This window comes from Micromys minutus, assembly GCF_963924665.1.
Source record: "Micromys minutus genome assembly, chromosome: 1".
Taxonomy (NCBI): domain Eukaryota; kingdom Metazoa; phylum Chordata; class Mammalia; order Rodentia; family Muridae; genus Micromys; species Micromys minutus.
This window is the reverse complement of record NC_137969.1, coordinates 89,370,989-89,515,167: the sequence shown is the minus strand read 5'-3', so window position 1 is coordinate 89,515,167 and position 144,179 is coordinate 89,370,989. Positions and strand designations below refer to the sequence as shown.

The window sequence follows — 144,179 nt, the reverse complement described above, 5'->3', positions numbered from 1 at the left end:
CTGGAAGACTGGCCTTTCATAATAAAGTTAAACATGTACTTAGCATATGACCCAATGATTATACTCCTAGATACTTTCTAAGAGACATGAAAACTTACATCCCCTTGGAACCGTAGGCGATTTCTTATTGACATTTTACCTATGACTCCATCAAGCATATGGTCCACCAAATGCTGAGTGGGTTACACAACCTGGTACACCTGTGCTGTGATTACCACTCAGCAACGAAAAGAAACAAGTCTTTGTGTACAACCTGGATATATCTCAAATGTACAATGTGAAGAAAAGGAAACCAGACTTGGGAGGTCACAGGTTGTTTAATTCCATTTATATGACATTCTCCAAAAAGGAAATCAGAGGGAAAAGTCTAGTGGTAGGCTAGGGAGCTAGACCATGCAAACATAAGGATTTGGATTGGCAAGGTTGATAGACAGACTCCACCCATGTAAAGGAGCTGAGTGTACTGGGGTGCTTGCAATGCCAGTGCAGGAGAGGCAGAGCAACTGCAGACATGACGTGTGTTAAAGCAGCAGCTTGTTCTGGAGAGGCTGGGGTCCTTGGGACAGACTCATTTATGCCAACCTCAGATTTCAGCACCAGATATATGAAAATAGAAAAGGAAGACCATGAGTGCTCCTAGATGGGGGTGGGGTGGGAAAAGTTTATTGTAGATAAAAGGGAGGAGAGCATAGACAGAGGCAGGGACATCTGGGAGAGTCCAGAGTGAACATGACCCTGGGCTGGGTCAATTGAGGAGAGGATAGAGGGGAAAAGGAAGAGGGGAGAGGGAAGAGGAGCCTCCAACCAAGAGACTGATACAGCCAAAAATGGCGGGATTATATAGGGGCCAGAGGAGTTAGGATGGGAAGCCCAGCCCAATACCTGGGGCGGAGAGTTCAGAGTAGGGGCAGGGTTTGCCGGCTAGGAAGGCCCCTAACTGGGAGAGACTGAGGGTTGCTGGAAGAACCTGGCAGCCAGCATCTGCTTTGACATGATAATGGACACCTCATTTACTAGCCATTTGTCCTGCTTCTGAGACCATATACCCAGAAGCTTGTAGCCCAGTCAGACTACTTGGAGGGTTCCAGGTCTGTAAGAGATCCTGTCTCAAAATACAAGCCGGACAGTGCCTAGAGGATGACACCTGAGGTTAACCTCTGGTTTCCATGTCTATGTATATACATGCATAGGCACCTTCACACAAATGTGTGTACACACACATACAAGACTGCAGGTTACTGGGGGTTAGCATTGGGGGTGGGGAAGGGATGTTGAAAAAGACACATAGAACCAAGAGAAGCTGTCCTGTATCTTGATTGCAGAGGGCAATGACGAGTGGGGGCATCTGCTTACTCCAAGAGACTGGACACTGCCTTTAAGGCATCATGTGATAAGCCTGAAAAGATAACCCTCGGGGCTTTGCTTAACAGGAGCACTTACCAGTTAGCGAACCCAGATTCCGGTAACCTTGACATATGGGGAAAGTATCTTTCTTTAGCTAATTATTAAGTATTCAATATAAGAAAAGGCAGCTTACCAAATTTAGCTTGCTTAGAAGACACATACAATTGTATTCCTCTAGCACAAATCTAAATACAGCTTTTCTGGCCATGTTTCTAGGCATGATCACATTTTCCCTCCTCCAATACAGCTGCTAAGCCTGGGAGGTCCTCAGTTTCTGCTCCGGCTCTGATCCCCTTTCAGTCAAGCTTTCTGGTGTGCATAAGGTACAATTCAGCTCCCTCGATTTACAGCCTTTGTTGTGCCTGAGTGCAGCGATTTTGCAAATCACGTTAAATTTTGTTTGCCCAGAATAACAATAGGATGCAGAATAGACGCGTCTGTTCTACTCTTGCATTCCCCCAACTCTTAGAGCAGCACAAGAGTCTAATGCACTCTGTCCTCCAAGGAAGCTTCTGGTAAAACAGGAGAAGCATTATGAATAATTAAAAATGTGATATTTACTCCAGGAGAAAGATAAATCTTTGAAAAGTCTCTGCCAGCAGAGAGCTTCACAGTCAGATATCATAACCTTCCAAATACATCCTCAGTCTTCTCCGTGTCAAGGGATTTCAGTCAACTGTTAATGAGATAAAGATGCTCAACCTGATCATTAGAGTGAGAAGGGGCTGAAAACTTCCTGTTGTATCTCATCATTCTCCATTGTGAATAGCTAGGTACCAGATGCCTAGTGTAGTGCCAAAACCAGAGCTATAAAAACACAGAAGCAAACCAAACCAAACAAGCAGATTCAGACCGAGGAATGTATTATGGGGTTACATTTTTAAAAGGTCCAGACTGTAGGCAGTTAACTTATTTGTTAGAGGCAGATTTTCTTTTGATGTGATTGGTCATCTCGCCTATCATGAGTGAGTTTACGACTGTGTGCTTGTGCGGGCAGGTATACACACGTGTGGGTGGAGGCCAGAGGCTGATGCTGAATAGTTTCTCTCAATTGTTTTCCACCTTTTGTTGGCTTATTTGTTTTTTAACCCAGCTTTGTTTTGTGAGACAGGATTCCTTAGTAAGTGTGATGGCTCATCACTTTGGCTAGGCTGGTCCACCAATGAGCTGATTGGCTTCCCTGACCCCCTCCCCCAACTCTGTGTTTTCAGATGTAAGGCTCATACTGTGTACTGGAACGGTGGTGAGGCAGGGTTTACCAGAAAGTTTAAAACACATGCACTGGTACTGTGAGTGCCTAACATGGTGAAGCCCTGGGCTCCAGCATGGTAAGGAAGCAAACAAAAACCAAACAATGGCACAGACTTGGATCTAGCAAACTCATCCTGATAAACATCTTGAGTGTGAGGCAAAGACTCCGGTCTCAGTGCACACGCTTTTGGTTGCCACACTTGCTGTGGCTTTCTGGTTTGGTGAGATGACCTTTTGTCTTTATGCAAAGTCCTGCTTTCTTGTTAACCCTAAGGGTGAACTGACACCTGACAGCTGGTTATGGGAGCTACAAATACATAAAGCACCTGCTCAAAGAGGTGGCAAGCGGGAAAACCCTTTCTTCATACACTCTTGAAAAGTTGTTTGGATTCTGTATGAGGCTGAGCAGGTACACGAGAGTGATTAGACATGTAGCTGAAAAAAAAAAAAAAGAGCTTTCTATTATTAATAGTCTGAGATGCATGACTTCCAATTAGGCCTGAAGCAAACACACAAATCTTACCCATTATTCATAATCGCATTAGTGGTTTATTGCCATATAAATAGTTTGTGTAAACTCTCTCTGATTTGCTATGATCCCACTGGACAGATTTAATAGCTTTCCTATGGTTTTGCACTTTGTCTTAATATCATTTTCGAGTACCCCTTTGAGTTTCTATTTCAGCATTTAAAAACCTGCAGCACTTTTGAGCAGGAGGAACGCCTAACACACAGGGACCTGCTGTTAGCCGTGCTGCCGTCTTTCGCCTGCTTCTCCTCATTGGTTTTGCTGGAAGGTTAATTAAGCTAAAAGCTGTGCTGACACCTCACATCTAAGTATGTGAAGAGAATTTACCATGTCAAGAGAATTTGGATCACATAGATTACCATATACCTCTATCAGCATCACCGGAGTCTACATCTCTCTCCAATATGTGTCTTTACCACTTGAGCATACCATGTATCTGAATCGACTTCACCATGTTTAGGGGTGGAGTTTTTTCCTAGTTGTCTTCAGTTTCCCAGTTCATTGTTTAGTGGCTCTTATCCCATGCTACGTGGGAAAATGTTCCTGTTTCAAGTCCTGTGATCAAACTGCAATAGGTCTTTCTAGGATAAAAGAACAGTTTAAAACACTTCACTTCTTTCTCTTTAATTCATCATTTAGAAGCTGAGTAGGAACTACACCTTTTACTGGAATTACGTGTCAAAACTAGCAATTGGAAGGTAGTTTTGTGTGTGTGAGTGGGCTGTAGGTGTGTATATGCATACGTTTGAGGGAGGATACTGTGTCCCATGCTTTCACCCTCCACATTATTCCGAGACAGGTGTCTCACTGAACTTGAAGCTAAACTGGCAGCCAGCAGTTCCCAGCAGTCCCCGGCAGTCAGTCTCTAGCCTCTCCTCACCTCGCCCCTAGCCAGTTATAGCTTATGCTTAACCAAAAAAAAAATTGTTATGAGCTCTCAAGATTTATATACAAGTTCTCATGATCAAAAACTATCTACCAAAGGCAAGTACAATGTATTTTAAACTTTATCACCTAATAAATAAGGTTCATAACACATAGACATGCAGCTAGAGAGGCCACCAACACTCCTCTATTAGGTACCAGAACCTGTATATACATGTATATATATATATATGCATGTAGCCTTGGCTGTCCTGAAACTCACTCTGTAGACCAGGTTGGCCCTAAACTCATATAGATCTGCCTGCCTCTGCCTCCCAAGTGTTGAGATTAAAGACACCATCTCATAAATAACCCAAGGGGGCCTTCAACTCATCTTCCTGCATCAGCCTCTGGAGTGCTAGGATTAGAGGTGCACAGCACACACTAAGCTGTCTGGTTGTTATACTGTTATTTTTTTGTCATACTGTTATCAGCTAACCTAGAGATGGGAAACACTCCTGACTAATCTCTGAGGTTTTTGATACTACCCAGTCTTTGACAAGGGTTCCTGTGATAAAATAATGGAGGTGAGTTTCCTTGAAGAAGACAGGTTAATTTAGCTCAGAGTTCTGGAGGTTCAAGGACACCATTAGCTGTGATTTAGTAAAGGCCTTAAGAAGGAGAAAACATTCCCATGGCAAAAGCATGTGCAGGAGGGCGAGGCCACAGTAAAACTGTGCTTCCCAACCCCTCCCAAGACCATGTTGATTTAAAGGCTGCCATCTTTTCAGTGTGTGTGTATGTGTGTGTGTGTGATATCACATGCCACAACAGAAGTAAGAGGACAACTTAAAGAGTTAATTATTTCTTCTTGATATGGATTCTCCAACTCTAAAAGGTCCCATCCACATTTCCACATTACCTCACTAAGAACCAGGTATCCAGTAAATGAACTTTTGGGGGAAACATTTGCATTTTATCTGAACAGAGGAATTCTGTTCTCTAGGTATTCTTGAGAACTCTTAAGACTATACATTGTTGGGCACTGGTGACAAAGACCTTTTATCATAGCACTCAGGAGGCAGAGAAAGGCAAGTCTCCGTGAGTTTGAGGCCAGCCTGCTATAGGACAGCAAAGGCTACACGAAGAGACTCTGCCTCAAACAAACAAACAAAAGAATACACAAATATAGACACCTGCACACATACATACATATACATACACACAAAACACATATGCACACATACACATGTATACATACATGCACACACCTAAACACATACATTTACATACATATATACATATACATGAACACATACATACCTACATTCACATGTACAGACACATTCATATGCATACACATTTGTACACATGCATACATACACATACATATGCATACATACATACATATATGTGGACAAACATGAATACATACACATGCACACAGACACATACATGGACATATACACATGCACCCACACATATGCACTCTTCTACTTACTCTTGGGCTTCACTGATCTGTGTTCAGAGGGAGAGTGTCTTTCTCTGGACCTGTATGGATCTGTAGCCAGTTCACAGAAAGGACAGTTAACCACTGTTGTGAGGATGATATGGGGAGGAGAACGAGCCCTTGATTCTGTTCTCCAGCTCTGGAAGATCAGTGCAGTAACTGTCCTGTCCTTGTGCCACCATGGATGCTGGCAGCTATTTTCACAGCAGTCTACAGATGAATTGTCTGCAGTGAACTGCATCAAGGAGACTCCGAATCCTACATGATCAGATACCGCTAGGGAAGCTCAAGCTATCCGTGAGAGCTGGGCGGAGAAAGGGGTGGGGAATCTGAGGAGCTGTGATGGCCATAGAAGTGGAATGATTTCAACAAAGAGCACAGGTAACTATTCTTTTCCCATCCTGCCCTAACTTCCGACTCACACATACACAAGTGAAACAAATGGTTGCTTTTGTTTTAAGACAATATGCCTCGGGGTTCATTTATCAATAGATTATTAAGAGGCAGCTCTCTTTCCTGGTGTGCTCTTAGTGTTGATCTGTGAGCTCAAGGCAAGTTCATCAGAAACTCGACTTCCTTCTTAGGCCTCACTGAATCATAGAGCTGTATTCTCTCTTCTTCCCCGCTCAGTGGGGCTCCTCTGCCCACTAGTGAAGCTGCTAGTGCGAAGTAAGACAACAGAACTTCCGCTGCTCCTCCATACTTCTACACCTGAACTCCAAGTCAGTCCACAGTAACAGTAGTAAAGAGAAGCTGCTACACAAGCAAAACATTCCATTAGGAACAGTTATGTTCAGTGAACACATAACAATATTGAATTTAGGGGGTTGGACAGATGGCTCAGTGGTTAAGAGCACTGACAGCTCTTCCAGAGGTTCTGAGTTCAAATCCCAGCAACCACATGGTGGTTCACAACCATCTGTAGTGAGATCTGATGCCCTCAACTGGTGTGTCTGAAGACAGGGACAGTGTACTCACATAAAAATAAATAAATAAATAAATAAATAAATAAATAAATAAATAAATAAATAAATAAAAACAATGCTGAGTTTAAAAATCTGTGTTTATGTGTACACATTCTAGAGGGTGTGCAATCATGTTCAACTGTGTAGTGGCCAGAGGCCAATGTTGGGTGTCTTTTTTGATTGCTGTCAATCTTAGTTTTTTGAGAGTCTCTCACTGAACCTGGATCCCACTAGTTTAGCTAGTCTGGCTGGTCAGCAACTGTTTCTGCCTCCACAATGCTGAGATTTCAGGCCCGTGTCAGTATTTGGCTTCTGAGTGCCAGGGATCTAACACAGGCCACTATGATTATATAGCAATCATTTACTGACTAAGCCATCTCTACAACCTTTCACCGAGGTAATTTTTTAGAGAACTCCTAATGTATTAACAAACACTTCAATTTTTAGTAAATATCAAAGCCAGGTAACAATTTTAGGCCTGTGGAGGTCACATAGTGCTTCAGTGATGGACTATGAGTGTCTCAGTGATATCAGTGTTTGGCCTTCAGTTCATGGTACTTCAGCAGGAGCCCAGAATTGTCAGAGGAAGAGACCAGGACGAAATGTGTTCTGCTTATATCACTGTGACAACCACCTGGGAAGACCTGCTTTAAAAAAATTTTTGGTTCACAGCCTCGGAGGTTTCAGTTATGACAGCTGGAGACATTACTTTGAGTGCACTGAAGCAGAACATCATGGTGGCTGCCAGGCAGTGAGGACAGAGGGAGGAGCTCAGGGTCCCAGTGTCCCTACCAAACTCATGCCTCTAAAGACCTTCAACTTCAATAGTTCTCAGCAGCCCTAGCAACCAAGCTTCTGGTGAGCCTTTAGGGGATCCAGTGTGGTGGAGGATTAGGACTGCATAGACCCAGAGGGAGCTCCTCAGAGGGGCCAAGAGTCAAACAGAACTGTGATTGGGGATGCTGTGGGATGCACCTGTGAAGCTGAGGTCTGGAAAGTCTGTGTACATAAATTCTGAAGTGATTTTTGAGGAAAAACATTTAAGACAACTTCTCTGTATAATCTTACGTAGCCCATACACTGACACTCAGCTTGGAAGGGCATGGTTCCTTTATGCACAGAATACTTTTGCTGTTCTTTCTATGTGTAGAGGGTGTGTATTTTTTTAAAAAAGGTTTCTTTATTTTATGTATATGAGTTCACTGTAGCTGTTTTCAGACACACCAGAAGAGGGCATCAAATCTCATTACAGATGCTTGTGATCCTCCATGTGGTTGCTTGGATTTGAACTCACAACCTCTGGAAACTCAGTGCTCTTAACAGCTGAACCATCTCTCCATGCCAGTGGGGTGTGTATTTTCAATGTGCCCCTTCCTAAGTAGTTGCTGGCACATGAAGTCTAAGATCTGCCAACAGAAGAGCCAGGAAGCTACCGCCTTTTCTTCAGCTCCTTAGCACCTGCCACCAGGAGCTACAAATAAATCAAGAAGAGATCAGAAACACTGCACTGGGAGCAGAGAGTGCCTGAAATGACAATAAGATGGCCATGGCACCAACAGGCTTTAAGAAACGAAGACTGGGAACTAACAGCTTGTCCAAGAGATTTCTCTTCTGAGTCTAGGCTTAGCTCCGCCTTTTAGGATGCTTGCACATTATTTATTTTCTTGAGGTGGGGTCTTGTGTACCCCGGATGGGCCTTTAATGCACATGTAGCAGAGCTCTTGATGTTCCTGCTTCCATTTCCCGAGTGCTGCGATTATGAGTGTGTACCACCTCCTGGGTTACTCTCTTTTTTTGGTAAGCATTTCATTTCCCAATCATGATCCTTCACCTGACATCCTGAAATACAGACTGTGAGTCGTGTATGATTTCAGAGGTTTTTCAAATATAATCCTTTACTTAATATCAACACTGCTGCATTCAGAGCTCCAATCAATCCAGTCTGGCAGGCATTGTATCTCAAAACTATCACACAAAGAAATTTCCCTTTCAAGACATTGCTGTCAAAGAGAAGCCCATTTAGAGCAAAATCAAAATCAAGGGAGCAGAAATAAGTCTGCTGGAAAGAAAATGAGTGTTTGCAGGGGAGAAGGAGAAGACAATGAAAGCATCCACTCGGAGTCAAGTGAAGACCAGAACTCTCTGAACAATTGCATAACCAAGTGCACTTTGACCTCTGAGGCTTCCTGCAGACGACTGACAACATGGACAGTGTCCAAAGATTCTCGTCTTGCCAATGTTCTCAGTAACAGAGCAGCCAATTAAAGATTCACACAGTCTCATAAGAATTTGTAAAATGGTTTCGTGCCTAAAGCAAGGAGAGGAGGCTCAGGAGCTGCTGAGGATGCCTGCAGAAGGTCCACACATAGCACAAAGAGGGGATGCTTGCCTGCTCTCTAAAAGCATGAACCTTTCTTGTGCTTCTGCCTCCAAGTTGAACAAATTGTTCTTTCTTCTCCCATTAGGGGAGAAAATACTTGGTGGTGGGAAGAACAGAAGGCCTGGCCATATAGCCCATGGTCCTATCCTGAGGCAGTTCTTCCAGGCATTATCTGTCATACAAGTTTGTTTTTATATGTTTTAAAAGTTAATCCTGTGTGAATGGCAAATAGCCTACATGGTAACTATGTGAAGAGAAACATTCTAGCAAAACATGCTGGTATTTCAGTGATGCGTGGGCAGTTGCTTGTGAATCATTCTTCCTTTGCCTCGCAGACAAGTGCCCTATTAGTGCGCCAGGTCGGCTGAAGCTGCCTGACCACTTACCTCCTGGTGCTCAGGTGGCTTTCACTCCCTTAGCAAGTGAGAATGCTCTTCTGTGTGCTTTCAGCCAGTAACACTGATTATAATTGACAGCTCTATCTAGTTTTTCTTGTCCTTCCTGCTGCGAGAGGTAGGGGGCTGACAAGAGGGGACAATCTCAGTAAGTAGAGATAAAGATGAGAACAGTATCAACAGCAACAAAGGTAATAAATATAATTGTGTATTAAGTACCTCTCAGTTTCTTAAAAGTCTATACCCGAAGGTGGGCATGGCGGTACATACCTGTAATTCCAGTTCCCAGGGGATGAGGCTGAAAGATGGCAAGTTCCAGGCCAATCTGGGCTACACGGACAAATGCTGTTAAAAAAGGACGGTGGGCACAGCTTGGGTGGTAAGAGCGCCGCCGCATGCTCCTGCAGAGGACCTGGGGTCAGTTTCCAGCAGCTCACGCCTGTCTGTAACTCCAGACCCAGAGGATCTGACTCCCTCCTCTGGTCTCTGTGGATACCTGCACACACCCAGTTCACAAGCAGACAAGCAGGCATAGGTGTGTGTGAATGTGCATGGGTAAATGTATGCACAAATATAAATACAATTAAGTAAAATTAGAAAGGCTATCTTTAAAAACATCAAGTCCGTACCCTTTTGGATGCAGCGTTTGGCGAAAGGGATCTTACTAGAGGGCCTCTGGGAAGTGTTATGAGTGTAATTAATGTTATACTCTGGTTGATTCATAAGAAGTGTATGAGTTGATTTTTTTCACAGTGATGTTCAATCAAGCATGCTAGCATTAATAATTAACAGCACCAAGGTCTCATAAGATTGCTGGCAGGTGCGAGGGCACTGGAGAAACACTAATTTCTACCCCTTGCTAGCAGATTTTAATCTTCTTCTTGATTGTGGTAATCTAAGCATTGTAACTGATAGTTAAAGTAGACAATGCATTCAATTACATATATGATAATGTTTAAGGGGCTGGAGAGTAAAATTACATATCGATTCAAACAATATTTCAAGAGATGATTTGTTCAAAATAATGTTAAAGAACTCTTTAGGGGGCTGCAGAGATGGCTCAGCAGTTATGAGCACCCACTTGCAGAGGACCTGGGTTTAGTTCCCAGCATCCACATTGGGTGGCTTAGAACTGCATGTAATACCAGTTCCCCCGAGGGAACCAACGCCCCCTTATGGCCACTGTGCGCATACACATATACACATAAATTTAAAAAAATATTCAAGAACTCTTGAGAAATTTGCAAGTTTCTACAGATTCTTTCTCAATATCTTCGTCACAATCACTGGAAACAGGTTAGCCAGTGATTCTCAACCTTCTTAATGCTGTGACCGTTTAAGACAGTTCCTCATGTTGTGGTGACCCCCAACCATAAAATCATTCCCATTGTTTCTTCATGACTGTGATTTTGCTATTGTTATGAATCATGACGCAAACATTTGTGTTTTCAGGTTGTCTCAGGCAACTCTGTGAACAGATCATTTAACCCTCAAAGGGGTTGTGACTCACAGGGTGAGAAACCACTCTAATGGTTAACTCATCAGCAATATGAAAAATCTAGGCTTGAGAACAAAACACACATTAAAACTATTGGTTAGCTTGGAACAGTGGCACACGCCTTTGATCCCAGCACTTAGGAGGCAGAGGGAGATGGATCTCTGTGAGTTCAGCCTCCTCTACAAAGAGAGTCCAGGATAGCCAGGGCTGTTACATAGAGAAACTCTGTCTTGAAAAACTAAAAACAAAACAAAAGAAAAAAATTACCCAACCCCAAACCAAACAACAATTCCCACCCCCAAAAATTCAAACACCAAACGAATAGGTTACAACTAAATTTATAACCCTCAACGTCAATACCTGAGACTTCACTTCCCCACAACGGCTTTGAATGCCTACATTTCTGGGGGAGAACTCTGTAACTATGCCAATGAACAGAGAATGGGAAAGAAGCTCAGACTTATGATGCTGGGATGAGGAATGTCTCACACTTCTTTGATACTTCTCTTAGAATGCAGGCACAAAAGAGAGCTTACACACAGGAGTACTACGGTTGACTATCTCCAGAACACCAGCCGTGACTTCCAAGGTAAGGCAACCTGCCGCACTGCAGCCTCAGAACATGTCTGGCCACGCCATGTCTAAGGAGCAACTGCTGGTTTTCTAGCCCTCGGCACTGTGGAGTATGGACTCAGCAGTATGGAGCTGCAACAGTTTGACGTAAAGAGATAGGGTGATGTTTAAACTAACCCTAAACCCCATAGCTCTTGACTAGCATGGGAAAAGTTGGAAGGGCCCTGAGCAGGCAATGGCTTAGTGGGACCCCAAGGACATTTTAGAGTCTAGGAGTGAGAATCGGGATGAAAGGAAGGGACAGGTTACCGGAGAATGGGGGCAAATCTTCATGGTGTGGTGGTGTGGTGTTGTCCCTAAAGTCAATGTTACATTGTTCAAAGTAGTCAGAGACCTGGGCCAGGAGATTTTTCAGGCAGAATGCTAACTGGCTATGTATAAGGGAGAGAATGGCTGGATACAAATATACTTCTTTTAATCCATAATCTGTCCAGACGGTCAAGAAGTTGAAAGGAAGCCGTGGTGCTGTAGAAGCAGCAGAAACCATGGGTGTGACTGTAGATCTGTAAGGACCTCAGAGTCTTACCATGGTACACTGGAGCCCTTTTGGACATGACAGATGCACCAAAGCTCTTAAGGAAGACTTTCTGTCAAATAACAGGGGGCCTGGACCTTTGGATGCTCGAGTCTCACAGGTGTCATGAGAGCCCCAGGCAGAAAGCCATGAAATGTGTTCTTTGTCTAATAAAGATGAAAATAGAAAAATACCTCAAAAAAACCAAAAAAACCTCCCAATGGTTTTAAGCAATTTGTAGCTTTGAGTGAGAGGCACAAAAAATAATGGGGAGACCATCACCTGCCTTACCCCACAACCTGAGCAATCAGGAAGTTGTCTTGATGTGGCTCTGCCACTACAAAGGTGTATGGTGCTATGGAGGAAGCACAGATTTCCTGGGTGGTTGTCTTTTTGAGGAGGGTCCACCCAGGTCACCCTCTACTTACTCCATTCTTGCATATGAGCTACAGGCCAGAAAGCATGCGATTTGTCTCTGGATTACAGCTCCTCAGAACACTTCTCATGGGGTTTTCTCCATACTTGGCTCTGACAGGAAATGCCACTATGGTCAGAGACCAGCATTTCTGAAAAGGGGGTTAGGTATCCCACTTTGTGTGTGTGTGTGTGTGTGTGTGTGTGTACTATTGTGGCCAGGAGGGAGACTGGCAGGCAGTGTCAGTCAAACGAGGCTGCATGTTCTTATGCTGTGATTCGATTCTCCTGTCATGGAGACCTATGTAGGGCCCTGAATGTCAGGGCCAGCTTGGTGTTTTGACTCTTCTTTCTCCTTCCTCCTGTTCTAGTTCTCAACAGTCTGCATGCTGTGACTCACAGGTCTGGTTTCCAGTGTCTCTCTAATGCCTCTTCCAAAGTAAAAGGGTGTGTGTGGGGGGACTAACAAAAAAGGAAGTTGCATCATGCTTCTATCTTGTTTAAAGCTCCTGAGTTTTCCTTTTTGCCCACTGCTCACGTGAAGCACAAGGCCCTGTACACACTGTTCCTGGCTATCCCCCACGGCACAATCTCTTATCCTTCCATTTTCAGTTGTTGATAAATGACTTCTGATAACCCAAGTCAGTCTGCCTCACATTTTCATGCCCGTACTCAAATAATAATGTCTCATTTAAACTCCCTAGAAACGATACAGCTCCTTCAGGCAGCACTCCTGCCACAGACCCCTGCCTGGCAGTTTCTGTGTGCTTCTCCTAAAGAGAAGCCCCACACATCTGTAAGGAAGAAGTGCCACCAAATCCTAGCATAAAACTGTTGACATTTTTCTTTGTTTGGTTTTCAAAGACAATGAGACCACACATTTCATTTGGAAAAAATGTATCTCATTTTGTTTAAATACCAAAGCTCTATAGTTCCTAACACACAGAATATGCTTAATAGTTATTTGTAATACAGATGCTCAAGCCAAAAAAAAAAAGGTTTTAAACAATAACATTTCATTAAAAAGGCAAGTGATTAAAACAAAATAAACAAATAAACAAAAAAACTAAAACAAAACCTAGGGCTAGGGACTTGGGGAGATAGCTCAGAGGTAGAGTATTTGTCTAGTACATGTAAGGTCCTGGGCTGGATCCCAGAACCATAGAAATAAATGAAACACAAACACAACCCAACCAAACAAAATACGGGTGTCATTAAATTGACAGCATAGATTGACATTTTAAATAAAGTCTTCAAAGGGTTAGAACTTGTTAGTTCTATCCAGTCAGTCAAAAACCAAAAGGGAAAATATTTATAGTGTGGGAAGGCAAAGGTGCCAACCCCCGACACTGAGGGCACCAGACTTCTCTGGAGACCTGGAGGATGTGTAAGGCACCAGTATCACACAGCACAGATGTACACTGAAGATGAGTGTCCTTTCACCATACACAGAAAGATGGAACTAAAATCACACAGACACACACTAGGGGAGTGGCAGGCAGCGTGTCCAGCCCAGTTATACTTTCATGTGAGAACAGGGCTCAGAGGTTAATGCCCTCCTGAGCAACCTGGCTCTGTTTTACATGGCCAGAACTCAGATGTTCTTACTTGTACTTAGAAGAACAACAAACCAGGTATGGAGGCTCAGGTGGAGACTGGTAGGTCCTTGGGGCCTACTGGTAAGCTGCCTGGCCTGCTCGGTTAGCTCTAGCTATGGGACCACCTCAAAAAGCATGAAAGAGTAGACAGAGTCAGAGGACACACACACACACACACACACACCCGTGCATGTGCATGCATACCTATATGTACATGAATGCACACAGATACACATAAAAGAACAACAACAAAAGCTGAACAGAAGTGGAAATAAACTATTGTTTGATTTGGAAGTTAAATAATACATTTATAAATAATACATGTGTCACACAAGCCACAGGAAAATATCTGAACTAAATGAAAACTAAAGCAGACATCAACATCAGAAGGGCTGTGGGATGTGGTGGAAACAGTGCTTGCAGGGAGAGTTACAGCTGCACTCTCATCAGGAGAGAGGGGAGCACCAACGTCAGTCACAAACTCCCATCTTAGGGAGGGGGTGAAGAACAATTTAAGCCTAAAGCAAACCAAAGAACGAAAAAAAAAAAGCTAAAATCAATATCACTAAAATAAAGATATCAATAGTAATATCAACAAAATGGAAAAAAATGTATGAAAAATACATAGCTAGGCTAGGGAGGAGGAAGATGAGGGGGGATGGGAGAGAGGCAGCAGGCACTGGTATTAAAGGAACAGTGATAGCAACAGCTACAGTTTCAGAGGAATTGGGTCAATTCCTTTCACACACACATGACTAAAACTGGCACTAAGAAGTGGGTAATGGGAGCAAGCCTGATAGAGCAACACTGAGTGACAGTCTCAAGAACAAAAGGCATCAGGTATCAAGGGTTTCACTGAAAAATTTTACCAAACATTTAAAAACACAAGTCACCAACATGCCAGCATCCTCTCCACACATTCTTCCAGATGCAGAAGTGGAGGAGGCTATCTCCACCCAGTCTCTGAGGACCAGCACTGAAGCCACATAGACGCCACAGAGCAATAGGGAGAAGCCCCTCAGCAACGTTAGCAGATTGACTCAGTAATGTATAACAAGAACAGGTGACCAGAACCAAGTGGGGTTTACTCTAGGCCTGCAAGGCCACATCAACACAGAACCCAGCACTTCTGTGGCCTAAAGAAGAAAACCCCACAAGACTGGCTGTCAGCATCAGAGGTAGAAACAGCCTTTTCTGAAACCCAATAGCCATTTGTAATAAAAACTCCTCAGCAAGCTAGGGCCCACATATGTATAACTGTGCAGGTAGAGAATTCTGCAAACATCAGATGGATGGGAAGACACTGATGTTCCTGATTGTGAGACCATGCAACTAATGATACAAATCTTGTAAATAGAGAAGTGGAAGATAATTTATGTTCCTGATATGTGCTAGCTAACAACTAATGAGAGAAAAGAAAACCTCTAATATTTAAATAAACATTCCACATATGTATAGCTATGCAACTAATGAAATCCAGTTAATAAATAAATGAGAAAATACTTTGTTTCTTCTTTAAAAATTTTGATATTAGAAATTGCCAGCTCTTTGACAAATCCCAATGGAAACTGTGGGAAGCTACTTCATAGAGGTAAGCAGACTGGATCTAAATTTTATACAGAAACAGCAAACCCCACCAATAACAGATGACAATACGGAAGAACAAAGAATTCTGATAAGAGAGAGCAGCAAGCTTTATCAAGAGCCTGCTTGTGAGGACAGCATGGTCAGGGAGGACAGGTAGCCAAATCCAGAACCAGCAGAGGGCACAGAAAGACACACAAATGAAAGCAGCTATTTGGAGGAGAAATGCTTTCCCCAACAGATGGCACCAGAAAAAAACAAAACAAAACTGTACACCTACCTTAAAAAAAGCAAAAACCAGGCAGTCAAGCCTTGTATTTCCCAAGACTTTTACTCCAAATGGATGACAGACAAGACAGTGGAAGCAAAAGATGATGAAGAAGAAACAGGAGACAATTTCTCTGACTGTGGTTTGGTTATAAATTTTAAGATACAGCATCAACACTGCAACTCATGAAAGAACAAGAAGGATACAGTGAACTTCATTAAAGTCACTGTTTCTGCTCAGTGAAAGGCACTGCTCAGAACATCAGCTACCACCACCCAAGAGAAAAGTCTTTTCACAACACGGTGCTTGCTAAAGGACCCGACAAAGTACACAGAAAACTGCATCACAGTACCACTGACACACACATAGACACAGATAGACACACACACACACACACACACATACACAGAGACACACATATACAGACACACACACATACACAGACATACAGATACAGACACACAGACACACAGACACACACACACATACACTCCTCTGTGCATCACAAGCAGGGAACTGCAGATTATTAGAGATCTACCACTCACCTATTGCAATGGCTAATGTCGAAAAGAGTGACAAAATTCAATGGCTTGCAGAAGTGCAGAGCACCAAGAACTTTATGTATTTACCATAAAATGGCTACAGACACATGGGACTTCAGAGATTTCTCCATTCCATGATAAAATCTCTCACCTGTCTTTCTCAGACACTCAGCCTACTGAACTGATTCATGACTGTTATCTGTCCCCCTTTTTTTCTGGCATTTAAGGACTCCGAATTTAGTGATCTGTTCTTTTATAATTCATTATCATGCAAAAGCCAAACAAATATTTCACATTTTTACTAAGGTCTTAAAAATTTAAATTGGCGATGCTTTTATTTTCAAATAAGAAACATTATAGAATATTCAGGTAATTTTGGGAATGAAGAGTTGACTTAAATATTGTTTGGCATGCTGAAGATCAAAGGAGTTATTAGAAACTTGCAACTAAAATGTAACCCTCAGAATGACATACTATGATGATAAATGCATCTTTTAATAGTAAGAAATGATAACTTACCAAAGATCTAGCCAGACTCCAGAAGGGCAGATTTCCTGCTGGGATTTCACCTTTTATCTATTGTAATTCTCTGAAAATAGGAAGTCATGACTCATATGCAAATTATTACCAAGTACCAAATAAATAACAAATCTTCCCTAATTGAGCATTGCTTAGCATTCAGAAACTTAAAAAAAGAAAAAAAAAAAACAATAAATAAGCAAATCCCTGGGGTGGGAGAATTAACCAGTGGATATTAAGGAAAGTTACAAATTACTTTTCTGTGGCTGGAAATCACATTATGGATACATTTATTTTTGAGCAAAAATGTATTTTTATTGTGTTTGGTAGCAACAACTCCTTATTAAAAAAAAAAAAAACCTAAAACAAATAAACAAAAAAACCAAAAGAAAGAAACACCAGAAACTAGACCAAGTAGGTGCTGGAGCTCCACTGTATATCAAAAACCAAAGAAAAAAGCAAAGAGAAAACAAAGGCTAGTCCATTAGTGGAACTCAAGGTTCAAAGTTCAGATAAAAGGTGAAGCAGCTTGTAGAACTTCTGTCAGACTAAAGCACCTAATGCTTATGTATTTGTTAAACTGTTATCCTGCTGGAAACAGTCAGGAAAGAACCTAAATTCAAGATCTTTGGTAGACAATGGACTTTATACAATTGTCTCTAGAAAAAGTCTTTATGCTATTGTCTTGTTAAACTGGGATCCAAGGGGAATAAGGACAAGCTTACAGCCAAGAGCAGAGAAAGTTAGGTAATGGGATCCACCCACATTCCTGCTAAGGGCTCAGCAATTTATTCCATCCTTGATTTATATGGACTTTTCAAGGAGTCATTAAACAATGTTTGCCTGGAGTCTTTTATTTTTTCTTTTCTTTCTTTTTTTTTTTCTTTGAGGTCAGATCTGACTCGTGATGAAGAAAACATGATCCACATATTTTGACAGCACATGTGACTCTTTTCAGGCCTGATCCTGGGAACAAACAGACCCACATAATTATTTCTGTATGTCAGTGTATAACAGTCATGGTAACACTTTTTTGGCAGTGAGAATTAGGGATGAGTTTTATGAATCATCTTCAAACATACTGGATGTTTATCCACTCCACACGAGTGCTAAAATGCAAACACTTTTTTTTACATAAATGTGAAGAAACGTAACCTTTAATGCACACAAAAATTTATTCTCTGGAAAATTGGACTGCCATTAAAATCTCCTTGGACTGGTGTAGTTTTAACATTTTTACACACAGGTCAGCATTTTTTTTCATGTAATACAATTATACAAAAGGAAAAAGGCACCGCGATCGTCGGTGTAGAGTACAAAAGAAGGTATGAGAGTTTAAAGGCAACGGACGCGCAGCGTGACTCCAACGACACAAAGGGGGTTCAGCCATTCACTCTACAAAATGATGGCCCACACACTCGTCAGCGTCTGTTTTGACCAAGTGCATATAAACATGTGATAACAATACAGCACTGCTGATGACCACATGGACATACTATGTACATGGACATACTATGCACACGAGCAAAGTCCACTCATGGGTGAGAGTCAGTAGCAAACAGGTCAGACACAGTTGAGACCAAAGGAAACACCAGTAGGCAGCACGTTTCTTCAGGTTGAGACAACTCTGCTCACAGAGCAGTTAAATGTCATCATCCAGCTACACCTATTATTAGAAAAATAAGTAAGAAAGCTCCGTAGAAACTAGACTATTAAGGAAGCGTCTTGCCTCAAAAACTCAAAGAAAGGAAGAGAGGAGGGGGAGGGGAGGGAGAGAAGGGACACTGAATAAAAAGACCTACTGAATGAGGTTTTCTATAAAAAGTACATTATTTTTGAGAAGCAATGCCCCAGTGTAGTGATGAACCTCTTGGGTTTTAGAAAAAGACTAGGTCACAACACTTACCAGACTCTAACAGTCCACAGCTCCAGCACTGAGAAGCAGTACCCATACACTTGCTTATTTGGGAATTCAGGTACAAGTGTAGCCCAGCTGCTGGGACACGGCTGTCACTGCCTGCTCGGGCGAGGCTGTGCCCTTCCTATCAGCTCTAAAGTTCCCCAGAATTGCTATACTGTTTTCGCCAAAAAAAGTTTTCGTAGTAAAACTATGTATAAACACAATAAATTAATTTTTAAAATACATTACTACTATCGTTTCTCTCTCGGTAAGCTCAAATTATTTGGAAGTATCACCATACATCTCTAGCTGTGCTTGAAATAATTGCTCAGCACGAGTACAGTGTCAGTACACTTGTCAAAGTTGTCCTCGTTCTTCCCCGGCAAACAAATGTTGGTGCATTACAGGACATATTAATATCCTCAGTATTTATCCAACAAAGCTGCCAAAATGTCATTCTCACCTTTAAAGAAGCCTTCCTCTAACTTTATGATGTTAATTTCAGTTTTATAGTTTTGGAAGTTGTTTGCATAAAGCAATGTGAGGGAGATCAGAAGGAGAGAATGTGGTCTTTCTTTCGCAAGAAGCTTGCTCCCTCAGTTACTGATCCTACAAACCTTACCACCACCACATCAGGACTTAATAATCTATGGGCACGGAAACTGCTGCCAACAACCGCAGATAAGAAACAAAGGCATTATGTTCCAGGACTGCCCAGCTAGGATTTCCTGGGGAACTCATTCAGATCTAGACTCTCAGGCTTTCCTCCACACCAAATGAAACCGAATCTTTGGCTAGAACCTGAAGAGAATTCTTGGGTACATTACAACTTTGGGAGCCACTGTCTGTTTAATAAGGGGGGTGGGTGTTGGTGGGAGTCAAACCAGTATTTTTTCTCTTCTAATAGAACTTTCCTGCTCAACCCCAGTGCCCTGCTCATGCCTCTCTCTACACCTCATATCTTACAGTAAAAGACACCACCTGATGCTCTCAATACATTAAAACAGGAGATGAGGGAAGACTGTCCATCCGATCAGTAGACTCTGCAACAGCACACTGCTGGAGTCCTCAGATACATACATGTATATATATGGAGAAAAGGAAACTCACTCAGCAGCATTCGCTGCGTGCCTCCTATTAGCCAAAGGGCTCATAAAGACTCTAGGGCGTAGCCATCGCTAACAATAAAGGGGAAGACAGTAGGTGGGAATCTTGTCTGATGTTAACATACTTTAACAAAAGAAATATAAACAAACTTGGATAAGTGTGCACGGAAGGCAACCGTTTCTCCTCTGACCCCTGACATCTGACCCCTGATGCAAGTCCGGGTTAGCAGATGTTCCCTCATTCCACAGCGTAGAAAGGTGTGCACAGGCAATGGAAATAACTTGATAAAGAATAAATGAATGAATATATCTTCAGAATGTAAGTACAACAAACAAATCCCAAGTCCTTAAGTTAAAACCACTCACAAATCATGATGGCCAAGAATAGTTTGCAACCCAAAAAGGCAAGCCCCCGGCACTGTCTTCTCTCTTTCCCACCTCTGTTCTCTTGGGCCTCTCTCTGCGGTTCAGTTAAGCCGGGCAGGACTTGCCGGGTGTGATACCGCTCCTTTCACCCATAACAAATCGGGTTAGGACACAATGCACATGAACGGGTTTGGAGCAATCCAAGTTCTACTGGGTTTACTTAAAGGAGGGGCAGCCTTAGGGGGTCAGTTCAGCTTCTCCGTGCAGCGACTTCTTTACGAATACAGCACTGATGATGTCACCCGCCTCTTAATATTTTGTGAGTCAAAAAACAATACATCATTGTGCCGTTCTTTACTGAGTTACAGCTGTTACCATCATCAGCGCTGTCACTGGGGAGGGCACAGGCGTGGTTTTAAGGTGCTTTTACTGCACGCCTCATCTCCTTTCAGTATCACTGGCTGGCAACAATGATGAGGATGGCTGCGTTCGTTCGACAGATGAAGAGGAAGAACCTTGGATTAGATCAAGAAAGTAAGAAAAAGAAACCCGTGAAGAACAGCTACCAATGCAGAATTTTCTATGAACTCTTCAGTCTATGGAGGTAAATGTAGCTTTATGTAAATGAACTTTGTGTTATTTCTCTTAACACCTGAACGAGGATTAAAAAAAAAAAAAAGTTGGTGCCCACTGGCCTTACACCACTTCAAACAGCTCACCTATTTCTTATTCCCTCGTAAAGCTGTGATTGCCTTTGTTTTCCTCACTGCCAAGAACAGCCTAGCCTGTTTCTGCTTCCCTGTCTCTGCGGTCACACTCCCGGGCACTGGCTGTGCTCCCAGTTTGTGGAAGCCTCGGTGATTTAGCAGACAGAGCTGGGTTTCCCACAGACCAGATCAGAATCCCTGCCAGGGCCCGACTTTACAACAACTGCATAGGCATCTGTGCAGCTTGAGTATTTTCTGTCTTTAACAACACGGCCTAATGAACTGCTTTTGTCAGTGAGCACAGCGGTGCTGAGAATTCACCACTGTGCAGTGAGAGAAAATGCAACTGCATTTCAAATGAGGGGTGGCGAGTGTTCAGGCCCCGAGAGTGCAGAAGCTTCTGAGAGTTGGGACAGTACTGCACTCTGGACAGTGATCAGCAGCCACAGCAGGGCTTTATTTGCAGCAGCATGGCAGCACACACTCACCTCTACACGTGCGCAGCACCACGTGTGTGGTTATGTGCACATGTCTAATTTATAATCACTGAGGACTTGGCAGGTGGGATGGAGGGTGGGCCGTTCCTAATGTTAAAGAAGACTGAAATCAATTTCCAGGCCATACATGAACTGATACTTACACCATGCCAGATACCCCTGAGGATCTTTGGGAGTACACAGTTCTGGGCTCAGTCTCCAGGAAGGAGGTTTAACAAATAACAGATTTTCCTCTCAACACAGTGAAAGCACCAGGCTGGTCTTATAATGTCCAATTGAGCTTTGTTACAAAAAAAGACCAGAGACTTTATTAGGAAGACAGCAGTTGTTAGCCATGCGGGCGGAGCGAAAGCTCACTGGAGCATCAAATGCCTGTGCCCAATTTTCAGTGTAACCTATATCCTGTTCACATTTTGCCTTGCTCTGTTCTTTAGTAACACTTAAAAAAAAACCCAACTATTTTGTTTCTTGTTCATGTTTTAATTTTTATCCCGACTCACTTTATAACAAAGCAATTCTGGGAAGTTCACTACTAATGGAAGGATAGAAGGATACTTTTTTAAAAAAATATAACTTTGTAACATAATGTTTTGGTGGTACAATTCTTACCCTGTAGCCCAGAAAGGCCTGGAACTATGTAGCCCAGGGTAGCCCCAGGCTCACAGCAATCCTCTTGCCTCAGCCTCCCAAATGCTAGGATTACAGGGATGAGCTCTGAAACTTCCATTTAAAAACCAACTATGTGCTTCTATTTGCATTTTCTTTCCCTTAAAATGCTGAGTGTGAGGGTATAAAGTTGCCACGTCTCAGTTGGTTAGTGCAAGACTCTGCTGGCATGGTGCTGATGAGTTCCAGTTCACAGTAACAGTCTAACATGCTCAGCTGGGACTGGAGCCGTGAGACAGCTTTTTACTAGCTGGTAAATAGTATGCTTTTGTCTAGTTTAACTAGAAATGAGAAAGAGCAAAAAGAAAAAAATTTCATGTATATAAAACAGTCTCTAATAAAGTAAATGTGTTAATTTTTGGTAAGAAGGAAAATTAAAAAGAAAATAGTTTACACTATTTCCAGTTGACCTGTAGCTTCTAAATCTGAAAACGAGACAGGAAATGCTAGCAGAATGGAGGCCAGCACAGTGCATGGCCTTACTTCCTGCAGAGTAGGGCAAGGCCATGGGACTGCCAAGGAGCTTCTCACCTATGAGTGCTGGAGGCCAAACTTGCAACTACGCTTCCCAGCTGTGTAAGCAGGTCAACTTGCATGAAAGGCACAGGGTGACATCATGCTGAAGACATCACAAAACACAGCACAAGTCACTAGAGCACGTGGGATCTCAGAATGACTTTAAATGGAGTAAAACTGAGAACCACAAAGACATGGGAGTGAGGAAGGACTCCAGGAGCTTCTGCTTTGAAGGCTACTGTCTTACTCCTGTTGGAGACTAGACACTCGGAACAGATGGTCACATGTCCCTTTGTTTTCCAATTTCAACAGCTATCTACCGTGTCTGCGCATCTGTAAAGACTGACCACCGAAAGCAATTCCAAATGACAGCTCTGCCCTATCATTTCCTACACTGGAACACACAGTACACAAGGGGCTTGAACATAAAGTTATGAAGTTCTGCAGTACCATCATAAAGGTTTGCAAGGGACCATAGGGGCATGGTCTCTTTGGATCAGGGAAAAAAAAAAGGTGGTAAAGAAATAAACTTCAAACAAACCAACTTAAACTATCCTTCAGGGAATTTTGCACTTGGGTTAGTGCTCTAGAGGAAGGGTGAGGCACAGAGAGAGAGAGAGCATATCTGAACTGAAACGATCATTAACGTGAGCAAACCTTCGCCTTGAGACTGCTCACTGAGATCCACCCAAGGCTGAGCGCCGGAACGCCTTATGGCGGGCAGCACGTGGTGATGACATATACTGCCACAATGGAAACTCTGGTTTTAAAGTCACAATCTCCTCGGGATTCCTAGTTCTTTCAACTAAGAAAATCAAGTTCAAATAAAAAGTATGCGATTCAGTTTCTGGAGGGCTGCTTAACATTAAGGACACAAGTTTCCTGGTTTCTCATGTGAGCTTGCTCTACAGAGACAAAACCTCCTTCCCCACAGCTCAGCACTGGACAGTCGCCCATTGATGGTTGGGTGTTGTGATTGGGTGCTGAAGAGGACTCTCGAGGGAACAGCTCCTCTGCAGGTGATCGGGATACCACGGCAGTGCTGGGCTGGCAGCCATCTTCTTCAGGACTCCAGCAGTGCGTGCCACCTGCACACTTGCTGTCCCGTGGACTCCTTCATTGCACTCCAGTGTCTGAGCTCCTCCTCCCCAGAGCTGTTCAGACCTAAGGAGACCCAGCCTATCATCTCCTTCCTTTTCATGCTGCCCTTGTTATACACGGACAGTATCAGAGTCACGTCAGAAAGCTGAAACAAGGCCACTTGAAAAACAAAGGTTTCCTTGTACACCGGGTTTGGCTGCCCTCTGCGGGTGGATGTCTTGCATTTGGACATCTCTTGGCCCATGGAATTCAGCAGTGTTAACTTAACATATGTATCTGAAGAAAGAAAAACCAACACACCACAAATATCATTTGAAACAAACTGACAGTTTTCTTGTGATAAATGCCAAGGTCAGGTAGTTACACTTTATAAGGATATGGTGTATACCATGTTGATGGAAACTCGACTAACTCAATTTTGATGTAAATGCTTACTAAATACATAGCAAGTACAGAGAATGCTAGGTAGGCTGAAGATACTTGTTTTTTTCTAGGAATGGAATTTAAAGGTATACCTCATAATCCTTCCTTCCCCTCCCACCCCTCACTGTCCTCCCACAACCTCCCCTGCCCATCAACACCCTATTCCCTCCACTAAGCGGGACACCATAGCATTAATAGACACTTAGCAAGCTCAATTAGCCACAACACTACAGCATTCCACTGTGTTCTTAGAGAGTAGGAATAAACAAACAAACAGAAATGAAGGCAGATGGCGAGGAGGAAAGGAGGGAGACAAGAATGCAAAGGTGACATTGAAACAGCTTAAGATGAAATGTCAGAAAAAATCTCTGCATGGATGTGGTTTTTACATATATATAGAAACATCTAAGGGTCCCAATGAAGCCAAATGCCTTAAGGGGTCAACATTTAGCAAACCAAGTAAAAGTTTCTTCTGGTTTCATGCAAGAGTACATTTAATGTGCTTTTGGGGAGGGTAAGTTAAATACTATTGGGTTTCTTTCAGGCATCATTTAATGTAAAATTTTAAGAATAATATTTAAATTATATATATTCATCAATTACAAAAGCCACTGATAGGATGTTAGAGTGGACGAAGTGAAATGTGAACACTTCAAGGCCTTTTATATGGGACATATATCCTCACTTCAATAGACTTCAAGTCTGTTAGACTCATGCAAATGATCTCAGCATGTTGATCCATCATGTGTACTTCATATCAAAATTTCAATTAATTTCAAAGACAATTGCAATGGTCTCATGAAACATGTATTTCTATGATAAATCAAAATACAAAGAAATAAAAAGTAACTTGTATTTTAAAAAGTTTTGCTTATTTGTTGATATTCTGAATACCATCATCCATAGTCAGAGATAAAGTCTAAGTTAGTTTTATTTAAAATGTCACAGATAAAAATGTGCATTGTTTTGGAAACCAACATGGTGGACAGTCTCACTGCTGGCAAGTTTTAGGGCATTTTGTTTTTGCATGAAAAGACAACATCCAATTAGCCTCTACAGGAACTCACCTCGGATTATATAAACCTGTCCACCTATCAAGTGTTTTAGACAACAGAACAGTCCATCTGACAACAGGGGGTGGAAAGCAGTAAAAGAAATAATGACCAGATGTCAATCGTTGGGTGAAAGAGGGTCAAAGGTCAGAATTAAAGAGGAAACACTGCACTTGAGTGGAAAAACATAAAACTTTAGCATTTTAATCCAGGCAGAGGGTTGTTTTGTAAATTTCATGGAATGAAAAATTTACCACTGTTGTGTAATCTTAAACAAAAATTACACCATTTTAAGAGGGGGATATATTTATAATGGTATCTTCTTCATCTAAAGCACATTGAAATATAGAATCATGCAAATTATCAGACTATATAAGATCAAATACAATCACTATAGGATCACTATTATTGTGCTACATTTTAATTTTACCCATGCAATATTTAGTATTTGAAATATTCTGATTAGTTCCAATATAATCAAGAATTCAGTTATGTAAAATAAAATACAACTATCAGAATACGTGCTTTTGAGTATTGCTCCTGATTTGTGGGGGGAACTTGTGGTTTACAACAGTTCATGGCTTAGACCCTAAGTATCAATGAAGGGCTGTAATTTTCAATTTAGGACATAATGGTACAATTGTCTTAAATTTTACTTTGCAGATATCTTACATATCATTTATAAATGCTTTACCTTCATATCATTATTTTAAAAGTTGGCTTTATTTATATATTAGTGAGTTCCCAGCTAACAACAGTAATCAAGCCGAGGTTGAAGATCTAATTCTAAACTAATGGCAACTACTGTCACCCTTTTCTCCGAAGGTCAGACTCCACGACATATGCATCCATCGGTCCTCACATGTTCACCATATGTAACCTTGCCCTCTGCTCGTTTTCATCCTGACTCCTTGTTCTCTCTTGTACATCACCGTATCATTTCACTCTGCTATGCTTTGATATGTGTCCAATTAAATATCTGTCAAAAATTATTGAGCTGCCAGCTAAAGTCAGCCAGTGCTGCCACTGTGACCCCAAGCTGTGCTCTGTCTTTAGCTGGTGCCGATTGTGACCCCAGGCTCTGTCTGTTCTGTCTCCTGCTGCAGTGTGACCCCAGGATCTGTCTGCTCTTCCTCCTGCTGCAGTGTGACCCCAGGATCTGTCTGCTCTTCCTCCTGCTGCAGTGTGACCCTAGGCACAGCTCTGCCTCCTGCTGCAGCGCCACACTGTCTTTATGTCTGTGACTTATGGCAAGACGTGAACACCTGTGGCTGTCATGGCCTCATGAGCTCATGTGTCTTCACTAGCAAATCTTGTTCAGGTTCTCTCTAGCCCTCCATGTAGAGATTCTCGTGTGTGTGGATGAAGAGAATCAAATGAGACTCTCCAGCCCGTTTACTCTCAGAATGTTCTTTTACACATTCAGTTTTCTATTTGAAATGAGAAACTGGATGGTACTAATTCCACTTTTATGTACCTTGTCAGGTCTGATTCTCACAATTATCCTGTAAGACCTTAACTCTACCTATTAAGAAACAGATTTGTGGGGTCAGGTCATTTATCTATGGGGATTTTCTTCTCTTTAGATTTTTCTTTTTAACAATCTCATTATTTTATGTGTATGGGTGTTTTGCCTACATGTAGTGTGTATTTGGTCTTGCAGAGGACATAAAATACATTGGATTCCCTGGAACTAGAGTTCTAGATGGTTGTGAGCTATTGTTTAGGATCCTGGGAATTGAACCTGAGTTCTCTGGAAGAATAGCTAGGGTTCTTTACTGCTGAGCTATCTCTGAGCCAGCTTTGCCTTTCAGACTTCTCAATTTAGGGATAGGTACATTCTACGATGTATAAAGCAAATTTCCCAAAATTTCTTGCTACAAACCTAGTATCTTTTTATGATGTTTCACCTGCATTGATAATGAATTTTATGGCATTCAAAAGCAAAGTTAACATAAAGGATAGAAAATGTTTCCCTCTGTGCGTGGCATTCTAAGTAAGAGTGTATTAAAGTCTTTGGAAAATATGTAAACAAATTTAGGCTATTTATTATTTACATTTTTTTTTCAAAGTTTAATTTACAGAAATACAGAGAAGTTGTTCTGTTCCCCATTTAGGTCTGGCTCACAACCATCAACAGTTCTGGAGTTGGGTAGGGACAATTTTTCAGCAACCCCCAAACTTGCTCTCATCCTCACTACACAGAAATGGTAGAGGAAAGGAGAGAGACAAATGGGCTTCACTTCCCTCTCACCTGTCACCAGTCATCTAGGGCAAAAGCTGTTCCGATTTTGTTTGTACTGGGAAGGGAGGGACAAGGCTAGCTAGCTCGTGGAATGATGTTTTTCATTTGCTTGTTTGTGTTTTTTGTGTAGGGTAGTAAGTTTTCCCTTTTTATGGTGCTGGTGATAAAACTCAGGGACTGTACACACTAAGTACGTGCTGTACCACTCAATTACATCTGTAGGCCCTATAATTTCAAAGGAGAACAAAATGTGAGGAAATACTTTCTTCGTGAGGTGTTAAGGATAAAAGAAGAGAAATACAGAAGTAGTTACATTAGTTCAGAGTGTTGCGCGCAGACAGAAAACAAAACATTAATCTTTAACTAACAAAAGCTCTATACTTTTCTGTTAACACTGTGAAGAGTAGTTACTTTTCTTCTGGCATTAAAAGATAATGGCTATGATAGGGATAATTTATTCTGCAGACACCATGAAAAATTAAAATTCCTGTCACCATACAATTAATATTTTGGGTTTCATATTTTCCTCTTCCCAAATGACTGGAAATAGAAAACATGAAACAGACTGGCTGATGATTCAGTGTTTCATTGTGGTTGGTTAAGACTAAAAATGATGCGAGTCCCCTAAGTGCAGAAAACATTAAGATAAAAATAACTCTTTTTCACTCACTGGGTGGTCTGTTTGCTGCCAGGTTTTTGAAGTGGCTGCCTTTGATCACTTCTGCTGATAGTCTTCCAGTGGTGGCGTTGTAAAGGAGCCCAATGAGGATTTCTGGAACAGGGCCGTGCTCCAAAGACTGACAGGAGGAGGCACTGTCACCACAGGATACCTCAGACAAGCTCACCTGAGAGTCACAGCCCTGTAGAGCAAATATGAAATTGCTATAGTATTTTAGAAAACACAGACTATAAAGTGTATTGCTGGCTGGGTGTGGTGGGGCACACCTTTATCACCAGCACTCGGGTAGCAGAGGCGGGTGGACCTCTCTGGTCTACACAAGAAGCTGCAGGCCAGACAGAACTATAGAAGCTCTGTCGAAAATATCATCACCTCCAACTACTACAGCAGACAAACAAACAAAAAGCAGAAAAATGGCAATGATGTGTATCTAAATTACGTCACGAGAAAGACAAAGGTGGAGGTACACAACACACTCCCAAACATTCAATTACAAATGGTTTGTAGACATTTCAGTCAAGTAATAGACAGAGAAATTTTCATATTCCTGCATATTTGAGGACAAATCAAAGATGCTTATTTTTAAAGTCTATTTATTCATATCTATCTATCTGTCTGTCTGTCTGTCTGTCTGTCTATCTATCTATCTATCTATCTATCGCATATTTGTGCATGTCACACACAATTCGGTGTAGTCAGTGTGTATGTGAAAGTTAAAGGACAGCCAGCAGGGCTGGTTTCTTCCTCCAGCATGTGGGTCCCAGGGATTGAACTTAAATCCTCAGCATTGGCAACAAGTGTCTTTACAACAGAACCATCCCAAGAGCTCAAGCAATTTCTTCCACTTACATGTGGTAATGAGGTATTTTCTAAGGCTAAAAGACCATTTTCTAAAGAGTTATCAATCTCAAAACAAGGATGTGAATTTATTTACATTAAGCATCTCAGTTATATTCTTAAAGACAAAGATTGGCACATGTAGATAAATTAAAAAAAAAAAAACCTATCTGCCATTTTATGGCAATATCTAAAACAGAGAGGCAGAAAAGCAAACAAATTGTAGACTTTTCTAGGTATACAATAACCAAAGGAAAACTGTTGTAGCTATGTGTCCGTTTCCTTGGAGACAGGAGGTGAAGAAGTGCACTCAACAGTGATGACGCATTCAGCTTCTAGGAAACTGAAAAGTCTCAAACTCATGTGCACCTTAGGGAGAAACAGATGCTCGCCAGGGGCATAGCAGCACATTTCCCTCAGGGACGGAGTGGGTGAGCAGGAGAGGATGTGGGAGACGTACACATCACAGGGCACAGCCAACGGCAGTGGGGCAGAGGCTTCCTTACAGTCATGAACAAGTAACAGAAAAGTTCAGATGAGGAAATTTCCATAGTGTGTGTTTTGATCAAATACAAACTAGAGAGGAATGACAGACCTATAATATATTTGAATACGTTCTAAGTGATTCTTGAGAAACTAAATAGTAATGAGGGTAAGATAATAAACTAAAATCAAAAAGACTAACAAAAAAAAAAAAAAGCCCAATAAGAGAGCAAGAGAGAACACACTGCATGTTCTACACATCATGAATACATAAGAGGGCAGCACAAACAACTCCCAACAAATCTGAAACTTGGATGAAATGGACATACTCAAAGAATGCCAGCTAACGGAAGAGACACTAGTAGAAACAGCATATCCCAACCATCTTACTTAAGACTCACCCTGCAATTTAAATAATAAAATAAAATAAAAACACAAAACAAGACATTTTTTAGCTGGGATAGCTTCCTTTGTGAATTTTAACTGGTGATAATCCTCTTCCCCAAACACTTTCAGACAGTCAAAAGGAAACAGTTTTAACCCCACCTGTGTTAGGACTCTAAAACACCCTTAGAATCAAAGCTAAGGAAAGACATAAAAAGGGCACAAATCACAGGAGTCATTCACTCATCCACCTAGATTTGTAGTTCCTAAAGAAACTGTCGTCAAACCAGTTCATCAACACACAACATAACTACACTTTACAAAAATATCTGCATGGGGTGAGGTGGGGAGCTGGGGGTGGGAAATGGAGCTAGAGCACACGCGAGGCACTAGGTTCAGTCTCCAGTACCACATAAACTAGGTGTGGTGGCACATACCTGTAATCTCAGCACTCAGGGGGTGGAGGCAGGAAGATGAGAAAAGGTCAAGACCACTCCTGTTTACACGGAGAGCTCCAGGCCATCCTGGCATACATGAGTCCTGATCTCAAAATATTTCATAATTTGTTTCCCCTTTGAAACTGTTAACCATTCCTAATTTCTGTCACTACTCAGTATGTTAGAAATCACAGGCAGTGAAGGTCCTAGCCTTAATAAATAGCAACAAAGTAGATTAAAGCCATCATAATTTAAGTGGAGTGAGTAAGCCTGTCCAGTATACAAATGTACAAATTCATCACAGAAGAACTGCAGTTGCACGGAAGGTGAAATTTGAAAAACTAAAAAACACTGCACATACATCAGCAACACACCTGAAAACAAAATTTATAAAAAAGGAGCGTTTATAGACATAGGCATGGTGGCTCATGCTTGCACCTCAGCACTGCAGAGAAGGTTGGAGGAGGGGTTCTTTCAAGTTTCAAACGCCCTTGGTTGGCAGAGTGAGTTCTGCACTAGCCAAGACTACACCTTGAGATCTTGTATCAAACAAAAGAAAACATGCAAAAGCATTAGCTACAGCCTAAAACATACCATATCCAGGATGAACATAATGAGCGGCATGCTAGCCTGCACCACATCGAAAGGAAACATGGGCACTGGCCAAGCAAATGAAAAGAGCTCTACGCTCACTGAGCATGTTAGAGGGCTGTCTGGCAGCATCCTCCCTGATATCTTTGCTTCTTCCTAACATCATTAGTTCAGACCCAGAGGTAACAGTAAACACACTGGCTAAAAGAATATCTAGTTTGGTGTGGACACAGAGAAGGGAAACCACTGTCTTCCTCTGGTGGGAGTATAAGCAGATACCACTTTTAAGAATGTCGGAGATGCATGCCCCATGGTTTTACAGCCCCACTCCTGCATACATACCCACTGAGATACAAGTTAGTGCCACCAAGAGGCAAGAAGGAATAATGCCAGGGAGGCACTCCTCACCCCAGACCACAATTGCAGTACAGACAGTGTGGGTTTTTGGTAAGCTCATACGGTGGTGTACGTCACAGCAGTAAAAATAATTATGACATTACAAGCATGACTCTGAAATATTGGCCCAGAAGGTCACTTGCTCACATAAACTGCACGTACAACAAGCCCAAAGCAAACAACTCGGAGGACATCCAGCTAACAGACTCATGCTTTGGAAGTATGGCGGGTGGTAATACAGTGAGGAGAAGCCAGTGATTCATATACATGTAAGGCATAATTAATCCCAGAGGGTATGATGGATGGTCCCAGGGCAATGGCTTTATTTTTATTTTACCTGTATATACTTGTGATAAATGGGTGGTATCATTTCTGCTTTTTACCCTTTTCAAAGTGTACTGGGTTTCCATATGAAAAAAAGCCCTAGGAAAGGATTACTTGGTGTAAGGAAAAAACAAATATACATACACAATGGCAGAATAAATATTCAGAATGTTATTTGAAGATTCCCAAAGGAATCTCCTGAGTTAGAGCAGGAATAGAAGAAGGAAAGAATGAATGACATGGTAAAAGAAGACAGGAAGGTGGGAAGTTGAAGAGGAAGGGGGGAGGGAAGAGGAAAAGAGAAAGGCTACTTCTTATAACTAACAACATAATTAAAGGATTTTTATTGCTAGAGATGGCTCAGCAGGTAGTGGCTTCTGGGTGGGAACTCTGTTACCTAAGTTTAATTCATGGATCCTAGGAGGTGTCAGGTGAGAATGAGGTATGACAGTTATCCACTGATCACCAGACACTCACTGTGGCATACCCACACACATCTGTACACACACACACACACACACACACACACACAGACATGCACTGTGGTATACACAAACACACAAACACACAGAGTTACATCTTTTAACTTTAGAATTTTTTAATGTTTTAGATAAATCTTCAAGTTTAAATCTACTCTTGGTTATGCAAGCAGTAAAGAAAAACAAGCACATAGCTCAACTAATTGATCTAGCCTTCAGGAGGATAAAATATTATTTTTCAAATAAACCTCTAAATCACAGAGTAGGAGCCAAAAAAACCCCACATCGCTTGGTATGTTTTCCTGACAGTTGGGAGAGAAAATACAATCTTAGTTTCAATCAGGCGCTATCATCACTTCTGAAAATGGTGTCAAAAACATGCTTGGACACCCTTGCTGAATCTGTTACACTAGGCTGCTGTACCAGAAGCATCTGTTAGAACAAAATGTGAACCTACAGCTGCCTGTCAGCCCAGCCACACTATCGCCAGGAATGCTCTTGAGGGGGACAGACAGGTCTCTGTGTGTTACTGCTGTAAGAACACCTATTGCCAAGCGACAGGAAGTGCTGAGATCCTCTATGATTACGTCCTATCCATTCAGCCATGGTGTAACACAGGACCTCTTAGGTCGTAGACAAGGCTGTCCTCTAAGGGCTCATTCTTCAGTCCACCTTGGAGAACGTACGGCCTCTGTGTAAGAGGGAGCAGCACAGAGAGTGGAAGGACAAGGGCAGACTGCACACTGCTGCTCCTTCTCTACTCCACCTTTGGCAATCTCTGCAGACCTTGTCGGGAATTCAGAACAGGGCTCGCCTAGGTGCCAGTAACTCAAGTGATTAGCCCAGAGCCAGATAAATCTGAACCTTAATTAAGCTGGTGTAATTGAGTGGTACCATAGTCAAACACCCCCCCATCTTGCATTACACTTTATTTCAACGTTTCCTCTTCTTCATGAAGTCTTTTTGCCAGAGGGTGAAGGATTATTATCAGTTCTGAGAAAAAAAAATCTCAAAATTTCAGACAGACTAGTGAACTCTATACAGCATTAATTTTATCCAGGATCAATGCCCATTAATGGTGCCTTAATTAATAGGTCTAAGTTAAGCAAACAGCTAGGACTACCATTTGATGAACAAGTTCCTACAGCATATCAGGCTTTCCATTGGTTCTAAGCAGATTCTAGCTTACTTGTAACCATATTCAAATTTCTAAACTTGAAGCTGAACTGTATAATAATTACTGTAAATCTGAATAATCTGTTGAATGTAGCCCCACTGTGGCTGGAAGACAGCATTCAGATTCTAATTTTACTTATATACAAAAAAAAAAAACAAAAAACAAAAAAAAAAAAACACTTTTCATTATACAGAAAAATGGGTGATGGGAGCACAGAGGGCACTGCCAAGTGAGACAAGGGTGTCGCTTGTGACAGCCAGAGGTGACTTCAGGAGCGACCAGGCTGAATCTGCTAAACACCCAAAAAAGCTACAGTGTAGTGAGGAGAGCAGCTGCAGAGTTTAAGCCTGAGCCGGGTTGGAAGCCAGTGTGCCTAAAACTGGGTGGTGGTGGTGCTGCTGGTGTAATTCAGGTTTCAAGTGACCAAACGCTCAGATTGAAGAAACTCAGCAGGGCAAGGGAACGAACTGGCTCGGGCAGGACAAGTGTGTACAGAGGAGCTTCAGGCAGTCTCTGGTCCAGGCTTTGGCCTGCATCACAGGACCCAGCTCCCTCCTTTCTTTCTCAGACTTGCCTCCTACACTTGGCTTCATTTTCAGGCTCTCCCTATTGGCCAGATGGTTTCTAGAAGTTCTGTGAGTTGTGAGAAAGCGAACAGCTTCCAGAGGGCTCCAGAACTGCACAACTAGTTAGGGCCAGGAAGAGATTGGAAGAAAGTCTGTGTTGAGGGTTGAAGATGGCCCGGGCTAAAAACTTATGCAGGAGTTTAAACTCCAGTGTTACAAATTAATGTATAACCTGACTGTCTTGTTTAGAGGTGGTTACAGACGGTCATCTGGTCAAACTCTCAAGACTGAATCCTAGTAGCTTTGTAAGGAGAGGAAAGACACCATCCACACCCCCCCCCAATACACAAACTTGTACTATGATTTACTGCAGCCAAAGGGGTAGGGAATCATAGAGCCTGACCCAGATGGGTTTTTACCCATCCAAGCAAGAAGAAAAGATGGAACAGAGCCTGGTGGCTCAGGACTGTCACCCCAGCTTCTCAAGAGGCCGAAGCAGAAGAATGGCAAGTTCAAGGTCTCTGAGCTACAGAGTGAGGCCAATCCTTGCCTGGGTAGCTTAGACTCAATCTTAAATGGTGGCACACACTGTAATCTCAGCACTCTACAAGTGTGGACCACACATTGGGCTTTTCTTTATATAAATAATTTAATAGCAAACATGGGTATAATATTGTTAGAAGCACACTGAACAAGATGAACAATGTTTTTGTTTTTTATTGTAAGTATTCTGAACTTCTGCTGTGCCTTATTCTCTGACTCAGGGTTAACTAAAAAATGCTTATCATTTGTGTGTCAAGAAACATAGATCTGGGTAGGAAGTGGCTGCTACCTCATCTCCTCTACTCTCCAATTGTATGTTAGCTTTATGATACAGTTCTCGGCACACACGATCCATGCCCAGGTGAACTGCTCCTACTATATGGGGTATTCCTCCCCAAGATATATATGGCAACTTCTCTGTCTACTCCAGGTCTTATCCTGACCTTCCACTTAAACAGAATCTTGTCCTACATGACTTTCCTGTAGATTCCTTCCCCTAGTACTTTCCAAATGCTTTCACACCACAACCAACTAAAATATTGTTCCAGGTCCTCTCCCTTCCCTACAGCTGCATCTCATGCAGAATAAAGTTCCTTTCTCATTAATGTGTACCAACAGCCTAGAACATCTGGCAAATATGCTGTGCACTTTAGAGGTATCTGCTGAACAATTTTCTGATTTTATTACAATATGGTCAAAGGATAAAGTTTTTATGATAGCAGTTTATGATATTTGTGGAGAATTCCCTTGTGGTATAGCATATGGCTGGCTTTTATGAATGTTCTGTGTGTATTTTAAAAAAGCACATATTTTAATATCATTGGACAGAGGTTGGACAAGTATACATTAAGTTGGATCTGTTCTGTTGCCGAAATCATCTGTGTCCTTCTTCATGCTTTACTGCTTAGCCTACCTCTGCTTCGATAGACTTTTCTATACATTTAACATATAGCATATGTCTTTTGACTCACCACTGCCTCTATTCCATATCTTCCTTTGAACTCAATATATTCCTTACAAATGCATGCTCTGGTCATTATTTGAGCCAAGGTCTATGAGTAGAGGGTCTCTTGGTTGCCTAGAAATATCTGGAGTTTCCACTCCATGTTGAATGATCATTCAGATGACATGAGGATGGAGGCTTCTAATCACTCTGTGCCTCTGCATAGCCTCTACCTTCCCTGGATCTGCTGAGAAGCCTGTGGGAGTAACTGCAGCTTCCTCATATATTCCCTGTGCTCAGTTGGTATTATTTCCCTTCTGTCTTTGGCGTTGTATTCTTTGACTGTAGTTTTCCTGGGTGTGTAACAATTTAAATATTCCCATGTGGGGCCATGTTTTGTTCACCTGATGGTCTGTCCATTTACATGTCTTATTTCTCATTCTGGAGTTCTACTTGGAAAATATGCTCAGCATTTTCAAATTCCTTTAGCCTTAAAATGTACTTTTCACTTTCTGTGTGTGTGTGTGTGTGTGTTTCCATACACAAAAACTGCAGTATTTACGTGGAGGTTATAATTCAACCCTGGCACCTATTCTGGTTGTTCACTTTAAGTCAGGGTATCTTCCCATGCTATAAAAGAGAGCCCATGCCTGATACTGCCTAGATGGCCAGGAACCAGAGTCTAGATAGCTCAGAGACCTAGGATAGAACCAAACAGAATAGAAAAAAAAAAGTCAAGGAAATTATTCCTAAAAACATTGTTTTATCACTTAGATTGGTTCCTAGTATAATTGTTATCAGAAGGGCTCCATCCAGCAATTGATGGGAGGCAGAGACCCACAGTCAAACAGGAGGCAAAGCTCAGGGAGTCCTGCTGAAAAGTGAGAGGAAGAATGTTAGGAACAAGGGTCAAGGACACCACAAGAAAACCCACAGAATAAGCTAAGCAGGGCTCAAAGGACTCAGAGACAATCAGGGAGCCTGCATGGGTCTGAATTCCTTCTTCTGTGTATATGTTATGGTTGTCTAGCTTAGTGTTTTTGTTGGACTCCTAACAGCTGGAGTGGGGGCTGCCTCTGACTCTTGGGCCAACTGTTGGGACCCTTGTCCTCCTATTGGCTTGCTTCATTCACCCAGCCTTAAGATGAGGGTGTTGATGTTGATATGCAGGTGAGGGCAGGCACAAGATAAGGCAAGGTCTGTGACTGGACAGTAAAAAAGGCAGAGACAGAGTTTTTGACAGGACAGAGAGATGGGAGATGGAAGAAGCAAGATAGAAGAAGCCAAGATGGAGGAGGAAGAATTTGCTCCATCTCTGTGTGGTTCTAAATAGCCACGGGTAGCTATGATTATCTTATAAGGGATGGATTATTATATGGCAATTTGTCTTATGTAGGTTGAGTAGATTATATCATATCAACTGGCTCTGAGTTTATTATGTGGACATAATGTGGAGTGAGAATTTACAGATATAAATCTGATTAAAGAATTACAAGCCTCTAGAGTTTCAATTTTGTCAGGCTACTGGGAATTGTAACCACAGGGGGCGGTTGGAGGGAATGTGAGCACAGTTTGCAGTAGAGAGTTGCAGGAGGGTGGCCACTGCTGGAGGCAGAGAGCCAGCCAGGAGAGGGCGGCCACTGCTGGGACCAGAGTAGCTGGCAACAGACTGCAATGGAAATTGGGAACTTAGCGAGTCGGATGGAGAAGTTTTGAGAGCTCTGGGCCAGAGTCTGCTAAGAGATGAAAATACCCTGCCATTGCCACATGTTCCTATGATGCCAGTGATAGCAAGGGTTGGCGTTTTTTTTTTTTTTTTTTTTTTTTTTTTTTTTATATTGTTTACCACTACATGAGGGGATGTGTCTAGTCTCATTGCAACTTGATATGCCATGTTTGGTTGATATCCCTGGGAGGCCTTCTCTTTTCTGAAGGGAAAGGAGTGAATCTAGGTAAGAGAGAAGATGGTAGGGAAGGACTGGGAGGAAAGGAAGGAAGGCAAACTCCAGTTAAAATAATATATGAGAGAAAAGTAGGTACAAAAGCAAAGAAGACTGGGTATGGTGGCACACACCTTTAATCCCAGCACTTGGGAGGAAGAGGCAGGTGGATGTCTTGAGTTTGAGACAAGCCTGGTCTACAAAGAGAGTCCAGGATAGCCAGAGCTCTTTTACACAGAGAAATTCTGTCTTGAAAAACCAATAGGAGGAAGAGGAGAAGGAGGAAGAGTAGGAAGAGGTCTCTTTTTCACTGCTGTGTACACTGGCTATCCACTATTTCTACTTCCCGTATCACTGTTGGAGCGCTAGGGATCTGGACTCAATCAAGTTCACATGCTTACAGAGCAGCACTTTTTCCATCTGACTGGGCTTCTGCTTGGTCACTGGTTGAGTCTTCTGGGAAGTGCTGAGTGCCAAAACATGGTCTTACTATAGGGTTAGGGTCCTGGACTTGACTTCCTGGTGCATCATATTCCTGAAAAATGAAAAGTTTCCTTTCTTAGACTTGCAACACTGGCTGAGCTGCTAGTTTTTACAGTTCTATCCTCCAGAAGAGACCTCTGGCCACAATGGAAGGTGAGCTTATTCAAACTGGTCATTGGGTCTTATATACTGGGGTACAACTGATTATTCCTATATAGGTCATTGTGTTCTTTTCAAAATAATTCTTAAAAGATTTATTTATAATTGTGTGTGTGTATCTGTCTGTCTGTATATATGAATGTAGGTACCTTAAACTGAAACTATGGGGGGGTTGTGAGCCACCTGATGTGGTTTCTGGAAGCTAAACTTGGGTTCCCTGTGAGAGCAGTGTGTACTGTTAACTGCTAAGTCAAATCTCTGGCCTCCAGGTTGGTATATTTTCAAGGCACAGAATGTTTCTATGAACAAGTGTTTCAAATGAAATTATTTGAATCTGTGTTTTAAGCACGCTTTTATTATTAGAAACATTATTTATGCTTTAGATGATGCTATTACCCATAACTGTACTCTCTGGACTCTACTGGGTTTTATTTTTAAAACATGACTTTAGCTATTTAAAATAGAAGACAAACACGATATGGGCCATGAGTGGATGAGAGGAGAGGCAGCATTGTGTCGGGAGTAAATGTGGAGTCAGGTTTCTCAGCCTGCCTGCTGCACACTGGGATGCTAGTGTGCAATTAGCATCTCCACGCTTCAGTTTACCCGAGAGGTGTGGAGCAGCTGCACCTACTACTGCCCTTTGCACGGCACCACTTGCCAACACATTACAAAGCAGCAAAACATTTGTTTGTATCATGGAGTCAGCATGCTATCCTCTCCTGACACTTACCTAATTAAAGAATTATTTGGAGACTGAGGAATAACAAACTGAAGTTATCAATTGCAACCCACCAGTGCAAACCAGGATTTCCTCTAAGGAAACCAAAGAAGTAGACAGAAGAGAATATCAGTGGCGCAGTGGCACTAAGGTGTCTACCCACAGGTGTGCAATGGCAGGCTCCCACGCATGGGGAGAGGGACTAAGGTTCAATTTCCTCATAGGTAAATGCAAGGCAGCCATCGTACTTCCTGAAAGAGTTTTCTTAATTTTTTTTGTTTGTTTAAAGCAAGCCCATTATTTCTGGCGTTTAATATACGTACTATAAATATTTCTTTTAGTAAATATCACTTTATCTGCTTAATATAGTTGTATTGTAAATCATATCTCATTTCACACAAAGGGGTTCTATGCTTCAAAATGCCCCTACCGCAGGACCTATAAACCTTTTTCTGAATGGTCAAATGACCAAAACTTAAATATCCTAAGATCGTGCTGCCCCCTGTTGATCTAGTCTCCTTAAAATACTTAAAAGCCTTCTGTGAAGGGAACATTTTTGTTTCTTAGTCTTATAGGTAAGTAATCATAGATGATCATAATAAAAAAATGTAGATGGTAAAATACTGAATGCAGCCCTAGACAGAATACAGTATATTCCAAGATAGTAAATGCAAACCCCAGGATGGTGAGAACAGAGGACTTAACCATCCTCTTCCACAGAAGCCTAAAGTTGCTATTTAAAGTAATGCTGACACCTGCTGGAAAGTTCACCCATCCTTAGGCCCAACTCTACACTGATCAGTTCTCAATTCTTCTACTGATTTGACAGTACCTAGATCTTGAGCTCCCCATATTAGAAGAACACTATTTTGGGTGTTTCAGAATGTTAAAACAGTATTTTCCATGCATTAGCTCTCTACCTTGGGCATCCTCTTTTAGTCTCACACAATTGACCAAACAGAGGTAGGGAAATTTTCCTCTAGGGATCATTTTTAAAAAACAAACACACTAGATGGTGGTGGTACACACCATTAATCCCAGCACTTGGGAGACAGAGGCAGGTTCTCTGAGTTGGAGGCCAGTCTGGTCTACAAAGCAAGTTCAAGGACAGGCAATGAATGCTGCACAGAGAAACCTATGTCAAAAAAAGAAGAAGAAGAAGAAGAAGAAGAAGAAGAAGAAGAAGAAGAAGAAGAAGAAGAAGAAGAAGAAGAAGAAGAAGAAGAAGAAGAGAAGGAAGGAAGGAAGGAAGCAAACAGGTTTATTTAACCTACTTTTCATTAGTTAAACCCACTGGAGTACAGCATCACACAAATTCTGTGTCCCCTGGCCTGTATAGAAACATTGCTTCAGAATTTGGTGTGAATTCTCACAAGACCCAGATCATTTCCCCAGATCACGTGGCTTGGCCTGCTTTCCCACCAATGGTCACTGTGCTGCTGTTTATATATATATATATATATATATATATATCAGTACATCTCTTTCCCATGTAGAACTGGCTTTCATCTCTAGCAGAAACCTTAAATTTTAAGAACAGCTGTGTGCTTTCTTTGGTTCCACTGCTGAGCACCACAGCCTTCCAGGCATGTACACCATTTAGAAGTCCTGTTCTTGGCATGCCTACACATGTCCAAGATGGTGGATAGGGTCTAGAAAATATCTTACAGCCAGGTGTGGTGACATAAACCTACAATTCTAGCATTTGGGAGACTGAGACAGAAGGATTGTGTGTTTGAGGCCTCAATGACAATATCCCAAAACGTGAACACAGGTATCACAAAAATCTTTAGCAGGTTTAACTTAGTGAGGAGAACTTAGGAGCAACTCCACCTAATATGGAGTCCTCCCACTGAGAGCATCTGCCTTCTGAGATTCTAGCTTCTTGCTATCATAAAGTGGAAATCGTTGCTACTCTCTTGCCCAGTTCTAATACTTGAGAGGCAACAGATGGGGTTGTCACTGTAACAGATTGGCATCATAGCACCATAGTTATCTTTGCCCCATTCTATGCTCCTTGCTTACCACACTACGCATCTTGCCATTGGTCCGTGTGGAGGAAGTCGGGTGTGGGGAGTTTAGAAAGCATCCGATCTTCTAGGATCTTCCCAAACAGGATGACTTCGGTTCACATCAGTATTGACCCCACTTACTAATCCCCATGCCAAAGTGAGGACACAGGGCTCCCACAACACTGGCCTTGATGGCGACACTGCTACACAAACACTTCTGCAGAACCGTAAGTAAGCACTTCTTCACGGACTGTGCTCCACACATGCATCTCGGACATCAGAACAAAGCTGTTGGAATAACCTTTTCAGCAATCAGAGACAGCCAAAAGCTAGCAGTCTGAGAAGTGTTTTCACAAGCAAAATAACTAATTACCATAAGAACAATAAGCTTCATAGAATTTAAACTTTAGTCCCCTAGTTCACCAGCTTCAAAATCGAAAGCCTCCCAAGCTGGGAGAACACTGACAGGGGAAACAGGCTGGAATGACCAAGCAGCTCTCAGCTCCCAGGAAGGTTCTACACTCAAGGCTTAGACTCCATCTTACTTGGCTTGAGGACTGAGCTGTGTGATCACAACAGGAAAAAGGCTGGTTATAATTCCTGGAACTATTAAACGCTGTAGCTACTGAGGGGGCAGTTCCAACTGAAGTTAACAGACGGCTCCAGAGAATAAGAGGAAAATCTGTGAAATGAGACAATTTAACAAGCCCTAAAAGCTTCAATGGCTTCTTAGGAATCCAGAGGCCGAGGCACACTGGCAAGGCTGTGCACATGACCAGAAAGGTATGTAGGAAGGTCCTCATCCTCAACTCCAGCTGACCCCGAGGCTCAGTGCATGCGGGAAGTGAAAGCAAAGGCAGTTATAAACTGGACGTAGGAAGGTATATCACAGCACAGGCAGCCCCATCAAATTCTGGGAGAACTAATGATTCAAGGCTTTTGAGGGAATAGCAGATGACTTATCAGTGTAACCAGAATCCAGCAACTGCACATGATAAATAATAGACTTTACAGAATTAATATATCTTCAAGCAAAAAGTGGCAATAATGAGGAAAAAACAATAAACTGGGAGATGAGGCTGATTCATAGATGTAGTCTTTAATAACACTTAAATTTCCACTTTAAAAAAACAAAAACTAAAAAAACAAACAAAAACAAACAAATAAAAAACAAGAAAAGGTTTATAAGACATAAAACCAAACCAAAACAGCCCAATTTTAGTGAAAACCATAAAAGCCCAGAAGTGGGCTTAGGAGGAAGACTGTCATCAGACACTCTATTTTTCTTTTGTAAGTTTTTTTTTTTTACAAAAATTATATGCATATATGTGAGTATACATGAGTACAGTAACCATGTAGACCAAAAGATTCTCTGGAGCTTTAGTAACAGGTGATTGTTAGCAATCTAGATGCTAGGAACCGAACTTGGATCCTCTACAAGCACAGCCCATACTTTTAATCTCTCTGAACCATCTCTCCAGGACCCTTTTTATTATGTTCAAATTATTAATAGAAAATATTGCTAAAGATGAGAAGTACACTTCAGCAAATAGAGAACATTCATAAAGAGATGTAAAAAAAAAGCCAAATGAAAACTCTGGATTTGAAAAGTATAATCAAGATGAGAAATTTAATAGAGAGATGAGCAGCATTGAATTTGATGGTTAAGAAAATTGAGAATTTCTAGCCTTAGAGTGAAGAAAATCAACCAGAAAGAGAAGAAAGCCTCAGAGGCCCATGAGAAACATCATCAAACATAACATGCCAGAATTCTGGGAGGAAGTAACAGAAGGTACAGAAGACAACTGCCTCATTGCCTCATCTATTTGAATACTTAGTTCCATTGGTGGAACTGTTTGGGAAGGATTAGGAGGTGTGGTGTTATGGGAGCTGTTACAAGGGTAGACCTGGAGGCTTCAAAAGCCCTCCGACATTCAGTGTCTCTCTTCTTGCCTCACGCTTGTGGATCAAGATGTAAGCTCTCAGCTCCAGCACCAATCTTCCTGCCTGCTGCCATGCTCTCTACCACAGTGGTCATGAACTCAAGCCCTCTGAAACTATAAACCTCTAGTAAACTCTTTGCCCTATTACTTTCTTTGGTCATAGTGACCAACAGCAATAGGGGGAAAAAGACATTAGTTAGTACTAGAAGTGAGGCCCAATCATGGTATTTGTTTTGTTTACTTTTTTTCTTTTTTGAGAAATATGGAAGACTTTGGGATTTTGGACTAGGAAAGTGATTGCTGTTAGCGTGGCTTAATGGGACATCCCAGTGGGAACATGGAGGAAATTAGTATTAAGTGAAATGTAGCGTATGAAAGCCCAACTCCAGAGGTTTCAGAGGAAATGATGAAAAAAAGCAGGCTAGAGACCATTATATTTTGGCAAAGAATGTAGCCACTTTTTTGCCCTTGTCATAAAATATGACAAGGCCTGAGGCTAAACTGAAGAGTTTTAAACTAATTTTGTTGGCAAAGGTGATTTCAAGACAGTCTAGTATTGACTTTGTTGCATGGCTATAAGAAATCACTTTTACATAGCTCTACAGGGAAAGGGGGCACCAGAAAATTTAATGTTGGGGCCAAGGCTTGTGTTGAGACATGAGAAGAGCAAAAAAAAGGCCTAGTATAAAGCAGAATAAAGGGAATGGTGCCCTCAGGGCAAGACCCCACTCAGCTAAGCTTCCAACTTGTAAAAAAGAAAAAGCCTGAGGAATTTTCTGCATCTAAGAAATACCATCGAAGTAAAGCCTATGTGATTGTGATTCAAAAAGGGGATCAGCCTCTATTCTAAGCAGTCAGCCAAAATTAGCCAGCATCGGTCATGTGGTTCTGGCTTTAGAGTCAAGGAGGATACAGGAAACAGGTTATGGTATCTTCCTCTGCAGTTAGAGAAAGCAGCTGAGGCTGGGCATGTGGCAGCAAAGCCTAGATTATGCTGAAGACTCCAAAATGTTAGAGGTCCAAAGCACTGAGATATCTGCCAAGGAGAGCTGCATACAGGGAGTAGAACACGCCCACAAGAGAGAAATACATTGTAGTCAGCAAAGCTTGAAGGGTGGAGTCATCTAAATCTTTAATATTGGACCCAGAATTATGAGACTTGGAGTTAGCCCTGGGTTTTGATCTTGCTTTGGTCCAGTATTTCATAACTATGCCTCCTTCCCTCCATTATGTACTGGTAATGTACACTCTGTGCCACTGTATTTTGGAAGTATGTAATTTACTTTTTTAGGGAGTTACAATTAAGAGACTGCCTTGAGTCTCAGAAGAGACTTTGGACTTTCAAATTGTATTGATACTTATGAAAAACTATGGGGACATTTGAAGTTGAACTAAATGCACTTTGTATTATCATATGCTGGGAGCTTCCTGAGAGCCAGGGAGTGAAATGTGACAAGGTTTAGCATGATTGACCCCACAGACTAATATATTTGAATAGTTGGCCCTCTGTTGATGGAACTGCTTGGGAAGGTTTAGGAGGTGCGGCCTTGTTGGAAGTTGCTGTGTCACAGGGACAGGCTTAAAGGCTTCAAAAGCCTTACAAGATGTTCATGATACCTTATCTGGAAAACCAACTTTGTAGATCTAATGAGAGACCTTTCAAAGGGAGAGTGCTCTTGACCATTAGAAATCAGTTTAGTACCTATATAAGTGGTACACCTCTTTTCTTCCCTCCCCTTTGTAAGAAGAAGAAGCCAGGAGAAGAGGCATTCAGCAGGGTGAGGCCAAAACTCTACTGTTGTTAGCTTAGAAGATGGGGAAAGGGAGCATGAGTCAAGAAACAGAGCAGAAGACAAAGAAGGAAACACAAAGCAAGATCCTTTCTTGTAATTCCCAGAAGAAATCTATTCCTGAGTCACACGTTTGGACTGATGTCATTTGAGCTTACAAAGTAAGAAATTTTGTTTTATATATTTGTTAAGGCAGGAATGTGAAACCAATATAGAAGTCTTTACTATCCCATTTAAAAGACATTGAACAAAGCAATAAATCTAAATATTTGTTAATAAACTTCTAATATATACAGATGTAATTTGTATGGTAATAACACCAAAAATGGAGAAGGAAAATTGATGAGGCACACACTAAGCAAATTTTACATACTACTGAAATTAGTTTGGTGCTCACTTGAATTAGATTATTTTAAATTAAGATGTTAATTATAATTCTCAGAAAACTTGCTAAGAAAATAACTTGAAAAACAGAGTAGTAGAAAGGTAAATAAAACAGCATATTAGAAAATACCTAACACAAAATAAAACTGTAATGGAGAGGCAGAGGAAAAGGAATAAAAAAATAAAATAAAGTAATATAAAAGGCAATACGGTATTTTGTCACCAGTAATCACATTAACTGTAGATGGACTAAACATCAAACAACATGTCACAATAATACCATAGCTACAAAAGTTCTCCAATGAGGTGATAATAAAAACTGATTGGAAAAAAAATGTATCATGCAAAATCAAACTAAAAGAGAGGTAGAGTGGCTAAGCCAGTATCAGCCCAAATATATTCTAAGAAAATTTAACATGAGACAAAGATTAACTTATAATGGTAAAAATGTCACCCAACAACGCAGCCCCAAAGTAAAAGCAACATCCGACAACATTGAGAAACCATAGAGCCAATTCTTCAACAATGCTTCCTTGTTGAACACACAGGAATAGCAGGAAGGCACGGGAGACTTGAACACTGTGTGCCACCTTGGTACCAGTTATCTGCAGAACACAGAAGCTTCCTTTCAAGGGCTTATGGGACATTTTCTGTGGGTAATGAGAACAGACAACCGGTTAGGCCAAAAAGTAAGTCTCAGTTAAATTTTCTAAAAACAGATCAAATTAGAAACCATTAACAGAAGAAAACTTGAGAAATTTGAGAGCATGTAAATTAAATTGTAAATAACTAATGGTTCAAAGATGAAATTAAAAATGAATTAGTATTTTGAGGCAAATGAAAGCTAAACATGCCATATGAGGTGCAGCAAAGACTAGTTTGGAGAAGTTTATAGCCATGTGTGCCTTTATTAAGAAAAAGTCACTTCTCGAATCATCAAAACCCTCTAACAACATAAAACAAAACTAGAAAACAAGCACAAAAGCAATAAAACAAGAATTTAAACAAAAGTGGGAGGGGAAAGACTTTCTAAGAACAACAGAGAAAAATCCAACAAAATAAAACCTGATTTTTTTTTTAGAAGACCAAGAAAAACTAAAAGCCATCTAACTGGAGGGACGAGGAAGTAAGAGACAATAGCCTAACTACTCAACTCTTTTTTTTCCTCATGAAAAAAGGAGCGTTATTATGACCTTGAGAAATAAAAAGTTAGAAAGGAACTATTACCTGAAATTTAATGAATCAGACAACTTACACAGATTGCAAAAATTCCTATAAATACATAAGCTCCAAGATGTCTTAAAAGAAAATAGAAAATCTGAATACACAAGAAAGAAACTGAATTACTAAGCCACACCAGAGGCAATCAAACTTCCCTCCCGATAAGACAACCCTGTTTCAGATGGGTTTCACACTAAGCTCTATCTATTGTAGAGTAAACGTGTTTTCTACAAAGAAATGTTCAAATTCTAACATCTGCTACATCTGGTGTGAACTTATCTGAAAATAAGGTCTTTGCAGGCTTGTGAAGAGGTGTTGCAAAAGGACGTCAACATTAGAGAAGTTAGGTCCCCGAAACAGTATGACTGCCACTCTTGTTGGAAGGAAAAACAGACACAGAGGTATATAAGAACAGTGCCATGTATACGATGCAGACGGGAGTGACACATCTACAGGCCAGCGTCACCACCTGTGTAGCCCCTGACATTTGACTTCTGACAGAACCACCACCTGTCAGCAATAATTTCAAACATCTAGAAAGAGAAAAGTTGCTGCTGTAAGCTGCCTGCTCTTTGGTCTTTCGTTACCAGCTGCGCTAACATATCAGCACATGCTGAAAAACTTTTAAAAAACAAAACGCAAGAGGAGAAAATATTTTCTAGTTTATTCCTTAAGAGTCAATTACCAGGGCATGGCAAAGACATCAGGACAAAAACACAATAAACACGTGTATTTTTTATGAGTACCACAAAAATACTTTTAAATCTATTAAGTCGTCATGACAAAATAGGATTTATTCAGGAATGTAAGGTGATGCTAACAAATGGAAAACAGCAACAGGCTGGGAGATGGCTTCGTTAGTAAGGCATATGCTTTGCAAATGTTGTGTTCTCACTTTGATCTCCACAACTCACATAAAAAGCCGGTCATGGTAATATGAGCCTATGATCCCAGTGACAGTAAGCTCAGAGGTGAAGACAGGCAACTTCCTGTTAGTTTGAGGTCGTCAGCTTGAGGTCCGGCTAGCTGGGCCTATACAGCAAACTTTCAAACACTGGGCAGCACTTGAGTACCAGCACCAATTGTGGACATGCTCAGCACACACACATGTGCCTGCACTCACGTATGTACTTCCTCACATAAACACTCAGCAATGTAATATACCACAATAATGAAACAAGGGATAAAAGCTATTACCTCTAGATACTGACAATGCTTATCACAGAATGCTACAACAGCAGCAAATCAGGAACCAAAGGGAACTTCCTCAACTAGCAATGGACGTGTATGAATACCTTATAGCTAAAACTTCTGACTTAGAAGAGTGAATGGTGACCTTCCAACAATGGGAACAGGAAAAGGGCATCTGCTCCTACTGCTTACATTCAACACTGTATTTGTGGACTCCTCAAGCAAGGCAACTGATATAGAAAAGTAGACGGTAGAAGGCGGAAGGAAAAATACAGTCTGGCAATTGTTAAGAGTATGGAAGGCATTATTTTATTAGTCAAGGCTATCTCAAAAGGGGAGTATAGTAAGCATTAGATTAATAAACTCACGTGCTGCCTAACCTTGTTGGATGTGGACTCTGGGAGTGAAGAGGCCTTCCCTTGTCTCCTTCCTAACAAGTCAGGAGGAGCAAGTCAATAAGCAGCATTCCTCCATAGCCTTCTCATCTTTTCCTGCCTCCAGGTTCTTGCCCTGAGCTCCGGCCCTGACTTCCCTTCATTATGGACTATTACATGGGAGTCTACGATAAACTCTTCCTTCCCCAAGTTGCTTTGGCCATGGTGTTCTATCACAGCAACAGAAACCCTAACCAAGACAGCCTCAAAACAGACTATTTGAAGATTAGTTCTGACTCAAATTTTGCATGTTATATAGAAGCTTCTAACAAACAAAATGGCAAAATATGATTGATATATTCATTTAAATATGAATATAGAAGGGTATTTCTGAGAAACTTAATGAAGAAGCTTCACAGGGAATCCTCCAGCTCCCTCAACTATTTCGTAAGATGTAGTTTTAAACATGTCTTCACAGAGCACTAAAAGAAGATGCAGGGAAGTGAAGAGCAGAGAGCTGCAGAACAACAGTGCTGTTTGTCTCACAAGGTGCTGTTCTCAACAAATCTGCTAATTCTATCTTCTCACTCCAGGTCACTCACAGTGCAAGCTCTGGGATAGCCAAACAGGGCTGTGCTGTAAACACATCCTTGAGCACAAGCCATAGGCCACTTGGTTTATTCCCCAAACACTGGTTAATTAAAGGACCAATGAAACTGAAGAAATTATTTGTCAGTTTCTGAAAACTTGTTTCTTGACCCTTTGGTGACACAATAGATTCTGTTTAAATAAAACCAAATCAAACAAAAACCCAATCTACTGACCACCAGTGAAAAAAAATTCTCCTTGCCGTCATGATACCAACTCCTCTTAAAATGTTATTTTTCTCTTTTCAAAATGTGCTCAGCTTCTAACCAAGGTCATAATTTTATTATTTAAAGTAAATCTAAAATGTTACAAGCCCACCAAATTAAAACAGGCAATTGCTAAAGGTAATGAAACAGTTGACATGTTTAAAAAGTACATATAATCACTTTCCATCCACACACATCCCAAATAGTTAAGAGCAAATTTCACTACAAGTATTTTAGGCAAATTTATTTTTAGTAAAGGTGATTTTTTAATGGTTTAATTGGCGGCAATTTGAGTAGGTAATTTTGGAAAGATACTTTACTTCATTAGTGAATCGTTGGAGTCTTTACAATGATGTCATTTGTTTCATGTAAAATATTATGATCAGACACAACCAACGTTATAGAACTTGGCAATGACACATTTGAGTTCTGGATACTCATGAAAAAACAGTGAAAAACAAAGACACAAGCATGAGAAAAGGCAGGTTCTGTGGAACATCAAACCACAACTACCTAGGCTTTAGACTTGTGGTTAAAAAAAAAAAAAAAAAAAAAAAAAAAAGACAGCCATTCAGGTCTCAACAAAACAGGAATGAGGCCTCGACTGTTTTCAATAGACTTAAATAAATATTACACCTTGCAGTAGCTGTGGATCCTGGGCTCCCAAGTGTTGGTCTATCTTAATTCACTTTTCCAATGCCCACCGAACATTAACTGGGAGGTGACTTCACCTCCACCCGGGTCTGAATTAATATCGTTGTCCCTGATCTATACAGGGCCTGAAGCCTTGTAAAACAGGAGTTTCAGGGCTGCAGGGGAGGAAGAGCAGCAGAAGGAGGAAGAAGTTCAGCGTGACATTATTTTAAATATTTCTGAAGAAAAGCCTGCTCTCTGGGTCTTCCCTTAAATTAGAGCATTCCTTGCTGAACTGGTATTTACTTGAAATTGTAAGACTTTGGACAGATGCAAAGAGCCATTCCACATAACCCCTGACCTTCATGAGTAATGCCAACTGTTGCCAAAGGATTTTCCTAAAAAGTGAGAGATACTGTCACATCTTTTCTATAGTTTTATTCAAGTGTTTATAAATTCTACTCACGATCTTGAATTCTAGGAAACATTTTTTTAACTACTGAAAACAAAGTAATTGAGAAAGAAGACGGGTTCATATACTTTAGTTGTTTCCAATAACATTCCTTGATAACCTAAAACCCCTTTGGGACACAGTTAATGGATATAATGACAGTGCACAAAGTGCTTTAGAAAGACTGTCAGGACAGGGACTACATGGGCCACTCTGGGTCCGCGGAGACCACAGCATCCATCTCAGAGGAAATAAGCAAATATGTACACACTTGAAATTGTATCCAGTATATGGAACACTGTTTGGGTTAAAGAAAACTAAAGGATTTGCCTCTCTCAATCTTTTCTTACTACTATAGTTTTCAGAAACATGTTTAAAAGAAAACCTACTACAAATCAAATCCCAGTTTTGACTGATAGGGTCTTAGTTCAGCATAAACTGCTCAAGGTGCCTCCACTCTGACCTGTGAAGCCATGTCAGAAAGGGTTTACTGATGGAAACAATTCATTTGGGTATTTTATAAAGAAATATTTAATGGAGGAACCAGGAGCTTCTAACACTGTTAGAAAAGTGGAAGGCCAATTCAAGATGGTTCCTGCAGGAATGGCTCCAGAACAAGGAGAAACAGCTACAGGGTGCTCTGCTTCCCAAGCAGGTGCTGCAAGGAGCTGGACGTAAAACATGTAAGAAGTGAATTTCCCTTCCAATTTTGAAGCCTTGGTTTTAGTATAGGAAGAAGTCTGACACCCTTCTGACCCTCATTTGTTTTGCTACCTAGGATCTTTTACATTTTTTTTCTTGTTGTTGTTGTTCTAAAGGAGCTCTGGCAAAGTTTTCTTAGGGGAAAACTTTCTTGTTTACTTCCCACTGGTCTGTTCTGGCTTCTAACAATATCAGAGTCACATGGGTCAGTGACAGCCAGCGTGCACACTCTGACAATATCAGAGTCACCAGGGTCAGGTTTCTGATGACCATAAAAGGATTTAGACCAGTAAGCTTTAGGTTATATTTTTCTCTGATGTTCTGATTCCACTAACAGGTAAGAACAGAAAAGACTTTGCATGTAGCTAGCCATGTCACTGAGCAAAGGTTATAACAGCTCGTATTTAAATGACATTAAAAAGAGAATGTCCCAAGAGAGTAAATTTTCATGTTATAAAAGCCTAAATCTACTTTAAAACTGATAAGCAAGTGACGCGGAACACTAGCCCACAGAAGAGACTGATTCCTTAGCGTGAAGTGAACAAAGGTCCAAACTATAGAAATGTAAAGATGCAGCTTTTCTAAACACATTAAATATTTGGTTATAAGATATCAGGTAATTCTGTAGTAGAAAAAATTCTGGGCCTAAGAAATAAGGAAAATACTAGATATAATAAATCTGCATTAAAAATGTTAGAACTATTAAAACGAAATAAGGATGCTGTTTAATCACAGGACAGCAACTCCTATTTACAGTCAATGTGAAGGTTCCATAGTCATTGTTTGTCACAATCAGCACCAACACAACCTGCAAAACAGCCAGAATGGGTGGTACTCCATCCTAACTGATAACAAGGAGACCCAACACCTCTAAAAGTACATTTTCCTTCAATAGATCCAAGGACGAAGTAAAGGCATGGGAGGACTTACAGGAACATACACATGTCTGATAACAGAAATTGAAATCTTCTTAAATCAAACAGGAAATGCAAAGACTAATTTGCTATTTACATTAGTTCTATGAATATAGTTATTCTTTTCCTGGAGTAGGATTAAATATTACTTTCAAACAGGCATTTCCCAGATTACTACTAGTCTCTATGGGGCCCATAGCATGAAGAAGACAGATCATAAATAGGCTTGCATTCAGATTGTCCTGGCTCATACTGTATTACAAAAACAAACATCAAATGTAAATCAAGAACTCAATGCTCTTCTCCAAACACAAATAACCTTGGGAAAGTGAGTATCAAGGAGTGTTGAAAGGAGGTAGATTCCCTCAGACTTTAGAAAGTTGAAAGGAATGGGAGGCTAGAGAACAGTCTAAGACCACTGCAAAAAGAAAAAAAGAAAAGAAAAGACAGTGCAAGCGATTGAGCTTCACTCTGTTTCTGGCTCACTTTCCACCACGGCTGACAACCTGAGTGTGATCCCCAGGACCTGCATGGTGGAAGGAGAGAATCAGGTCCTGAAACCATCCTCTGACCACCACACATCCACTGTGGCACACACATCCACCTTACCTACCCCCTCACATACACACAACTAAATACACAAATGTGATAGTTTATCCCTTTTCTGTTCTTACCTGTTAGTGGAATCAGAACATCAGAGAAAAATATAACCTAAAGGTTACTGGTCTAAATCCTTTTATGGTCATCAGAAACCTGACACTTAAAGTACCTTATAAATGTCCATAGCTGGTTGAGATGGAGCACATGCCTTTGAACTTCAGCACCTTTTCTATGTGCACTGCTGAATGAGACACACTCAAGCTACAGTCATGTTTCAATGCCATTTTAATTTTACCAGTAGCAAAAACCATCAGAGTCCTCAAAGAATCATTTTTGTGTGTCCTCACTCAGTAAGTTTCTGAAAAACTATCCATGAAACTAAATATTATATGTGAATTCTGTTATTATCTATGAAATGAACTGCGAATTTTAAACATATTTTAAAAGTAATTTGTAATTTTGGGTTTGGGATTAAAGCTTCCTTGATGAAAGGTTAATATCCTTGCAATAATAACAAAAGCAATCGCTAAGTAGCTCCCAGGATGTAATCTTTTTCCCATGAACGTACCTCATAAACATGTCTTACAGAATCAGAGAGAAGCTCTCTCAAGTAAACGATGAAAATAAGAATTCTCCATTCAGCTTGTATTAAAAGTTAAGCGAGGAGAACATTAGTACTACGGCACATACAAAGGATACATGAGTTCTACTGATGTTACACTTTTTCCATTCAGTATAACAGTATTATAAAGAAGCCTCAAAAGTGTAGTATGCCGGGTTCTAAGATTTTGAGAGAATGTGGAGGGCAAAGCAAGGCTAAAGAATAATAAGACGGCTACTAAATATGACAGGCACAGTGGTACCGAGGGGACAATTTCTAAGAGCAGAAGACAGACAGCTTCTGTAGATTTAAACAGCATGTTTTAGAAGCTACTCACCTGGCACTTTCTCTTCCTTGTAAGTAGCCCCTTGGCACTTACTGTACTGCCTGGCAAAAAAGTACTACAGAATCCATGACTACAGACTAACATATGCAATGTAGGAACCACTTAGTTTGACCAACAGATAGAACTAGAGTATTGTCTACGGCAGTGGGTCTCAACCTTCCTAATGCTGTGACCCTTCAATAGAGCTCCTCATGTCGTGGTGACCCTAACCGTAAAGTTATCTTGCTGCTTCTTTATAACTGGAATTTTGCTGGTACAAGGTGTAGCAAACATCTGATGCGCAGGACTCATGAGGGTCTGCGACCCACAGGTTGAGAACCGTGGCTCTCTGGCAAATACAACTGATATGGGACAGGGAACAGATGACGTCCTCAAAGCAATACAAAGCGTACTTTTGATGCCAGCCTTTCTCTTATAGTTTAACTCAGTTATTACTGTATAGGAATAACTGTTCTCCAACGATAACTACTACTCACCCAGAGAAGATAGTGAAAATAATTTAAAAACTGGGATAATAAGAGCAGAATATTTCATTTTATAAAAACATACTCCTTAAGATACTGAGTGTCCCTTCTCTTTTCCCCCTCTTCTAAGCACTCTCATTTAAAAAGGCATTTACCCAGTGGAGTACAACTCAACTGTAAAGAAAAACAAAATTATTAAATATGCAGATAAATGGACAGAACTGGGGGAAAAAAACAAAACTAAACGAGGTCACCCAAGCTGAGAAAGGCAAACACCGTGTGTTCTCCCTCAAATGTGGATTCAGCTCCACATCTTTTGTTTTGTGTGTTTAACTTAAGAGTGCAAGTGGAAGCAGGAAACTAGAAAGGAGCCTGTGAGGCGCTCTGAGAGAGGAGGAAAGTGACCAAAAGTAGACAGGCAGAATACTGTAGGTGGGAAGGTTCAAGCAGGGAGGAGTGTGGGATTATAGAGGAAACCAGGAGAGAGGGGATTGGCCACCAAATATATGCAAAACTACATGGAAACCTCCTATCTCACAATATAATAATAATAATAATAATAATAATAATAATAATAATAATAATAATAATAATAATAATAATAATAATGGAATCAATACATGTGAGATGTAAGGAGAAGGGGCACTGGGGCTAAAGGATTAAGTGGGGATAGTGCCAGGAGGAGGAAGAAGAGGAGGGAATAGTGTGTGGATTCAATGGTCTTGCCCAGCACTGGACCATATATGTTGCAATTTGGACATTGCAGGCAAGATATGCCCACGGATGCAATAGTGATGTGAAGGTGTGAATAAGGATTGAATAAGAATAACAAGTCAACACTTGTACAAGGTCAAGCCAGCCAAAATTCTGGCATAGATGGGGTAGGTAGATCATTGATCTCCAAGTCTCACCCCTTACTAAGGAGCTATTGGCTGCTGATGGTTTCTGGGAGAGAGGACGAATCATTCTGTACTTGAGGATGTGGTCAGTGGTAGAAGTACCATGCTCCGGTGGATAGCCACACATCCCTGCACATATGGGCAGTACTAACTGGACCTAGTGAGTTATTTTAAAAAAGAAGATGCAGTTGGGATAGAGATATGCTGAGGGAGACAAAGGAAGAATTTGGGGAAATATATTTTATATTTCCTCAGAAAATATTTTAAAAGGCATTTCCCCAAAATATCTTATTCTGAAAATTTTTAATTTGTTAATTCTCTCAATAAAACTGAACCACGAATGATATAGTACACCTACCGCTACCTTTTCCTTACAAAGATCCTGCAAGGACTTGCTTACAGTAGCCTGGCTACGCCAAGAATGGAAGCCTGCAGGCTTACACACTGCCTGGTTTGATGCAATGGGCTATGGCCCAGGCCTTAGGCTCACGGTCAGAGCTTAGAAATAACTGTGAAGTACCAGGCCTCTCACTTAAAATGTAAATGTATTCTGAAATCTGCATATTTACATTATAACATGTTTCTTATCCAATATGACACAGAAAGAAATATAAGTCATAATTTACACTTACCCAAGTCACAGATTTTCTCATACTGAAATAACTTTGTGACATAATGCATCTCCCTGGTTTAAATAAACAACACAGCCATTACTCTCCTGAAATCTGCAATGCCTCGTGGAAATTTTGTTAAAAACATAGAGATAATGTGTGATTATAATATGGAAAGAATTGAAAAGCTTGAGGTCATAATTTTTCACTAAGAAACACTTTAGTCTTTTCTCAAAAAGGATGTAAAATGTAACAAGGACTTTTCTATACTTTTAAAGTAATTTTGTGGCCATTTAAAAAAATTTTTGGGGGAGCGGCAGCAGTATACACTCTATAGAATTGGTTAGCAAGCTCATCCTGTGTCCTCTGGCTTAGCCTGTTAAGGAAAAGGGTAACTTCTGTAGTGAGTCTGGACAATGCGCAACCAACCATTTAATTTAATGCAGCCAATGGGAGAAAATGCACCAGACCTGCATGAGAGCTTAGAAGGAGAAAAGAAAACACAGACAGGAAACCGTGATCATCTCTAAGGGCAGCTTCCATGGAACAGAAGGGCTTAGGTAAATGTGTCTGGTTACTTCGCAGATGGTATGCTTTGGGAGCAGTGTGGCTGATTATAGGCTTCTCCTGTGGCGTGTGCCATGTGTTCAAGTCCCATGAACAGAAACCATATCCAGGTCAGATCACAAGATACTCACAGAAGGATTGTACGAAGGCTCCAGTATCACTGGTAATGACATTTTCCCTTGAAGATTCAACTTTGTTAAATAAAAAATCTTTTCCCCCACAATCTTTTCTTTCTTCATGCGATGGACGCCATATAGTCTAAACCTAACGGCGTAGTTTCCAATCATCTCGGATTCAACGTGGTTAAATTTAAATGTTTCTGTGAAGACAGGGCATGGTCCTCTCTGGATGCTGGTTTTGGCTCTCTGTTTTTTTATAGGTAGAAGAACAAGGTGTACCTGCCACGAGTTGCCACCTGTCCTGTTATATGTTGGAATGTCGGTGACAGCTGTCACCGTTACCAGAAGCTTCTGTCTTTCAGAGTCATAGTCGAAAGTCACATCCAGTGTGCCATATTTAGCTTCTGGCTCTGGATCAAAAGGTTTAGGAAGCTGTGAGGAGGATCCTTGAGCTGACATGTCCTAAGAAAAGCAAATATAAGTGTTTTTAGTTTTTAACCCTATTACTTTATCTAATATGTAAATAAATGTCAATTTCTTTTAGAGTATGACATAAAATAATTTTCATTTGCTATCATGAAGAAAGCATAAATATCAGTCAACTACAAGCAAAAGTTACCTTATAGGGCAGAGTACTTTAAGTAGTAAAATATTTCACAATGAAGACATCGTTCGAGTATAATATTCACTATCATGATTTGGAGAAAATTGGATGTATGTCTGTATAAATTAGAGTTTAATGTGCATATTAATGTCATAGTCTTTGCTCCTGAGAAAGGAGTCTGCAAAGAAGAGCAAAGTTCAGTGCTATAGAAAAATATGGTTCCATTTTTCAGAATGTCTAAGGTGCCTCCATCTAAAATAGAATATACACAGTAAGACTTAGTGGAAATGGGAAACCTAAATAGAAGTGCATAGGGCTCAAGACAGTGTGGATTCAAAGTTACCCTTCACATTAGAGACCATGTATGTCTCAGTTTTCAACTAGAATTCAAAACAATTGTGTTTTTTTTTTATTACATTAATTGCCAATGACACAGCGAAATACACATTTCAAAAACTGAAGAAAGGCTAAGACTGCACATGTTAATTATGACACGGTCAGAAACTAAGGCCATTTTGCCAGCAATTGTCTCAAATTCCTGCCAGTCTAACCACACAAAATATATTGGAAATCTTCTAGTTACTAGCCATCTTAAACTAGGTTTCTGAGCTTTAAGACATACACTCTGACCCTTCAAGTATTTAGTAAAATATACATGGTTTTCATTTACAAATTTAGACTATTGTTAAAATGCTCCAAAGCATTCTAACCTTGGATTGACTCAGAGAGCACACTACAACCCCAGAGCCTCTCTTGGATATGATTGTTGAACAGCTTAGAGGGTGGAGGCACACAGAGCTCCTATGGGAAACACCTAGCTCAACCTTGCAGTGGAAGTGTTTGCCTTCCATTCTCTTTCCACAAGCAGGGACACAGGTAGTGTGTGGGGTCAGTTTTAACCAAAAAGACAAGGACAGTGCCCTAGGGAATGGTAATTCACATAAGGAGCTGGGCCCCGAATGAGGTCATTATCAAAGCATTGCTTAGCTAGAATGTGTGTGAAAGAGAAACAAGCTTCTGTATTTTTCAGTCAACTCAGCAGTATGTGTTAAGTCTTATGTACTAAGCACTATGCTAGCTAGCTTGAGGCAAAAGGCTCTTCTTCTGCTCTCTCTCCTCTTCTTTCTCATCTTCTTCCTCCTGTTCTTTTTTTTCACAAAAGGCTCTTCTTTAAGCCAAAACAAAACAAAACAAAAACAAAAACCAAAAAAAAAAAAAAAAAAACCAAAAAAAAAAAAAAAAAAAAAACAAGAGTTGCATGTGTTTGGTGTATGCTGTATATGTTTGTTTAATGTTGCATGTTTGGTGGACTCTGTGTGTTTGTTTTATGTTGTATGTGTTTGGTGTATGCACATGTATCTGGGGTTATACTCCCACATATACAGAGGCAAGAAGAGTATTTTAGGTGTCCTGCTCTATCAGCCTCTACTTTGTCTCTCTGAGCATGTCATGTTTTGATCAGGCTGGCTAGCTAGTAAGCCTCAGTAAGCTTCCTTTCTCTGCCCTCAGCAATGGGTTGCAGGCACAAATGGTCATGCATGGCTTTAAGTGGGTGCTAGAGATACAAACTCATTTCATAATTGTTAGTTATAGATTATCAACGTGTCTTTGTTGTTTCAATTTAGTATTTTTAAAGTAGCATCATGGTAACAAAAGATTTTTAGAAAACAAAAAAGTTTATAAGGTCTTAAACAGCTATTTCTGAATTTTGTTTGACACATTCTGATAATTCTTAGAAACACAGGTGGAACCTTTATATACTAAAGCTACTGTTTCCATTCTTCATAGAGGCACTGAGAAAACAATCCTCCACTTTCAAAGAATTGGGACTCCACTAATTGCAGGAAGCCTTTAATAGAGCTAGCTAACCAAGAATCCTCTTGTTACAAAAATTCTCTGATGAATGATATACAGACACATGAAATAAACTTGGAAAAAATAAATTCTATAGTAGCCTAAGCTATCAAATTTCACATGTAAACATTCAACTTGATATATACATGATTTTGTATTTGATAGTGCTATAAAAGACAGGAGTGGAAAAAACAAGAAAGTGTTAACACAGCGAGTCTATAGCTTCTGAAATATGCATACACTCAGCATGGTCATCTACAGATAAGGGAACAGTTCTAAGGGAACAAACTATAAGATATGCCAAGATTCATGGACCACAAAGAATATGTGATGCAGAAAGTGAGCATTGGCCCCATAAAGAGATGGAAAGCCCATGCCATGGTGACTGTGGGCCAAGGCTTTATCAACCCATGGGTTCTACTTATAAAATATAGGGAAAAAACATCCTGTTTCCCAGGTAGTAAGTTTTACTAATTAACATCAGTGGTGGGCAAATATATTTGCCCTTTATGTCCCATAAATAGGTGTTTGCTGCCAGCTATGGGTGCCTCTTTCCAAATCTCAGTGTAGGTTTTTGCTAGCAGATGATAACAGAACTGCTGATGAACCAAATGAAGACAGACCTAAAGGCCTGTGCACACCACACTCTGAGGTAGATGAAAATACACACAGAGTGCAAACACTTAGGCAGCTGGTTGTCATTTGCACATTTTATTCTGCTGATTAAGGCCTCTAGGACAGTTTACCTGGTAGTGTGTTTGGCTGCCACTACAAAGAAAACTTCAAATGACAGCTCAGGTCAACAAAAATGCTCAGAGTAAAGCAGCTATGACTAGCTCCTTTTCTGTACTCACAGAGACCTGGTTGGAATACAGGTGCCTGCTTCTCTCTGAAACTAGCATGTTTTACTTCCTGAAGAAGAGACCACGAACAAGAGATGACCAGTCAGACACTACTGTGGTCACTGTGTAGAGGACAGCTCACAAGGACACCGATGGCACCATGACACAGAAAGATGAACACCTTCATGCTCTCCTACGTCAGATATGTATGTCTATACCAAAATACCAGAAACTTTAAAGTACTCTTGAATTTTTTGGAGAAAACCCCAAACTAAAGAAGTTATGTCCAGAGCATAATCATTCTGTATATTAGAAAACTACCTTCATTATTTAACGATCCGATACAAAATTACCAGCACAGATCACATCATGATAAAAGCGTCCAAGCTTGCAAAATTTAAACCTTGTATAGGAAAGCAAATCCTACAGATTTTCTACATTTGAAGCTTTGGGCTACCTTAGCCTTCACCCTAAGAATAAGATAAATTCTTTCTGGGTTAAAAAAAGACTTCTGAAACTATAATTATTTTGTTGCCACTTTTACATTCTTTATTCCAGAAAAGAGACAAAACCAGACAGCTACACTAAAATTAGGAAATTAAGAAATTTCACTAGTAAAGCAAACCAGCATTTGTTCCTTTTGTACTCTATGAGATAAAAATACAGTAAGATTAATTAAAAAGGCCTTCTGGAACACTCAATAATTCCCTAACAGTAAAAGGTTCAAAATAAAAATCATGAAACCTCAACATGAACAAACAGGAAAATAATTCCAGAATGTTCTGCATAAAATATTTAAGAAACAACAGCATCTTTGGCCACTCATCTCTAGGAGAGGATGTAGAATACAGGCTGTAATAGCATCTTATGTCTGTTAGATAAAAGTAGGAGAAGCTACAAGGGATGAGACACCAGAAGACTGGTACCGTCAGGAGAAAGCACAGGCTCTTAACCTCAGAGCTCTCCATGGCAACCCTGGCGCTTTTGCTTACTTCAGGGCTAAGGACTGCTGTGCTGTCGCTAGGGACGTCATCTTCGTATCCTTTATTGTGATAGCTCTCAGCCTCGTGACCTGTGCTTCCTTCACTGGGGCACTTGTTGAAAGAACACCGTGGGCTGTTGCTGCAGTGGGAGATCTCACACTTGGCATCCCCGATTTCGGAGGGTGTGCATGAGAGGTGAGGAGAACCGCTGTCGTCTTGGTAAGGCGGCGGCTGCAGTTCATCCAGTGGAGGTGTCCTCCTCATTCTCTGAATGCAGTTTCCTGACAAGGACAAGAGTGTGGTCATTGTTTCCAATCAGTTTCAGTCCAAGTAACTGCAGACAACGTTAGAATGTGAAGTAAACACTCGGTAACAAAAACAGTTAAAACAGTTAAAATTCCTAAACATGCTTTCTCTTTCCTCAGTCCAGGCACAGAAGTAAAACCATGGCTTTCAATTCTCCTCTCACCCAGGAAGAGCAGGAAAAAGAAAAGAAATATATTGTTATAAGCCATACAAAGAGACCTGATCAGAACTGTGCTGACTGAGTCTCTCTCCCCAAGCATTTCCAATGCTCTGTGGAATTCATGAGTTCCCTTGTCATCGATGGCCTCTTGATGGGCCACAAAACAAAGCATGGTGGGTAAAACATCTGAACTCCATGACTCTCTCAGTCACGGGGATGAACTGTAATCAGCATTCAGCTTGGCATTTTCCCACATCTACTTGGTTTTATAAGCCATGTTCACACCCTGCCTGCCAGCCTCTAAGTCTTTATGCCCAGCTCATCCTGGTCCACAGATGAACCACCACTTCCAGGAGTGATATGAAGCAGCATTTTCTCCCTCACTTAGATTGCCTTTTAATTTTTCCCTTCGATAATCTGCCTCCATCTTCAATTAAGACTAAACATATCTATAAAAATTGATGAGATTGACATATATTATACATTGTATGATCTAATATATATAGTTCTAAAAATATTACCATTTTCCTTTTTTTTTTTCTAAATTAAGTCCTCTTAATTTATCTACCTTCAAAATAATGGTTATTGAACACTACAAAATATATTAAGTCTAGATGCCATGGTATATGCACACACTGTCACTAATACACACCAAGGAGACAGGAGAGCTAGGGAGCTGTATAGGGCTCAGTTTACAATGTAAGGAGACAAGATTATACAGATGGATCCAGAATTCAGTGTTCAGTACACTCACTTTAAAACATTATCAAATCAATGCAGTTGAAGCCAAACTAGAAAGGACCTACTAGTAACCACAGTCATGTGGCAGCCAAGACAACACAAGACACATGGCTTTACCCCGCTGCATGGCACAGCCCACACAGGGAGCCCTGTCCCTGGGCAGAGCACCAGCTACATCTGCAAATGTGCTCAAACAGAAGGTTTCAACCTGGGTGCCTAAGTGCTTTGGTCTTCCTGATAAAAAAAAAAAAAAAGGACACTCAAGCGGTGCATCTCCTTTCTACTGCTTGAGGTTCAGTGGCCACCTTGTGACCGAGAAGTAATTAATAAGCATGAGAATGAGCTCTGGAAAAAAAAAAAAAAAAAAAAAACCCAACCAGGAGAGCTTGGGTATTAAAAACATTACCCTAATCTTTGATGACTAAGGAAGACAAATTAAAAATACTAAAGTAAACACCATAGCTTCCTTTTCTGTATATAGCTACAAATAGAGCCTCAACGGACACAGTTTAACTCATTAAGCAATACTTTCTTATCTTCTAAATATCATACTTCATCTGCCAATGAGTTAAATTAGATAATAACTATATACCCACTGACATGTGGTCAGTCAAGAATTTTACAGGTTAAAGTGCATATACTAGAATGTGTAGGAACGTCAAGAAAATAAAACAAAAACAGTAAATTAAACTGAAAATGGAAGGTATAAAATAAAAGCAGAAAAATAAAAGTTTAAAACATGTATAGATTAGAAAGCATTAGCAAATGAAAAGCTAATTCATTAAAATCAGAAATAAAGTTGATACATTGCTAGAACACAGTAGTTAGAAAAATAAAGCTGGTAATGTAAGTTATTGATGTTAGGAATGAAATAGGTTAGGATTTCAATTCTTGTAGGCATTCACCTGAGCAAGGGAGGTGTGCACTGGCTTTGACAGATGACCTTGCCCAGAACAGTGAGTGATACCAACTTAGCCATACTTAACTAAGGAAGAGCCCTGACCATGGTGCTGAATTGCAGAGGGGGGTTAGCATCTGTAGGGTAGGTGTTGAGCACCCACTGGAGTTCATGTTGAGGGCCATAAGTAAGAGACAAACCAAAAAGATGCACGAATCCAGAGGAGAAAGTCTATGTGCAGCCTGATGATCAGAGATCAGATGCTCCCGGTCTTTTACTGTTAGATAAACACATTGGGCTATGGAAAGGAAAAAAAAGCCAGAGCCAACTCTGATGACTTAAGCATGAGCGAAAGAGAAAACACAGTTACTGCCAACTTGACACAAGCTAGAGCCACTAGAGGAAGCATTAATTGAGAGAAACACCCCAATTAAACTGGTCTGTGGGCAAGCTTGTGGAGCATTTTCTTGGTTGAGAACTGATGTGGGGGGGGGCAGCTCACAGTGGTGCCACTCCTCTGCTGGTGGTCCTAGGTGCTCTAAAGAAGCAGGAAGTAGTACTCCTCCATGACTTCCACCTCAGTTCCTGTGTCCAGTTCCTGCATGATGTGAGATGAAATAAACCCTTCCCTCCACAAGCTGCTTTGGTCATGGTGTTTTATCACAGCAACAGAAACACTAATTAAGGTACGCACCCAGTTCACGAAATGCAGGTGTACCTGTGTGTTCATGCTTATACACACAGCCACACAATAAACATTCAAAGGCTTCCCAGTGAGGTTTGAGGATGTCATGACCCTAGCAGCAGTGAAGCTGGTATCCAGGGGTTGGATCTTATATCTATATTCAATATTACAAACAACTGGAACTGCCCCCAGGCAATGGCTCCTTCTAGAGCTGTGCTGGGGAAAGTACAAGGTGAGTGTAGGAAGGCTGAGCATGTTGAGACACATTCGAAGAATGGCAAGGGCACAGCAAAAGAACAAAGAGGCAGCATCAGCCAGCTGCCGTCAGCCAGAGCCCAGGATTATTGTTTCATCAAAGGAGAGAGGAGACTGTGAGTCCACACAGACACGAGTGAGTGATCAGAGGATCTCTGAGGGAGAAGATGGCTGCAGGGCCTCTTTACAGTAAAGAAGACAGTAGTACCTGTATTAATGGCCATTAGGTAAGGCTGTGTATCACCTGAGGAAACATTAGAAACACACCTCAGAAAGCAGAACACCATCGAAAAATAACTAACCAGTGATTTAAAAAAAGGCCTATAAAGACAAAGGAAAATTACACAATCTAATTCTAACAACAAAAAATCCCAACAAAAATATTTCATTTTTAAAAGCTCCTAATAGAAACTGTAGGCTCAGACGGCTTCCCCAGTGAACTAACCACTAAAGGAAGACAAAACCCTACCAATCTTCCACAAAATATTCCAGATAACATTAAAGACAGATGATTACCCAAATTATTTTATTTCGTCAGCAGAATGTGACACCAAGACTTAAAAAAAAAAAACTCTCAAAGAAAAACAAAGTATTAGCTAACTCATCTTGTAAAGGTAGACACAAAAACGTTCAGAATATATGGACCGCAAACCTAGAGCCACACAGGCAGCACTGTATCAAATCAACTTGGATAACTTGGTAAGAGTGCTGTGTTCTAAGTGAATTTAACATTCAAAATTTAGCCAATCAAATTTAGCATGCACACACACACACACACACACACACACACACACACACACACACACACACAAATAACAGTAAAAAGTAGTATGTTAACTGTAATTTTTTAAAAAGTACTTGAACTTCATTACCCATTCATGACAAAATCTGAGAGATTGAGAAATTCCCTCTCTCACTTACAGATAAGTCCTACGACAAATGTCATATTTGGTGGTGAGGGGTTGAAAGCTTTTACCTCTGAACTCAGGAACGACACAAGAGTATCTATTAACACTAGTTCTATTTAACAGCACACCGGAGGTCCTTTCTAGCCAGTGCAATAAGGCGGGATCAAGAAGGTAGAAAATCGATGGAAAGAAATAAAGTTGCCAGTAATTTCAGGCAATTATCATGACACAAAACAAAACAAAACAAAACAAAAAAACAAAACAAAACAAAAAAGAACAAGAGAAAGATGGGGCAAAGCGGCAGGATTTGCTATAGTAAAGTAAGTTCAACAGCCTCGGCATAGGAGATTAGTAAGTGAAAAGGCAACTGAATTTCCACGCACACGCAGAGGACAATTGAAAAGTAAGATCTTAAAGCAATCTCATAATTAATAACACCAGAAAACATCAAATGCCTAAAAACAAACCTAAGAAATTATATTGGTGTTATCTTTTTCAATCTCAGAGATCATGTGTTCTCTCAACAAGGATGGACTTCAAACTTCAAAATTGTCAGCAGTGGCTATACTCACTCATGGTTGGTTAGTTACGGACAAGCCAAGCTTCCTCTCTTCAGCAAAGCATCTCAAAAGAGAAACACAGACTTGAGAATTACATATTCAGTAAATGCTTTCACTAGTTTTGCCACTGCAAAAACTAATAGATTTGAAAAGCACTGCAAAAAAATTAAAATAAAAAAGGAACGAAGAACCATGGCAGATTATCATAACCTTAATTAGAAGACGATTTCAACTGCAGTTGTCACTCCAGATGGAAGCTTCTTCTCGAGCGAATTAACAGAGTCCTGGCATTTGATATACTGCACTAGCTAGCAAGTGCTTTTCCTTCACAACAACACAGAGATAACAAAAATTAACAGGTTGCTCCACTTGGCAACACCAGAAATACCTCTACGGTTCTGCTTCAGGAAGAATGCTCTTGCTCTATGACACCCTGCACTCCACAGAGAACCTGAATGCACCAACACATCACACTCATCTTTGTATGTGACAGCAGTGAATTGGAGCAGAGGAGCAGAAGGACATGGGATGGTGCAGCTTAAACGCCTGTGTTTGGTAGAACTCAGTAACAAAACTCATGAAACAATGTGCTTGCCAGTGAAGTTCAAAGGGCAAAGAGATGCAATGGAGTGTTCCTCCCACAGTCCGAGAGGATTTGCTGAGCCTTGTCTGTATTTTCAGAGGATATACAAACTTCATGGTACCCTCCATTCTGAAAGTAGACTACTATATATCTGAACATACAACTCTGGCATACTCATAAAGGAAACTAAGAAGCTGCTAGCTTTGAATAGTGTTCAAAGCAGGAAAAGTCTGCCTTGATGTGTGAGAGAAGAGGAGAGTAAGTCTATATTGACCTTTGTAACCTAGACAACCAGTAGGTTATGGCGCAGCAGGTATCACTGGAGAACCCCGAAAGGAGAGCTGCAGTAAAAGACTACAGGCTTAAAAATTATCTTTTTACTCTTTGCACCTTTGAATGAATTTTACTAGAATATAGTTGGAATCATTTTTGTACTATGTCTTACAACTCAGATTCCTTGTTTAGCTTGTCTTCCTGATGATCTGAAATAATACCTAACTCAGACCATCCTCCACACACCAAAAAAGCTAATAACCAGATGTGGCGGCATAACCTTTAATCCCAGCACTCAGGAGGCAGAGGCAGGTAGATTTCCATGAGTCTGAGGCCAGCCTGATCTATATAGTGAGTTCCAGGCCAGCCAGGGCTACAAAGTGTGACTTTATCTTGGAGAAGAAGAAAGGAGAAAAGAGGAAGGAGAAGCAAGGGAGGAAGAGGAGAAAAAAGGAAGAAGAAGAGGAAGAAAGGGAGGAGGAAGAAAAGAAACAAAAGAAGCTGAGGCCGCAGCAGCTGATTCTCCTTACTCAACACATGTTCTCTTTGAGTGGGAAAAAAAATTCAACCTCCTGCCTCACCTCCAAAACAATACAAGCCACCTTGGCCTTCAGCAAGTACTGTGGAAAGTGCTCCTTTTGCTGAAGAAGAGCATGGGATAAAGAATTAATAACAGTCAGAGACAGAGAAGGCAGCAAAATGACTGGATGTGTAGGACAAAGCTAACAGCATGTGCTCACTCAGGTGTGAGGTGGAGGTGTCAGCTGATCTTGTCACTAAAAGCAGGTGCAAAGGATGCTGGAATGACACTGTTTTGTACCCACAGCCCCAGCAGGAATAACAGTGATTTTCCAACTGAGGGTAAGAAAACAACCATGGTAATGATACATATGTCAGCACTGATGGAAGTAGAATGTTCTGGTATTACAGCCCTTTATAGAGATAGCCCTGAGAGATAACTGAAATTACATCTTAACCTCGACCAGAGTAAGGATGGTTTTCATTCCTTGGACATCTGTTATGGGTCTGGCATCTGTTAAGGGCGAGGAGGAGTTTGGGGTGACAGTTAATCTGGAGAATGGTGTCTCCTGGAACGACTTTAGGGCCTGAAAATATTCATATGCCCAATAACTCACACAACAAGTGTGCAGGAAATAGGAAGGCTTCTAAAATTTGACCCATACAGAGCAAGATGAATAGAAAGTTCCTAAATTGTGTAACACCTGCATTTCCTCTATTTCTCTGCTTTGGTTTTTCAATGGATAACTGTTTTATTATTAAATTTTCTACTGACCCAGAAACAGCATCTAAGGATTTCAACAACTGAGTTCAACATGACCCTTCTCTCACTCCAATACATAACCTGGCCATGTTATCCTCAGTCAAAAGCATCTGCGGGATGATTATCACGTATCCTCAGGATCTAAGTCCATATGATTCAGAATTAGAGTTTATTATGATTGTTCACTGTGTTTCTGTAGAAGCATTTTGAAAAAAGTATCCTGTGACTAAATGCAGGTTAATACATTTGGCTAGTTCACCCTGTCCACAAGGCTAAAGCCACATATTCATTTCGTTCTATGCCATATTAAGAAGATGCCTCGTCTTACTGAAGTCCTATAGGCAAAATACACTATTTTCATTCCACAGTGTTAAGGTTCTGTAGAGCTAGTTTTTAATTGTCAAACTTCTACATATCACACTCAGGACAACATCCTAAGTATTTTTAAGTGTGCCCTAAACAAGCCTTAGAAATCCAGCCCCACTCCAGCTATTTACCTCAGCTCATAGGGTTTAAGATCAATCAGCATCATCACAGCAAAACACCAGTGGGCTCCTCCCTCACCCAAACACCTTTAATTAAATACCCTTAACTCCATCTCCCACAGGTAATTTCACACACTGTCCTTCAAGAATCATCTTAGTTGTTATCTCTGAAAAATCCAACAGACCGTTTCCTCCTATGCAATACACACTGATGTTCTTAATAGCTTCATCCACAGCTCCACTTCCTTGTTATCACCTGCACACACTGCAGGGGTTGCTCAAGTTAACCACGGATGACGGTGCCAGCAGGGGCACTGGTGTCTACCTGCACGGCCTGCTAGACAGCTGAGAACACAACCACTAAGATGCTTTGCTCAACACAAGACAAGATGGTTGTGGTAACTTACTTCTTACAGGACTGGATGGGCAATAAGGTCTCTGGGTCCAAGATCATGAACTTGCACTGGTTTTGTTTAAGATTATGATACAGAATCAGTGGGAGCGAGGAGGAAGAACTAGGGAGAAAACTGGAAAGAATTAGAAAAAAAAAGAAAAAGAAAGTTTAAGAATTCTTCTACTTATACATATTGGAACAATATACTGATGTGGTAAAAAAATAAAATAAAAGGAAAACCATCATTTAAAACATTTTCTTACAAAAATAAATGTGAAAAATATAGCAAGATTAGTTAGACAGGGGCTTTGGATGTAGCTCAGGAGTTGAGCAGATGCCCAGCTCACACCAGAACCTGGGCTTGAGATAGAACTAAAGAAAGTAAAGAAGTGACTGAGGAGTTCCTTCAAGAAACAGTGAAGGTTTACTGTTCAGAGATGACCGAAATAAGCAAACGCTTCTCCTATAACACCAAAGTCATTCCTTCATTCACTGTTCCTGTGCTAAGGGGGACTTAAACCCAGGGCCTCATACACATCATGCAAGGATTTAACCATCTGCTCAGCCTTCGGTTCTGACTTATTTCTAAATATATAGGGCAGATATTTTAAACATAGCACCAATAAATTTATGAAATCATTGTAAACATATGACAATTCTGAAATCAAAATAGAAAGAGGTCTTCGTTATTCCTCAGAAACCTCACAAAAATTCAGTTAAAAAATATCTTTGAGTTAAAAACTCTGGTTGCCCAGCCAATAAAGAAAGTGATCTCTGTGTAAGAATAGGACCTGAGTCTGACTCTTAAAGTTCACATTGAAAAGATCAGGAATGGTGATGCATGTCTGTAACCCCAGAGTTAAACAGACAGAAACTAGAGGAAACACACTCCCCAACTCTTTGTTGATCAACCAAATTGATAAGACCCAGTAAGAAACCTTGTCTCAAAAAGCAAAGAAGATTGTATCTGAGGCTTCCCCATGCACACATAATCATACTCACACATGCACCTGCCATCCCACAACATCAACATATGCATACACATCAAAGGTAAAACTAAAAACTACATCTTGATATCTTCAAATAACACAAACGCAATTCAGAATCAATAGTGGTATCACTTCTTTATTTTATTCAACTATAATGAAATTGTACGGACAAATTATACATTGAATTTAAGGAAGAATTTTTGGAAAATTATAATTGTGATTTCACTTAATTTTATCAATTATATCAATATATATGCTTATCACTTAGTTTCATGTTCAAAACTCAAATTTATCCTGCAGAACATATAATAAATTATAAACAACATCAAGAAATTTCTACTTTTGTCTAAGAAAAAGAAAGTGGTACTGGATTCACCTTCCATATACAACCATAAAGCTGGACTAAATGGGGGCTTTAAAGATGGCTCGGTGGTTACAGGACATTTAATCACTATGTGAACCAGGAGCATGTATTATTTACTGGAGAAAAAAAATTCTAGTTGTGGTGTGGCTCAGCCTTAGCACACACCCTTAATCCCTCTGGCTGGAATACAGACATGCCCTTAGTACACACTTTTAAACCCAAACGATGAAGGTAAAATTAGTTTGTAGAAGAAACCGTCCATGTTTGAAAGTGATGTCTAGAGTGGTGACAAATCAGAGAAAGATTTGACAGAATAGGATGTGTCCAACTCTCACAAGGGCTACTCAAGAGAAAGCAGTACAGAGGGGAAAAAAGAGAGGGATGGGAACAGTTTTACCAGGAGAGTTTTACAGAGACAGATTGCAAACAGAGACTAAGCTGATACACACGAAGACACAAAGAGCCAGATAATGAGAAGGAGGCAGAAGATTAGAACATAGCACCAAAGTTAGTATGAGGCCAAGCAGAGCAATTCAGTTGGAAGCTGAGAGAGAAGCCAGACTGAATCAGTCAGCTTAGAGAGGAGTTTGAATCAGAACAGCTAAACTGAACCAGCCAGCTAGAGTTCAGAAAGAGCTACAGATGGTGAGTTTATTCCATAGCAGATCTCAGAAGCTGAAAACCTTCTAGGCCGAAATTATATTGTATGGAAGCTAGAAGCTTCCAGAACTAGGACTGGGTTAGCAGATGGAAGCAGTAAGTCTCTAAAATGACAATCACTACAGGCGAATAAAAGATACTTTAACAATCAATGCTTAAAAGCACCATATGCAGAGGACCAAGGTTTGAGTTTCAGCATCACATAGCTGCACAGAACTATCTATAACTCCATTTCCAGATGGTCTGATGTTGTCTCCTGGCCTCTGCAGGCACCCGGGTGTGCTGAGTGACACACAAACACACATGCTGGTAAAAACTCATATGCATGTAAAATAAGAGGTAAAATATGAAACTGAACAAAATGTATAAAGCAAATATTTTTAAAGTAAGAAACATGGACCAAGCTGGGAATAGGCCAGCTTTGCTATGGGCATCCTAGTAACTGGAATCCAGGAGGGGAACAGTATTGAAGTGCGCAGGAGGCAGGGGTTGGTGGAGCTCTGAGACAGAGAGAGAATGGAGCTGATGGGCAGGACACTCAGGGGGACCCTAGCAGTCTGCGAGGGCCAGGAATCCGTGCCCTACTACACACATAAAGTAGCACCGAAGGCTCACCAGGGGACTAACCAGGGGGCTTCAGAGTTCCTTCCAGTAACTATTAGCTAAGCAGGACAATGAGTTAGATCCTGTACTTCTAAAAGATGTGTGCTGACTACTTTGTTGTTAACTTGATATGAGTTAAAGTCATCTGAGAAAGAAAATCTCAGTTGAAAAAAAAATGCTTTCATAAAAATGGTCCATAGGCAAGTCTGTAGGGAATTTTCTTTATTGATGATTGGATATGGGAGCTCTCTGTGGTAGTGCTACCCTTGGAAAGGCAGCCTTAGATGGTGTAAGAAATCAAGCTGAATTAGTCATGGAGAACAAGCCATAAGCACTTCTTCATGGCCTGTTTCAGAGCCTATCTCCATCTCTCTGCCCTGACTTAATTCTGTGACTGAGTGTGGCCTGAGAATTATAAGCTGCAAGGGTTGTTTGCTTGTTTAGGTTTTTGTTTTGTTTTTGTCATGTCTTACCACAGTGACAGAAGCCCCAACTAAAACAATATGCTTCATTGACTTATGGAAAATAAAATCCAGCTCCTTCAGCGAGTTTTAATAAATGCCTGCAGTTGGGTAATCACTGCCACATTTGAGATAAGGAACAAGTACATCCCTGACTGCTCCTGGTCATTCCTTTGTCTCCAACAAACCCAGCCCCAGGCAAACTTGTGTGTTTAACTATTACTATGCCTTTTCTAGAATGTCACAGAATCAGAACCACTCAGAATAGCTGCATCTGACTTTTTTCCTTTTCACAAATGCTTCTGCAACTCAACAGCATTGTTGCATTTGTCTAGAGTCTAGACATTTTAGTTGACTAGTACTCCACAGTAGGAAGCCCACAATTTAAATGCTTCCCAAGTGGCTGTACCTCTCTGCCTTCAAACCAACAGCATGTGGAGGGGCACCTGTTTCCTTCTTCCACACGGGCACTGGCAGCACATTGTTTTATTTCTTCCTGCTTCTTGTGGGAAGCAACCTCACTGTTTTGACTGTATACTTCCCTGGGTGACTAATGGTTTGAACATATTCTCTGTGCTAACTGCTCATTCATAAATCTTCTCTGGTGATGCATCTATCCAAACCCTGCACATTTTAAAGACAAACTGATGACTTCTCATTATTGATGAGAAGGAGTTCTTATGAAAAGCCTACACTGTAGCCTACTATGTAACCCAGGCTAGGTTGACATCCTAGAAGTCCCTAATTGTAATAATTCCATAATCACATTCTTCTGAATACTACCATACTATCCTTTTCAGAAAGTTTATAGCTCCCAGAAATAGATGTGTACTTTCATACCTCACTGATACTATATATAGCATTTGCTACAATTATGCTTTTGTTTTTACTGCTCCAGGCCTGATAGACCCTCTCTGGTCAACTAACATTCCCTTCCTTTGTGTCAATATTTTTTTACCTAATTTCCTAGTACTTAGCACACTGTGGGATTATTTTTAAAAACAATTTTCACAAAAGCCAAAAAAAAAGCCCAAAACAAAACAAAACAAAATTTCCAAAGCTTAGAAAGATATCACTTCATACTCATTGAGAGTCTGTGATAATGAGTACAAAAGCAAGCTGATTAGGTGTTCATAAACCAGAATCTCATTGGGCATGACTTGTTAATATTTTAAAGACACGTTGATGGTCAAGCAACTTCACATTCATGATATGGAAACATGTACCTACATAATATTCTGTATGCAGATATTCCAGCAGCTTATTTAAGACCACCAAAGAACAGAAGGAAGTTAAGTGTCTGTTCACTGATGAGATAAGAACAGAAGGCATCTTCGTAACAGAAGCCCACTTAGCCATACAGAGAAAAGAGGCAAGAGCCAGCGCATCACAAGAAGCTGCTTACCTTGTTTTCCATCTATACAAAAGGTGAGGAGGAGGAACACATGTCAGTCTGGGCACTGGTACTGATACCAAACATGGTATTTGCTGGAACTGTACTTTTGTTTGAATGATGACTAGTGAGTGCTAAGAATGCCTTACCGACTGTACCATTCTCTGAAAATATTAAGTGAGTGAATCTCATGACATGAGGATTGTACCTCAAAAAACCTCTTAAAGGATATTTATTTGTACCAGGGTCTGAGGAGGGAAAACTACGTAACATTCTTACAACACAGTCTCAATAGATAAATTACCAAATATGTAGCAGTTTCAGGTAATGTAAAGTAAGACAGAATCCCTCTTTCATGAAGCTTAAAAATTATTTAACCAAGGGAAAAATCCAGCTGAAAGGAAATTATATAAAATGCAACATAATACAGTATTGAAAAATGAATCCATCATGCAGGTACTACTTACATACAGATTCAAATCCCATACCAACATCAAAGACAAACTCTGGGTACCATAAATCTATAGAAAGGAGGCACCAAGGAGAGTATTGTTTCCTGGAGGGTAATTTCTTCTGATAGATTTTCTAGAATTTAGACAAGAGTCACCCATGAGCAACCTAAGATAAATGTTTAAAACGGCAGTGTACATTTTATCCAACACTAGTAAGCAATGTAAGATAAAACAGAGACAATATAAAAGCTGGTACAGATGTGAACTCTGTGTGCCCACCATAGCACATATGGTAAGGTCAGAGAACAGCTTTTGGGAGTCAGTCCTCTCCTTCAACTTTGGGTTCTGGGGATCAATAGGGTTGTCAGGCTTGCTTGGCCAGCACTCCTATCTACTTAGCTATCTTGTTGGACCTATCAGAGCATCTTGCAGCTTTCACTATGGTTCTACCACATAATTAATATTCATCATAACCCAAGATTATTATTAAAGGTTCATAGCAAATTACAAATATTTCCATTTAATAATAATAATGAGAACAGTAATAAAATTATTATTATTATTATTATTATTATTATTATTGCTATTATTATTCTCAGGCTTAAGGAATAAATTTCAATACCTTTGAGGCATACAAATAAAGAGAAGGCAAAAAATTAATAGAATAATATTATTAAATTATATCTATTACTCTTGCCATGCATGTTTTTACTGTAACAAAGATATTTTTTCACATCTAAATGCCCAATAAAAGCCAATTAATATTTTGCTTTAATAAAATTCAATTTTACTTGAATTAAATAAAAAAACTGGTAAATGACAAAATATACAAGCTCACATTGTACCTGATATTATAAAACACACCAAAGACTAAATATAGAATCATCTTAAACCCTACTGAGCATGTGTGTGGGTGAATGTGTGTTCAAAGAGAGAATATATTTTTTTATGTGACTTTATGCTCTATGAAAAACAATGTTCTTAGGAAAAAAGTGTGACTGTTCTGCCCTGTGAAACACACTCAGGTTTTATGCTGCATGAAATCAACAGTGTGGCCTGTTGGAGGGTACACACCAATAAAGACAAAAGCAAGAGCAACAAATTAGCTCCTGCTCCCAATATTAACTAATGATGCCATCTCAATCCTGTGAGGATGAAACAATGACGTTCCATTTACATATTATACAAAAAGAGCTCAGACTTTCTGAGGATTCTTTTTTCTTCATTTTTATAATACCAAGTAACCAGACATCTCAGAAATAGATGTTGAAACGGTAGCAATTTAGGGTTATGAAGCAGCTAAGTGCCTCACAATGTTGATGTAATACAGCAATTATAGATCTTTGATATTCAGCAAAAGGCTTTGTTTCCTTGTTAGTCATTAAAAAAAAACTATACAATAAGAGGATCTCTGTATTTTCAAAGAAAAGGGCTCAAATTTTAAAAGATCTTTGAATTAATGTTTGACCACTGAACTCAGCATTGAAATTTATTATTTTGTAAGTAAAAATAAAATGAAGAACTAGGGGGGAAAAGGTTGGAAAATGTTAGAATTTTGATTAGCAATCACAGCTGCACCAGAATTAGTTTCTATAGCAACAGGAAGAAATAATGTGTTGAACTGCAATGCAACACAAGATGATTCTTTATAGATTGCAACTCAAAAGAAAATCTTTGAAGAATCCTGTCTTAAAAGAGTTATTAATCTTTTATCCACCATAATTTTCTAACAGAAAATAATCATTCCTGTCTTTTTCTAAATTATTTTAACTCATTCAAATTTAATATGCCCAAAACTGATTGAACATGCAATATACCTCAACAGTTAATAATCTGGGCAACTGTCTCGTTTGCATTTAAAATAAAACCACATGCAGCCACAGCTAGACCCCTAAGATGGTGTTTTATTTCCTTGACAGTTCAGTCCCTGCCAGCAAAGGCTAAAGGGCACTGCTCTCTAAAGGGTAATTTAAAGGGTAAATGACGGTTCTGTGGTAATATCAGGATGACAAGCAAACACTACCTTTTCATCTGTAAGAGGCCAGGCCTCCCTTCTATCAGTGGGCACCTTCATGTCCATAGTGTGATTAAGAAACGGCCAGCTGTGAGCACTCCCTGCTCCTCGCCTCTCCATCTTCTGAATTCAGAAGTGCCTGCCCCTAAGGTGTAGTGTCATCACATGGCACTTCCTTCACTTCATTGGCAACTAATTAAAAGTGTGTGCTTGAACCCTTCATCTCCTTTGCCCTCTTAATGAGACCCTTCATTGTGGCTCCAGCCTCTGAGTTCCACAGCAACTTGGGAGTTACTATGGAAACCAGTGACAAGCATTCTCCCAGCTGCTTTCTGTGTCTCATCAGACATTAGAAAACTGACGTGGCACCAATCAAGTCATCTAGACACTAGGAATTTCTAATTCTCTTGCTATTTATGCTTTAAAATAATACATTATATACGCCTTTTAAATTATCCAAATCATCAAGCTAGTAATATTATTTTTTAAATCCGAATAGAGATCAGAGTAGAAAATATGGGCTGTTATTAAGTCTTTAAAGCATAAGCATTAAAATAATATTTTATATCTAGAATGAAATTTGAGATTCAATAAATTTCAGAAGTGAAAACTTCTACCTCTGTTAAAGTTAACATCTCATAGGTACAGTCGTGTGGCTGTACCTCAATACCTCAAGACGGCTATGGGTATGAGGTGGCTCAGGGCTAGGTACTGGCTTATAACAAAAAATACCAATGCAAAACAGAATAAGTGTGTGTGTGTGTGTGTGTGTGTGTGTGTGTGTGTGTGTGTGTGTGGTGCAAAATTATCAGTTAAAATTATTTGGACTATGTCAGAAATAATCTCATTCCATCTTCTACTTCCCTCTTTATCAACCTAACAATAAAATATTTCTATTTAAAACCTCATGTCAAGAATAAGATTTTTTTATGAAAAAAAAGTAGTTGGTATTAAACTTGGCTTGTACAATTTTTTTGCATTTCCTTTTTGTCTGAAGCCTTTTAAAAACGTCAATATGACAGTACAGAAGGTAAGGCAAAATATCCTATGTCTTTTGAAGACAAATGAATACATATTTGTCATAAGTTTGCCATAGTTTAAGCTCACATGTGACCAAAGAATTTACAATTGAAATACAGCATAAACAAACAAAACTATCAGCATGGTTTTATGCATCATTCTTTATACAAGAATGTGTGACTACGGGTAACACCGATAGGCAGACAGGATACTCTTACCAGCCTGTCTATAAACTGCTACAGGAAAGCTCCTGATTTCACAAGTACATAAGAATGTGCAAGGCCAAGGGATAAATGGGCACAGTGGCTAAGGCAAAGTGCTTTCTTGCTATAAAAGCAGGAAGACCTGAGTTCAGATCCTTAGCACCCATGTAAGAAGCTGAGTGCAGCAACCTTGTGCTAAGGAGGCTGAGACAGGAGGATCCCGAGCTTCTGGGCCAACCAGTCTTACCCAGTCTGTAAGTTCCAGGTTTAGGGAGAGACCTACCTCAAACAGTAAGGTGAAGAGAAGAGCAATTGAGAAAATCATCCATACTGACTTTTCCCCTCAACACACACATACATACGCATGCAAGTCCCTTTACACACACACACACACACACACACACACACACACACACACACACACAGAAACATAGACAGACTTGTGCACAGGAGAAAAAATACAAAGCTTCAGTTTGATACTGCATATTCCAGAGTAGCCAAGCCAAGCCTCTTAATGCTTCAGATTTACGCCCGGCAGAGAGAGAGCATCTTTGTAAAGAGATCTATCAAATTACTGAAAAGTATCCGTGAGAATAAAGTTATCAGACTACCCAACCTGAATGAGAATTACTTGAGCCAAAAATAATGTTGTCTCCTAAATTCTTATCAGGGCCCAGGAGTAATGTTTAATTATTTTTTCTCTAGTATAGAAAATTGTATAGGAAAGGTCTGGAAAAAGAAATAAATTTAGGTTTCCTTACTGAATTGACAAGCAGAAGAGACCCAGCCACACACAAAAAGCAGGTCTAGGAAGAGGGCTTGGGGAGGTAGAGAAGGGTCTGTGCTAACCAGCCCCAGGACTTCAGTGGCCTTAGTATGCTCCACTGAATAGCATAATCTACTTATACTGAAATTTGACTGTTCCCTGTCTTTTCTTCCTATTGCTTCTTTAAACAGGCATTTACTTTTATACTGGGATTAGACAAGTCACTTAAACTCTGTTTTGGAAGAATTAACCATTTGTAAAGACTTTAGTTGAGAGGTAAGAACCAATAAAGAACACAGGAACCTACCACCACTGTCTGTTAAGCATTCTGGGTCCATCTGTGTTTATAATATGAAGACAGGAGCCAAATTTTAATTTTAACTACCATGAACTCCTCACATTAAACAGGCCTATAACCTTCTCAAAGATCATTGCCAACTAAGGCACATGGGGCATATTTCCATGACGTACACACACTCAGCTCAATGGTGACTTGCTACAACCTTCAAGACCAATACTGGTAGAGCAGTGAGGTGAATCACAGTAATATAAACTCAAGTGTATCTGCTGTGCACAGCATGCAGTTGGTTATGTTGGTTTGTTATTTAGATAATACTATTATACACTTTGGGTATTAATTTTACTCTCAATGGAAAAATGAGATATTAGTCTAATTTGCTTGCCTGCAGTGGCCTGGATCCAAACCTACAGTCCATCCATTGTGTGCCTGAGAACAAAAAGTGAAAGATTCGAAATGGGACAGTCATCAAACAGCAACAACAACAACAACAACAACAACAACAACAACAAAACAACAACAACAACAACAAAAAAAAACCCAGTCATGACTGTCAGAAAAATGGATTTAAAAGCTTAGCTACACATATGAATAGACGGCTCAGGAATTAACTAGAGTTCAGGTCTCACAACCACCTGTAACTCTAGCTCTGGGGGACCTGATACCTAACTGTGGTCTGCATAGCCACTCATGCACAGATACAGATTCATAGAGATAACTTTTAAAATGAACTATGCAGAACAAGGAGACTTGTCAAACGTAAAGGGCCAACCCATCTGAATGATGTGGCCTTCATAAACACACACACACACCTAGTGACAGTCTTCCAGGAAGACAGCAGAAGACCTGAAAGCAGGGGCTTCAAAAGTTCCATAGCAGCACAGCAGCATCAGCCACAGAACTAAATGTTGGACATCACCTAAGTGTTCATCAGCAGATGAACAACGTGCAGTATTTGCATAGGATGGATCTATATCACAAAAAGTAAAAATGTGACATATGACAAAAAAAGTCAATGACTTAAAACACATCTAAAAACCAAGGCACACGAGGTAGGTTATAACCCAGTGGTGACCCCCCCCCCTTTCTCAGAGGTGAAGGGGGAGAGAAGAAAAAGGGGGGAAGAGGGTTATGTGAGGGAGGAACTGGGGGGGTGCTGCATTCAGGATGTAAAGTGAATAAATAAATAATTAAAGGGGAAAACTACGGCAGAAATTAAAGATCTAAATGACCAGTCAAACATCTTCATGGATTAAAAGACTTTACTACTGTTAAATTGGCTGTGTTTCTCCAAGCCAATGTACAGTAATTTAACATGAGTTCTTTGGAGAAGCTGTCATCTGATCCTAAAACCCACGTGCTATTCCATTTTATTCTGTTGTGACAACTAGCATAGCAAAAACAAACAGGAAAATGAAGACAAAAGTAGGAGGTTTCAACTTCACACATGAAGGCAGACATTTGGACCGACCAAAGTCCAGAAAAAGACTATGTATACGGCCAGTTTGCCTGACAGGGGAGCCGAGACACACAGAGAGGAGACAGCAGTCACTAACCACAGAGCTGAAGCTTAGTGACCTAACACCACATATGAAAATTAACTCAATACAGACCAGAGACCTAACATAAGAGCCTGGATTACAGAGCAAAAGAAGCCCAGGGAAAGCTCCCGAGTTACATGTTGAGTACGGAACAGGCAACAGGAGGAAAGGAGACAGAGACAGCTGTGGGCATTAGACCAAAAGAAAAGGAAAGAAAAGATCAAATAACTAAAAAAGAACCCAACTAAAAAATGTGTAAAGAACCTAAACATTTATCAAAGGATATACAGACATGTCCAATGAGCACATGAAAAGATATTCACAAGTATCAATCATTAAGAAAAAAACCACCAAAACCAGAAAGATGCTACTTCACACTAATTCAATGGTTACTACTAAAAACAGGACATTATCACAAAATAAAAAGCATATATATAGAAGCTATATAGAATATGCAGCTCCATGCATTGAGAGTAGGAATGGTAAGTTGTTCAACTAATGTACAAAGCTCTACAAAATGTTAAATACAGACTTACCAAATGACCAACCCAGCTAAGCTATCTCTTAGGAGAAAGCAGAAACCTAATCAGATCTTTGTACTGTAATGGCTACAGCTCATGACAGCCAGAAGGGAAACACAACTCAAGTGGAGAAGAGTATAAGCAAAATGTGGTATGTGCATACAGTCAACTATTATCTAGGCGTAAAAAGAAATAAAGTTCCGATATATGCCACAACATGGGTGAACCTTGAAGACATTATGTTAAATGTGATTAAAGACACAATAGGACACATACTGAATGATTCCACGTTTATGTACTGTTTATTCTATGCGAATTTATTGAGACAGAAAGTAGTTTAGTAGTTACCAGTGACTGAGGAGAGAGTAATACAAAAGTTGTTGTTATTATTATTAGTAGTAGTAGAATGTACTGGAATGGATAGTTGTAACAGTTGTTCAACAATGTGAGAGCACTCAATATTACAGCGACAATTTTTTACATTGATATTTTATATATTTTTGAACACCATATCACAATTAATGGAAACAAACAACTAATTAGAAAATAATGTAATTCTCAGAATGCCACAACTTGGTAAACCTTGAAAACTTTCATTCCATATCACTAGACACAAAATCACAAAAAGGTAAATAGTAGATGATTCTATTCAAATGAGTTCCTATTAAATGAGGTAAATTTATGCCATATGTGTTCTACCATAATGAAAAATTAAAATAAAACTTTCCTACTAGAAAGATTTAAATTTAGCTTTCAAGAGATTTGGTAGGAAAATGGATAGTGAAAATGGAGACATCTGTGAAACTAACTTTTAAGCGAAACTTTACGTAGTAGAGTGAAGGGAGATGAAGGAGATGTTAGTTCAGAGAAACTAAATGTTAGAAGGGCATTATATCCAATTAGGTAAACTGAAACACTAAAACACAACAGACTCAAGGCAATGTGGAGGGCTAGAGGCAGGGCACTGTTCACATAGGGAGCAGTGTTTGGAGAAGGAATTCCCATGTCGTGGAGAAGACATGATGCTGCATGATAAAAACACAAGGCAGGCTTCATATACAACTGCTCTAGCTAATCCCAGCTGAGGCCAACTGAAAAGCAAGCAAACACACACACACACACACACACACACACACAGCTGTTATGACACAAAGCAGAGGGACAGATAAAATGAAAAGCTGTTCTGAAACGAGAAGGACTGTGAAACTTCACACTGATCATTAAGATCAGCACTAAAAGGGAGTCAAGAAACATCCCACGAACGCTCATTGTGGTCTCAGCAAAAATAGCACTGGGAGTGCTTTACAATTCATCTCTAAGGATTGGTGCAAAGAATAACGAGAAATCTGACAAAATTCTACGATATTAGACACTGCAACTGGGAAATTAATTAGAATCAAGTTAAAAATAGACATAATCTCAAAAGAAAACTTAGCACATGACAAAAAATACTATTTTAAGTCTATAATTACAAATGAGATTGTTCAGCAAATAATACAGTAGACATGGTAAATAATTTGGGAAATCCGGCTAAATACCCATGTAAGTCTATTCAGGCTCTGCTCCCCTGCCCATCGTGGTGTGACCCACCCACTGTCACAACTATTGGATCCTAATGGGGAAGGAAGTTGGAGACCTCAGGTGGCAAGTGAGTGTGAGAACAGACTCTTGGGAAACAGGCTTTAGTGAGACAGCTCATTTTAGTGGGAGGAATGAAGGATATTCAAACCTTTGAGAAGGGGCTATCCAGGTAAGTGTACATCATTGGCTGGAGTCAGGGTGCTGATGCCTTATTTGCATAAGGAGGAAATGCAGATGCTCCTGGTCGTGATCTTTTAAGGGAAGAGGAAGTTTAACCTAGCTTCTTGGCTATTTGACCTTCAGTGGTAAGGCAAAGGTGGGGGCACAGGTCTATGTGCACTGACATGCAGGCCTGAGACGGGGCAGGGGATGGAGCAGGCAGTGCTCCCTTGCCTGCTGCTCTCAAGACCAGATGTCCAGCTCTGGGCTTTGGACACACCTACACTCCACTTGTGCTCCAGGCCTGCTCCCCATTGTAACTTTAAGTTTTTCAAAACCTATCTTTAATGATGGTTCCTAAACAATTGAACCTCCCATGTCCATCACCCACCAGAGGTAGTGATAAAGAAAGCATATGGGTTAGGGGTGGATCTGTTTAGAAAGGTTCTTTGAAGCAACTCCCATCTGTGTTCTCTGGAAATCTGCAGTTCAGTTCAGCAGTGGCAGCTCGATCCACTCACAGATACATGAACTCTCCAGTCCAGTAGAGTCAGAATAGCAAACATGAATCAGTAGTGGTGCCACTAGCAGCAGAGACAGCCAGGCCTCAGCCTCAGCACAAGTCAGCAGGAGGGACCCAGAGGGATGCCAGGAGAAGTTCTGGCTGTGCCTTTTTCAGTGAAGGGAAGATTCTCGGAGAGAGCCTCAAGCATTGCACAGCTAGCTGCACCAGCAAGCCAAGCTCAACCTCTCTCAGTCTATTGAGTCCTATCAGTACCCTCCAAACATCACATGTCCTCCATGGGTCTTGCCGTAGCTGACATCACTCTGTCAATCAGCCCGAGACCTTGGAAGTGGCAAGAAACTGCAGCACTCCACCAGAAAATTTTGGTTCATTTCTTTCTATGGAGTCCCAAAAATTGTAGCTTAAATACATAACGTAAGGCAGACCAATACACGGGTGTCGTTAGCACAGAATCCTTCATCATATGTCCTTTTTTTTTTTTTTAATCATATGTCCTTTTACATGCTTGCTTTGGCAGAACATCCTCTCTCCAGTGTCTGCTTCAGTGAAATGTTCCTTTACGAGTCTGTCTTAGTCTTTCACTGGTGTCCAATATAACAAAACGTTCCTTCACATGTTTGCCCAGTAAAACACTGTCCAACACAAATGAGTTTCCAAAGAACCATTAAAGTTTCACTTAACCCCATGGCTCCACAGCACCTAGGACCACGTAAGTACTCAATGCAAAACAGAGTATATCAAAGGTGTACTGTCATAAAGCTGAAAATTCCTAGACTGAACCTTTAGATGTATGTGTTTAATTGGAATACATATAGAATCCAGCAAGGGGACCATTGGTGGGAGGGGAGAGAAAGATGGTGGGGGACTAGGGATAGTAGGACACAGATGACCTGGTGGAAAGATGTAGAATATCTCTAAGGATGCTTGGAAAAGCCATAAGAAAATCTACCACTTTAGGAGCTCTCTCTCACTCTCTTTCCCTTCCTTCCTCCCTCCCTCCCTCCCTCTCTCTCTGTCTCTGTCTCTGTCTCTCTCTCTCTCTCTCTCTCTCTCTCTCTCTCTCTCTCTCTCTCTCTCTCTCTGTGTGTGTGTGTGTGTGTGTACATATTCAGTTTAATCAGATTTGTATCCCAGAAGCTTTATGTTGCACATTTTTAAAAAAGCACAATGCAAAGATGTTGGTCAGAGGCACCTCACAGACCTTCAGAACATCCCAACTACTGTCATTGTTCTTGGTTGCTCACCAGAAATTAATAAGATGCTACCGCTGATGGCATCACATTCACTGATCACAGGACATGGAGAAACCAAGTCAGTACTGAGCAGGAAGATTCCACCCTCTGGCTAGCTCCCACAGTACTGGATGGTGCTATGTGGTCATCAACAGCTATGAATTCATGAACTGCAATAATGACCAGCACAGCAACCAACGTCAATGGAGGCAATAGTGACATGGTGCCATGTGGGTAGCCAACCACTTTCTAGTTCAATTTTAGGCCTACGTCATAGGTGAAACACATCCCTGGTGCTACTAATCTGGTCAAGAACTCATGTTGAAGACCTTACAGGCCCTAGGGGTAGACCTACTACTATTATGTTGTCAAATGAACACAGTATCAGTCTTCTTCTGTCTACCAATGGGTTAGTATAGTTCTTAGATTTCATAAAGAAGTTTCCTTGTGGAGAAGGTGGTTAATGCAGAAACTGCTACTAGTCAAAGTGCAGAGAATGTTACAATGGACTGCTCAGATACAAACAGGACATCTACAGCACACCCATTGCAGAAGGTTCAGGGGCCATCTTTAAAAAGAAGGCAAAAAGACTGTAAGAGCCAGAGGTCAGAGAGAGCAGAGCAAAGCAGTATCTTCTGAGCTAACAGAAGTGCTGGACTCACTCATAGCACAAGACCTCCATAAGTCAAGCCAGTCTGGCATGAAGGGGAAAGGGGTGCATGAGCATCCCCCCCCAACACACACACACACAACCAACTGAGGAGCTATGTGCAGTTGTGGGCTAATGGTGGAGAGAGAGAGTCAGCGGTGGCCCACCTCCAGAAGTACATGGCAAACTAGAATCGATGAGATCAATGGGTTATTACAACAAAGAAGAAAACATAAAGTTGGAGATGATATGGAGGGTATGGAGGATCTAGGAAGAGTTAAGGGTGATCAAATTATATTATCTAAAATTTTCAAAGAATTAAAAGTATTCTTTAAATCAATGAAGTAAAAATAAAAATATAGCAAAAAGAAAGCCAAGTACAAATGGCAAAAAAAAGAAAGAAAAATTAAATCTTTAACATGAGTAAATAAAAATTTAAAAAGCTCAGATCATGAAAATTCTAAAATCGGCTGTGATGGCACAAGAGGGAGGAGATGCATGAATTTCAGACCAGGCCAGAGATACACAATGTCTAGGCTGGAATAGATGCTGGGACTCCTGCTTATAAAATAAAAAGGGAAAAATATTTACCATTCACAATAAAAACTGACATTCTTAGTGTCCATGAGTTCTTAAACAATAAGAAAATTAGTATCAATTCAAAAGAAAATGGATCAAAATTACTAAATTACATTCAAACATACATATAGACATACCACTTAGCACATAAACTATAAAAACTACAACATCCAATACTGAACTCCTGAATTAGATATTATTTCAGAACTAAACAGCTAGAGTGATATAAAATATGTCAAAGGTAAGATCTGTACCTAGAATCACTTGTTTTTCTCACCTTAAAGTGAGAATGAAAGGCGAGGAATTGTGAGACCAGAATGCCAACTATCCTTTGTAACACTGTGATTCTAGAAAACAACAACAAAAAGACATGCTGATGAGAAGGGGGCATGACAGACATCAAAAACTTTCTGATTTAAAAATGGGTTAGAAAATGCCTGAGCTGACAGCCCATGAAAGGCAAACTTTATCTACTTCCACATGATTATGCTCTTATTCCCAGAAGTTCATAAAATAAGAAAAAAAGCATCTCTCATGGAGTACACTTACCAGAAAGCACCTTTTAGATATGGAGCACAAAACAGATGACCACAATGCTAACCTCTGCCGAGATCACCCCTGCACAGGGTCATGCTGCAAACATAAAATCTGGTATGCAGTTGGTTGTTGGTTCTGCCTTTAACCTGCACCCAGGCACTGCCAGGTACTTGACATTCAGAACACATTTGCATTACCACCCAAAGGCTATCGCCCCACACTCAGCCATCCAACCAGCATCCTCAGGCTGTAGCTCTAGGTCCGAGTTGCTACTAAACAGCCAGGCTGAGACCTGAACATGGATAAGATATATCTCATTTTTCTTTCTAAGCAACAAGTTGATATTTTCTGCCATACTTTGCCAAAACTGCGAATTTGTTGTAGAACAGATCTTTACTGCTAATGAACAAGAAACAAATAGTAGTCTGAGAAAACAAATTCTAAGTAATTAAAGAGACAAAACAGAATTTGATCCAAATAGCAAAGCTCATAATATAACACTAGATTATATGACATTTTGCCAATAACCAAAACAAACATAAAATTACAAATCCAAGCTGTGTGCTGACAAGAGCCTGATATGGATGTCTCCTTAGAGGCTCTGCCAGAGCCTTACTGATACAGATGATGATGCTTGCAGCTAACCATCAGACTGAGCACAGGGACTCTAAGGGAGGACTTAGAGAAAGGACTGAAGGAGCTGAAGGGGTTTGCAACCCATAGGAAGAACAATATCAACCAACCAGATCCCCCAGAGCTCCCAGGGACTAAACCACCAAGCAAAGAGCACACATGAAGTAACCCATGGCTCCAGTTGCATATGTAGCAGAGGATGGCCTTATCAGGCATCAATGTGGGAGGAGAGGCCCTTGGTCCTGTGAAGGCTTGATGCCCCAGTGTAGGGGAATGCCAGGTAAGGGAGGAGGGAGTTGATGGGTGGGAGGGGGAGCATCTTCTCCCTCACAGAAGCAGGGAGAGGGAAGATGGGAAAGGGGATAACATTTGAAATGCAAATACATAAAATATCCAGTTAAAAAAAAAAAGGAAGGAAAAAGACCTAGAAGGTTCACCAAATAAAAACCAAACCAAACCAAACAAACAAACAAATCCAAGCTGTGTGTCATAATGAGAACTGGGATTTCCTTTTAAGATTAAGTTTAGGTTATGATTTATACAACTAAGTTTATTTTCACCTAAACTCCCTATTAGTCCTATTATTACATCTCTAAATTTGATAGAAACGACCCAGGTTACAAAAATGTGAATCCATCAAATGAAGCCAGGGCTCTGGTTAGACAGCATGTCAGAGAAAGCTACAAATCCATTACATGAACTCTGGATGACTGTCTGCTTCAGAGTGGAAGTTTGCTCTTAACGAAATGAGGAAGACAATGAGTCAGTCTACCGAGATCTATCCTGAGGCAACTAAAAACATACATGTTTATTGATGACTTAAAATGTGATTCACATTGTTGAACCTCTAAGTTAAAACTCTCAGAAGCAAAGCTAACTGTATATTATGTTAATTATTCACAGAATTTTCAAACTTAGCTAGTCATTTAAAGAAACACTCTAGATACAACCAAGATCACTGCCCACATGACCAAACTACTCAATCATGAAATTTTTGTGTCAGATCTACTCAACATTATAGACACACCAAATTCTCAATAATTACAGCTACGTCTTCAACCATGACAGTCCATTAACATGAAGATATAGTAGTAGTAGTAGTAGTAGTAGTAGTAGTAGTAGTAGTAGTAGTAATAATAATAATAATAATAATGAAATTAATGAGATAGAGGTATTTGATGTATTCAACAGTATTTGATGTAATGAAAAGATTCATTTGGAAGGCTTTTGGGAGATTCAGTGAAGACATGAAGGCCATTTTATGTAGACAAAAATAATCTCAGGGACACAAAAAGGAGTCCCTCTGGCCTTTGAGGAAAGAGAAGACTTAAATATTCAAATGACAGAATAGAGAAAATATATCTTCAGCAACTGAGACCTCTACTGAAAAAGAAGCGCATAAAAAGCACTGCTGGACAAAAGTGTTCAGTAAGTGTTCTTTAAGAAAATACAAGGAAAACAAACTTATAGCAATCCAGTCACCAAGTAAAGTTAGAAAAACTGACATAGAGACATTTAAAGTCACAACATCAGTAGGGAGAAGAAACCCAGCCCAGAAGCCAGGCTCATTAGCCAATTACTCCAGCATGTTCAACTGCACTTAGTTTGTCCTGTTCTTTCCTCTCCCCTCCCTTTTCCTTCCCTCCTCTTCCCTCCCAACTTCCTTCACTTCTCCTTCCTTCCCTCTTCCTCCTCCCCGCTCCTTTTTTGTTTTTCATGATAGGGTTTTTCTGTATAGCCTAGGCTATATAGAAACTCACTCTGTAGACCAGGCTGGCCTGGAACTCAGCTCTGCCTGCCTTTGCTTCTCGAGTGCTGGGATTAGAGGTGTGAATCACCACCCATCTATATACTTCCTCTCTTAAGACCATTTACTGTTCCTGACATTTTCACTGTCTGTATGTGTGCTTCCATGTTCGTGTGTGTGTGTGTGTGTGTGTGTGTCTCCGTCCAGATAGAGACTAAAGAACAATCTTGAATGTCACTCTTCAGGTGTGATAGGCCTTCCTTCCTTCCTCTCTCCTTCACTCCCTGCTTCCTACCTTCCATTCTTTCTAAAGAAATATTTATCCCACTGTCTTGGGACTCATCAAATAATCTAGACTAAATTATGGAGTATAAGTTACACACCTAGTCTATTTAATCAATTACTTTAGACAGAGATTTTTTCACTGTACAGCTCATTCTGGCCGTGATCAGTGACCGCAGCCTTGGACCGTGGTACTAGAGATTGTACCACTATACTCAAAAGAGACTCATTTTCTTTCTTTGTAGTGCCTTCTACATGCTAAGCACATACTTCTCCCATAACTTACATCCCAACTTGATTGTGTACAACTAATTTCTTATATTACGTCAGAAGTTATAACAATAGAATGAAACTTTGAACATTCTTCTTAGGAGACAGCACCTTAGAACATGAGAACTGGGGTGAGTCTTACATAATATTGCCTGATCTGACCTGCAAAATGAGTAACAGAGAGCTGGCTCCACACGAAACACAGGTTACAAGTGCTAAGATTAGAAGCCATGCCTGCCAAACAGACTTCGAAATACAGGTCAGCACAGTCATGCACAGGGCTCTAGCCACTCCGCTGTGTTAAAGAAAAGGAGAAGAGGAAGATGCTTACAACCTGTTCATGGCGACTCAAATGCAGCAGGAGTCAAAGCTAGGTTCAAGCAGAGCTTCAGAGCCTCCTCCCACATGCAACTGCACAGCACCCTCGTCACTCTACTTCCTGCCTCCCAGTTCCGAATCCCTCTTCTCCATCCTGAACTGGTCAGTCTTGCATACATTGTTGTATGGCAGGGTGAGAAGGCCCCAGCAAAAACCATTTGCAAAGTTAGTATCTGGCAAGTTAGAGGACAAAGTGAGTGACACATTTCTCAAAGTTTATGAGATGTTTAATTTCACCACAGAAGGAAGGCAATCCTGGGTATAGGACTTGAGGTCAGAGAAAAGTGGTAACTTTCATGAGAATACACTGCACATGAACTGAACGAGCCTGCCCTTAAACTGTTAAGACCTCAGAGCTCAATACTCTGTGAGGTGTCCCCAAACCCATAACTCTCTCTTCCTTTCTCCTGGAGAAGTACGAGCTGTGCCACAGCAATAACTACCGATCAGTGCAGCTCAGAAGGGAGCTGACATTATGCTTGGCAGAACCAGACAGAGAACAGCTGGGAATATAAGCTACACAGAAGCCACTGAGAGTAGTAGTCGGTCCTGACTGGAGGAACAGACTGGTATTCCCAGACTCCCTGATGTCAACAGGACTGGACTGCAGACTAGAGTCTATGTGAAAATTACTTACACCATCAGCACAATCATGATTTCCTGGAAACAGGTACCCAAATACAATGAGAAAATGAGTAATGTCTATGTTCCATGGCACTATCAGGGACTATGTTCACAATAACTGACTCTTTTTTTTTTTTTTCAGTTAGTACAGAGAACATATCAAAGTCTCCAAACCAAACACAAGAACAGGGAAATAAGGTTGCTAAGTACTCTCAGTTGATCAATACATAATGTGCACACATATCAACACATCACGGCACATTACAAAACGCCCTATTTTTACGTGTTAACAAAAATCTTTAAAATCTTTGAGAAAGAAATTTCAATTACCTGGGCTTGACCACTGTAATAGTTACTTTTCTATTCTGTAACAAAATGCCATGATTAAGGCAACTTACAAAAGTTTATTCAGATCTCTGTTCTGAAGGATAGAAGTCCGTTATGTTAGGGAGACATGACAGCAAGATCCAAGCATTGCAGCAGGAGCAGGAAGCTGAGGACTCACATCGTGAACCAACACAAGGAGTAGAGTGCACGAAATCAGAATGGTGTTCTAGACATTCGAGCTCATCTTCAGAACAAGGTCACACACCCTAAGGCTCCCCAAACAGCAGCACCAACTTTGGACCAAGAGCTCAAATGCCTGAGACTTCAGAGAACACGTATCAAACCATCACAAGCACTGTACACATGTATCAAACTATGTACCCATACATATCTAAAATTAGATTATAAAGATTTAAATAATTACTTAAACTTTTTAAAAAAATCTGAGAATCAACATCAACATGATCCTATTTGTGTCTATAAGCTGAAAAACATGACAATATTTATGCTATATGTCTGTCTCTCTCTACACCAGTGGTTCTCAACCTTTTTATTGCTGCAACCTTTTAATATGGTTCCTTATGTTGTGGGACTCCCAGCCATAAAATGATCTCTGCTGCTATCTTATATCTGAAATTTTGCTATTGCTATGAATCATAATGTAAATATCTGTATTTTCCAATATAGGTGACTCCTGTGAAAGAGTCATTCGAATCCAAAGTGGTTGTGGACAACAGGTTGAGAACCACTGTCCTTGACAAACAGAACTGTTCTAGGCAGATAGACAGACACATGTTCTTCATCGCTGGCATGCACATTCATTACTCTTATGTTAGCAAGGATGATCTTATGAATTCTTGCATTAAATGGCCTTTACCAATCCAAGTACAAAGCCTACAGATCTTCATATTGGTCCTTTTAATTATGAAGTAATATTCTAATCAGGTTGGCTGTGGTAGCTTTTGTTGCTATCTGTGATAGTTTCCTTACAAGTATGTGAAATTCCTGTGAGTGAAGTTTAGTGCCATCTCAGGATCTCCAGTTACCAAACCTTTTAGAACCAGATAGCATCTCTCAACCTGTAGCCAGCAGTCCATACTCCCAGGCCTCTACTTTGCATGTTCCTGTAGAAGGAGCCTCAGAAACACCCTCTGCCCTGCAGGGTTTGGAATGCCCACATTGGGTGGGTAAGCTAAGGATCCAGCCCCTCCCCTTGCTTCATGGCTGTGGGTGGCAGTAGGAGCACAGCTTTGGGATACTTCATGAAACCAGAGCAGCTTAGGGTCTGAGATTAGTGTTGGCTACTTGACTATACTGAGAATTTAAGTTTCTTTTTTTAAGTTATGTTATGTGGATATGTTTTTGTTTAATCCCAGGTGTGGGATAAGCAGCTGCTTCACAGCAGGTGATTCTGATTTGCTTCACGCACTAGCACGGACATGATTTTTGCCAGCTGCAGATAATTTAATTCTGGGGACTCTGGAAAGGGTATATGTAGGGCAAGTGGAACTGTGTCACGAGACAAAAACTGGGAAGGTTGAACAGATTTTTAAAAAACTCTGGTATTCTCATATCTGAGACAGGTAGGCATTTTACCTGCTCCTGACCTGGTTACTGTCCTGAGCACATGACCACAGCACCCCCACATAAGGATCATTCCCAGACATTCACCCCTGAGCTAAGCTGGAGATCCCCAAGTCCCCCACATACCCCAGTCCTGCACATCTGGGAATTTGGGAATGCCTGACTCCTCAGCCTCAGCTTGTTTTGTTTCTCACCTGGGCTGGGGCCCCATCTTTTTTTTTTTTTTTTTTTCTTTCTTATAACTTTATTTAAAAAAGAGAGATACATGTACAGATAATTAAAAGCATTTTGGCATAAAACTACATGAATATATTTTTGTCAGCACTTGATTCTTTTAGAGGTTTGTTAGCATGCATTGAAATCTTACTAGTTACCATAAGCACAAAGTACATGTAGAACAGAACGTAACATGGAAACAGTCAGTTGCCTTGGTGTGTATAGATTAAACATAATGATTTTTGAATACCAAAAATTGCCACAAGGATATAGTCTTAGCTCTTGAATTATTAATGATTTAAGGTCTAGGTGTACCACATTCTGAGAGGGTGCTGTACACATACTTTTTTTTTTTCTAAGAAGGACTGAGGCTTTCACTTTCTGGCCTTTGTTTTGTTGTTGTTTATTTGGGGTTTTTTGTTTGTTTTTTGGGGTTTTTTTGAGCTTCATATGGCCTGTGAGTTGTTTCTGGGGTGTTCAGAGCTTTCTGGGGCTAGTATCCAATTATCAGTGACTGCATATTATGTCTGTTCTTTTGTGACTGGGTTACCTCACTCAGGATGATATTCTCTAGATGCATCCATTTTCCTAGGAATTTCATAAAGTCATTGTTTCTAATAGCTGAGTAGTACTCCATTGTGTAAATGTACCACAATTTTTGTATCCATTCAGCTACTGAAGGACATCTGGGTCCCCATCTTAAGCTACATTTTTGTCTGCCAGTGGAATTCTCACACCCCTTTTCTGGAACCACAGGTATGAAAGAGCCCTGAGAGGGCCTGGAGCGCCTGCTACTCCCTTGGCTACTAGAATATCCTGGCAATGAAGGCTGCACTTGCCCCAAGGAACTCCATGTTCCCAATCAACAGGAAGTGGTATAAAGAGGTCTATGCCAGCTTTCCCTTCTAACCTCTTTCTCCTGCCTAGTGCTGCAGGGTTAGGAACGACTGGAGAGAAATAAAGGCTGGAAAAGTGGTAGATAGAAGGATCCAATAAAATAGCTTTAAAAAAATAAATACACTAACACGTGATATATCTAAAATCATTCTTTGGCTCCTGAAGGAAAATTTAATAGACAGACAGACAGACACACATACACACATTTTTATAAAAACACATTTTTTCTGTTAAAGAAAAGTAATGAAATACTCGACTTTTTTAAAGATTTATTTATTTTATTTAATGCACATTACTACTTGTGTGCCAGAAGAAAGCCTCAGATTCAATTACAGATGATTGTGAGCCACCGTGTGGTTACTGGGAATTGAACTTAGGACCTCTGGGACAGCAGACTGTGTTTTTGACCACTGAGCCATCTCCCCAGCCCATGAAGTGCTCATGTTTGATAGGAATAGGTCAAAGATAACAGTTGTTGGTGCAAAAAAACTTGTCAACAGACAAATAATCCTAGAATATGAATAATCAGTAATAAGAACAACTAACAGGAGTTAATGAGTGTGACACTAAATAAATGTTAATGTATTTAGGTGTGAATTATCAGTGGGTTTAAAACAAAGGAGACACTGGGGAACAGACTACTCAGTATCTGGTATTGGCTAGAAAATGTTTATTCCTGAGAATGGGCTGTGAAATAAAGTAGTTTAGTGGTCCACCACACACTGGAGTCCTGCCATCCACCTAGAATATGTCCCAAACTACTCATTTGGAAAAGGTGAGTGTGACGGTTTGTATGGGCTTGGGTTAGGGAGTGGCACTATCAGGATGTGTGGCCTTGTTGGAGTAGGTGTGTCACTGTGGGCATAGACTTTAATGCCCTGGTCCTAGCTACTTGGAAGCCAGTTTTCTCTTACAGTCCTGCAGATAAAGATACAGACCTCTCAGCTCCTCCCTGCACCATACCTGCCTAGACACCGAATGTTCCCACTTTGATGATAATGGACTGAATCTCTGAACCTGTAAGCCAACCCCAATTAATCATTGTCCTTTTAAGAGTCGTCTTGGTCATGGTGTTTCTCACAGCAATGAAAACTCTAAGACAATCTCCTCAAATCTTAAAATGTGTTTATGTTAGCAAGGAAGAACTTATGGATCCATGGTATTTATCTAACATTAATGAGGACCTGAGCCAATTAATATAAGGCAAGTAATTTTAAGACTAACTGGATAATTTTCTATATAATTCAAGTATTAGCTGTAATTACAATTAAAATGTTTCTCAAGAACAAATAAACATACTGTAAAATTTTCAAAAATAGTATAATTAATGAAGAGAGAATTTCCTAAAGACTTTTTGGAAAAAGTCATGTACACAATGTTCTATCTCAAACAGAATTTTAAAATAGATACCTCCACAAGCAACCTCAACATGGAATTCCACATTCTAATCCAATGCGACCTCCAGCCAGGGACACTGACTCCAAATACTACACTGGAAGATGAGAATTTGCATTTCACTTGAACTTTTTCTTATTCATGTTAATGTGATTTTTATGTGTAATACAAAAATTATTTTTAAAATGAAGTATTTTCATAAATGAACTATTCAAGTAAATATATGCTATTCCCTTTATTTATCTCCCAACTGAAAATATCTTTATTGGTATTTTAAAAAAATGTTTTATTTGCAGGTCAGTGAGGTGGCCTAGCAAGTAAACGTGCTTGTCCTTACAAGACTTACAACTTGACTTTACTACTTGGAACCACAGCAGAAGTAAACTTACTCCTAAACAAACACACACACTCAGACACACAATCACAAACACACACACTAAATAAAACAATATTTAAATTTAAAACCGTTTATTTGTGATTAATATGCACTGACTATAAATATTCATTAATGAGGTTCAGTGTGGTCTGTTAACATGGGCATTGATCAATCTCCTCCACCCTCCCTGTTTATCAATGCAAATTTATTGTCACAACAGAGACAAATGATCAAAGGACTTTTTTTTTAAGCCTTAACAGATAAAAATTCAATAATGTTGGTAGTATTAGTCTGGTTTCAAAATTCATTTAATTTGAAAGAGGAAAAATAAAAACAAGAAAAATATGTCTTTATCTCAAGTGTACTGGATTTATAAAACTGTAATGTGTTAACTTGAAAGTAGGCAGGACCTGAAATAAATGAATTCCCAGTTAACTACATCTAAAGTATCACACACACACACACACACACACACACTCACACACACACACACACACAGAGAGAGAGAGAGAGTGGGGGGGGGGAGAAAGAGAGAGAGAGAGAGAGAGAGAGAGAGAGAGGGAGAGGGAGAGGGAGAGGGAGGGAAAGGGAGAAGGAGAGAGAGACATATATAGAGAAAAGAGAAACAGAAAGGGGGTAAGAAGGAGGAGGAGGAGGAGGAAGAAGACCACGATGATATATGCCTTAGTGAGAGCACTTAATGTACTAACATAAAGTAGTGAGTTCAAATCCCCATGATGCATGTAAAAGGCTGTGTGTGCTCACATGTGCACCTGCAACCCCAGTGCCTCATGGGCAGAGACATATTTGAGCTTGCTGACTACAGCATGGCTTGCCATTCACTTAAAGACACATGAGGTTCTCTTCTGACTTCCACAAGTGTGCATACAGCACCACTGCCACACACATACATGAAGAAACACCAGGAAATAAAAGCAGAGTGGACAAAACTTTACTCTGCCATGATGAGCCCTCCCTTCCTCATGGGCTAGCATTACCTTCTGAGTGGACTTTTAGGCACACTCATCAACTAATTTCTATCAAAGGAAGATTTAATATTAAACATTCTCAACATTTGCAGAAAATTGAAGAGGTTAAAAACAATCCATCCGTCTGTTGTATAACCATTATTTTGGACACATACACTACAACCCTGCAAACTTTGTGGAAACTGGTGCAAAATACTCAGTGAAATACTAGCCAATAGAATCTAGCAATGTATTAAAATAATTTAACTTAGAACCCAGTTCCTGGAATGCAAAGATGGTTCAATCAGCATAATAAACCACAGTGGCAGAATGAAGGGGAACTACACCTGTGGTTTGGGAAGGTGCATGTATAACAGGATTGGACAGCGTACAGTGGACTTTCAGAAAGTAATTGGTTTATAAGTGTTCTAACCTTACCAGTAGATTAGCACGTCCATCAATTTATAACTTGAGGACATCACTGGGGTTGATGCTGGAAGTGAGTGACTGGGATGAGCTTGGAAGGGTGTGTATGTCATCTAAGTTGAGATGAGGCCATGTCTTTTCCCCTAGGTAGCTCTGCCTCAAGACAAACCCAGAGACAGAGCCAAATGATGGCAGAGATTCTGTAATCATGGGCCCAAATAAATCTTCCCTTTATAAAGTTGTTTTTATGGATATTTTATCACAGAATGAAAAAGATAATACAACTACATCTCAAAATAGATCATCTCAATTGATTTTAAAAAAGCATTTGACACAAAATTCTGTACCTTTTCATGATTTAAAAAACAAAACAAAACAAAACAAAACAAAGCTCAACAAACCAAGAAGAGTAAAAACTACTCAAAATAATAGGGTCAACCAGGAGGAGCCACATCAAATAAAGCATTCAGTAATAGAGACCAAAAGCTTAGAGTGTAAAGAAAGTAAAGACACCCACCTTTCGCCACACCTATTCAATCTAAAATAAAATACTAGTTTTTTTGTTTGTTTGTTTGTTTTTTTTAAGTTAAGTACAGAGGGCTTCTATAGAGGAAAGGTAAAATGTTTTGTTCACAAACAGCCCTACGGTCTATGTAAAAACCCTGCAGGTTCCACATGTTAGAAAATATTATCAGTATGAAAAATTTTAATAATAAACACTCAAAAAACTGCAACTCTATACACTAATGATGAGCAACTAAGAAAGGAAATTAAAACAATTCTATTTTCAAAACTGCAAGAAAGATTTTAATAATAGGAAGATTTTAATACTTAGGAATTAATTTAAGGAGGTCAAAATCCTACAGTAAAAACTACAAAAATTTCCCAAGTGAAATTAAAGACATAAATAAATGAAAAGATATGCCATGTTTAGAATATTTAATAATGGTAGGATGCTAATAAAACCAAAGGCAATCTTCAGATAATACCATTTCTGTAAACTGCAAATGATGGCTTACATACACACATACATATACACATACATATGTACACATACATGAATGTGTGTATATGTGTGTGTGTATCCTAAACTTCACATAGAATTCCAAATGACCCTCATCTCTAAAAACTTAAAGCAAATCTGAAGGGCTTCTGCTTCCTGGTTGCAGACATACTCCGATGCTACAGAAAGCGAACAGTGTGGTGCTGCAGTAAAGACAACCACGCACATAACTCATACACACGGTGAAATAAGTTTTGAGAAGTGTACAAACATTATTCAATGGGAAAATGAGTGTTTTCAACACACGGTGCTAGAAAACCATTATATCTTTGTGTGAATCTTGTAATACTAGATGCAAAAACTAACTGAAAATAGGTTATGTCTTAACCGTAAGACCTAAAACTATTAAATTCTTAGACAAAAAGAAGGGTAAAGGTTCACTACTCTGGATCTGGCATATCTCTGAGACATTACAACAATGGCAAAGGCAACAAACAGGACAGAACAGACACACCAGACATCATCAAACTCAAAAGATGAAGAAGACATGTAGCCTACTGGATGAGAGAAGATAGTTGTACATTTTTACTATGGACTCAATACATATAATATAGTCTTCCTAGTAACCCAGCACAAAAAGGTAAAGACCATGAATAGACACATCTTCAAAGCAGACATGTGAGTAACCAATAGGCATAAGGAAAGATGCTCAAACTCTCACTCCCCTTTAGGAAAATTCAAATCAAGCTTCTCATGACATTCCACCTCACACACACCAGGACAGCTATCACCATACAAACAAAAATGAAAAACATGAGTGAGACTGTAGAGAAACTGGAACCTTTGCACATTGTTGGAGGGAATATCAAGTGGTTAAGCCACCACAGAAAACAGCATAGTAGTTCTAAATATTAAACAAACAAAACCCAGAGTTACTATATATCCAACAATTTCCCTGTTGGTTATACTAAAAATGATGAAATGCAGATATTTATATTCATAGCAGCGTTAGTCATAACCACTAAATGTAAAAGCAACTGAAGTATCTACCCACAGATGAATGGATAAGCAAAATGTAGCACATACATCCAATAGGATGTTATTGAGCCAGAAGGAAATTTTGCAAGGTAAATAAACCAGCCACAAAAAGGTGAAAGAGTATATTCCATCTGTGTGAGACTCCTGGGGCAGACAGTAGAACAGTCTTCCCAGGAAACATGGGAAGGGGCAATGTTGGCAGCAGGTCAAATGTTACAGGGAAGAGCTCTACGGAAGAATGCTGATGGGAACAGTATGAACTTAACCACTGAACTGACTGAACCCCAAAAACGCTTAGGAAAATAAAGTTTATGCCATGTATTTCCTATTACAATACTCAAACTGGAGCGAGGAGAAATAAAGTTTTGATACATGTTACAGCATAGATGAACCAGGAAGACACCGTCCTGTGTGAAAAACAGAAGTACCTACAGCACTCGGGTTCAAATACACAGAGAGTGTAATTCGGGTTAGCCGTCGGGCTGAGAAGGAGATGGAGAGATGTTTTAATGGCTCAGTTTCACTCTCTGACGGGAAAGGCCCTGGAGAGGCAGAGATGATGTTGTGTGACAGTATTAACAGTCGTTAACATGCTGAACTTCACACAGGAAAACCAAAAGGCTGGAGAGAGATAGCTGGTTAAGAGCACATGCTTCTTTGCAAGAGGACCTGAGTTCAAATCCCAGTATCCACGTGAGAACTCAGTCATCTGAAACTCTAGTTTCACGGATCTGACATCTCCTTCTAGTTTCCAGGGACACTGCACACATGTGGTGCACACAAATGGGCAGACACTCATACATATGAAACAAAAACAAATAAATATTTTTCAAAAAGGTTGACATGTTAAGTTTTAGGTTATACAAATTTTACTACAAGAAAAATAAAGCTGTTGTCTCTATCCCTACTTGGATCCTCCGTGCTCTACAGACGATAGCAGATCTGCTTCCAGTACTGGCTGCCCACAAACTTTTCTACTGAGTTAATATGGATGTTCTAAGTTCCTTGGGAGTAGTAATGAGGTAAGGCCACGGCACATACAAAAATTCTCCTTGGTTATTACCTCAAGCCACACGAGTCAAACCCAGACTTGATAAATGTGTGTAATGGCGATGTGTAGAATAAAGGGTCAGGGCTGCAGCCCCACTGTTCATGCCTTCCTTGTACCTATGGAAAATGAACCATAACATCCCTAGGGTATATACATGGAGCTGTCCCATGTGACCAGCCACGCCCCAAGTGGTGCCTTGAGCACTGCAGTGTGTGTTAAAACCAACTCCTCCTCCCCATACATATACCAACGAAGGCAGGCAAAGGCTGGAGATAGAGGGCTCGCTACACTGCAAACCTCCCACCTGCTTCTCTCAATCCGGTGAGTAACAGCAGGTAGGCAGAGTGCTTGCTTTCCACTGTGCACCCACCCTCCCCTTAGCAGCACACACTCTGACTTATGACTCTAACCTGTTAGTGCTTCAACTCAAACTGCAACTTCTGTTAGCAAAGGGGGGTTGCTTGAATGCTCGACATGCTGAGTGTCCTCCCCTCCTTAAAATTCTCTTGCCTTGGATGACTATGTACATTCTCTGGATCTTCTTGGTCTGTTCTACTGTCTTTTTGCTTTGTGTGACATTTTCTCTGTACACACTCTGTACTCCTTCATCAGTTTAATTCACTTTTGTGATTTCTAAGCATATGCATCCTGGAAGCCTGCACATCACGGCAAGCTCAATCAAACATGCTGTCTTGTCACAGATAGAAACATCAGAAATTACAATTCTCACTCCCTACTTCCAACAAAAAGTAGAACCCTCCCTGGATTCTGAATTTAAGCAATGACCCCACATCCTCGCTCACACATGATAAAATAATATGGTATTTTCTGGTGCTTTCTTCTCTCCTCCTGATGTTCAAAGTACAGTATGGTCCTAAGTCCAGCAAATCCCACTTCTGTCCTCTGGTCCTCCAGATTCCTACTGCTACTAAGTTACTCAGGGTTTCCCATGTTCTGTAGACAGATCTCATCTCCCTTCATTGTTTCCCCTTTAGTCTTCCTGCTCTTAACCTACTCATACCTGCTCAAGTCAAAGCCTTCAACAAGTTCTCTGGCTACCAAACTGGACAGATCCAGTCCTCATCTCCCTCACCACTGGTGCTTCTGATTCCCTTACATACTACATACTCCCCAGTGTCTGAGACAAAGCCTTCCCTTTCCCCTGAGGTATTTCCTCCATTGTATACCTTCCATCTTGTGGGTAACTAGAAAGTCTGTCCTCTCACTGACTGTCTCCAAACTTACAGCAGTTGTTAAGATGAAGACAAGTACGTGAGCCACCAAAGTTAGGCCTTGCTCCTCACAAGGAGGAGGCTTCTGGCCAGCCTGAAATGAAAGGATCATAAAGGGCCATCAGGTATAAGACAAGGAAAGAAAATAAGTGGAAAGATCCTCAATTCCATCTGAAGAATGAAAGTATGCCGGGTCACAGATTCCAGCTCAGGCCTGCTCAAGGCTTACGCCATACGTTACCATTATTTTCATAACTTCTTCTCTTTGGTGATGCTGACTGGCCATGTACCTGTCTATCAATTGATAGGCACAACAACTTGACCAGGTTATTAATATCCATGTTTTAGACACAATAAAACATACTTCTCAGGTTTCCATGGCCAATAGATGACAAGATATGGCACGAATGTCTTGAATGCAGGAGATTCACAGCCATTCAATTGCTGCTCTATTGTTCATGTGCCAAAGGTGCATATAAATTACAGGCTGGCTTTATTGGTTCACATTATTTAGTTACCTCCGTAGGCATACAGCTGTGTGTACTATGTCAAAGATATTGTTTTCCAGTGGAGTCCATGCTAATATTCCTTCATTTCTTCCTTAAGTCTATAATGAACCTTCTATCTGGTAAAAATGCAGTATTTGGTTCATTCATTGTTAAACCTGTATACTAACAAATAAAAAATGGGTAGATAGATCTTTAATTAGCATGAAGCCAAACACAAATATAGATCATTTTGTTTCTTTGACTTCTTACAAATTGGGGCAATACTTAAATCATCAATAGAGGCCCTAAAAGACAAATCTCAACTGCTAAAGCAAAGCTAACTAGGTTTATCTGTAATGAACCTGATGTCTGTTAGATTGTTCTCTTCTGGTTATGAGACAGTATGACACTGTGAGAAGCCATTCTATCAGACAAATAATGTGTTTAAATGTGAAAATAAATAAGCTTTAATTAATGGCAAAACCTTTTGTCTTTATGTTTTAGAAAGATGTAAAAGCATAGACCTGTTATCTCCTGCAAAGATTTTGTTCTGAAACCACTTAGTAACAAAATACCTGAAGTAACGGAAACCCGTGAAAATCCCTCAAATTGCCTTTAAAACACAGTGTAAATAGACAGACAGACAGACAGACAGACAGACAGATAGACAGACAGATAGATAGACAGACAGACAGACAGGAAGTACACTGCAGGGAAGAGAGCACTATATCACTGTCTGTGTACTAGGGCCCCTGGCTGATGGTGGAGACCGTACTGAGTCATGCTCAGAGCCTGCTGGCTACTGTAACAGGTGTGTTAGCAATGGCCTGCACTTGAGGAACAGCACATTCACACCCTCTCCTCATTCAATGTCAGCCCTGTACACTGAGTGAGAATCCCAGTACCACACGAAGCCTATTATTAGCCTTTTCATCTGGGGTGTTTGGGGGCTGATTTTCATCACAAGCATAAAATCTTTACTTGGGTTGCACTCAGAAACAGAACTCTGCATTGCCCTCTCAGTGTGCAACCACAGACACCTAATATTTTATGCATAAATCATCTAACATAGTGTTTTATTTTAAAAAGCCAGCGTTCTTCATCAGTGTCCTTACCGTCCTCAATGGATGCTTCGGTGCTGTACCCGTCGTACTCGGCAGACAAGGGACTGTACTTCTGCCTTGTTTCCCAGGCATAGCTCTTCTGTCGAGAATCTACCAATGGCCACCTGGAATTGTGTGTTCTGGATAAGGCCTCATGATATTTACCCAGTGCTTCATCTTCACTTTCAGAGGACGAACCAGGCTCATCTCTGTCCATGTAGGAATTATCTATTTGGATAACAGTAAGAGGAAATTATAATTTTAATATACTTACATATGGCAAACTTATTAAAATGTGTTATTACATATATGCATATATACACACAAACAAAAGCACAAATGAAAATGTGTGTATGCACACATAAACACAGGGTGAAACTAATTAGAAACAATCTTTACAACTGCTGAAATTCCTGACAATCCCTAAACTGAATATAAAGTATATTGTAATCTTAGTGTGTACGTATGTATATAATATCCCAAAATTTCAGCTTTAGAAAATATATTTTTCATGTAAATAGATTAATTGTTAGATTTTTATGTGTTAATAAGAAATGTCACATTGTATATTCTACTTATATAAATAATCTTAGTCACGGGGGGGGGGGGTTGCAACCTTTTTAGGTACAAATGAAATCACAGCTGCCACACTGTGCAGGTGTGTAAAGTACCTATTATATACAAATGAAATTATAAATGCTGTCACTACCTATGGCCTGGAGAAGAACAATTAATGTTATAAGACAAATTTCTGGTTTTCATTTGGCCCCTATTCTCAGAACTAGCAATGCTTTGTACTAACGGGGAGACACCAACACTGGGATTGTAATTTGCATAATTTTTCTACAGAACAAACTCAACACCAAAACATCAAAAACAGACAACATCAAACTGTGCAGTCTCTGAAAGTTCCATTTCTAGGAACTTGCCAAGCCCGTTTCTAATTAACTGCATAGAAATATACATTTTTAAGCATATCACTAGCAAAAAAAAAAAAAAAACCAAGATATATAACCAATATGCCTATCACTGTGCCTTGGTTAGGCAAGTGATGGCACAGCCATTCAACATGCACACTGGGACTGTGTAGCCTTTAAGATATGAGTGGGTGAGCTCACAATTCACCCACTGCAAGTATACTTTTATTTGATAGATACACATATTTCAACATGCAGGCTATACACATATACTATATATTAAGTGTATGTATATACTGTATATGTGTGTGTACATATATATATACACACACACACACATATATGTATATATATATATATATAGAGAGAGAGAGAGAGGAGAGAGAGAAAAAAACACATCAAATTTCTAATATTACCATTGAAAAGTTAAATTACTAGGAAAAATTTTCTGAATTATAATGTAAATTTTAAGTGGTATAAAGTTTATATTCTCTAAGAAGCAGTAGAGCAGTTAAGAGTTCATTACTTAGTCTAAACAGATACCACACAACCGCTCCAATCTGCAAGCCTCACTCCGAGTACAGAGCCATATGCAGCTGGTGGTTGATCTGGAGCGATGCAGACACTGCAGTTTCACTATCATGGAGAATCTGACTAGACAATGCTATAGCAGCCAGACCACACCCTCTGACACCCAGCTCAGAATGTGAACATCGTGAGAAGTACCAGAGTGAGACCTAAAGGCAGCAGGTACACTGTGAGCTCCTCAGGGAGCTGACACTCCATGCAACCCCTCTGCAGTCAGACCTCCTCTACTCCAGAAAGCCTTACACACAAAATCAGAGAAACTCTTCCTTCTTAATCCTGAATCTCTTTTGTGAAAACCTACTACGCTGATACTAGGAATCTGACAATACAACTACATGAAATGTTAACCTATGGGCCAAACATTTGCAATTTCTTCACAGGACTAATTAAAGTCAATATTTGACTCTTCTTTGGGATACTTGAGAGTTTTTGGTTTCCTGAGATACCAGAGTATTCCTCAATTTAAAAAAAAAAAAAGAGAGAGGCAAAACAAACAAGTGCTAACTGTGACTGTTTATTCCTGGCAGCCATCCTATTGTCATTTTCTAAATAATCTGTTACTTTATTTCTTCATAGGTAACAAGGCCACTGGAACCCAGTGAATCACAGCTGCTGTGAGAACGACTCTACAAGGAGCACGGCTCCGCCAAGTGCAGTCTAATCAGCCCACCAGTCCGGGATCAGCTTCTCCTGTGCCATTAAGAACTCAACACTCTGCAGACCCTTCCCTCTTACAAGAGGTCGCACAGCAGAACTGCAGTCTTCCATTACTTCCATGGCTCCTCGGGTTTTGATATCTTATGAAAATCTACGTTTATATAAAAACCACAGGTGTACATTTTATAAGCAAAAGCCAATATTTGGAGGTTTGTGATCAGATTAGCAATAAGGAAGTGAGAAGGAAATACTGGAAGCAATTATCAGCAATACACAGTGCAATGATGTTTTGAAAACTGTCACAAATATTGTAGCTAGATACTATAAATACTCAGAATCGTAAGTCTATGGAAAGAACTCATAAATAATAATGTATTACTTGTGTACAGTCATTATGAACTATAACATTCTCATGCACATTTTAAGATATAGTTAAATGAATAAAGACATAGCCAGAAGCATGTTGTTTAACAATATAGGAGCTACTGGTTTCAAGAAAAGTACATAATAATTTACATAGGTTCTCATCCGGGTAGATTTGAAGAACAATGTTGTATAACCAACTCAGGACTTTGTTATAAAAGTAAGGCAAAAATTGAAATTTGTGAGTATTACAGCAAATTGGTTCAAATTAAATTATGTCTAGAATTTCTGGCAGTAAATTAAATTGAAATTAAAATTAAGAAAAGAAGGGTATAATCTCAGTAAGTGGAAGCTTAAAGCCAGACTGTGTTATAAAATGAGTTTCAGGCTAACTGGAACTGCACAGTAAGACTCTGCTTGCAATCACACACAAAAGAAAAAGAAACATCAAGATTTCTGGAAATTGCTCAGATATTGTAGGGATCACAGGAAATACTTATTGGTATAAAATAACACAAATTATCTAAAATTGACTGAAAAAATCTGAATGTCTCTAAAAATATCTCCTAGTAAGAAGATTCAAGAAAAATTTAAATTAGATATATACACATGGAAAGAAAAGTTGAGAAATTTAGATGTTTTTCTAGTTTAAAAGAATCAAGAGAAAATTTAATCACTCAAACCAGCATTAGGAGACCTCACCTTTTTCTGGCAATATCTTAGAGTATTTGCCAACTTTACTCTTTGCTGTTCCTCTCTTAGAAGAATTAGCTTCGTTTTTCTTTGCTTTCATGTCTCCTTTCACTTTGTAGTATTTTGTTGGATTTATTTTTTCCTTGATTTTCCTGGGAAACGCGTTTTTAGAAGTTGTTGATGGAGCTGAATGTGTGTCTTCCTTCACAATGCATTTCTGTGCCCTGTGTCTGTTGTTTCTCATGGTATCTTCTGGAGAACATTCATTCCCTTTGGATCCATCATGGTTGTTGTGGGGTTTTGCCTTTTCTAAATGATCAGAATGCTCTAAATCACTAAGATGTTTCTTTTTAGTGACGTTCCCCGATTTCTCTTGCTCTCTTCCCACAGGTACATGCTGCAGTCTGGCTTTGGAGTTGTTTGTGACCAACTTCTGCACAGCGAGAACGTCCCGTTCACTGGTACTCAGATTCCCTTTCATGTCTTGATAACTTACCTTGTTTAAATCATTGTTATCATTCCCAGAGCTTCCTAGTCGAAATATTTCACATTTGTCAGTCTGTTCCAATTCGTGGTAAGTGGGTGCAGGCCTCATTTTCTGCTTGGCAGCTGGTATCCTGTCACTCATGAGGCCTTTCGAAGTAGCACCCCCAGCCTCTCCAGTTTCTTGGAGTTCTGAGGTTGCCCACTGTCCATCATGGATATACAATCCCTGTTCATATATTTCTTCTTCGTGTTTTTGTGGAGCTGAGGTGTTGCTACAGGTTATTTGCTTTGCCCTGTGGTCTAAATCAGACTGTGTTTTCTGACAAGCCGTGTGTTTGGAGGCGTCCTGCAATACTGCATTCTGGGCTTTAGGAGACTCGGCAGCCTCTGCTGCGCAGCCTCCGTCCTCGGTGCTAAAGCCTTGCATCATACTTGCTACCTGCCCGGCAACTGAGTCGGTTATGGCATAGCCGACCTCCCCAACCGCAGTGCTCAGATCTTCCACAGCACTGCTGATTGTGTCCACCAGGGAGGACACTGAAGGCAGATTTTGCTGAAAACTTCTGAAAAATGCCATTTTCCAGTTCCTTGTGCCTAAAAGGTGCAATAATGGAATTTCCTCTTCTCAAAATATCAACTACTTCAGTATGTGAATTTAACATTTACTTAAATGTTGCTATCATTAGCATGATAGAATTATTTCACACTGTCTTTTAATCTTTCTGTAAATGCAATGTGCATTGGAAGAAATTTGTCGAAGTAAGACTCCTCCGGAAAAAATAAAACTCAAATCATTTGGTTTAAGTGCAATGACATCTTTTCCCATTCCATAGCTATCAAAACAGCAGCAAGACATTATTTTTCCCTCAAATACTATTGGGTATTTAGTCTATACCTGAAAGAAGAAGTATAGAAAGGAATTTGATTATGTACTTTAGTTTATTTGCTACGAGGCAGCATAAGGGAATAAACCTACTAATGGACTACAATACTTCGAATTAAGAACTGTACTTACAGAAAATATTTACAGTTTGCAAGGTGGTAAGAACGGGACACAGCAGGTGACAGGACCTGCTGAGTGGCGTTTCTGGGACACTGTTATGGACACACAACATTATTCGCTGTATGGTAGCTTCATACAGAGAATCCCATTTTTACTTTAACAAGTAAGAGGAAAATAGGATGTTTCTGGGATCTAGAGGCCACACTGCTAGCACAGAGATAGCGAGGGGAGGCTTCATATCACTCTCCTGTGCTTACATATACAAACTGAGGTTTCCCTGCGGGTAAGACAGACTTAAGAAGAAAAGCAGACACCAGAACCAGGTTGCCTCCTATTGTGCCCATCCTAATGGACCTATATGAAATGTTTATGACAATGTCACTCTTCTCTACAAATGTTTCTTTTAGTGTGAAAAACAAAAAAAGTAAGTTGGTAAAAGTTAATTTTCTTGGTTTTACTAATATAATAATTATATTCTGTTACAATTATATAATTAGTATACAGTTATTGTATTTTATTATATTAATATATAGTTAATATGTAACTATATGACTAATATAAAAAACTTATATATTAACAGATATAACCTACATCAACCAAAGCTCTTTGAAATGTAAAGACATAAAAGAAAATTTAGGGAAACTGAACCAGAGAATTACAGAAAGCTGATAAGAGATTAGGGAAGGGAGGAAGGAAGGGAGAAGAAATTGAGGGAGGAGTGAAGAGAGAGGGAGGGAGGAAGAGAATGGGGAGGGAGGAAGAGAATGGGGGAGGGAGAAGGAGGGAGGGGGAGACGGAGAAAGAGAGACAGAGGCAGAGACTGACTTTTGAGCAGTTCATTCACTGGAATGAATTAACACACAGGTCTGGTGTGGAACATGACAAAGAGACAACCAGGTCAGACCATAGAAGGCAGAACAGTTTCTAACACAGAAAACAAAACATAATTGAGTAATTACCAGATCTTTATAAATGAGGGGATGGCATCTTCTAGGTTATCAGAAGAAAAAAGCATTTTTCCAGCATCTGTACAGAGAAGTATGGCTCCTCTGCTGTTCATCAAAACTCCTAAATCAACACCTTGGTTTTACGGCTCTCAGCTTCCTCCACTATCATTTATATCAGAGGATATTTGAAACAGCAAATAAAAAGCTCTTGTAATAATATTTTTTAAACTTCCCTAAGAATGAGGAAAGCGGCATTATAGTCCTCGAGCTCCCTAGAACCACTAACACAGGGCCATCTCTGTGTGGTCCTGGGGCACAGCATGGTGTAGAAAAACACCTCCTCCCAGCAACATTCATCCTTCAGCAAGGCGTGGTGTGGATGCTGACTGAGGAAGCTGTCCTGAGAACCCTGTGGCCAATGCACCAGGCCTTTTTTTTTTTTTTTTTTTAATGCATTATCTACTCCCAGCATAAACTCAAAACCATGCCTTATAAATGAAAAGTAAAAACGTTATTTTTTGCAATAATAGACAACTACCTGTATGTAGTAAAGTAGCTTAACAATCAGCAGGACAATAGGAGACCTGAACATAATTGCTTAACAGACATTTATTTCAGTCTTACAAAGTAGAGATTCAAATGTTAAAGACATCACATACCAAAGCTGGCCTTCTCACAGTTCTTATTAAAACAAGGAACAGCACAGATAAAGAAGTGTTGATGTGATACTTACACATTTTATCCTGTGAATTCGTCCGTGTATTGTATCCTGAACCAAGATCTGGAAACCCTCCAACATTTTCAAAACAGAACTTCTTATTAATATAGAGAAAAAGGAGCAGCATCAAGACAATAAACACCCCAACCGCTGACAAAAATCCAACTGCCTCTGGAGAGACTAGAGAAAAGAAAGTCACAGCTGTCAGCATCTGTTTTCTCTAAGCTGAGAATAAGAAGGAATTTCCCAACATTCACTAGACAATTTGCTATCTAACATCAACTACTTTTAAACTGTTGTAACTTAAAATAGTTTGTAAGAAACCCCACAAGGTATAAAAATATATTTTCAATATATTCAACAACATTCATTAAGATTTTAAAATGTTTCTAAATAAGTATACTGAAAGAATTTTAAGAGAAAAAAGTCTAAAATGTAAACAGTTAACTTATTTTATATCATGAAGAATATTATAAAAAATTTTGGAACAGAATTAGAAAAAAATTTAAATATTTTTCATGCATAAAACTGTTAAATTCATGACAGCATGTATATTATTATCCCTCAAAGCTTTTCTAGACATTCTTATTAACCAGTGGGGTCCCTCATCTAGAATTTACATTCCAGACCCTCCTTCCTATACACACCAGTCAAATGGGTCTATCTGCTCTTGAAATGAACACACAGGCGTGGGGTTTGCTCCTCCTGTCTGACATGCCCAACCCATCTCTCACATCATTTCACTCATAAAATGAAATCTCTGAACCATCAGCCACACACCACCAACTGTTCTATACACAGTCCTGGTTTCTGCATACACATGATGGAGGCAGCTAGAGCACAGCATAATACAGACTAGGACTGGAAAGGTCCAGGATCATGAGAACCACACGTTCCCGCACTGAAGGGTCAAATGTGCTTTCCTGAAAGATACAGCTTCTGTGACTACATTTTATGAACTAACTGGACTTAGACAAGTTGATATTATTCTAAGATGAAGCAAAGATATGTGTGAATCCTAGAAATAGAGCATGTTATGTTCTAGAAGCAGCCTGAGATTTTAGTTTGATGAGCTGACAGACTAAAAAGAATTTAGTCTCAAGAGATACAGGACATTGCCCAGGGAGGCCTGGACTCCTAGCTCAGCAATCTCCCTGTCCTTTCACATCTCCAGTGCCTGGCACTGTACCAGTCATCTGGAGTTAAACAAAGGCCATGTTTGTGCATGAGTAGATGGATCTTAAACATCAAATGTCTTCTATGAAGTGTGGCCTACTTCCCCCTCCACTGCTCAAGCAGTGCCAACCATGTAACCTCCCCAAAGATTCTTTAAGCAGAACTCGTGTTAAAAACCAGGTCACTACCTGGAGAGCGATTACGGCTTTTATCTGTTAGCTTTTCATTATTCATGACAGCCAGGCATACCATAAGTAGAACAAAGGCTGACATTACAGTCTACTCAAACCTGGGTCAGCCGTGCTGGAGCAGATGAAGCACATGTAACCCTGCACAGGAGGGGCTGTCAGAACAGAGGGGCTGGCAACAAGTACATGGAATCGTATCTTGTGACGACCTCAGTCTTCACAAAGATCCAGTGACCATTCCCATCATAAACTGATCTGCAGTACATGAACCACATGCCCAGGCAGAATCCAAAGCTGCCATGCTTTACCGGTGCTCACAATGTCTCTCCTGCCTTCTCAACTCCTCTTCAGCCTTTTCCTATCCCCTGCCCTCAACTTACTCCTATATTACTTTTATCTTCTTCCTTCCTTTGTAAATTTATAAATCTAGCTTCATGAGAAATTCAACTCAAAACAATAAGCATAAATAAAAGGCAGTGAACTCTATCAGAGACAGCAATGTAAACCCTTGGGGTGGGCAGAATAACCACCCTCTGAGGTTCAAAGAAAAATTAGAAAGGAGATCCACTTGAGTGTAGGTCAAAAGACTAATTAAAGACTCTATGAATAGAAAAGAGCAGATGGGCTAGCATGGCCAAAGATATGACATCCTCAAACCACGGAAGAGCAACCGTAACAGGTTGTAGTTACCTCCTGTCCTCCATGTACCGGACAGAATCAGCTGGCTGAGAATAAGTATGCATGTGAATATATGGAGAAATGAGAGAGCATGTGTTCTAGAAAGATCAAGAATATAGTATGAGAATCAAAAGTAAAAAAAAAAAAAAAAGTAAGCTTGAAGCTGTCAACCTTTGATGTTGCCCTAAAGATTTTGAACCTAGGGAACAACAGCATGTCTTGAAACTTTATACTGGTTCAAAGGAAGAAAAGTGGAATGTGATAGGCACTGACTAGCTGAAAGGTTAAGATGAACTCATGATGAAGCAGTAGCAGAGAGAGGGAGGAAATCTAATTTTTGTTCAAAGAATGTAAGCAATGCCTCAATCAAGACAAGGAAAAGCTGAGGATAATTCTAATTCCAAACTGAATGGGCAGGTAGACAGACATGCCATTAGCCAGCATAAAATACATGAGAGAAAAGGCCTTTGTTTTGCAGCTTGGGGAAAAGACAAATGTGGAGAACGTTTAGGAAACATACTGGCTGTAGTTTTGCTGCAATATTTTAGAAATGTCAACAGAATATCTCAGAGGAGAACATGAACATGCTTTTCTTGTGAACGTTAAGTTAGTTATAAAAGACCTGGGGCTTTCCCCATTTGTTCCTCTTCACTTCAAAACCTTCATTCACAAAGTAAAAGTAAGCCAAAAAACTCAGATCTGAGGCTTTCTTAATGGTTATTCTATTCACTGCAAATTTACCGATAAGCACATGCTGTATCTTAGGACAAATTAAAAAACAAACAAACAAACAAACAAGAACACCACTTTTCCCCACTAGGAAAAGGAAAATGGGCCTGCTATAAATACACTGCTCATAAAACCTTAATTTTAATCCATCACTTGATAAAATGCCCATTTCCCAACACAGAAAATATATAGCTATAATTTAAAATAGTGATAGGGTTATAGAAAAGTGACATTCCCTAATAGTAAATATTATAAATCTTCATTCAAATCTATTTTTATCTTTACACCAAGATCAAAATATTTATTATTCCAAATAATCAATAGTTCTGAGTACATAAACAGTTGCTAGATCTCACCTATGTCTAAAACCACAATAGAAGATGCACTGAAATCAGACTACAGACATGAACATTGTACACAAGTAATTAAAAATATATACTTGGACTTCACTATTGATATTTTTCATTCAATATAAGATTGGAATTTCCCCCTAAAATCTTATTTTATGAATCTGCTTATAGACATTCTGAATATTTCAGAATACATTCAGAACAGAGTTATTAATAAATGCACAGACCTATCCTTTCAAGGTTTCTAGACTAACCATCAAAGGCAAGTAAAGCAATTAAAAATGCCTGTTGGGGGCTGGAGAGATGGCTCAGCAGTTAAGAGCAGTGGCTATTCTTCCAGAAGACCTGGGTTTAGTTTACAGCACCCACGTGGTGGCTCACAATATTCTGTAACTCCAGCTTCACAGGATCCAACACCTTCTTCTGGACTTTATGAGCACTACATGTATGCGGTTCACAGACATGCATACAGGTAAACTCCATGAGCATAAAATAAGATTAAATAATCAAAGATGTTTTAAATTCCTGCTACAGGACTGAAGAGAGAGTACAGTCAGCACGCCTGCTATGAGAGCATGAAGCGCTGAGTTCAGTCCCCAGCATCCACATAAAAGGCTGGACATGTAGTACATACTTGTAATCCTAGTGCTGTCGAGGTAGAAATGGGAGATCCCTGGAAGATGTTGGTTGTTCTACCTAGCCAAATCAGGGAAGTGCGGGTTTAGTGACAGATCCTGCTTCAAAGGACAATATGGATGGCTCCTGAAAAATCAGTGACACCAGAGGCCAGCCACATGTACACACACACACACACACACACACACACACACACAATCACTCGAGAGCACACACATACACACACACACACATACACACAGTGTGAGACAGAGACAGAGAGACAGAGACAAAGACAGAGAAAGACAGTGAGACTATTTTTTAAATGCCTAGTGTTACCTAAGGAAAACCTTCAAATTCCATGGTCAACAATCCATACATGTCAGTATTATATATTTGAAGAAATAAATTTACTGATTTTAGTCAATAAATAAAAATTCACAAGTATACCATTTTCCATAATTCAAAGTTTCAATATTTTAAAGTGCCAAGTAATAAGCCCCAAATACACTATGAATAATGTTAGCAATTATTCAACACTGTTTAGCTGAGACTGTTTTAATAATATTGTCTCCCTTAATCCTCAATAAGCACATCTGATGGGTATCACTACTGAGATCCAAGATCTTAATATTATTGTTCAGTGACAAACCTAGAGTTGAGTTTAGTCAGGCACTGAGAATCCTGATTCTAAACTGAACCTGAGAGTTGCAACCCCTTTGGGGGTCAAATAATCCTTTCACCGGGGTCATTTACATTATGATTCATAACAGTAACAAAATTACAGCTACGAAGGGGCAACAAAGTAATTTTCTGTTTGAAGTCACCACAACATGAGGCGCTGTATTAAAGGATCACAATATTAGGAAGGCTGAGAACACTGTTTAGCCAGAAGTCTCTATGCTTGACATTTACCAGGCATAAGGTCTGGTCTGTTGCTGTATATTGCAATGCTTAATTCTGTGCCCAAAGATCTAGGCCTATGAGTGAATCCTCTCATTGACAAGCTTTTGTTGTGCAGACCTTGTTCCTTGATTTAAAACTATTGGTTAACTAAAACTGGCTACAGCTGAATACTGGAGGGATTAGAGGCAGGTGGGTTTTGAGTTAGCAGGTTCAGGGTGAGGAGACACCATGAGAAGAGAAGAAGGTGAGGAGAGAGGAGAAGACAAAGATAAGAATCTTAAAATCATGACCTTGAAGGCTGGCCAATTGGAGTTAAGAGCAGCCCAAATGGAACTTATTAAGTAATAACTTAGGGTTATCGATAGGAAAGTAGATTCTAATAACATAGAGGGTAGATATCTGCCCAGCTTTAGTGCTGATAAAGGTTTGTTTATAAATTAAAGGTCAGACTGGAGAGATGGCTCAGCAGTTAAGAGCACTGACTGCTCTTCCAGAGGTCCTGAGTTTAATATCCCAGCAACCACATGGTGCCTCCCAACCATCTGTAATGGGATCCGATGCTCCCTTCTGGTGTGTCTGAAGACAGCTACAGTGTACTCATATACGTAAGATAAATATTTTTTTAAAAATTAAATCATGTGTGTTTTATTTGGGAACTGAATAATCAAAGGCAGGGTAGAAGTCATGATTGAGATTAAATATATACTACAACAATAAACAAATTTTAAACTAAAGATATTCTGTCAAAGAGGAAGTTTGATCATCATGGTATTTCAACAAAGACTGTAACTCACTGAGCTATCTGAAAAATAAATATTACAAAGTACAATGATTTTGCATGAGAAAACCCCACAAAATTGGCTTTGTCTGAGTTTACATTACATATGTTAAACTCCTTTAGACAATTATCACTATATTTAGAAACAAATACTTGCAAAACAAAGACTTAGGAAAAACAAACTTTAAATAAATGCCACTTTTTTGTCAGTTTTTAAGTTGCAGTAATAGTAAGAGCCATGTTAGTTTCTAGAGACAATTTCATCAAAAAAGTTGAAACTTGTCTATGACAGTCAAAACAAAGACAAATCATTTTTACTGAGAAATATTTAATTTCTGTACTATACCAGGCCACAAATGGACATTTTCTAGGTAGTTTCCTGGGAAGGAAACTAAAATTAAATAAATATAATTAAGAATAAAGAATAAAGAAACTGGGTGCTACACAAGCGTCTCCAGTTCTCAGTCATCACCACCATCACTCTCTGCCCTAAAGAACACCACATAAAAGCAAGATTCTAATGCTACAGACACATTTTACAGTTATTACAAAGTACATTGTTTAATTAGACAAAGACTAAGTATGATTTAAAGTTCTTTTAAAACAGAAGAGATAAGAGCAAGACTTACAGTCTGCCTGGCAGGGTATGGATGAGGCTTGTCCCCTGAGCATGGAACCTGAGCTCAACCCCAACCCGTCATGTATGCTTTAATAATTCATTTCACAGATGCCATTCTATCTCCTGACCAAAATATCAACCGAATAAAAATCTAACTTCCATTAAAGAATTGTTTTTAATATATGTCTAAAACCTTTTACAATATTTTAATCACTTCTTCATATACTGGACATAAAAACTATGGGGACACCAAGAAATAATTTTGGGGGTAGAAAAGATTAATCTGATGTGCTTAAATTACCTTTGTAACCTCAGTTACACAAATCATATGTCCCTTGAAATGTCTATATTATTATATAAATGATGCCAGGCTGGAAAGCTGATGTACAGTCAACAACAAGAACATAATGTATAGATAACAATTATGGATTTTATATTATTCAAAACCTGCAAGCACCAGAAAGAACATTATTGATTATAGAATCCATTACAAACAACTAAGGACAAGAGAGGCCCAGAGGGAAGGTCAAAAGGGCATTCAAATGTCACAGAAAAACAAAATGCCCTCTGCTCAAAACAGATACCTGGACAATGGATCAACAGAAACCACTCAATATACTTCACGTGTCAAACTGTCAGAAGACTGAGCTATACATTTCCTACAATTACAGGGAAATAAACTGAATTTTCAATTCAACAAACTACTCAATTTAACCTTGGAAATTTCCTAACAACAAAATATTCAAATTAATCTTGGGGGGGGAAAAAACAGGAACCCAAACATTAATTATAGCCAGATACTAAGATTCAGATTCAATAATATGCAGTATACTGATAACAATGTGTGTAAACAAGACTATTACACAAACAAACTCTGTCCAGCATTCTCTGGGAGAAATTTTCCTTCAAGGATAACAAGGCTGACTCCAGTGAAGTTTAGACTAAGACCAGCTGCCCTCCTATCGGTCTCCCCACAGGAAAGTGCATCTCTCTCATGAACAAACTAGGGCTGACTGCCACAGTGCTTTTCACTGTCTGCTGATAAATTATTAAATGACATCACAGACCTTCCAAGGCCTCACCTCTCAGTTTTCCCAATGCAGTTGTTCAACGTCTACAATTATATCTCCATAGCTGATCCTCTCCAATAGGTGTGATGGTTTGAACATGTTGGGTCCAGGGAGTGGCACTATTATGAGGTGTGGCCTTGTTGGAGTAGGTGTGTCACTGTGTGCTTGGGCTTTAAGACCCTCGTACTAGCTGTTGGGTAAGCCAGTCTTCTGTTTTCCTTTAGAACAAGACGTAAAACTTTCAGCTCCTCTGCTGCCATACCTTTCTGGATGCTGCTATGCTTCCCGCTATGATGGTAATGGACTGAACCTCAAAACCTGTAAGCCAGCCCCAGTTAAACGTTCTTTATAAGAGTCCTCTTGGTCATAGTGTCTGTTCACAGCAATAAAAACCCTAAGACAATAGGGTATTTAAAAGTTGACGCAAACTGCAGGAGAATCTTCTACTCAGAGCCAATTCCTGATGTCACCCAGTTTCAGATAGGTTTATTTCACAATTTAGTTCAGAACCACCAAATTATGGTGAACAGTAGACAGTGTCTTTCAGTTCTCTTAAAGCAACATCATCTTCTTTAAACTGAGTGGTGTGCCAGAGTTCTCTTCCCCAAGTGATCAAAGTGTCTCTGGTCATTCTGACTGACTGAAGAAATGCAGCTGTCTTAGTGACTTTTCTACTCTTGTGCTAAGCCATGACCAAGGCAACTTAAAGAAGGAAGAGTTTATTGGGACTTGAGTTTCAGAGGGTGAGTCCATGGCACTGGAACAATGGCTGAGAGCTTATATCTTATCTACACACAGCAGGCAGAGGTGGGGAAGGAGCACACATGAAAGCACTCAGTAACTAGGAATGATGAGGGCGCTTAAAACCTTAAAGTTCATCCCCCACCTCTTCCAACAAGGCTATGTCTCTTAATCCCTCCCAAACAACACAAACTGTGGAGCACCAAGTATTCAAACATAGGAGTCTACGGGGCCATTCTCATTCAAACCACACCTGGCATTACACCATGCTTTCTAACCTGGTTCATAGCAGTTTGCTGTGACACAGGCTCAGCATCCCACCTTTCTTCCTCCTAAATGCAGTCATCTAAATATGAGCATTGTTCCCTTTCAGTCCCAAAGCAGACAAGATAGTAACTGTGCTGCTCCATTTGTAAGACAGTATCTTCATCCTTTTTCCGTTGGTATAATGTCTGTTCCAGATAGAGCCAAAAGTATTTTAATTTTAAAGAAATGCTTTTCAAAAGAGATGCAATCTTCCAATCCAGAAACAGAGAGTTGTCCAGCCGACAATGACAAGCAGGCTAAGGGGAGGAGTCAGTGCGAATCATGTTGTCCTAAAGGCTGCAACTATGTCACTACAGCACTCAGAGCTTTATCAGAGCAGCACTGCATGTTCGGGATAACCTGGAAGCAAGTCTGCATTAACCACATCACATACCTGAAGAAAAAAGGCAAACAATGGCTCAGTGGGGTTGAAAGAAATAGAATCTGGTGGAATATTATGACAGAGATCTCATTAGTATCCAGTGTAGCTGAGATTTAGAAAGACGTTATACAATTTAACTATTAAGGAAGTTTTCAGGTATTTTTACTTAAAATAAACTGGGGGTGGGTTACAGCTCAGTGGTGAAGCACATGCATAGTATGCACTGGGCCCTGAGTTGGATCCTGACACCAAAATTAAGAAAGAAACTACTAAATTTGAAATCAAAGGCTTTTAAGGAACTTTCATGTTATGAGCAGGTACCTTCGTGCTACCGTGGGGCAAGGTGTTTTCTGTTGGTTTGAACCTCTGGGAAGTACTAACTATATACTAATATATCCAAAAAAATCATCCACAGCAAGAGAAAACTGCAGACAATGAACATGATCCTAAAGAAAGACTTAGCAAAGAAAGGACTGGGTAACTATTCTGACTTTTTAGAAGAAGCAACTGCTAAACTATTGTGATGGTTTGAATATACTTGACCGAGGGAGTAGCAGTCTTTGAAGGTGAGACCTAGTTGGAGTAAACGTGTCACTGAAGCATGGGCTTTAATACCCTCATCCTAGCTGCCTGGAATCGAGTCTTTTAGCAGCCTTCAGATGAAGATGTAGAACTCTCAGCTCCTCCTGCACCATGCCTGCCTGCATGCTGCCATCCCGGCCTTAATGATAATGGACTGAACCTCTGAATCCGAGAGCCAGCCCCAACTAAATGTTGTCCTTATAAGAGTTGCCTTGGTCATGGCGTCTGTTCACAGCAGTAAAATCCAAACTAAGACAACTATGAAAAATGTAGAATCTAAAAATATGGAGAACCTAAAATAAGAATGAGTAAGAGAGCAAAGAAAAAGCAAGAAATATGTGTAGTAAAAAAGTGATAATGACTCACTAAGAGAGAAAATAAATAGACTTGGAAGCAGAGAAGATAACACTGAGGGTCCTGGAGACAATGGAAGTGGTGAAGTCTCTGGTGTAAATAAGACTGGGGGTGGATGCAGGCTGCTGAGGGGCAGTGTGGAGATGCTGTAGAAAATGATAATAAAGGTAACCGGTTCTTTCTGAGCCCCCCAACCCTGTTCCAGGCTCCTTCATAGACCATCTACTGAATACAGACTGTATCCCTGTACTATCTGGTTTTGTGTCAACTTGACACAAGCTGGAGTTATCACAGAGAAAGAAGCCTCCCTTGAGGAAATGCCTCCATGAGATCCAGCTGTAAGGCATTTTCTCAATTAGTGATCAAGAGGGGAGGGACCAGCCCATTGTGGGTGGTGCCATCCCTGGGCTGGTAGACCTGGGTTCTATAAGAAAGCAGGTTGAGCAAGCCAGGGGAAGCAAGTCAGTAAGCAACATCCCTCCATGGCCTGTGCATCAGCTCCTGCTTCCTGACCTGCCTGGGTTCCAATCCTGACTTCCTTTGGAAGTGTAAGCTTTCCTCCCCAACTTGTTTCTTGGTCATGATGTTTGTGCAGGAATAAAAACCCTGACTAAGACAGTCCCACTCTTATCTTTAAATGCTCCTTCTTCCTGTGTTTCATTAGTGCTTGTTTCCAATGGTTAAAAACTACAACTTCCAATCATTGGCATCATATCACAATCACCTAATAAAACATGTACTGTTTATTCTACAAGTGAATAAAAGACAGCCATGCACGTAATACTTTACCAAGTCATCTTCTCATAAGGAGTCATCCTGATATTGAAATAAATAAAATACTAATTGGATGCTTTAAAAAAAAAAAAAACCTTGAGGTGGGACAGGAGACTGAAGCAGTTAAATCTGTTCTTTCAAAGGTCTTAAGTTCAATTCCTAGTATCAACATGGCAACTCACAACAATCTGTAAATACAGTTTTGAGGGATCCAACACCTTCTTTTGACCTCCTCAGGTACCAGGCATACAAGAGTAACACAGGCATATACAAGCACAAAATAGAAAACATGGCTGCTGTGTGGAAAATATTACTCTAGGTGATCAAATACAACCTTCTAATTATATATATGATGTGTAATTAAAGAACAATCTTTATGTCTAACTGAAAAGATAATTAAATTTATATTTTAATGACTAGTTATCTAAATAAGAAAACTTATTTTATATCTGTCTTGAATAAGTCTTAGAATGTCTTCAAACTTTGCATTTCATCAGTTGGAGATAGGAACTAGGTTGGAAATGAAGACCTGGTAAACCAACACAGCACCAGGCTTCCCTACTCAAGGCTTGGGCATGCACCAGCATTAGTGCATTCTGCCTGTACCAATATCTCTGGGCTATCACACTTGGTCTTATTGGTGACCAGATCTAAAGCCAGAAGCTATAGAATTAGTCTCTTCCTCTAAGCAGATATTGTTCTGGCTTTTCATTTTGGAATCAGGAAAGAGTGACAGTTGGATACCTGAATGAGTTAAAATTGCAAAGAAGGTACGATTCAGTGGCTTAATACACAAGTTCAATGGCTCCTATTTAACTGTTAAGAAAGTGACTCTGCAGAGCTGTGATATTTAATACCTGTACCAAGAGCCTGAAGAATGAAACTGAGAATATGTGCCTTAATTTTGTATAAAGTCATATGAATACTAGGTTGGGCATGACTGCTAATTCGCTAACTAGAAAATACACTAGGATTAAAACAATAACACATAAAAAACAAAATGAACATCACATGTGGGTGACTGAGGGTTATACTACCTGACCAAAATCCAAACACTGACAGACATTAGTAAAAATGTTGGCTCAATAAAGTATGTCTGAACAAACCTTAAAATAAATACATAATGAAAATCAAGTAGGCTCAGAAATATACTGTTTCTAAAAGGTAATGAAAATTCAAATTAGAGAAATAATAAATTCATATTTCAAAATAAAATGAGAAAATAAAATATTCAGAGAGTAATTATCACACATAGAACACACATAAAAGGTACCACACTAAAGGTGAATTTACTCTACACAGCAGAAGAAATGGCAAAAGTGTTCAGTTTTAGTTTGTACCAGTCAGTAATGTTCTTAGTATGGCATGGTCAGATTAGAAAAGACAGAATATGATCTGCCATCCAAAAGCTTGACTGTAGAAATGACTAACTGAAGAGATTAAAAAGAGAAACGTGAACATAAAAGAGAACTGAAAGATACAATTTCAAGCAAATCCCAAACAGCTAAATTACTGTAACGAACACATTTATAAAGTGCAAATTCACAAAGAAAATTTGAGCATTCTCAAACCTGGAAAACATAATCATCCTAAGTACACAAAACCTTTAGATTCAATAACTCACAATAATTGACAAGCAAGGGATAGATATGACTATAATGAGATACACATCAAACAGCAAAAGAAAAGCAGAAGAGGAATGCATGAAGAGGAGAGGGAAGAAGACACGTCTGCCCAGCCAGTCAGATCGGCCAAATTCACCGGGGTGACCAGTGGAATGACAAGTGTGGTAGATAAGTGGCATTAATATCCACTTTCAGAATAATTTTTTTAACATTCATTAAAGAGTTTGGGGAGTTGTTGTTGTCTTGCTTCATGGGATTGGGTTTTACAGGGAGTTTTGTTTTAGTCCCTACCCCTACCCCCACCCCCACCCCAGACAAGGTTTCCCTGTGTAACAGACCTGGATATCTCTTTGTAAACTAGAGATTCCCCTGCTTCTGCCTCCCAAGTGCTAAGATTAAAGCCATATACCACCACACCCAGCTGGGGAATTAGTTTTGTTTTTAACTGAAGAGTAACTATTATTGTGTAACAAAATGGATTTTATGTTTATTCACTTACTTAGGGTATGGACACAGCTGCTGCAGTGGGAGTGTGATCATCAGGACAACTTAAGAGAGTTGGTTTTCTTCTTCCACTATGTGGGTTATGAGGATCAAACTCAGGGTACCAGGGCCAACCCAAGCTAAGGCATGAAGGCACGGCCTCCAAACCTCAGGGCAGAAGCTACAGATACAGGAACAAGGTCAAGGCTGACCCAAAGTAAGGAGCAAAGTGGTAGAGGAGGAGTTCCCACACAGGGAGAAGATGCTCTGAAGCAAGGATCTAACCAGAGCTAACTCAGACTAGGGCATCTAGGTATGGGAAGCAGCAACAGATGGAGGTGGCAGAGAGTACTAGCCAGGGATGTATGTGTTAGCACTTGCATTGTGACTGTTACCGCAGACAGCAGTACACTCTCAAATAAAGACTAAGGATAGAACCTGCAGCCATCACTGCTAGTCTAGAGAGAAAATTGACATGCCAACCTCAGCTCAGCAGGCTTGGAGACAAGCATCTGCTGAGCTATCTTGCTGGTCTAGTTATCAATTCCTTTTATCATTATGACAGAAAGAAGAAGAATTTGTCAATGCTCAAAAAGAAAATAAATATCTCAAGCCTCACTTTGGCATTGCTTTGCATTTTCTTTTTAAGCTTGCTGGTTACCCAGCCTCACCTATTTGTTGAGCCAGTGAGGCACTGTTTTAAGAGTCAAAGCAAAGGGCTCCTGAGGAATTACATCCAATTTTATATCTGGCCTCCACTGCATGAGCACACAACTGTATCTGCACACACACATATACCTATCGGTATAACTTATTTGTGACTACTTATAGGGGTTAGGATGGGGGGTATAAAAACTTAAAAATACAGTAGATGTGGAAAACCTGACTCATTTATTAAAACTGTTTTGTAAGCTGAATCTATATCAAGTATGCTGTCAAGCAGGTTAGCTACACAAACATGGTTTTAAGTGTGACAAGACACTAGTACTGCTGAATGTGAAAAAAATCGTAAATTAAAAGTGAAACGTAAGCAAACCTTAGTGTTTAATAAAAACCGCACTTCAGACATTTAGAACAGTGGATTTTGCAAAGCAATATGCAGAACACTGAACAGTCTTCACCTTAGCCATTAGATGGCACCATGTATCTTCTAGTCAACGGGGCTCTACTAATATCCACACATGCCGAGAATGGAGTAAAAGATATGGTATGTTTAACCTTTAAGTAAACACAATATACATCTTTCTGTCATTGCGAATTTGTTTTAAAATTAAGATAAGCAACTACATTTCTATCATCATTTTTAGAATGCTAAAACTTACTCAGACTGAAGGTAATGTCACACATCCAGCAGATGGCTTTCCTAAGATAAACCTGAGGCAAAACTCCCACTGTGAACACATTCATTACTAATAAATCTACAACAACTTCTAATTTTTAATTTTGATTTCTCTGTCTTTTCTTTTCTCCTTAGCTAAATTTCATTCAATTCTCTTCTCTAATGTAGGACTCTCATTTTTCTGGGTGTTTTTCAATCTCTATCTTAAAATTTCTGCTCCCTATGACCCCATTCTGGTAATCACTTTCTCTATGTCCAATCAAGAGCCTCAAAGATCAGATGCAGCTTGATACCCGATAATGCTATAACATCAAAGGAAACACATGAAACAGTACCACCCAGGAACTGAGCAGAAGCACCGAGAGCAGCGATTACTTAACTGAGATAACAGTATGCTGGAATTCCGAAAGCTTCCTGTTAGGAGAGAAGACAGTACTGTAGTGCACAGAATGGGGTGACCTGGAGCACACTGACTTTTCTGAGCTGAGGAGATAAGAGAGTATGACACTCAAGGAAGGCTGGAACACACATATCTGAGGATGGCCACCACAAAGCTGTGCACATCTGGGTGTGGTGCCAGTAAGCCCAGCTCTTGGGAGGCCGAGGCAGGACAATCACACTAATATAGTCTAGCCAGTAAGGCCTTGTCTCAAAAATAGGCTGAGGCTCAACTGGTAATGTGCTTGCACTGAGTTTCATCCCCATATAAATTGGACACGGGTGGCTCATACCTGGAATTGCAGAAGTAAGGAGATGAGGCAACAGGGCCATAGTTCAGGATCATCATCAGGTTCATGCATAGTGAGTTTAAGACCAGCCCAAGACATAGGAGGCCCCGTCTCAAAAAAAAACAGAAAACAAAAAAACAAAAAAAACAAAACAAAACAAAACCAACAACAAATTACAAGGGGGTGGAGATTCAGCTCAGCTCAGTAGTTAAAAGCAAGGACCTGGGCTCAGTTCCCATTATCCATGCTAACTAAGCAGCTTACACTGCCTGTGACTCTAACTTCACTGAATCCGATGCCATCTTCTAGACCACATGTATATACACACATCTTATATATTCACACAGAAAAATGGACATAAATAAAAAAGATGTGTGGTGTGCACTGAGTCACAAATAATATATAGTGCAGTGCCTGTTAGTACATACTATATAAAGAAACAGAAACTGGCTGGGCAAAGAACTGCTTAAGCAGAGGAAAAGAGCTACCAACCAAATCTAGCACACAGAAACAGTGACTACACCCATGATTCAGAATCTTAAGCAATCTCTGGCTCTTTTGATTAGTATCTAAATGCATATTGCCTCAGAAAGTTAGGCTACGTGTTAGTAAACATTTCATCAATGTGGCAAATTGTCTGAAATAATCAAGTAAAAGAAAGAGAGGTCTATTCTAGCTCACGGCTTCAGAAGTCTCAGCCCATGGTTACCTGACCACGCTGTTACAGGTCTGTGGTGGCAGGCACACCTGGCCAGAGTGCAGAGCAAAGGAGCCATGCTCACCTATGACAGCTAGGGATCAAAAGTAGACTCAGGTAGGGGTCAGAGTTGCCCAATCACCTTCACAGGCATGCTTGCATCAACCCACAGGACCACAGGCTGGGGGATAAGCCTTTAATATGGGAGCTCTTGGAGGACAATTCCAATAAAACTATAGCAGAATATTGAAGCATCAGACAAAAATTTCAAGAAATAAACAATTTCTAGGTTTCAATGGTACAGCATGTAAGCAGCAGGATGAAGTTCAGTGCCAGCATCCAGAATGTCAATCACCTCTCTCCAGTCGAAACAACCCACAAAGGAGCACATGACCTACTGGTTTTTCAAAAGGAAAGGAATCTCAGTGTAGTCAGGGTAGCCTTTTTTTACAATGATAATGAAACCATTATTAGCCATAGACAAGAAAGTGAACTGTAATCCATGCACAAAAACTACTCAAAATAAGTATCAAGATGAACTTTGTGTATACAAAACATAATAGGATCTTAAATCTTCATTCATTGCAGCGATGACATACATAACACATAGTGGGAATAACAAAAATGGATAAAGCTGTGGGATACTATCAGCACACAACAAAAAACAAAGAACTAACAGGTCTGAATAAAAAACCAATACACTTGGAAATGTAACTAAACCTATCAAGATCCTCTTGGAACCGTGGAGGAGGACATAAACTGCACAAAAAGACAGATGCTTGGCAAAACTATTCCAAAGGTCATCTGAAAAAATGGCCACCCAGAAAGATATCAGCCCTAAGACCCAGAAGATTTGAACAATATAAATGGGGAGCAAAGGCTATTCTGTAACTCTGCATTTTTCATTCTGACAGAAGCTGAGCTTCCGCACAGAGAAACTGTAAAGATAGGGCACACTGCACTCATTGACTCAGGAGGCTTACACTAATCACTGTCTCAAAAAATTTATCATTCCTTTCCAATAAAAGCCAAGAACGATGTTACATGCTTGCAATCCCCATACTGGGAAAGCAGAGACATGAAGGTCATAACTGAGGTCAGTCTGGCCACACAGAATTAGATCTCCAAAGCCTCAAACACACAAAACACAAAGAAAGATATGTAAACAATGAATGCAAGATAACATCCACAAAAAACAAGTGCCATAGCAGTGGTTCTAGAAAATATCTGAAGATTTATATACTTTAGAAGCTAGCCAAGTGCACTAGAAACTTATTGCTGAGAGTGATGCTGGAAGCTATGAGGAAAAGGGCAAATCATCCATGACCACTTTTGAAATCTGGCTGCCTTGTTTCTAATACAAAAGTATCCGGAGGGGAAAACAAGCCTGCACTGTATAAAATGCTCAGCCCTATGTCACTGACCAAAAACAACAGTTGGCTACACACAGAATCAATTCTGTGAGAACTCTGGAATACATTCTTGTTCAATTCACTGACAGGGACAGACCCTGAACCTCTCAGCCAGAGGAGGAGTTTGCCTGGGGCTCCTCCCTCAGAGTAGGCCAGGCAGGGAATAGCATCGTTTTGTTCTAGCAGCGAAGCGAGGACCTGCTCCTTTTCCAAGCGTGTTACAAAGGAGTGCACAGCAGATGGATGGTGCAGATGGGTTGGAAAGACTCAAGCAGGCTTCCAGGTTCTAAAGCTGTCTACAGTCTCACTCTCCCAAATGCCTAGTATCAAACACACAAAACTCACAAATTATTCAACCTTTAGAGAAGGACAGAAGGGAAGCTGTCAATAGTGCTTCAGAGAGAGTAGAATGTAGTAGGGGAGCTGTGCAGTCACCTTTGCTTCCCATTGAACTTTTACTATGACTCCTGCAAAGCCTTCTATCCTAGCCGGCACCCCACCTCACCTGTTGGTGCTGCAGCAGCCTAGAAACAGTCACAGTGGCGTCCCCCCCACATCCTCCCCCAACCCTCTTTCTCTCTCTCTCCTCACAACAGTTCAGGAAACTGAGAATGAGTCCATGACTCCTGCTTCTGTTAAACTGCAAATGGAAGTGTCATTTTAATAATAGTAGCAAAGGCTTGTTCTTTGCTAACATTACATCTCTATAAATTCACAACCTAATCAAATAATCAAAGTTCCTTGAACCAGGCTTGAAAGAAAGAAAGAAAGAAAGAAAGAAAGAAAGGAAGGAAGGAAGGAAGGAAGGAAGGAAGGAAGGAAGGAAGAAAGGAAGGAAGAAAGGAAGAAAGAAAAGGCTTAAAATACATTCCAACAGCCTGGCATGATGGCACACACTTTTACTCCCGGTACATGAGAAGCAGGTAGAGCTCTGTGAGTTAGAAACCAACCTGCTCTGTGTAGTAAGTGCCAAGTCAGCCAGGACTACATAGTGAGGCTCTGTCTTAGAAAAAAATTTTTTACTTTTTAATTTTTAATAGAACAGTTAGAAAAGCCTGCTAGTCATTCGGTATCTGTTATTATCCCTTCTAGAAGTCATCAAGACACACTGACACAAAGATATTGGCCCCAAGACCCAGAAATTTCAAAAACAGTATAAATAAATAAAGCATATTACACTCTAGACTTTGCATTGTGACAGAAAGTCAAGCTTCTTCACAAAGACAGTGTGAAGATGTGGCATATTTACACACTCAGGAGCTTACAAAATTGTCTTTCTCAAAAATAGGTCATTTCTTTCCAAGAGAACATTCAAATTTCTCTTCATGCTGCTTTGGATTCTAGCACATTACACTGTAACTACAACCATTTTCTATACCACAGAAACCAACCCCAGTCCTCCAAGCCACTGTGATTATTAGGCAGTTCTAACCTTTGTCCCTCACTTCTGGTACTATTAGTTCCCTCAATAACTGAAAGACAGCGTCCGCATACAAGAGGCTGCCTCGAATTTCCACGCTTAAGCAATATTCTCACCTCAGCCTCTCACGCAGCTAGAACGACAGGTATGTGCCATCACTACTTTTAATTTTTTTAAGTAAACATGTTCTTCATTACATAGTGCTTAGCCACAAAAAACAAAACAAAAAAAAAAAAAAAACAAAAAAAAAAAAACTAGTCTTTGCTACTCTGTGAGGTCTTCTTTCTTCCACCCTCCCCCGACCCTTTTCTTCCACCCTTTCAACCCCCTAACACTAGATAAGAGAGAAAAAAAGGATAGGGAGGAAAGGAAAGAGATCCCTGAATAAAGTCAGGGGGTCGGAAAGGGATCACTTCATTGTTAGACTATTTTCTGCTGATTAGGAGCATTGAGCTCCTTGGAGCAAGTTTAGTCTTCACTGTCAGGATTATCTAACTTTCTCCACTCTCTCCTCCTTTTCTTTCTTCTTTGAGCATAAGTACTTAACAAACCAAGACCAACAACAACCAACGATCCACCCTGCCTCTCAGGGCCCTAGCCTTTATATATCCTCTGAAAACTCTCCAGAATTCCAAATGTCACATAATCTCAGAAACTATCTGAAGCTGGCAAAATCGCACCTCTGCTAGAGCACAAGGCAAATCATAGCCTGCTGCTGTGGACAATCTGAAGCAGTCCCATGTCAGCACACCTGGGATTAAAACAAAAGCACATTTTAAAAAGATTTGTGTGTGTGTTTTTTTTTTTTTTTTTTTTTTTTTTTTTTTTTTTTTTTAGTAACCAAAATTCCAAAATTGTCAGTATAAGAGGATAACATAATAAAGTCATTTTATATAATTTTGGCAAAACTTATGAACACATTCTGAGATCTAAATGGATATAGGCACTGACAATATACTCAGACTTGTATATGCTGTGTTCTTTCATATACATGCACTGTAAAAGACTAGCAATAAACAGCAGTAAGCAGTAACACTACAGTCACCCTGCAGCAGTTCTATTGAACACTGGGCCATTATTGAGTAAAATAGGACAGATACTGCAAACCTGACTACAATCTGAGATCCAGACTACTGAATGCAGCAAACAGCATGAACACCCTGGACGTGATGGTTTTTCTTGGTTGCCAACTTGAATACATCTTGAATGAACTATAATCCAAAAACAGAGAGCACATCTGTAGGGTTTTTTGCTTGATTTGAAGTGGGTGAATCCACTTCAAATTGACCATTGAAGTAGGATGATACCTCTTTGATCCAGATCTTGAGGTGTGAAGACAAAGCCTTTAATCTGGATCTTGAAGCAGGAAGACACATCTTTAATCTGAGCCACATCTTCTGCTGGGAGCCCATATAAGGACATGTAAGAAGAAAGCTTTTGCTCTTTGCCTGCTTGCTCTCACCTTGCTAGCACATCCATTCCTTCACTGGCATTTGAGCCTACTTTGGGATTCCAGCATCTACTAAAAACCAGCTTGAGAAATGCCGCCTTGTGGACTGAGCAAATTCTGGAGTCTTGAACATTTCATTCATAGTCAGCCATTGTTGTATTAGCTGGGTTAATAATAATAATAATTCTAGAGAGTCTCGACAATACAGATTTGGTACCAGAAATGGTTCTAGAGCAATAGAAGTGTAAGGATAAATCTTTTAAGTATCAGGAATAAGCTTTCTAATTTACTAACACCTAAAGATACTGAAACCTCTCTAGTTACTGGAGCCTCTCCCGGAAGCTCAGAGATCACTAAAAGCCCATAGTGTGAACTACTTTACTATTTAAGTATGTTAAGTATATTTAATTATTAACTATTTAAGATATTTTATATCTTAGAAATAAATGCTTCGATTACCCTCATTTACCAGTTGTGGATGGTAACAGATTTGGTAACTATATAAAACTTTTCACAACTTATGGAAAAATAAGGAAAATGATGATGCTGGTTGGTTGTTTATCACATCTTCAGATAGACAAAGGATAGGAATAAACTCTGTAATAAAATTAACCAACTTTTAGTATTTCAGAATATGGTGACGAACAACAATGAACTTAGTAATTAAATTGACTGGCTTCATGTGCACATAAACATTCTAAAGGTTTCTAAGGTGTGCCCTAGAAAAGAATCTTCTCTCCAGCAGCCACAGGACTCATGTTGCAAGGGAATCCAAACTGAAGCCTTCATTATAAGGTTGGCTGAATTACAGAGAAAGATCCAAGTCTCAGAGGGTGTCGAAGTTAAAGTAGGGGCACTAATTGGTGACAAATGGGATCCTGTACACTGGGATGTAGGAAAACACCTGAAGTCCTTCCTCGAGCTAATGGAGCATCACTAGCATCTCAAACTGAGCCAGTGGGAAGCATCTACCTCTGGACCCCACCCTATTCCTCAGTGTTTATAAAGATCCTATGCACGTGTAATAAAGTGCACAAGTTATTTCACTGAGAAGCATCTGAGAGTGGCTGTTTTACTGAGCTGCAACACGTTGGTAAGAGTTTCCTCTCCCGAAGCATTCTACGCTGGACCAGGCACATACCCGCCACAGCCTCTGCCTACCTGCTGCCCAACACAGATGCCACAGCAGTGGGCAAGACCTGGGACCCCAGCCTACTCTGCCCTGTGTGTGCTTCCCTTCTGAGAGCTGTAACACTTTGACCATTTTGTTGTCTGACAAACCAGCAGTGACTGTCTCCAAAGAAAATGCCAGACAAAACAACACTGATGTTCCTTAGAACCCAACAAGTTGCCTCTAGACTTATAACCAGATTTAAGACAAAGCTGGCTCCTAGAGGGGAGGTAGAAAAGTTGTTCATGAGGAGATGTGCTACATTACTAATTTATTATGTAAGCAAACATCTGGGGGTGTGTGGAAAGGGATTTTAAAACTATAGGATAATGGTACAAGAAACATAAAAGTGGATCAGGCTAAGTTTATTAATATGAGACCACTGAGTAGAGATTCTAGATTTAGTATGAAAGCTCACAAAGCTAAAAACAAAACAAAAAGGTGTAAAAGTTTGTTTGAGTAGTTGGCTGGAGCCAACAGTTATGCCTAGATAGAGCTGAGTGAGAAGGGATAAGGTGTCATATCACTGCTCTTACTGATGAACGATTTGTAATTTTCTTACACATTTATTAATTGTTCATTTCCAGAATTTGCCATTTAATATTTTCTGACCTTATAATGGAAACTAAAAATAAAGGAGGACTACAGTGTTTTCACTAAATGTTGATCATATGGTGGACGGCATCCCCTGGATTGCACAGAATGTGAACACAGAGGTTGACTACTCTGACAATATCCAAAGGTTAATGATCAGATTTTTCTCATACTAGATGTCATTTGTTCAGAGACCAATAAAAGGTTTCATATAAACATACACCATCACTTAAATGAATTATTGGAGGTTAGAAGTTACCAACTTCTCATACATTCAAACTTGTGGCTCTCACATTACTGGTGAATAACAAGAGCAATCAGTATAAACCTTCTGGGGCTGCTGTGGACAGACCACATGCAGCTTATGCCAGGAGTCTGCAAGTTCTTAACCTTCTCCATAAGAATGCTAACAATAAGACTGATGTTTTGGGATGCTTGAATTTGACATTTTCCCCATAGGCATATGTTCCACGTGCTTGCTCTTTAGCATGTGGCACTACTGAAAGCTGTGGCACTTTGGGGGAAGTGAGCTTGGTTCACAGCAGTGGGTGACAGTGGACCCATCATCCCCATACACTAATAATCTATTGATGAATGAACAAGCTGCTGCTGAGTGTTCCTGTGAGCACAGATTAAGCAGTTTTGCTTTGCCTTCTCCAACATGGAAAATGAAAACTTCTGAAACCATGAGATAAAATGAATCTTTCCTCTCTCAAACTATTAGGTTTTGGGTTTTATCTTGCTTTGTTCCCCCCTCCCCACGCCTTTGTTTTTTGTTTTTGTTTTTTTGGGTTTTTTTTTTAATCCAATGAGAAAAGTTACTAATAGAAAAAATTGGCACTGAAGTAGGGTTATCACTGTGATTAACCCTAACCGTATGGTTTGTATGCCTCTGGAACTGGGTTGTTGAAGAACTTGTAAGAATTTGGAGCTACAGGTTAGATAAGCTCTTGAGTGCTATTACAGAGTTTCATGGGTAATTCTGCTGAATCTGAAAGGCCAGAATGCAAATAGGTTTGGGGATAGCAAAACTATATTCAGGAGATTTCACATGGGGACAAAGAATCTGTGGAGAATTGGACTAGTGGCCATTCATGTCACATTCCAATAAAGAATGTGGCTATGTTCTCCCTATGTTCCAGAATTGTGAATAAGAATTAATTTTAAAATAATGAGCTAACTTATTTGCTAGAGGAAATTTTAAGACAGCATAGTGTTTAGTTTGAAGCATGGTTAATATTTGCTGCTTTAGCTACATTATGGTAAGAGCAAACTGTGGAACACAAGTAATCTAGAAAATTGTACACTTTGGTGAGCTAGAGAGCATTAAAGTTGTGAACAAGGCAGATGCTATGAACAAAGCGGTGGTGGTAACTAAGGAAATTACCATCATTTGGGAGAAACCAAGCACTTTGCTCTGGAACAATAAGAAAAGCGACCTGAAAAAAAGAGCCAGGTACTCCCGAAAGGATCAGAGGTATAAAAATTCACACATCTGTAAAACTTTCATTCCAAAGAAGAGTTGCTGAGAAAGCTCAAGATGCCCTTTAGAGAAGGGCCACCCACAGACACACTGTAAGAGTAAGCTACACATTCCCAGAGATCACTGCAGCAATGGTCAAAGGTGGCCCTGTTTCATTTCAAGTTGCCAGAAAAACTTGGCACAGTCTACTTTTGCAGTCATGGAGATGTAAAAATAAAGAGTTAACTGAGGATCCAGGAAAATGTCTGAGTCCAGGCGGTGTGTAGCAGGGTCAGACCTGCAAAGTGTAGCTGGCGCAGCAATGAATGAAGCTGTGAAGGTAAATCCTAAGTTACAGTAGAGAAGCCAGGGTGTTTAAAATGCTAGAAATGTAGGACACTTCCTGAGAAAAGCTGCAGGCACTGAGTACAGGTGGCCCACGAGAGAGGCCAGGTGTGCCACAAATGGAAGTGCCACAGAGGCCAGAGCTTCCAAAATATGTTGGAAGTCAGATGATTCCATTATGTACCTTAGATGCCAGACACGGTACTAAAGGAGTTGATGTTTTCCCTGCTAGGTTTTGGTCCTATTAGTCTAATCTTTCCTCACTACTCCACTTTTCCTTTCTCTTGATATGGGATTGTTTATTCTATAACACTGAATATTGGAAGGTGCAACTTTCTCTGATTTTATAGGGCTCACAATAAATAAATATACATGCTAACTTACTGGCTACTTTATTTTATCTGGTCTTTACTGAAGTCATGCAAAATTGATATTAGATGACATTAATGGTACTATGGTTTGGATGCTAAATACCTGCCAAAGGTCTGTGTATTGCAGATTTAATGCCTAGAATAACCCTGTTAGAAACTTTGAATTATGGGACTTGTGAAAGGTCCTTACATCACAAGGGAGAAGAGGCACGCCCTTACTAAGAATGGAGCCTACCAACGTTCTGTCTTTTATTTTTGCTCTTATTAAATGTGTCACCTTGCAAACTACTCTCTAGTGATCTGACCTCACCAAAGGCCAAGGGGGCCATTCTGACCTTTGACTCTATGCCTTCCAAACTGTAAGCTAACTAAAGCGTTGTCCTTTTAAAAATTAGCTGATTCCAGTACTGACTTACTTAGTTGCCCAGCTCAGATGAAGCCAATTGGAAATGTAATCCATATACACTTAAATCTAATTTCCATAATTTGCTTCCTCGTAAACAACAGAAAGAAGGAAAGGTTGTTTCTTACTGTTTTTTCTCTGGGCGACTGGAAGTACAGCAAAAGTCAAGCTCAGTCACTAAACACAATCACTATCCTATGCCAGCACCCCAAAATCACAACCTAGCTGCACAGGGCTAGTCAGGTAGCTGAGCAGATAAAAGCACTTGTGCTGCAGGTCTGACAACCTGAAGTTAATCCCCAAGACCCACAGCAGCAAGAGAAAACCAACATCAAAAGTTGCCTTCTGATCTTCATATAGGTTCTACGGCATACACATACATTCTCTCACACACAAATAATTTAATACATGCTTTAAAATATCAGTGTATAATTTCCAAACTGAAATTTGAAAATATGAAAGTGAAATTGGAAGTATGAAAATTTATTCCCTACATTTTCAGATACTTATCTAATTTCCCCTAAAGTGGGGGGGGATAGCTAAGAATAGCACCAAAAGAAGAAAGGACACAGGATGTACCTGAGGGGCAGAAGATAGACAGGATATGTCTACTTAACTGAGAAAAGAATCTAAGGACAGAGATGGTAAAGATGAAAACCTAACTGGATTCCTATTCATAAGAAACAGCCATTAGCTTATTGAAAAAAGGACAATGCACAGAAATGCATTTCATGGCTAGAAGCCTGGACAAGCAGCACGTGGCTCATCTCTTCTGCAGCTCTAATAAGGACAGCCACTCCAACTACTGTGTCCAAACCTTCTTCTCCTCTATGCCTAGCACTCTCTTGTACCTGCTTATCCCAACTCAGCTGTGTAGGAACAGAAGACAGTGAAAGACCTGAGCAGATGCATTATCTGATTGACATACAACCTTGAAAACCTTCCATTCCCATTGTCAGTCCTTTATCAGTGGTTGCTATCAGGTAGACATCCATTCTCACAGTAAAGTGTTAACTGAAGAAATTTTTATTTATTTATGTCCATATTTAAGAGAAACCGCAAAGATTACTCAGACTTGAAAGTAAGCCAAGCATGGTGGATCATGGTTCTGTTCCCAGTATTCTTGAGGCGGAGGCAGAACTGCTGTAAGTTTGAGGTCAGGCTGGTTTACATGGTAAGTTCTAGGCTTGTCAGTGCTGAATAGAGAAATCCTGTCTCAACAAAGCAAATCAAAACAAGAAAAAGACCACCACAACTGGCATTTAAGTTAAGAACAACATGAAAGAACCATCACAGCTGGTGCCGTGACGTAACATAGCATAGAGTTCTATGTGGTACTGAGCTTTGGGTTCCACCCCTGTAACACAGCAACGCCAATAAAAAGCCAGGTGAGCAAGCTAAGCTCCACGCAATCTTGATCCAAACAGAACTGATTAAAAAGCTTATTGGTATCATCATTTCAAAGCAGGCTCAGAAGTTTATCCTCAGTAGCTTAAACAAATGACTTCTCTCTCATAAAGAAAAACTACAGCAGATAATAAATCTATAGACTTAGTTGAGGCAGTGTAGTGGTTTGAATGAGAATGTCCCCCACAGTCTCAGGCATTTGAACATTTGGTCCTTAATTGATGCTTGGGGAAAAGTTTAGGAGGTGCAGCCTTGCTGGAGGTTGTATGTCACTGGGAGGGCTCTGAAGTTCAGGGCCCTGTCCCTTCCAGTTTGCTCTCTTCTTATGCTGGTAGTAAAGGATAAGCTCTCAAGTCCTGCCTCCGGGCCTGCTACTTGCTGCCATGCCTCTCCTCCCCCATCCTGGACCCTTATCCCTCTGAAACCTAAGACAAAATAGACTCCCTCTCTCTTCCTTGAGTTGCCTTTCATTAGGGTGTTTGCATCACAGCAACAACAAATTTCTAAGTATTTGGGTTTTCTTTCATCGTTGACAGGGTATCACCATGGAGCTTAGACTGCCCTCAAACTTGCAAAAAATTTTCTTGCCTCAGCCCCGGAAGTGGACAAATTACAGGCATAGGCCATGACAGCCAGCAAATAAAAATCTTTTATATTTAGCAGTACTGACTTTGTGCTTCCCACTGAGTCATACCCTGTGTTCCATTTTTTTTTACTCATTCATTTTTGTGGCACTAAAAATCGAAGTCAGGACCTCACAAATGCTAGACAAATATACTAAAACTTGATCCACAGGCAGCAGAGAGAGGCTGCACCTAGCATAGACTTTTTGAACCGCAGAGTCCACCCCCAGTGACACACTTCCTCCAACAAAGCCATACCTCCTAAACCTTCTCAAATAGTGCCTCTTCCTGATGACTAGGCATTTAAATATTCGGGCCTATGGAGCCATTTTATTCAAACCACCATATATCTTCTATTCTCTCACCACTACAAAGATCTTTTGTTTTCTACGGTTTATGAAAAGACTCTCAGACGCACTGGGATACATGATGCTGCTATATGAATGTATACAAAGTAAACTACAGGCTACATAAGGATGGATTTGGTATACGAAAGAAACTAACAGACAGGCCCATGGGGAGTCCTGTGCTAAAGAACTATAGAGTAAGACTCAAAAGTATTAGCACATATTACCCTACAATTACCTGCCTGAGGTTTATTATTTTAGTTTGGGGTTCATAAAGTATCTAAACTAATAATCATCAAAGAAACACAATTCACAGCATTGGGATAATTTTGAATATAGAGAGGAACCTACAAGACAAAAATGACACTACATAAAAAGCACTTTTTCAAAATGTGTGTTAGAATGGGCACATGTATGCAAAACTCCTAAAATATCCAACGATATACATGAGTTAGAGATCTCTATGAACACAACTAACTACTGTAAGAAGTTCCTCAGCTATATGTCAGCCTGGACTGCCACCAAAAGTGCTCACACACACCAAAAGCCCTAGCAATGTAATAAATGTAGTAAGAATTTGTCTTCAGGGTGCCCTCACTACAAATCAGACAGCACTATGAATGTAACAACTGTTAAGCCTTTACAAGGAACCAAATCTCAGCAGGTGTCAAGGAACTCATAGGGAAGGAACCTTATGCTTGTAATGAGTATAAGAAAGTCTTTGGTACAAGGTCACTCCTCAAAAACAGCAGCAACCTCATCAGTGAGAAAAAGACCTGTTTTGTATTCCAAAATCCACTTTCTGAAGAAAACACTTCATTTTCCCTTACAATTGGTGGCACAAAACAACTCAACCACACACCAATGTGCTAAAAGGCTTTGCCCTAAGCAAAAGAAAAAATAGCAAAGAAAATAGAAGATAAAAAGGGACACTGGTTAGACCTAAAATTGCTGTCATAAAAATCAGTCCATCATGAATTCTCTCTCCTCCTCTCTCCCTCTCTCCCTCCCCCTCGCCACTCCCCCTCTAGTTAGTGGATCAGAGCATAGAGTACAGGGAAAGAATTTGAAAGTATAAGATAGCTTTAAGCATTGGTTCTCAACCTGTGGGTTGTGACTCATTAGAAAACCTACCTCCATAAATATTTGCATTGTGATCCCTAACAGTAGCAAAATTACAGATATGAAGTAGCAACAAAAATAAACTTGTGGTCACCACGACATAAGGAACTGCATTAAAGGGTCACAGCATTAAGAAGGTTGAGAACCACTGGCTAAAGGGTTACTGGAATCTGTTTCTTCATCTACCCTTAAAAAGTCCTTCCAATTTACATTTAATTAGATTTTATGGTTATTTCTTAATTTATTTCGATCTTTCCAGATGGCCTGGAACTTGCTCTGTAAACCAGACATTAGTTAGGTTACTCAAAATCACAGAGATCTGCCTGCCTCTGCCTCCTGGATGCTGAGATAAGAAGTGTGTGCCACCACACTCGGCTCAGACTTGCCTATTTTTAAAGGCTATGTATATTTTATGGCTTCTAAGTCCTGTTCTTTTTTCATTGTTCTGCTGTAGCAGACAGTGCTATAATAATCATGTTTAGGAGTAAAAACTTGATTTCTGTCGTGTTATTTCCTCATAAGAAAATCTTTAGAGAAGCAAATTTTAGTGAAAATCAGAAAATTTTCCAAACCCTCCCCACAAAAACAAAATATATCAAAATCCCTACTACATACTTCACAGAGCCCTTAAATTCACACTGAAGTCACATCTCTATGTTACTCAACTACTGGTACAGAAAACATACCACATAAGACAATGGACCAATAGGCATTTTGTGTTGAAGTGGTGTGCTGTAAAGGGTAGAATACAACCTAGTGTACTTCCCAGGCTCACTGGCTTCCTAACATTCTCAGCGGGCTACGAAGAAGATTTAGCCATTCTATTGAATTACTGAGGGCAAAAGACTATTAAGGAATGTGTACTGCATCAGACTGGCCCATAAAAGCCTCTGAGAAACAACCCTTTCCCTTTCTTTCCTCCACGGTGCCTGCTTGATGAAGACCAGAGCCACGACTGCCAAGCACCTAGACATACACCCCACGGAAGAGTGCCCTGTGGTCATCCCAAACAGCTGGCTTGAATTTCTCAGAAGAAACCTCTCTGCTACTTGAGTCGGAGGTTTGCTGAGTACAGCAGCTAACTATACATTAAGTGATCCAATAAGATGACCAGTTCCTGTGTTTTTGTTTAAATTAGAAATGTGCTTCATTCACCCACATGTTTGAACACCGACTTCCCATTTGGTAGCTCTGTTTGAAGATGCTATAAAACATTTAGGACATGGAGCCTTGCTGAAGGAAGTGTGTCTCGAGGAGTGGGACCTGAAAGCTACACGGCCCACCCCACTTCCACTTCTCCTTTTAACTTCCTGGTCCTGCTGCCATGCTTCCCCCACCATCACAGACATCTTGCCCTCTGGAACCATAAGCCAAAATGAACTCTTCCTTAGGTTGCCTATGGTTATGATATTTTATCACAGCAGCCAGAAACAACCAAAATACTTAGGGAAGCAAAACAGCCTACTTAAGGATGCACGTTACTGAAGAGGAATAAGGTGGAAAAAGAACAAAATCTGAATGATAAAAATCAACATGGATTCTAAACTCTGGTGTGTAGGGACTTGCGCTAGAACCTGGATATGGAAAGGAAAGAAAAGGTATTTTAAGAGAAGTGAGGTTGTACAAAAAATATATATATAACTGAAGTACAAGCAGCTATCTTACAAAAACTATTAATCACAAAACATATCACCTCTGAAACTCTACCAAAACTGAAATTTAACTATACTGGGGTAAAGAAATGTACAGGAAGATGAAATAATGCCTTATTATTTCATTGTTACTGAACTGTTATAACCTCGTTAATAGTTTTGATTTTGTTTCTCAGTGGTTTATAGGCATTAGCTAGTTTATGCATTAATACATATTAACTAGTTTAAAGCTCACAGACCAGAAGAGATAGACAATACTGCCATCCCAATCTACATCCAGAGGAGAACCACGTGGTATAAAGGACCAGGCGACACACTGAGTTCACCCAGCTAAGAAGCAGAAAACAGCATTATGGAAACCCATTCCAAAGCCACTCGTGAAATCACCTCCCACAGCCAAAGCACAGATGTCTAAACATTTAAAAACCAAATGAAAAGAAGAGAAACCTTAGGATATGCAAGCAGGCAGGAAAAAGAGACAACTAACAGACTTCATTTTGTTTCTCAGTTTGGACTTGCTGTAGTTACAGATCTAAAACAAACTAACTCATAAGGCTCCTGACAAAAGAGAACACTTCACTTTCATGAAGTTAAACTACCACTTCAGCTGTGGCTTAGGGCACATATTATACCTTGTTTACTCTGTCAAAGCTTCAACATAAACCTTAAAAACACAAAAACTATTGTAAGCAAGAGAGAGGAGACATTTCTACAAGAAAATATGCTTTTGGTTAAGTCATTGAAAAATTAAATTATCCCTAATGCAACCATTAATTGTCTTTTTAAATTAAATTCACTAAGGCAATCAGCTATTGTCTTCAGAGCTAGACTGCATACTAATGTGTTTTCATTTTTAGGTAAGTCAAAGTCATGTCTGCACTTGGCCATCTTTGCCTTTCTACACAACTCAATTTAAGAGTGACCTCTACTGACATCCTGGCTCCTCAGACCCTGGCTCTTCTCACCCCTAATTTCCCAGTTCCTACCTTAATTTGCAGGTTTTGATATCCAAATGCCTTTCTGACATCATTAATCAATGTTTAGTGAGCACCTAGAAGTCAACGTGTCGAAAATGTAACAAGTGACTTCTGTACCCCACTGACGTCATTGTAGTCTACTGTTTTCACAATTACAGATATTTTGAATTTGTTTACTGTCTATATCCCATTAGCCCAAGCATTATAAGCCACAGGTGGTGAGAACATTTGTCATTTATTAACCACAAAGTTCCCAGCACCTAAAACAGTGCCTACAATCAGACAAATGGTAAAATATTAAAAAATATTTAAAATATTTTTAAAATATTAAAATGCATAGATAGATATAGATATACACAAGAAAAGTAACAGAAAAATCCTATCCCCTACTTCATAACCTTCAGGCCTTCAGCATACTTTTCACTTCCACCCCCTACAGAAGGGAAGAACTGGATATATACAGTGGGTTTCTAAAACTGGCTCTGTCTGCTACTGCTGCCTTTCATAGGGCACTGGAACCACCTCTTTCATCGAAAAAGATACAATAAAGTGAGCATACAAGCCTATTTAAAAAGATAAAAGGAGGGATTGGGGAGACAGATAGCTAAGTTAGGTAAGTACCTACCATCCAGCCACGAGGATATTCATTCAGATCTCCAGCACCCACAAGAAAACTGAACATGGTAGGAAATGTCTATAATCCTAACACTATGGAAGTGGAGACAAGCAAAAGCCCCAGGGCATGCTCTTCATCTATCCTACACAAATCAGCAAGTTCCATGTTCAGGAAAAAAAAAAAATCTTGTCTCGAAAAAAATTAAAGCAGAGAGTAATACAAGAAAATACCTAACATGGACCTCTGACTTCTATATACCTAGAGAAAGAAAAAAAAGGAAGCCCAAACTTACAATATAGAGTCTTAGCATAAGAGAGATAGAAGGGTTCACATTCTGCATATACAACAGACAGTATTACTAAATAGCCTTTCTCTTAATTTCTCACCCTCCTTTGTTTATCCCACCTCGGGAGAAGAATGGCATGGGGCAGAGGTGTTCTCTACACTTGGGATAAAACAGGGAGAATACCACACAGGTCACACAGCTCAAACAGCTACACTATAAAATAGATGCACTTTGTCTTCAGTGTTCTATAAATAGCCTGCCCTTGGCATCTCAGATCTGCCTATTCTGGACACTGTCCTAGATTGTCCCATGCTAGCTTTTCACCACCTCCCATCCTTGCCTATCGCATACGTTTTGTCCTGGTTCTGAAGCTCCAGGTCCATTCTTATTTCCCACAATGGAAACAAAGTAATCTGATATACTGTGGTAATGTGTTTAGATAACAGCGCTGGAAGACCTTTCTCTTTCAATATAACATATTTCAAAGATCATATAGACCCTAATTTAGTAGCTATTAAAGAACGAGAAGTTATATAGTAATGGGCAGACATTTCTGAAGCAGCAGGTTCTTCTGGCATCTTTCAGATCATTGATATACTCTGTAAACAGAGCTCAGAAACTGCATTCTCCTAAGAGAAATGAAAATCCAAATGACACTGAACTATACTTTTCTAACACCAGATTAACAGCAGCAATGCCAACAAAAAAATAAAAAATACAAAAGACAATGCTGACAGAGCACAGAGTTCATGTGTTTCTGGTGGGTATGCAAAAGGGTACTGCACTAATGAACTGCAGTACGGATACTGTTCATTAACACGAGGAATCACCTAGGATGTAAGACTCCAGACACACTTGTGAGGATTATTTACTTTAGTTTATTTTGAGGTTAAAAATGCTTTATTATAGACTGATAGGTGGAAACACAAAAGAAAGCAAGCAAACAGAGCTTCTTTATGGCAGGAATGGATCCCAGAGGTAAGATACCTGAATGATTTTGGTCAGCCTCTGTCTGGACAGATCTGTAGGAGATTGTCTTGATTAGCTTAACTGATGCAAAAGGACCCACACTAATATTGGGCATCACCACTTCCTGAGCTTGGGTCCTGGACTGCATAAAAAGGAGAAAGTCAGTTGGTACATTAGTCATCTCCTGTTTTCTGACTACATATGCAGTGTAACCAGATGTTTCTAGCTCCTGCCTCCATGACTTCCCAGCCATGATGGAACTGTGAACCAAAATTAGCCCTTTTCCCCTCAAGCTGCTTTCCCAAGAGTATTTTATCACCATAACCAAAAATAACTAAGACAAGTACTATATACAAGGTAAGAAACTCTGTAGTTTCTAACATGTATATCATCAAGACCTTTTCATCTTAAAAGCTACATTCCTCTTCAGAGTCTCCCTGCTCACAGGTCTCCAGGAGTAAGTTCTCATGTACATTTTTATAGATACTTTATACCTCTGAGCTGATGATGTGTAGAAGACACTCTAGACTTGAAGTCTGCTTTGTGGACCAGGTGAGGCACCTTAATTTTTTTTCCCCCAGTACAGTGGAAATCCACAGAATTCTTTATATCAGATTGATATGGCTAATTTGCCCTTTTAAAAATCACTAATGCTTACTATAAGAAGGTAAGCAGTTAAGTAAGAAAAAAAACAAAAATTAGTGTTCTAAACAAAAGAAAATATCCAAGGATACAGTAATAGCAACAAAACAGGAGGGAAAGATGGATTCAGAATACACCATAAGTACAACCTGACAATTACATATTACAAATGGGAAAGAAGAGACTAATAGAAATACAGAACAATTCTTAGTTCGAACCTCAGCAACTAGGTGAACAGTGATACTTATTAGCTGAGATGAGTCGGACGGGCTCATTGGAAGGTGAAGGTCACTTAAGAAATTACGACATGTCTTTAAGATGAGTCAGTCTGCTATTCTATAGACATCCAAATAAAAAGACTGAGATGTGAGATAAAAGAGCAAGGACTTAAAGGCCATCCACACTGGCTTTTCTCAAGGAGCATTTGAAACAGGAAACTAGATAAAAACCAATAAAAGGAAAGATGGTGAGGTGAATTAAGTGCTACACCCTCAGATATTCTGTGCTGCAGACAGAGTAGCCAGCAAAAGACAGAATGCACACATGAGAAGAAAACTCAGGGCTGAGCAGGGCATAGTGTCACATTTCTAAATCCCAGCACTGGAAGGTAGGAGTAGAAATTTTAGAAATTTAAGGGCAACACCAGACACCCAGTAAGCTGAAGGCCAGTATGGAATATATAGCACCCGCCACAAAAAAAAAAAAAACAAAAGGTGATGGTTGACTTGGTGTCATTTCATAAGACACTAATAACTGGCACTAATTACAATGCTTCTCCTTTATATAACCTCCTTATGTTCATATAAGTCTAGCTTAAAATGAAGAACTGTTAGCCTTCAATCTTAAATGTTTAAACACTTATGACACATTTAGAATGGGATACTATTAAATGCTGAGGAAATAGACTCAGATTTTTTTGTATATAACAATATACAAATATAAAATAACAAAAAATATTTTACTAAAACATAAGATTTACAGAAGTTTCCAGACAAGCCATACAAAATGGTCACAAGCTTTTCTTCATCTTTTGGGGGTGGGGTGGGGGATGGAAAATCTACACTTGACAGCAAAGTCACAATGTTATTAGTGAGGGCTGTGATGTTTATTTCATGTTCCCATTTTGGTTCAGACAATCAAGCTTGTCCATATACAGCGTCTAAAGTTAGACTTGGCTAGAGAGCATATTCTAAAAAACTGGTTAGCTACATTTAACCACTGCAATTAGATCCCTTAAGGGGGGCGGGGAGGGGAAAGAAGGCCATAAAATTAAAATAAAACTACTTTCCCCCTAAAAAATAAAATAAAAACCAAACCCCTGGCATCTAACCCTGACAACTACCTTCATTCACAGTGCCTTGTACTTAAACCATGATGGGAAAGGAGTCAGCACAGAGAGTCCTGCTCCTCAGCATCTCTCACAGCGGCCCAGATGACACCTCTAGACTCTGCTCATGCTTTACAACAGTGAATCAGGACAAGACAGATTTGCTAATGTGCATGTAATCACCAAAGATGAAGATGCCTGGGCTTTTATTCTGTAATGTTTCTAAGACTGTGTCCATTAAATGCAAACAAAAAAGGGAAGAAGTCTTGGCAGAACAGGAGAAGTGGTGCACACTTGATGATCTGATCGACTTAAATATTGTTCATGGAGTAAACATTTTTTAAGAAGTTACTACGGTGTGAATAGTTGTTTTAAATGTTCGCTGAGCTAAGAATGTCGTAGGGTGCTCACTTGCTTAACAAACATGAAGCCCTAGGTTCAATCCCCAGCAATCCATAAAATCAGGCATAGCACCAACACACACCTGTGATCCTAACTCTTGGCCAGTGGAGGTAGATCAGGAGTTCAGAATCCTTTTCTTTTCTTTTTTTTTTTTTTTTTTGCTACATAGTAAGTTCAAGGCCACCCTGAGTTACCTGAGACCTTATTCGAAGTAAATAAGCACAGAATGAAGATTGCACCTCCCAAAGAGAAGGGGAAGACTAGTTTAATACAGAGTGATGTAAGTGAGCGAGACTCTGCACACTACCCTAGCTCAGAGGAAGACCAGTTGGCAAGTTAAGTGTTCTATTAAGATCACCAGCCCTCTATGCTCCAACCATTTCCTTCTAGCTGTCTCTAGTCTTGAATCCTTTACCTGACTACTGCTTCAGTTGCTTTTGATTCCAACTGAATCACTTCTTAGCCTTTGGGCTATGATCAAGTGTGATTCTTTTGCTGCCCCATCAGATAAAAAGCTTTCAAAAATGTTAATGAAATAACATCTACAAAAATTATTTAAAACTCTCAATAGGATAAAGATAATTTAATACACAAAAATAAAATGCAACACGAGAGTAAAAATATTTACATAAAAATACACAATTTTGCTCTTTCCCATTTTTAGGAAGAAGCACAAATCAAAAAAAAAAACGGACTTCCGTTTCTGCCTTTCCAGTACCAGAGGAAAAGACACAATAACCTACATGTTAATCAAGAACAAAGACTGTCTTTAAATGACAGCAACTATAGGCAGTGACCCACAAACTAGTTAGCAATAACCACATCAGTGACGATCACATGTATTCCCCCAAGAAAGTTTTTTTTTTTTTTAATTTCAATTGCAAAGCAGCTAAGGATTTTCCAGAGCTGTCAAGAGTGAAAACAACTGACATTTCGCTTGCATGTCAGTCATATCATGTGTCACAGACACTGTTCCAACCTCAAGGTGAAAGGTCAGGATGGGCTTTGGGCTTCTGGACAAACTCAGGAGGCCCTGCTCCGTTAAAAAAAGGAAAGAAATGCTCCTTGCTGAGAATCAGGCAGGAGTGGTCAGAAAATGAGGGAGGGCTCAGTTCTGTGATCATTCCTAAAGGTTTCCTAAAACCTAGAGAGCACCTGCTTCTTGCTTCCCACCTGACACCTGGACCACCCTGTTGAGCTGCCTAGTTACCAGCAGCTCCTTCTAAGGAAGCACAGGCTGTTGTTGGTGTCATGGGGTTGTGTGACCTTCGTAAATATTACCAATTTCAATTTCAACCAATTGCTCACATCTCTCTGATGGGGTACAGTAACAGAACAGAAGCCGATTATAGGCCAAAAGCACCCGGCATCCAGATTCTGAAAGGGAACAGAAATCAAACTCTCTGTTCTCTGCCTACTCATACCAAAAAAAAATTTTTTAAAGATAGAAACAAGACTTTATTAGTCGATCAAAATGAAATATGTAACCCTCAGTAGCTACATAATAAGCATCATGTATTTGAGGTATGCTCAAGTCTACAATATACAGATGAGAACTAATATCTATTAAATTATATGCCTTAACTATCCAAATTATCATACTAAAATTCATTATATCCTATAGAGTACTCACTTAGTACTTAAATATCCATGCAGAGGGTTGGCCTACCTTTTCTAATACAGATAAGTTCATGTACTCCACAGGTTCTCTCTCCACCTATTAAAAGAAAAGTTTATTAGCAAATAAAAATGCAGAAAATGGCTTCAGTTTGATTATTACAAAGAACCATGCTAAACAATCACCTAGTCATCTAGAAATGATCTTTAAAAAAGTTCCCTAATTATTTTTTGAAGGTTAATGGAACTAAACACAACAGACTGAATTTTCCTTAATAATCCAGAAATGAAAGGCTCTATAATTTCTGGAATAAAGACACTTTCTTTATTCAGTAGACTAATTCAGTTGGAACGGAGAGGAGAAAACTATACCATCATTTCCTATGTGCCCCTTCCTGTCACCTGGAAGGAAGCATAGTAAGGGATGACCCACTTTGTTCCTGAGCCCTAACACAAGTCAGTTACTTCAAACGTCAGCTAAACTATCATGTAAGCTATAGAGGGAAGGGTGGCCCTTCCCCATCCTCAGCTACTCACTCTTATAAATTTGTAAGAAGACAAATGCAATAGACAACAGGATAAAAATAATATTACAGCCCTGCCCCCCTCAAAAAAAAACTCTTAATTCTTTGGAAGATTTTTTTCCCCTAATCTCATTTTTCACACCTCCACTTAGTGAGGAAAACACAAATACAGGAAAGGACACTCGTCTATAAAGCCCTGTTCAATCAGTTATCACAAGCATACACCTGAGTTACAACAAACCAAGGCCAGAAAGAGCAATTAGCCAACTCCAAATCCACAGAGAGGAACTCTCCTGAGTTCTGACAGTAAGGCTGCTTCTTCTACTTACAGTACACAAACGGAATTGCTCAAAAGACACTTTTGAGACTTACTATTTTGAGTACATTTGTGATTATCATTTGTATACTGTGTTAATTATGATTCATTCACTTTCAAAATTCCACAATGTTTAAATACACATAAATATGCACACAAGTCTGTATATATTTTTATATATGAACTTAAGTTCATAAACATTTGGACTGCTGTGTGTTTAGGTTTGCATTAATATTGCTATTGGCCTTTTTAAGTATACCTCTTTAATATATGCATGCATGCCTTTCTCCTGGTTGTATACCCGGAAGTACTGTTGGGTATATTTAGCAAGCTAATGACAAGTGCTGCACTTTTGTGGCCTGTATATACAGTGCAATGGTATAGACTCTATAAGGACTACTTTGATATTTGCAACAGTAGAACAAGTGATGAAAACAGTAATCTGAGTGAAATATACCAGTGGATCTATCTTTTAAAACTGAGAAGACATTAGTCAAACCAGTGAGAATTCACTCAATTTTAACAAACTATTTTCAAGATACTAGAAAAATCAAATGATAACAATAACTTTCTACTGAGGTCTATGATGTTTTTATATGTTACTTAACTATTTTTATATACAGTAATTAAACCACATTCTCCAGATATAACATTTATAACTTAAGGTTGCACACTTTACTCATGGAACCAGAGTGCACTTTTTAACACCTATTAAAAAGCAAGATGCTCTTGGGGTGAAGAGATGGCTCAGCAGGTAAAATTACATTCTGTTCTTGTAGGGAACCAAAGTTCAGTTCCTGGGACCCACGTCTGGTAAATCATAAGTACCTTTAACTGCAACTCCAGGGAACATGATGCCCCTCTTCTGGCCTTCGTGGACAAATACATTCAACCCCCCCCAAACACACACACACACACACACACACACACACACACACACCAATTACTCTCCCATTCTCTCATTATTTCAAAATAAACAAATAAAAATAATTCCCTGAAAGTAAACTCTCTCTGTATTCTATATAAACTGGTTATTTTATTTAAAGCCACTAATCCTAACAGCAGTTTTCAATGTTTGGTAGTAACAAAACAAAGAAACAAAAACCCTGGGGAATGACAAGAAAAACTATCTATATTGTTTTTTATGTTTACGTATTTATTTATTGGGTTTGTGCATTGTTTTCCTGACATATTTTGCCACAGTGCACATATGAAAGTTAGAGGACTGTATGTAGGAGTGTGTGCTCTCATTCCACCATGTGGATTCTGGAAACTGAACTCAGGTCATTAGGCATGCAGCAAGCACCCTTACCCAGTGAGCCATCTCTCACTGCCCTTTGGTTGAGTATTCATTTTACCTGTATCAAATAAAGAACTTCAGCTTTAAAAGCTAGTTAAATAATTACTACATCTTAAACTTAGTTAGCTGATAACTTCCAATCTGTCAGAGTACTTATTTTTTTAAAAATCACACAACTAACACAGGAGACTAGAACTTAAAAACAAACATAGCTAGCTCATTTTATAGTACAAACAAAGTAAAACTCTAATGGTGAAAGTTTCTCAAG

General features: G+C 39.9%; 1 protein-coding gene across 2 annotated transcripts; it reads right to left on the bottom strand.

Annotated features, from left to right (window-relative positions):
- Window positions 1-23,231: 23,231 nt before the first annotated feature.
- Window positions 23,232-141,867, bottom strand: SYT14 (synaptotagmin 14). 2 transcript variants are annotated; one of them, XM_080917878.1, is made up of 8 exons: window positions 141,824-141,867; window positions 106,052-106,216; window positions 99,677-99,892; window positions 59,558-59,829; window positions 55,278-55,727; window positions 28,118-28,307; window positions 25,218-25,274; window positions 23,232-24,003 (listed from the first exon to the last, which is right to left on the bottom strand). In XM_080917878.1, exons 2-8 carry the CDS (start codon window positions 106,161-106,163, stop codon window positions 23,690-23,692), a joined length of 1,611 nt encoding a protein of 536 aa, XP_080774004.1. In that variant the 5' UTR covers window positions 106,164-106,216; window positions 141,824-141,867; the 3' UTR covers window positions 23,232-23,689. The 2 variants fall into 2 exon arrangements, with proteins under 2 accessions (XP_080774004.1, XP_080774003.1); XM_080917877.1 differs by lacking the exon at window positions 25,218-25,274.
- Between the last annotated feature and the right edge of the window lie 2,312 nt (window positions 141,868-144,179).

What these genes read in the sequence shown, in the direction of transcription:
- SYT14 (XM_080917878.1), bottom strand. Translation starts at nt 106,163, where the DNA reads ATGCTGCTCCTTTTTCTCTATATTAATAAGAAGTTCTGTTTTGAAAAT. An exon ending in GAATTCACAGGATAAAATGT is followed by an intron (nt 99,893 to 106,051) that starts GTAAGTATCACA and finishes TTATCCAAATAG; the next exon opens with ATAATTCCTACATGGACAGA. An exon ending in AGCCTTCGTACAATCCTTCT is followed by an intron (nt 28,308 to 55,277) that starts GTGAGTATCTTG and finishes TTTGCTCTACAG; the next exon opens with GGCTGTGACTCTCAGGTGAG.